Genomic DNA, 144,179 nt, shown 5'->3' on the forward strand with positions numbered 1-144,179 from the left:
GTTTAGACCACAGATTAACTGATGTCTAACGAAAAAACGAAAGATTCCAATAAAATGCAGTTTCAGAATGGTTTAGGAATGATTAAAAGGATCATGAGCAATAAAGTAAAACAAAAACAAATGTAGTTTAAAACATAATTAGTTTATTTAACACAAAAACTCGCCAGTGTCCCTTCGTGTCGCCTGAGTGGTGGGTAAGATAACTGTAGGAGAACAAAATGGAGTCCATTGATGTGCCATTGGTAAATTTACGTACAGATAACACTGAAATTCAGTGTTCAATTTTCAATGGTGAACATAATACACATAAATCGTATTATGTAGTGTTGTAGATATGGTAACACCTGAAATTGTAAAATCTATATGCTTCTACGTGTTTCAGTAGGTTACCAAAATCAAATTAACTCTGTTATTGTATGTAAGTTCCTTTAAAGTTCACACAAACATAAGTCTAATTCAAGTCCAGGTGAAGTCTACATAAATTCTACTGTGTCAGATTTAAACTTTGTCTCAAATATGACAATAAATATTTGAGTTTCTGACTCAAGAAACAGTGGCTGGTGCCTGTTAGATGAACTGGTCAATGGGCAGTGAAGATCATGGGCGAGTTCATCAACAGCTACTGTCCGATTCGCCAATAAGAATAAAGTTACAAGATAACTACAAATTACGTGGTTATTTTTAAAATGAAAATGCTTGAGTGTCACAATAAATTGTTACAAATACATGCGGCTGTTTAATATAGTTCAAGAGTCACTTGTAATAATCTCTGTTTGTTAACTGTTTGCTATATCTGAATAATAAATCAGTTTCCTCTTCTTACAAACTTTCAAGCTTGAGATATATACCTATGTTAAAGCCACAGATAGGCGTGCTCAAGGTTAAAAGCTTTCCTGGATGAGTAGTGACTATCTGAAGACTTCTATAGCAAATTATGGGTACAAACATACATTGTGGTGGCATTTTATGTAGTTGACACCATTATAAAATTTCATATGAAACCACAGACAAATATCTGACCTTCGAATTTTGTTGAACATAAATGTCATATCTATTCTACAGTAGGGATTTTCTAGCACTATTAAAAGGTGTAGATTTTATGATTTAAGGTGTTGGAAAAGTTCACCAATCAACGGGAGTAAGGGAGATTAACCTTGAATGTGGGATGTTCCCGCCAAATGTGGAAAACGTAGAAGCTCTTTATTAAACCCTTGTAAGATATTGGCATTTCCTTTTGCTGAAGACAATACATACCTTATGTATCCTGTAAAAAGTCTTAAAATAAAACGATAAAACCCTGTAACCCGAGATGGACATTCTTTTGAGGCAAACTGTAAAAAGTCAATAGTTCGTAATTGATATACTTGTGCGTCCTTCTGAGAACATAAATATGTTTATTTTTTTAGAGAAAAGGTATTATTTGAACATGGAACATTTACTACAGTGGTATAAGAATATATTTTCTTTTGAATTAAAAGCAAATCTGAAATGTAAGCAATTTATTATGCAGATTTTCCATTGAATGAGCCTCCCCCCTCCGTTAGGTCAGCAGTGAATTTACAACTCTTTATTTCGACATTTCAGTTCCTAAGGTGGATAGAGTACAGATTGTAGTTTTGACTAAGAATACAAAAACAAGAATCATCGAATGATTTTATTATAATAAAGGTGTGTTTTCACTTTGATAAAGTTACTTGCATGTGCTTAACACTAACTGTAGTTCAGTACACTTTTGGTGCTGTGTGTCTAACAGCGTAAATTCTTATAATCTTTGTCCTTCAATAGCTATTAATTAGCATGAATTGTGCATCTAAGATGTCATTCTTCGAATTGCCTTCAGGACAGCATTAGGACTTAAGAAGCTTTTATTTGTTTAGAATTAAGCACAAAGCCACACAATGGACTATCTGTGCTCTGCCCACCACAGGTAACAAAACCCGATGTTTAGCAATGTGTTTAAGAAGCACAAAAATGTTTAATTTTAGATGAATCACAGGCACTCTGATTTAATTTTAGGCACTTTCAGTCGTAAATTCATTAAATTGAACGAGTCTATGCTGCAGCAACTTTTGTAGTGTTGTGAAAATTTTGTTAATTAAGAAGTTGCTTAAGTCTAATTCCTACTTCATTAGATGCGAATTAAACCCCCCGCCCCTAACAATGTACCTCATCGAACAGAAAAATAAAAATTGTTTAAAGAATTTAAATCAGTATTGTACCAACTATTGGTTAATTAATGCTACGAATCCATTAGAGATTGATATAAATTTTCAAACAATAATTAAGTGCCTTATTAAAACAGCTAAACAAACACCAAAAATGATTAAGAATGATGCTACTTACGAAGACAAAACAAGGAAAACATAGATCAATCAATCAAGTTACAAATAAATGCTCTAAGAAACAAGGCCTGGCATGGCCTAGCGCGTTAAGGTGTGCGCTTTGTAATCTGAGGGTCGCTGGTTCGCGCCCGAGTGGCGCCAAACATGCCCGCACTCCCAGCCGTGGGGGCGTTATAATGTGACGGTCAATCCCACTTTTCGTTGGTAAAAGAGTAGCCCAAGAGTTGGCGGTGGGTGGTGATGACTAGCCGGCTTCCCTCTATTCTTACACTGCTAAATTAGGGACGGCTAGCACAGATAGCCCTCGAGTAACTTTGTGCGATATTCCAAAACAAACAAACAAACTCTAAGAAACAGAAAACGAACACAAGTTAAACTTCTAAAACAAGAACAATGGAACCAATTATATTCCCATCTAAACGCAAAATAGAACCACACAATTCTGAACCTATCCAAAGAGATTCACAAAGTAGAAAATACAACAATGTAAATTCCTACCACTAAAAATCAATAACACTATAGCACACGAACAAATCTTAGGGAGAAGACTTCTAACAACACTTAGAGAACACATCACGAACCAGACGTAACTACACGCTTTTACAGTGAAGTAAATCAATATGTAAGAAATAACACGTGTGTACAAACCACTACTCTCAAGAAACATAAATAACTTTAAAACAACAAATGAAAATAAAAACTATTACTATACAGCACAAATGATGATAACGGAAATAACCTAAACAGAAGTTTTACAAACAACAGAGTTCTAGGAAACAACAACATAAAACATTACCAGCCATTTTTCTCAAAAAGGCACTCGGACTGTTTGAACACCCCACGGCGCTTTTTAATATCTCTAAGACCTGGAAACCTTTTTCTTGGAAACAAGTAAATGTCTTAATTTTCTGTAAAGAAGAGAAACTATTCAATAAACCGAATGGCTACCATCCAATCAGTCTGACCAACACAACAGACGTAATTCTAAAAACGAATATTAGTAACAGACTCTATACATTTCTAGAGATAATATTTAAACTATCAGAAGTACAAAACGAATTCAGAAAATACAAACAAATGACCGATCATTTAGTTCGGTTAACTGAATCAATGATAGATCCTTTTAACAAGAAAGAATGCACAGTCGTATGGTTTCTCTACATTAAGAAAGCATTCGACATTAATAGTCTTACATTATACATGTATGTCAGAAATGGAACTACCAGGCAGTATTATTTGCTGTCTGTCCAACTTTCTGAAAAACATAAAATGCAGAATTAGTGTTGAAGGAGTCTGACGCATGTGTACAATAGACTGAAATTTTTAGCATTATTCTGTTCATTATGTATCTTAACAATATTCCTCTAAAAAACCCAAACCACGCATTCTTGTCCCAATTTGCAGACGATATGGCAGTCTGGAACAGTTCTTCTATACTATCTTTAGCTGCCACAATTCTGCAACCTTATTTAAAATAAATGTCTCAAAGAATCAATTAGCAGTTTTTTAAAACTAAAAAAAAGAACACAAAATTGATTAAAAAGAACTCTAAATGAGCAGAACACTTCTTTAGACTTCGACATCAGCAAAATTCCTAGGACTAACATATGACTCTAAATTAATATGGATTAAACATTTAAATAATATCAAAACCAAGGTTTGGCAAATCATGAATTATGCGAGGAGTTTAACGGGTAAAGACGGTGGCGAAACAGTTGAAAATATAATAAAAACTTACAAAACATATACACGTCCAGTGATTGAATATGTATCACTTGCGTGGATTAACAAAGTTCTTGAACAAATAAAAACTAAATTTCGAGCAACACAGGAAAACTAAATGAAAAAATTATAAATACTAGACTCGTAAAATACCTAGAAACTAAATCAATATTTCCAGAAATACAAAACAATTTTCGGAAAGCAAAACAAAGAACGAACCATCTAGTTAGATTAACGGAAAAAAGTAATATACAGTTTTAATAATGAATAAATAAAAATTTATAGTGTCGCATGGATTAATAATGGATTCAGATACAATCTGTCCAGAATGTGACTCCCTAAAGAAATCATTCACTAGGTTTCTAACTTACTCGATTGAATCCCCGTCACACCAAACATGCTCGCCTTTTCAGTCGTGGGTGCATTATAATGTCACGGTTAATCCCGCTATTACTTGGTAAAATAGTAGCCCAAGAGTTGGCGGTGGGTGGTGATGACTAGTTGCCTTTCCTCTAGTCTTACACTGCTACATTAGAAACCTCGTCTAGCTCTGCGCGAAATTCAAAATAAACCAAACCAAACTGGAAGATAGGATCATCAGAGCTAATGCTGGGTAAAGCTACTCCAAGTGCTGTACAACGGAGGTGGGTGTCGCTTGGGGAAAAGTATTTGGTCTTACCGTTTTTATCATCTCTGTCAGCAACATACCACTTTTAAAAATCCAAAACATACCTTCTGTTCACAGTTCACAGATGACATTGCTATCTGGAAGTATGCTCCAAACTCGACAACGGCAACATACAATATATAAAACCACTAAACGAACAGTGTTACAATAAATGGAGAATTAAGATTAATGTTTAAAAAACACAAGACGTGTCATTAATAAAAACAGAGTTTTAACTCAGGATTTTACTCAACTGCACAATTGTATTTTAACTGTCATTTTTAGCATGTAAAGCCTCATATATACAGGCATAGTAACAAATGATCCAAAAAATGAAGAATATTCTAGTAAATACATTGATTTATCAATAAATTTTAATTTAAAAGTTAATTGAATATTGATATTTATCAGATTTATTATGTTTGCCAACAAGATTGATACTTAAAATTTTCTTTCATGGCACAAGTGTATTTTAATGTACAAACAGTGATACAATTTATAAGGGGCTGGCATGGCCAGGTGGATAAGGCACTCGACTAATAATCTGAGGGTGACGGGTTTGAATCCCCGTCGCAATAAACATGCTCGCCCTCTTAACCGTGGCGACGTTATAATATAACGGTCAATCCCACTATTCATTGGTAAAATAGTAGCATAAGAGTTGGCATTGGAGTGATGACTAGCTACCTTCCCTCTAGTCTAACACTACAACATCATGGACGGCTAGCGCAGATGGCGCTCGTGTAGCTTTGCTCGAAATTCAAACCAACCAATTTATAATATTGGTTATTACAAATATTGATTTATATACAAAAGATTTACAAACAACACTGAATCTTCCATCTGGTCTGAAAATGAATATTTTATCAACGGTTCACGAGAACGAATTAATTCTATGTTAATATCGGTACACTTCACTTAACGGATAAGCTGTCTCTCTCGCTTCTCACACGTGTGTTTTACAGTGACGAAGACAGACATTGTTTTCGTAAAAATATTAACTTCTGAAGTTAATTCTCTAAAGTTTAGCGGTTTGTAATGTTCAAAAGCTGTAAAGGTTCTTCCTGGTCAAGAATCCGCATTTTCCAGAATAATAAGTGTTAATCACGATTATAGCTACCGATGCTCATAGTATACCAACCGTATCAATCCAATAATACTAAACTGATTCTCCACGTGTCGCTTTATAAACGTTAGGCGAGAATCTTAAAAGTTCAGTTGGCAACAATGTAAGACATATATTGTTGATTTTTTACACTCGAGAATCTTCTACAAATTAAGAGAACAGACAAGACTTTGCATTACATATTTAACAATACAAGTTGCATCCATTTCTAAACATACAGCTAACTAAATCAAACATCGATATTAAAAATAAATGTATAATATTAAATCCATTACATTACTCACTTGAACTTATTTACATCAGATAATTTTCAACTGTACAGGTACTTTTACAGGTTCGTAATTTGTGATAAACATAACACTAGAAAAACCCTCACATAAAATCACATAAAACAAGAATAATAATACCAGAGTTATATCTGGATGGGATTCTCTCGCAAGTAGCAAAATTCTTACGTATTACATTCAACTCGAAATTAACTTAGATAAACAGCATTGAAACCAGAATCTGAAAATGAGAGAGCTACTTTGAGATCCTCACCAGCAACAACCAAGGAGCTTCACCAGAAACCACTTTAAAAATATGCACAAGTTCAGACACAGAATAAGCCTGCAGAACGTGCATGTAAGTTATTCATGCATAACTTACGTCAATATATTACGGCAAATGCAAAAACATATTTCATCAAAAGCATAGCGAGTCTCATGCTCAAAATTCAATGTTTCTCCATAAATATTCCAATATGGCGATTCTACCAGACAGACTTATAGATAACTTGCTTCATCATAATACAAAAAATACAAATAAAAATGAAGTGATGAGCAAATTGAAAGGCTATATAATATATAAAAAACCTAGTTCTAAGAACTCCACACCTCTAAGTATCATTGATCATTAATACGATACTTACAGACCAAATAGTGCTAGGTTAACTGATTTCTGGACACAAACATAGTTTTATTTGTCAAAATAGGTTTATATGCGTGTATGTTCGACTGCTAAGTGTAACTGTATTATGAGCACATTGGACCGAAAAATGCAATCATACATTAACGAAGCTCAGTGCAAATATGTATGTTGATATAATTCTATAAAATGAACATGGCCTGAAAAGGATATGTTGAATTAACCTTTTTGCACAATATTTAATATACAATACGTAAATCAACATGGTAACGGGGGTGTTACCTGGAAATAAGTTCAGATATGAATAGAATAACACCATCTCTTGATATGGAGGACGAGGTTTACACCCCCTTTGATCCTAACGTCGAACCACATAGAGACACTAAACAATTTGTTTCAGTTATTTTTTATGGGTTAATGGTTGTAGTATTTAGTGAATTTTTTCCCTCATTAAAAAGGTTTGTTAGAAGATCAGTGAAATTTATTGTTTTTCGACATTATATGTTGTTGTTAGTGACTTCTGTATTTAATTTAAAATTAACAGTCGAGAAGTACATTAATCTTTCTGTTAACAAAATTTAAATAAAAAATAAATTAGGGTTTAGGTAACTATTGTCACTAGTAGATGTAGAGTGTAAGTGTGCGTTACAAAGTACAAGAGGATATACTGACTAAACAAACGTTGTAAAAGTTAGGCAATAAAATCATAATATTGGAGTGAGAGAAAAGGTAAGAAGTAGGAAAGATATTTCCTTTAAAAAGAATGAGAAAAAGCTCATTTTATTTCATAATTTAATATCATTGTACGATGGTATAACTACAGTTCGTGTTATTGTTAGGGTAAAATAAATAACAATCTAAACTTTTACCTTAAAAATATTTGTTCAATTAGGAGATTATAGAGGCTATACAAATAAAATATGAAAACTGTAAAAGTAATTTTATTCATAGGGTAAATTTTATTTTAAATTCAAAATGGGTTTGTAAGGCTTTGTAAATTCAGAAAAATGTTTACTATATTTTGTTAAAATATTTATTTGTTTCGTGTACAACAAACCTGTATTGTTATTAAAAGCTTGACAAATTTCTTGAGACAACACTTAGTAATGTGACTCAGCTTGGCCAGTTGGTTAGGGCGCTAGATTCGTAATCTGAGGGTCGAGGCTCTCGTCACACCAGACATGCTCGCCCTTTCATCTGTGAAGACGTTATAATGTGACAGTCAGTCCTACTATTCGTTAGTAAAATATTAGCCCAAGAGTTGGCGGTGAGAGGTGATGTCTAACTTTTTTCCTTCTAGTATTACACTGCTAAATTAGGGATGGCTAACGCAGATAGTCCTCGTGTAGCTTTGCGCGAAATTCAAAAACAAATAAAACGTCCCGATTTCGGTAGGACATTCCCTTTTTAGAGCTGTCTGTCCGGTTGTTCCCCAGAAATTTTAGGAAACGAAAAAATGTTCCTCTTTGGAGGATAATGAACTTAAATACCGCATATTATAAAAATCAATAGCGGTAACCACTATTGTACCATGACTGGACACACAATTTGTTTATAATTATATATTTATTGAGGATTTAATGACACGAAAATTAGCTTGTTTATTTCCTCGTGAAGCACCGTCAGGTGTTAGCCGTCGACTTTTATGCTGAAAGCATTGAAATGTCGTATATTAGCTTTCAGTACAATACAGTATGAAGCTAATTTTCCTTCTTTCGTGATATGTGCTGAATGCCCAAAACATTTTTGACATTTTATTTTCGACTGTATTTTTTCCACCTGATAACTGTAACGTTTCTCTTACTAATACATTATCTTTATATCAGTATCTTGAATAAAATACTGTGTATTGTTTTCATGTCCTAGGTTAATTATAACTATGAAAAATATAATATTTTATTTTATAGAACTGACAACTTTATTAATGTTTTTCTACTGCATTTGCCAAAAAATAAAAATAAAAAAATCAACAGATCCATTAAAAATTATACTCCACATAAACTTGTCGAAGCGTTTCTTAGCCAAGCAGAACCTATGACAAAGGATGAATGAACCTTCCAAAATAGGCCCAGCATAGCCAGGTGATTTATGTGCTCGACTTTTAATCAGAGAGTCGCGGGTTCCAATCCTCTTCACACCAAACATGCTTGCCATTTGAGTCGTAGTGACGTTATAAAGTGATGACCAATCCCATTATTTGTTGGTAAAAGAGTAGTCCAAGAGTTGGCAGTGGGTGGTGAAGACGAGCTGCTTTCCCTCTAGTCTTACACTGCTAAATTAGGGACGGCTTCCTGTACGTAGTGAGGGGACTCCCAGAGAAGGTTCTGTACCTTGTTTACCTCCTCTGGGATCTAAACATCCACCTGCGTGTTTGCCATGCATGGTGACCGGTGAAGGGGAGAAGAGGATCCTTGTGGTTGAGGGGTCTTGGGGTAGCCCCCAAGATTGATTGACTAGTTCATTTGGGTCAGGGTCAACTGAGTGCCAGCATAGGACGTCCTCAACAGGTGTAGTGGACATTATGTCTGATACTGGTGTTTGGGTATAGTTCTCACGAAACCTTGGCGTCACTCCAGTGACTTTGTACGGCACTGTAGTGTATCCTCTGGTAAGGCTCCATGGCTGGTGGGGCCAGCAGGCACGAAATATCCTTTTTCTTTTATTATGGATACCCCTGAAATAAAGAAATAAACAAACATGAGAGCACAGAAAAAAATCTGACTACTAGCAAACGACTGTGCATTGATGACTCTGTACGGTCAAATTAACAACTTGAATTTGTCTTGCGATTTTTAAGTATACATTCTTTCACTGAAAAATATTTAGGACAGATGTCTCCATTTTTTTATTCAGAAGGGTTTAGAAGGGCTTGCTGGCTCACCTAAATCGGTAAAAAATTACAGCCTGGAAACATTTTAGGGTAAACAGCTTCATCACAACATTCCAAACTCCTCTGGAAGAATTCAATGTAGAATGAGGAGTAAACTCAATGGGTATATTTCAAATGGCCTTCGACTTCAAGAACACCAGGGTTTCGTGAGCACTATGCCCAAACACCAGCATCAGACACAATGTCCACAACACCTGTTGAGAACATCCACCACTGGAACTTGGTTGACCCTAACCCAAGTAGACCAGCTGACTGACTCAAGGGAGGACCACCCCAAGGTTGAGAGGGATTTAAAGACAATTCCTGAGTCAGTGATCTTCACAGATTTCATCAGCCAAGGCGTTACAACCGTGCGCCGAATTTTTACTTGTAGAGACGGGATTATAGAGCCAACAAATGTTCTAATATTAACATTTACCACATCACGTCCTATTACCATGATCAAGGCAAGATATATGAATTGTAAAGTAGGCCTTGTATTCCTAATCCTGTTAGATGATTTTATTGTTGATGATTTGGTCACTCAAAATCATTTTGCTGTGGTTCCTTGACATGTGCTTGTTGTGCTGATAAAGTCCATGATGCTTTTGAATGCCAACTAGAACCACATTGTATTAACTGTAATGGTCCACATCCTTCCTATTTTACTTCTTGCCCTAAATGCCTGGAAGAGAAAGAAGTATAACATCACAAGACAGCTCATAATATTACTTATTTAGAGGGTCAGAAATAACTATTCCCAATTTCATCTCGGACTTATGCTGCTGAAATCCATCCCACTACTAGAGTAGGAGTCCAGACAGATTTTTCTGTGCCTCCTACAGAATTCTTAACAGCGCATCTTAGTCTTGTACCCTTCAAAATCAAGAAAGTTAATGAATCAGTATCTACTTCTATATCTGTCGTTACCACATCTTCCAGTGTTTGCCCAACTTCACCTTGTTCAAGCCCAAATGTTTCCATGGGATCTTTTTCTCTTAACACTCCAAAAATTAAATAACTCATTCGTTCACGTCCTTAATCACTGGAACGTATGTCTACAAACTCAGAAAACATTTTTAAATCCTACTAATACAGTCAAAGTTCGACAATACTCCTCATAGCAAATTGACTGGCCATGTGTTGGACAAGGACATGTGGGAGTAGCACTGCTGGTTGATCAACATGTGCCCATTCAGTCCTTGTCATTGAATACGCCCTTGGAGGCTATAGCCAGCCTTTGGTCATGCTATCATTGCTTGCTCTTTGTACCTTACTCCTGGAAAAATTATCATCCCTCAGATCTTAATGCCCTCATTGAGCAACTGTCAACTCCCTTTTTAATTTTTTGGAATCTTAATGGGCATAATCCCCTCTGGGTGGTTCTAGTATTGATATGAGGGGTCGTGCTATAGAGCATACGTTCCTGAATCACAACCTGTCTCTCTTCAATACTGACTATTACACTTATTTTCATGCACCCAGTCAGTCATTTACTGCTATAGATTTTTCTATCTGCTCCCCTTTGCTTTTCTTGTGAGGTTGACATCAATCCACGGGGTAGTGATCATTTTCCTATCATATTAAGAGATTGGCCGTGGTCAGTTCCACCTGACCCGTGTGTCTCAGTGAAAGTTGGACCAGGCCAACTGGCCCTCTTTCACTGCTCTCTTGTAACATGATCCTGCCATCTTAGGTAAATCATTGATAGATGATTTTGTAGCAGCAGTAACTAACTGTATTGTCCAAGCAGCTGCTCAGTGCGTCCCCAAAACCTCAACATTTTTCCCAATGCATCCCCGCCCTTGGTGGAATTCTGCTTGTTCTATAATACAAAGAACCCAAAAACGTGTTTGGGATAAATTTCGTGGTTATCTCAGGGTCAGGGAGTTAGATGTCAAAGCCAAAAGGAATCTTGGATTACCTCCAACATTTCTTCAACCACCAGTTAAAAAGTCATATGGACAAGACCCAGAAGGTGTATGGACGGTATACTTCTGCCCTCTCTATCTTAATATTCAATGGCCATGAAGTTGCTGATGCTCAGAGCATTGCCAGTACTTTTGGTGAATGTTTCTCTCATGTATCTAGCTTTTGAGACTCATCCCTTTCCTTCGTAGCTATTAAAACAAGAGTTGAACATCTGCCTCTTTCCTTTTCGACTGATCATCCTTATGACTACAATCACCCTCTTACACTTGTGGAACTCAAACTTGTGCTTCATCAGTCTGGCAATACATCAGTTGGACCTGATGTTGTACATTATGAGATGCTATTCCACCTTTCTCCTGCCTTTCTTACTATTCTCCTGGCTATCTTTAACCAGATACGGAAGGAGAATTCTTTCCTGATGCTTGACGCTAAGCTATTGTCCTCTGTATTCTTAAACCTGGAAAGGATCCAAAGATTCTTTCAAATTACTATCCCGTTGCTTTGACGAGTTATCTCAGTAAGTCCATAGGGAGGATTATTAATGCTCATTTTCTTTGGTTCCTTGAATCAAACAACCTTCTCTCACCCACTCAGTGTGGGTTCTGAAGACAATAATCCATAACAAATCATTTAATTTTCCTTGAAACATCAGTTAGAGAAGCCTTTTTGAAGAAACAACGTCTTGTTTCTATTTTTTATTTAGAGAAAGCTTATAACACAACATGGAGATATGGCATCTTGTGAGGCCTTCACTCATACAGATTGCGTAGCAATTTTCCACTTTTTATTAAGTATTTTTTACTGAACCACCGATTCTAGTTCCATATAATCTCAACACTTTCCCGTTTTTTCCACAGGAACTTGAAGTCCCTGAGGGCTGTGTTCTGAGTGTCACACTTTTCATTATAAAGCTTAATGCCAATAGTGAACAGCTACCCCTACAATTGCAAATGATCTTTTCGTTGATGACTTTCACATCTCATAAATCAATCATATACTTAAGTGGACCACAGCAAATGGTTTTCAACTTTCTCTATCTAAAACTGTTTGTGTACATTTGTGCTGCCAACAGGGTGTTCATCCAGAACCAGAAATTTGTATTGATGAGGATGTGCTTCCTATCGTCCTTGAGGCAAAGTTCTTGGGTTTTATATTTGACTGTAAATTATACTTTATTTCCCATATCAAACAACTTCGTGTCAAATGTTTAAGAGCACTGAACATGCTCTGTGTCCTCACTTCCACCTCTTGGGGAGTAGATTGATACTCCATGATTAAAATTTATTGTGCCCTTATCTGATTCAAACATGACTATGGGTCTTTGGTTTATGGTTCTGCCAGAACCTCAGCACTGAAAATGCTGGATCCTACCCACCATCAGGGACTTCAACTTTGCACTGGGGCCTTTCGTACTTCTCCAGTCCAAAGTTTGGATGTGGAGTCCCATGAACGCCCTCTGTATATTCGCCATTTGCAACTGTCTCTTATGAATGCTTCTAAACTTTGCTCTTTACCATAGCATCCTACTTGGGGTTATGTTTTCCATTCTCAGTGGGCCACACTTTTCAATGATAGAAAATCTGCCATTGTTTTTTTTAGCCTTCGTATCCAGGCACAATCAGAAGAACTGGATACATTTTTGAAAAACATAGCAGTATCAACAGTTCGGTCTCTTCCATCATGGCTAATTACTATCCTCAACTGTGACCTATTGTAAATATCGCTCTTTATTTGCTGAACGTATTTCAAACAATCCATCCATTCCCATATATACAGATGGTTTAAAATCAGGTGACTCTGTAGGTTCTGCCATGGTTTGTTACAGTTCGTTGTAGCACACAGAATTCCCTCTACAATTATGTGTTCACTGCCGAATTGTATGCCATTTCTCTTGCCCTGAATCATATTGAAACTATGCAATATACGAATTATACGATCTATACTGATTCATTCAACTGTCTATTTGCCCTGACATCATTTCATGTTAGTTATCATCCTATTCTTATCAATATCCAAAACGAACGGACCCATCTCTGTCTATCATCTATCTCTCTCCAGTTTCTTGGATACCAGGTCATGTTGGTATTCGTGGGAATGAGCGAGCTGAGAGAGCGGCAAAGTTCATCTGCTCTGGCTCTATCACCACCGTCCCTGTTCCATACATGGACTGTGGTCCAGTTATTGAAACCCGACTATGCACCAGTTGACAGTAGACCTGGAGTGAGCAACAAAATAATAAGCTTTTTTCAAATTAAGCCTTTTTTAGTCCTTCGGCCATCTTGTTTCTGTAAAGATCGAAGGGAGGAAGTTGGTTTGTCTAGGCTACACATTGGTCACAGTTTTTGTAACTCATCTTCCTTTTATCTGGTACTGATGCACCAGTGTGTAGTCTGTGTGTCACTCAGGTGACAACCGTACACATTTTACTATCGTGCCGTTGTTACGACCAAGAACGACGCCGCCATTTTAAACATATTTTTAAGGTAGGTTTGCATTTGACATTAGCCAATGTCATAGGTGATACTGGCTGCCTCCCTCATGTTTTTACGTTTTTAAGAGTCATTGGTCTTTTTTTAAAGGTTTTTATTGGACTATACACGGTTTTAGCATGATTTCTTTTACACATCTCAGTATTATTTTGACCTGAACCCAGGACTGGAAAGATCAACTTCAGGTAACTGACAGCAAGTTTGAACTTAATGCTTCAGTCTTCCTGGCAGGTCTTAATTTTACCTATTTTGACATTCATTTCCATGTACCATTATAATATACTACAATTTGTTTGGCACAGATAGCGTAGTAGCTTTGTATCAATAACCATGAAATACCTACTTAAGGACGGTCAGCGCAAATAGCCCTCATGCAGCTTTGCGCGAAATTAAAAAAAACAACAAAACAGGAACACTCTTCAGACGTCTACAAACGTCACAGTGTAAGCTTGTACAAAGAATGTTTAGCTCGAAGATGTGTGTGCGCGCTATTTGCACTGGTGTACAGTGTATACAGCATGAATAGATTATAATGCCTCACAACAAGTTGTGTGTTGTATTTACGGTGTAGACACATCGAGAAATGTTTCTTGATGTGTTCCAAGTAGTTCATAGCCTTTGCTAAGACTTTCGCAGCTAAGGTACCCTATTTTATAGAACCACCCTACAAATAAAGCTGCTCACCGACCCGTCAGGATGTCGCAATCTGAGGACCAAGCAAAAACACCAAGACAAAATTACCTGATAGGAGAACTTGAAAGGCAAACGGGGGCAGTCAGAAGTTTTAACTTTCCATTTGCTCTGCTAACAAAAATGTGGTTGAAGAACTAACAAGGCTGTAAAGTTATTTGATGAAATAATGTGTAACTTAATGTTGTTGAAGCATCAGAGACTGGTTAACAAGTATCGTTGGTGAATGCGTTAAATACGCATAGTAGACATTATGTATAATTGTGAAGGAACGGGGAAAACCTGAATTAGTACAGAGTTGGAAACAGGAGGCCCGTTGAAAGAAAAATAAGTTGATACTGAAATTCAAAGTCTTCTATATCCATGGTGAGAATTTAGGTTAATTTAAATTCCCAAAGGATATTGAAATGTAACCAGGAGCGGTCAGAAACATAAATTTCTCTTCACCCTACTACGTGAGTTAAGATTAAGTAGCATCTAACTTTAGAGAATTATTGTGGGTGAGGGGAGAAGGAGTGGTAATGAGGTAACTAGGGTAATTGTCTCGAGACATCAGGAGAAGCTGTGAAAGTAAGGTGAAGGAAGGAGAGCTTGTTGATGATTCTGTTGCTGTCTCTTGAGCTGTTGACTACCGAATCACTGAAACTGAACCTATATGTGAAACCTATAAGAAACGTTGTTCTGTACCTTATTTTAATTAAAGTAGTACTAATCATACGAGCCGTCTTTAGAATACATTTGAACATATCTGCGTGGGAGCTGTTTTAATTATAAGTAATTATAAACAAATCATTAATCACCAGGTAAATCGACGAGTAAGCAATCTTCCTTCGTCTCGCTAGAGGTGAATTTACATTGTATGGATTAATATTGTGAGAGGCCAATTGTAAATTATTGGGAATAGTTGAACAATGTTGCTCGTTGTATATGAAGGTTTGAATACGACAAGGCAGGTTACCCAGTCGAACTAAGGCAGGTTACCCAGTCGAACTAAGGCAGGTTACCCAGTCGAACTAAGGCAGGTTACCCAGTCGAACTAAGGCAGGTTACCCAGTCGAACTAAGGCAGGTTACCCAGTCGAACTAAGGCAGGTTACCCAGTCGAACTATCATAACGCTACCTACCACCCTTTTCCCAACCTCTTTTCCTGATGACGTGTAGATACAGTCGATCATTAATAATTACCCAAACGTAATAAGAACTGGTTATCTTAATTCTAAACGCACTGATTTCAACTGTATACCGATCAACAGAAATAGAAAATTTCTGCTAACAGAAAATCACCTGCTAACAGACAACAATTACCTTGTCATTAACATTATTAGCACGACACACCAATCCAAAGGGAACAGAATGTATTGAATGTAGTAACAGTATCTCTTTATCTCATCGCTCATTCAAGTGCACAACAGCCACATTCACAACGATCACGGTCCACTTTTTTTCACGATCTACAATTCCGGCCACTCCTCCAATCCTTCTTAAATAATACAAGATTTCTCAATTCTTAACTTAAAAATTGAGATACATTACCCGAAATTATAACATAAGCTTCGAACACCAAAAAAATAGACAATCATGTCTCCCTGTTTATCAACACTACCTTAAATGTGATTAACACAGTTCCAAGTGAAACAGTCACTCATAATTTAAATTCATTGAAACTCGTACCGGAAGTATACCATCTAATCCATGAAAGAAGAAAGCTTTTGTAAATGGCATATTGCTCCCACAGTTGATCTGTACCCTCATCTCTCAGTATAACAATGTTATCTGTAGTACATCACGCGATTCACTCACTGCAGTGTCCATTGCCCAAGACGTACGAAAGAAATTAATTAAATAGTGTAATATGTGGCGAATACTGCTCAATCCAATCAAAACGCAGGCTATAGCATTTCAAAAGAAAATTGGAAGACAAAAACACAAGGGAAATCGAACTTTCATTGTACAGAACCTCGATCACCTTTGAAACAACCATCAAATTGATAAGAATCACAGTAAATTGAAGTCTATCCTGGGCCACTTACAACAAAAATATTCTCAAGAAAACAAGAAACAAACCAGCATTCCCCCGCCGAATCGGGGGCTTGAACATAGGCTGTAACAGCCACTAAATCATCAAACTTTACAAAACCTACATCGGACCTCTACATGAATATATGGTTGTTTTATTTCCTATAATATGCCCAATATACTATACTAAAAGATCCAACAGCTCACTGTTATGAAAACAGTGTAAGACCATCAGACTCACTTTAAACGTAACATCGCTTTAACTTTAGAATCTTTTATTTCTTTAATTCGATCAATCTGTTATAAAACTATTAAAACAGAATCGCGCTCTCTCAATATACGTCTCTCCACTACAATCCTGGAGAATGCTCTTTTCGACTGACGTCACCGCCACGTGAACAGTAAAATGTACGAGTTCTGTTCTGATTGCAAAACGACGGTCGCTGCACGATTCTCCCAACGGTTTTGCGACAGCATCTTCCTCGTGTCCATCCACAATCCACTCTACGTGTTTAAACAAGCTCTATCAAAATGAACTTTTTCACCTCGCGTAGTGAAAATGAGAAACAAAAATTTCGAATCTCCTCGGTTCTCTTTCAAACCCGAAGATGTTTAATTTGAGGCTTGACGGATTTATGAACCTAAATGTCTACCACGAATTTTGTTTTACTGACGAAACAGGTGTGAAGATAGCACAAACCAAGACTGACTATCAATAATATTCAGTTCAAAGTTAACGTAATTGGTATCAATACAAGTGATAATCAGGGCCCGAGTCGTTTGTGAGTAAATATTAATTAATGAATTTCGGAAGTTTACAGGATTGTAGGTCAGGATTTGTTACTCTGCTTGGGACCGTTTCTTTGATGGCTTGACTTATTGCACTGATCACATAAGAAATGTAATTATCGATTTTGTTTGAGTTATTCAGGGCTGCGATGCGCCATGTTTAAAGGCTAGGCCTCTCAGGATTCCCCGACTTATGAAGTCGACACGTAAAAATGTTAGCATGCTCTACACTGAGGACATAGGAAACATTCTAAATAGTAATTGTGAATGAAAGAGAAAATACACTCTGGGACATAAATGTTACTGTCTTACGGGCATTATACTAGAATGAATTAAAAGTGCTTTATGCAGGATAAAAGTTCCATATATAAAACTCAGGGTCTAATCTCACCTGGTATGACCTTACCAGTCGCTTTCTTGTCAAACATTTACATTACGTAAGTAATTATTAAAAACATGGATTGCACGAAAAAACTATATATATGTATATTTTGGTTTATGTTTTAAGAAATATTTTTCATTTAAAAATAACAAACAAACTCCAAATTAAGGCATTTTACTTTGTTTTTATGACCCGACTTAAGTTAAGTCAAACGCTTGCCCGATGAGTAATGCTAGGTACCCAACTATCACTGGCCAATCAAGAGGTGATATTGTGCAAACTATTAGTTTGTCTGTTAGTGAAGGGTATATTTATTCCTGTGAAATAAGTTTTGAGTTTGGAGCAAAATTCGTTCGCGGAAAATACAACAAAGAATACAGAACACATTACTCATAACGGAAAACGTAATACAACAAACAATACATAACACATTACTCACAACATCATACAAAGTACCTAGAACAACTTCCTTAAATGTCATGCACAAATTCGCATTTATAGAATCAATAACCGATAGACTCCGACAAAGTTCACTAAATTATTTCGCGAAAATTGGAGAAAAAAAAAAAATGGTACTTGCGTATTATCGGGAGGGGGGCATTAAAATACTTGAATGTGTGAGAAATTTAAAACATATTAATGCAATATTAAATGTATATGATTTATTTAGATTAATATACGTTTTTCTCCTTTCTTTTCACAACAACAAAAACTTGTTAATATCATATTGTGACTTTCTGTTTTGCACATACGTTCATCAGGGAGAATTCCTTTGTCTTGCAGAAGAGAAATAGGATCTTTTTAACTTTTGGGTTGATCCCAACTTTTTATCATCTTTGTGGCGAGGGTAAAATGTGGTTTAACTAGAAAATTAAAATAAAAATGTTGCTCACGTTAAAGTTTAATCACATTACATTTATATAAAATGTGATAAAAAATATATAAAGTAATAGCCCCACGTTAATACGTAAGTACCAAAAAGTGACTTATTATGTGAACTTCAGAAATATTGCACAAATGACAATAATATCCTTAGTCATTTCTACCTATAAATATAAACAAACTTTACAGTAATTGCTAATAACCCATTAAATCGGCACCATAAAACAACAATGAATTGAATATCGCATTTGTTTTAGCGGTCCAGGTTGTCAACTTATTGTCATAACGTTTAATGTATGTGGCAGTAATACCCAAATGCGTTGGGGATACCCCATTTATCGAACAAAATCCAAACGCCGATGTTAATCTTGTCAGACGTCGTGGAAAATTGTACAAAAATCAAATAAGGATAGGAAGCTGAGTCAGTGCGCCCTTGTGAAATGTGTAACATTAAATATGCAGGCCGCCTAGCAATGTCAGGTGGGTTAAGGCGTTCGATTCGTAATCTGAGGGTCGCGGGTTCGAATCCCCGTCATACCAAACGTGCTGGCCGTTTCAGCCGTGGGGGCGTTATAATGTGACGGCCAATGCCACTATTTGTTGGTAAAAGAGTAACCCAACAGTTGGCGGTGGGTGGAGATGACTAGCAGCTTTCCCTCTAGTCTTATACCGCTAAATTAGGGATGACTAACGCAAATAGCCTTCGTGTAGCTTTACGCGAAATTAAAAAGGAAACAAACCATAAACATGTCCGTATGACAACATGGACCGGTAAGTGTAATGCGACATACATATAAAGGTGGTTGTTATTTTGGATTTTTGCACAAAAATTATAGATACAAATTTTACTTAATGAAATTATTACTACAGTTTATTGTTTATTTTATATATATATTTATTACCAGACCGCTGTAACTTAATATTGTTTTTCAGCTATTATGACAACATTAAAAGCGTGAATATATGTGAAATGGCGAAATAGACCTTGAACTGTGTGAGAAGTTCACAAAATCAGATCGAACGATAGGGTATTTTTGCATTAACGGTACCATAATAACCTACATGAATATGGCCTTAAAAAGGAGCAGAACGAGTATGCGAAATTAGCTCTGATTTCTTGATAGTGTTCATTACTCAGGAACTCGCAACATACACTGGGGGGATGGGAGTGGAATACAAGTTAAATTCACTTGACACTCTCAGGTTTCAAACGACGAAATCCCGATTCCGAGAGAGATCGGAACTGTTTCGGGCTGTTCATACCAGTAAACTGTCTTCGCCATAAGGTATGCAACCAGTTAATATTTCTTCCCGGGAGTCGAACCTGTAACATCTTTTCCTCTTCATGTTCATTGCCCGTTACCTCCCCTCTTTTTATTTTTCTCTCTTGTACCTTTTTTCGTATCATCAGTATACATTTTTCATCATTTAAGAAAATGTTTAACTTTAGGCGATTATCGTGATATTTGTGCAAGTTGTATGACGTGTCCTCCGCGACCTTGAATATCTTCAGGCAACACTGGTCTGTCACGCGTAGGCTTTTCTTCCAGGTGCAAAGTGCAGAATGGTAATATATATATATGTATATATATATATTTATATTAGGTTGAGGAATAATTCTTGAGAGTTTTTAAATAATTTCATTCAAGCATTACATGCAAGACTATTCAATACTTCAATACATGAACACATTACACCCAAAACATTTATTATGATACTTTATTTCATGTAATACCTAGGTATATAGTATGCATTGTTTTAAACGAAATTGCAAGAAATTAAATGCGAAAAGCAGATAGTGTCGAAAATGCTCGATTTTGTCCACTTGACATTCCATTTAATGAGCTGAAAATGAAAGCAAAAATTAAAGACATGAAAATCAAACACACCATCTATTAGAGCAAAAAATTATCTACCAAATGACATGAACTATTTCGCGAAAGCATTTCATTTATGAATATATTTTTTTAACTTGAAAAAACGCTCACGAATTATTCCTCAACCCAATATATATATATATATATATGTATACACACACACACACACAATGTGGATGATCCTCAAAAGAAATACCTTCATTATTTATTTTGATTAGAAAAGGACATCAATATAAATTGAATTCACCATTACCTAACCATTTTAGAGCTCTTTACATGTTTTACATATGTTGTTAATTTTAGAAATTTGCTTATTACAAATTCAAATTCACGAACAACTAATTAACAACTGTTTCAAGATATGAAAGAACTAATTGCTACAAAGTCAGTGGTAGTGTAAATGGTATGATTTTTCCATCTCTCCACTAAATGTGTTTGACATATTATTCACAAATACATATCAACTAGATGGTAAAGGGTTATATTGGAACAAAATTAGATTACACTGACAGTGATGTAAAGATTTTCTTCAAAGTGAAACAGAAAGAAATGTGTGAATTAAAATAAGTGGTTTGAAAAAAATAAAATGGTTTGACTTGTACATATTTTATGAAATACGAATTCACAACAAAATAAATTCTGTTACATTTTTTTTTAATTTACGTAAAATTTTCTATTCCGTAATTTTCATAAGAATTTCCACGATAGAGTGCATTTTAAATGAACTATAGGATTGACCCCTAAAAACACATGTTCTGTGGGCTCTGTTGACTCCTTAAAAAAGTTAAGCGTAGGCCCTGTTCATTCTCGAATCAGTAAAGTTTTCTTATCTAACTTGCCAATAGCTTGGGAATGTTAGCTATTTCAATCTGAGTTTTTCACTTTTGCGTTTATTAGTAAACATGGAGGAGGAGAAACGTTGTCGTAGGCTATTCCGGTCAAGCATATCAGTTGGAAAGGAAATAATTGTAATTCTACTCTAGTCTACAAGTTCAGGTGTGGGCTGCAGTAGAGCCTGGCGGCGGATCAGTCCTGTTATTCTGTTTTGGTCAGGGTTTTTTGTCTCAAAATAATAATAATAAAACAAAATAAAAACCTCGGGTTAGTCGTAAGACCTTGGTCACCTGATTACTTTATTGTCAGTACTTCACGCATGTTGCCTTCCCTCGTTGCAGTGCATGACATCGGAAAGTAGTTTTAGCTACAGTAGATTTAGTTGATCATTTTGTGCCGCAATGTGGACAGAATACGACTCACCCAACGTAATATTTGGTAACAGGGACAGGAGACTGCACGTTGCGTCATCTTATCACTGCGTAACAGCATGTATTTGTGTAAATTGAGAAATTTAACTTGATTATAAGCATGCTCCTATGGGTCAGGTATAAAACCAAATTTATGTTAAAAAGAACTGATAAACAAATTAAAGGTATAACATGATATAATTAAAGTTGTGATGCAGTTTTATAATATATATTATCTTTACGAACTCATAAATAATAGGTTGTATAAAATAACGAAATAATTTTATTTTTCATGTCATTGCTTGAATTTATTTTAAAAAATAAATAATTACACTAAACAAAGTGAAACTAATTGCTGACCTGTTTTATTCACTTTCAATGTTACGATGTATGCTGACATGTTATTGCAGGACAGTATTTACCATAACAGATTATAAAACAAACAAAACATGGCTGGTGTGCGTTTTAACATTTTTATTAAAAAAGCATAGAACAACGTTTCAATCTTTTAAGGACATTTTCAAATTAACCATTCCGAGATACACTTTTGTTTCAAGTGGGTTTTTTTGTCATTAAGAAAAACAATACATGGTTTAATATGTAAAACAAAATGTACGAAGGGAAAGAAATACTAAATGTACTTGTACTGAAAAAGAATATATTTTGAAATCATTGCGAGTTGTGGATTTGTTTGTATAGTCATATGGTGAATTATTACAAGCACTTCTAACGCAGAAGTGTGAACTTTGTGTGATTTTTGTCATAATGAACTATATTTCCGAAATAAACACACAAGTAATATTGCTTTCTTTTCCGATTTTATCGAGTAAACTTAAATTTAAAAAGTATGTTTATTTTCTCGTTGATTGAGTTTTGGTTATAATTTTTAAATTCATTAAATATATGAAATAGCTTTGTTCGTAATTTTGAACACGTAGGGCAAGGTCTAAACAAGTTTACAATCAACTAGATTTTAATATATTTGATTATAACTTTAAATTGTTTAAAAGACAACTTTTAAATAGTTTGGACTTGTATATCGGGAAAACTTAAACTTTGTAAATACTTCAGGATTTTCTTTTTATATTTTTATAAAGAACATTCTTTCTGATAAGTGGGGCTGTAATGCATCAGGATATTTCTTTTTGTTATTGAAAACAATATTCGAGATAATAGATGGCGCTACGGGATATTACATCGCAATATAAAGATTAGATAATAGGTGTTATATGGTTGTGCACTTCCGCAAAATGTCTAGAATGTTCGTTTGACTTTTCGTTAAGCATGTCACACAATTTTCCTTTAACCCTTTATAAAAACAAATGTTTATTACTCTTAAACACGTTTGGTGCTTAATAAAGATCTGAAAGTTAAAACTTTGCGTCAGAATATGAGAGCTATATTCTCTATTTGTTGCTCTAGAATACAGTGATAAGGCCCATGAGTGCTATTTAAGGCGTTTTTTTGTGCCTCGTGACGTAGTTGACAACTTGAGAGAGTGTGGAATAGTACGTTAGAAGGGCGCGAAAGCGAATTTTGAACGGAAGGTAGAGGAGAACTTCGGAGTTTAGAAGAACAACCAGAGACGTCGTAACGGCGACGATGAATGGCAAATTTTAAGATAACACTAGTGAAATATCAGTTTGATATAGTAATTGCATATTCTTATTTATAAAAACAGAAATATCTCTGAAGAGTTATCGTGTAGATGCAAATATGATAACTCTAAGTTTATTGTTACGATAGACGTAAATGTTTTTGAGTAAACATCCTGATAGTAATATCTGATGCTAGTTTAATCATCTGTTGCTGTTTTTTTCCTAAAGTTTTTAGTAGGGGGAAGATTCAAGACAAAGACTCCTGTGCTAACTATGTATTTGTTGCAGTAGTTGTTATGAGCTTCCCTTTCATGCTGTAGTAATTTCTGGAAGAGGGCTACATGTTAATCACTTTTTCCCTCTAGCGAAATCTGCATAAAAAAAACGAAACGATAATGTGGAGATAGACTTACTCGGCGTATGTTTTTTAAACATTTTATGTATAGGTGTTACTATATATGATGCGACTATAATTACAACTGACTTTCATATAGTCTCTAGGCTGTCGAACAAGGGTGGAAAGGTGGGATTAAAGAAACTTTGGTTTTGTTTTTAATAGATTCAATTGATGTATAGATTCTATTGTACTTGCAGTTGAGGCTATAGATGAATCTACAACATCTAACTTTGCCTTTTGATAGTAAAGAATCTCGAAATAACTAACTGCATAAGGAGTGTGTAAGTACTGCAAGGACAGGTAATTTTTCTACTAACTACATCGTTTTTGTAGATTGTTAAAAGATGGAAGTCCAAATTACGAAATGAGTTGCACGTATTTTGTGCATTGTGTTAGGATGATGAACTGTTGGGGATGGGTTACTTTTTCTGTTTTTTGAAGTACAATTGCAGAACGGAAGTTACTGTCACGGATTTCATTCGCCATAGTCGTAGAAGAATGGTCATCTGTTACTAGTTTGGAGTAAATGTAACATTCTGACTCTTGTATAGGGTAAGCTGTATTTGGGGTTTTAACAACTTTGCGTTTTTACTTTTTATCTAATGTTTAATTGCTTGTTAGTTATAAAAGAGATTTACGTTGAAAGTTGAACTCTGAATACCATGCAAGACTTGCTGTAAGAGTTTACTGTAACTGAAGTGATAACGTAAACCATAAATTCAGTCTAGCCTCCATAGATATTATTTTAATAGAAATATCCGTAACCGAGCTGTATCTCAAGACAAATGCCGCCCTTTACCTTGTACTGTGGGTAGGGTAGTAGTGGTTTACTTGCACCTTGATTAGTTAAATAGGTTCAGTAAAGTGAAGAATCTCCATGATACCCTTAAGAGCTTGCCACATATGTATGATTGTTTTTTTATGCTGTTTCGTCATTCAAACTCAACCCTGAGAACGAAGAAGAATACTTGTAGTTGATACACCTGCAGTAAGGTAACATTTTGTATTGGTAAACTTGTTTTTCTGAAGGTTAAGATATGTTACAGTAACGTTAGCAAAACTTGCTAGGGAAGAGGTGTTTTGGTAAATATCACGCAGGTTCTTCAACATGAATTCTTGGTGATGTTGGAATTTCGTCCCTATTTTTCATACTATTGACATGTATCTGGAAGATCGTCAAACCTAGCGGAAACTTGATCATGTGCCGTTGGTACGTCTAGACCAATAGGTAACTTCGGTTAATTTAAGTGCATGTTAAACGAACGTGTAATTAGAAGGATTTCGGTTAGTTACCAGCCTCTGATTAATACTTCCTTTCTTTGATTAGTCAACTGAACTTTTATACAGGTTAGGGATAATCCGAGTGTAACTCGTAACTGTCTTCAACATAGCGTACTTGAATCACCTGCAGTAGAATGTTGATCTACCTCATTCATAGTAATAGTTCAAGAGTTGTGTGCTCTGCAAATACTTTTCGCGTGTGTGGCGTTTCTTGTTTTTCTTCCACTGAATTAGGTCTTAAAGAATGACGTTCACCTGCAGACTTGTGAATAACTGAGATTCACGTACTGTTGAAGATAGTAATATTAGGATATGCAGATCTCGCAGTCTCAGCCAGCAAATTGTTGGACGGAGATGTCCATTATGGATGATGAATGCACATTTTTTTAACCTCCCAAGTACTACCTTCTGTTTCAACTATACACCTTAATTGGAACCAAGAGAAAATTCTCAATGTAGTCGTGCATGAAAATTGTCCTGACATCTTTTGCATGGGCGAAGTATAGTAACGTATAAACTACCACTAAACTGGATAAACAAGTAATGTATATTGTGCTGTATTTCTTGTTTCAAATGTTATTATATAAAAAGCAAAAAACACCGTAACTCTTGCTATTGAAAAACATGCAAGTTTAGCTGTTTTAACAAACCTCAGTGTAAAGCTAATGGGTAGAATTTGGGGGGGGGGATTTGTTTACTTAACTTCTCAGAATACTTGAATAGGTTCAACACTGGATAAATCTCGGACTACGAAATAACCACGAAGGTTTGAGACGTTTCATGTATTGTCACTCTGAAAACTTAGTGAAGACTGAAGAGAGAATTGTAGATACGTGGCTTTTACAAGTTGTATAAAGGTAACATTTTGTTACTGTAAACTGCATCTTATTTGAATATTGTCACTGAATTTCCCCGTCATTTTGGAACTTGTTCGGAAGAAGTGGCAACTTTTAATGCAGTAGTTACCAAGTTCTGCAGCTTGGAGTTGGGAGAACGGTTCTGTGTTTTAACAAAAGCAGTATCTGCTATGTGAAACTGTTAGTAGTAGTTATCACGTAGCTATTTTTTTAAATATAGAATGATCGGATATTAATGTAGCAGGTACAAATCAGTGTTTTAAATTTTCTTAAATTGATCAAAGTATGAACTTTAGTGGTTTACAGTAAACGATTTGGTGGCTTTCTAAATGCAGAGTTAACTAATTGTATTCGTGTCGGATGTGCAAGTTTGTTAACTAAATATTTGCTATAATGGGAGGAGGGAGCTAATTTTTTTTTTTTAGTGTTTGTCCACGACATTCACAGTGGAGGTGTACGGTTGTATCTTGGCTGGCTGACTATTAAGGAAAACTAACACTCTGTATTTTTATTCTTGTTTTATATAAGTGAAAAGTCGTTTGTTCTGAGATCGTGTAAGCGGACCTTTTAAAACATTAGAAACTGCATATCCCGCCTTATATACAAGACCACATAAAAGTTGTATTCCACCTTCAGTGATCATTTACACCTCGATATATCTTCTCGTGTGGCTCTTTTCGTAAGAAGCTGACTAAGGAGCGGAAGTTTTTCGTGGTGAACAGTTCGTTGTAATCTAGTGGTCCTATTTGTACTTCAATATTATCGTGTATTTTGGTCCAGTATAAGATACTTCTGAACATCTTATGCTCGTTACCACGAGTTTGTGTACATGGACATATCGTATGGATTGTGCAACTGTTGCAGAGGTGGAGTTTTGGATACTTTGTGTGTAAATAAACATCAGCGTTTCATTTGACGAAATTATTAAAACCTTCTAAGAGTTTTTGTATGAATTGTACGTTATTTGATTAAAAGGTTATTTACCCATATTTCCTTTTCATATTTCGTTTGTTTCAACTAAACTCGTTAAAATATCACTTCACGCTAAAGCAGCGAACAACTTCCCGGTTTATGTAAACCGGATACAAAACATTCCTAGCTTACACGTGTTAGAAATCACAATTTTCTCTGTATTAAGTAACAAATTCATAGAAACTAAGTTTTAGATATCAAAGCCTCTGTTAACCATTATGTTAGAAGTGAATTACTAAAACTTCTGCATTTCAAATACAACTAAGACTATATATCTTCGTTTGTTTCAAGAAAAATTTGGTAACATGCAAATGTACAAAAACAGATGAACAAGAACTGGAGATCCAAACATCCTGAAGAATCAATCTTGTTACAGCAGGTTTTGAATTTTAAATTTTGTGAGCTTCACTAAAAAACATTAACTAGTACTACCCAATACTACTTACATTTTAGAAATATCTTAAATGTAGTAATACAATAACTAATTTTATTTCGAATGTGTGCGTATTTTAACCAGTTTCATAAGATAGTCTCAGAAAATAAATTTAATCGTACAACCTATCGTGCTTCATTACCAAATATTAAACGTACAACGAATTTTATTTTTATACACCCAGAGAAGTAAGTTTAAAACTCGAGGGTGCCGAAACATGTAAGAAGTAATTAGTTAACGCTTTAGCAACATTGGAGGAAAACATCGATTTTTTTTTTTTTTAATTTTACGTAATTTTTAACACGACACGTACATGTACCAGATAATTTTACTCATCGTAAAATGTGCCATGACAGAGTCAACTGTCTAATACCGACTTCATGATCTTATTGAAATGCAAACTACCTGAAACTTCGAATGGTCACATATGATGGTATGTTAGTCAAATATCGTAAATTCGAAATTTAGGTTACGGTTTGAGGTGTAAATAAATTTTATATTAGAAATAAGTAACTGGTTGAATTTATGAACAAACGGGATTGTATCTTGGAATCCACGTGAAACGTTACTAAAATGGCAAAATTTCTCGTTATAAGCAGTAAATTTAATCCAATGCAGTTTCTTCTGATACACTTGTAACACATTCAATAATGTTCGATATTCTGTATTTCTTGATACAAAAGTGAACATTTTGAGACTGACATGCTTAAAGAAGTCTTTTGCGGACATAGGAGGAACTCGATTACGTGATTGCATTTTCAATCAACATTACAGAAATGTCTTTATAGGTTAGGTTGGTGTAAGTTTAGTGATAAACAGCTAAAAAGGTAAGGAATTACAAACGTTTGGAAGTGCTTGATTAAGGATTTTAATGAATGTTGCTGAGCTCAATCGAAAGGAGTTTTGCTTTTTAAACTATATTCATATGCTAATATGCAGGAAATTTATGTGGAATACGTTATGTGTGCAGTGTATTCACAAGATATATTAATATTCCATTACTTTGAACATTAATTTTAATCGAATAGTTCATTCGTAGATTTTCATAAATAATTACGCTTAATAAGTTGATTGAATAAGTAGTAAGTGAGAAACAGAAATACAATTTTTGTGATACACTTGTAGAATATTTACTGTCGGATAACCTGTCTATAAGGAAAGGTATAATGAATTCATGAAAATGTGGACACTTTCGAACGATGTATTTTAAGGGACAGTTGTAATAAGAGACATCGTCCGGGTCTAGAGTTTAAATAATTAAAATGATTAAAGGTGAAATGTTTTGGATTGTTCATTTGTACGAAATTTTATATTGATAATGAGAAATATTACTTCTGAAATAAGTTTACATTAACTACACGCCCCAATAAGATAAGCACTTTTGGAAAAGTGATGCACGTAATGTGTGATGGAATGAGTAAGAGAAATAAATAACAGAATGAGTTAGTTGTCCGTAATCTTTATACTATTCAGAAGAAAATGTTGTCTTTGAGATGATTTAGCAATATGTAATAATATCAACGTCCAACATCTACACAGTGAATGTGCTATCAGTAATGGTAGAAAGTGGCATTAAGTAAACACATTTACTGTGCTAAGATTTCGCTATGCGTAGTGATGACCAAGCTATCATTAAGATGAAATATTTATTGTGGTATAGTTGCTCCACTTTGCTGAGACAAAGAGAAGGTAAAATACTGATTTTGCAATGGGTTTATTATTTGTATTTGCATAATGGAATGGAGTACAATTTACAAAGCCTTTGAAGTAAAATTTAGTGATCAAGTGAAGCATTTGTTTTTGGAAAGCGTTGAGGTAGTACATTTAGATTGCGTGTATCATAAGTACGTGCACAATGATGAATAATGTTAACTGTGATATTTGCTCATCATCAGATCACTAATACTAGAGAACAAATATTTTGCTGTACGAGTAGAATAGGCAATCTAACAACGGTAAGAAGAAATCCATGTATCTGCTCTGCCATGAAATATGAGCAAGAAAGGTTAGTGTTAAGTTTTTGTTTTTCAAATTACGCTCTAATCCACACAGGGGCTATCTGCTGTAGCGTTAAGAATAAGCTAAATAATTTACTGTGCAATAAGCTGACCATAATATTATAACAGGAGTAAAGCACTTTTTTCATATGTTCGTCATAAGTATTCTTCTTCCAATTGTAAAAAGGTGGCTGGTGAAATGTCTTCTCTGCTGTTGGTCTAACATTAGCTTTATAGATATTGATGAAAATCCATGGTACTTGTATGATAATAGGTGAATAACGTAAAATCTTTGATTTAAAAGATGTTTTTTATCAAGAAAAGTAGCATGGAAACATTAAGGCTAAACGCATTGCAACGATTCGAAATAAATAATAATTAAAACAGTATTTTAATGTAAGATCATTTGATTAAATTTAATCACAATTACATTAAGAAGGAAAATTGGTTTGCTGTATATGCTATAAGTATCCTTTAATGATAAGAATAAAAGAACATGACAGTGGAATGTACTTGTAAATAATGTAACAGTGACGTTAAACATAATAGCGAGTTTAAAGATATTAAACATTTGGTGCGAAAAGATTTCTCGAAGTAATTTCAAAATGGTAAGAATAATGAAAAGCATTTAAAAGTATTTTATAATAAAATGTATCTAACTTTGCGATTTTGTCATTAGAACTGAATATAAAATAATGATAATGAGATGAAACACTTTTTGCCCGATATTTTAACTACGAGCTAATTAAGACTATGAAATCCATTAATTAAGTAATGATAATGATTTTCTTCATACAGTAACCAGTTGTTCATATGTCCATATATAAATTTCTTAGCTGAGCATCTATATTTTTTTTTTTACAAACTATTAGGCAATCTTTAACAATACTTAGTTGGAGCTTCGAAAAACACTCGGAATATCAGATTAAGGTCAAAGCACCACAATTGAACTACACCTCGGATGATTCTCAAACAGTTACATAAGTAAACCTGCCATTACTGTCTCTCTGCTTGCACAATATAAAACAAGCCAGTTCTTCATTTATGTTCGATTTCTTGTCTCATCTCTTTCCAGTTGTCAAATTTCGTCAACATATTCACTTCAAAAGTAGGAGAGGAAAGGATCAGCTATGAGGGGAGGAGGAGGATGATAAAAATAATATATGTTCATATATTAAATAGTTATTTAAATTAGTATGACTTTTCTAGATCATGTAGAAAACTTATTTAAAAAAGAAACCGTAAATATAGATACTTGTGGTAAGACAAATAAAAACATAAAAAATCAAATTTCATAAACATATTCACTTTAAAATTAACAGAGGAAAGGATCAGCTATAAGGTGAGGAGGAGGCATATAAAACTAAAGTATGTTTATAGATAAAATAGATATTTAAATTAGTATGACTTTTCTCGATAATGTAGAAAACTTATTTAAAAAAAACCGTAAATATAGATAATTGTGGTAAGACAAATGAAAATATAAAAAATCAAATTTCGTCAACATATTCACTTCAAAAGAAAAAAAGGAAAGGATCAGCTTTAAGGTGAGGAGGAAGCATATAACACTGAGGTATGTTTATAGATAGTTATTTAAATTAGTATGACTTTTCTCAATTATTTAGAAAACTTATTTAAAAAAAAAACGTAAATATAGATAATTGTGGTATGACAAATGAAAACATAAAAAATCAAATTTCGTGAACATTTTCACTTCAAAAGTAGGAGAGGAAAAAATCAGCTATAAGGTGAAACGAAAGCAGATGACACAAAGGTATGTTAAAAGATAAAATAGTTATTTAAATTAGCATGACTTTTCTCAATTATTTAGAAAACTTATTTTAAAAAAAAACGTAAATATAGATAATTGTGGTAAGACAAATGAAAACACAAAAAATCAAATTTCGTCAACATATTCACTTCAAAAGTAGTATAGGAAAGGATCAGCTATAAGGTGAGGAGGAGGCAGATAAAACTAAAGTATGTATATAGATAAAATAGTTATTTAAATTAGTATGACTTTTCTCGATAATGTAGAAAACGTATTTAAAAAAACACGTAAATATAGATGATTGTGGTAAGAAAAATTAAAACATAAATCAAATTTCGTCAACATATTCACTTCAAAAGTAGGAGAGGAAAGGATAAGCTATGAGAGGATTAGTAGGCTGATAAAACTAAAGTTTGTTTATAGATGAAATAGTTATTTAAATTAGTATGACTTTTCTCGATCAAGTAGAAAACTTATTTAAAAAAAACACGTAAATATAGATAACTGTGGTAAGAAAAATTAAAACATAAATCAAATTTCGTCAACATATTCACTTCAAAAGTAGGAGAGGAAAGGATAAGCTATGAGAGGATTAGTAGGCTGATAAAACTAAAGTTTGTTTATAGATGAAATAGTTATTTAAATTAGTATGACTTTTCTCGATCATGTAGAAAACTTATTTAAAAAAAACACGTAAATATAGATAATTGTGGTAAGAAAAATTAAAACATAAAAAATCAAATTTCGTCAACATATTCACTTTAAAATTAAGAGAGGTGAGGATCAGCTATAAGTTGAGGAGGCGTTAGATAAAACTAAAGTATGTTTATAAATAAAATTGTTATTTAAATAAGTATGACTTTTTTCGATCATGTAGAAAAACTTATTTTTTAAAAAAACGTAAATATAGATAATTGTAATAAGAAAAATTAAAACATAAAAAATCAAATTTCGTCAACATATTCACTTCAAAAGTAAAAGAGGAAAGGATCAGCTTTAAGGTAAGGAAAAGGCAGATAACACGGAGGTATGTTTATAGTTAAAATAGTTATTTAAATTAGAATGACTTTTCTCAATTATTTAGAAAACTTATTTTAAAAAAAAAACGAAAATATAGATAATTGTGGTAAAACAAATGAAAATATAAAAAATCAAATTTCGTCAACATATTCACTTCAAAATTAGGAGAGGAAAGTATCAGGTGTGAAAGAAGGAAAAGGCTCATAAAACTAATGTGTGTTTATAGATGAAATAGTTACTTAAATTAGTATGACTGTTCTCGATCACGTAGATAACTTATATTTTAAAAAAACGTAGATATAGATAATTCTGGTAAGACAAATGAAAACATAAAAAATCAAATTTCGTCAACATATTCACTCAAAATTAGGAGAGGAAAAAATTAACTATAAGGTGAGGAGGAAGCATATAAAACTAAAGTATGTTTATAGATAAAATAGTTATTTAAATTAGTATGACTTTTCTCGATAATGTAGAAAACTTATTTAAAAAAAACCGTAAATATAGACGATTGTGGTAAGACAAATGAAAACATAAAAAATCAAATTTCGTCAACATATTCACTTCAAAAGTAGGAGAGGAAAGGATAAGCTATGAGGGGAGGAGAAGGCTGATAAAACTAAAGTGTGTTTATAGGTTAAGTAGTTATTTAAATTAGCATGACTTTTTTCGATTATGTAGAAAACTTATTTGAAAGAAACCTTAAAAATACTTGTGGTAAGACAAATAAAAACATAAGGAATAAAATTTCGTAAACATATTCATTTTAAAATTAGGATAGGAAAGGATCAGCTATAAAGTGAGGAGGAGGGAGATAAAACTAAAGTATGTTTATAGATAAAATAGTTATTTAAATTAGTATGACTTTTCTCGATAATGTAGAAAACTTATTTAAAAAAAACCGTAAATATAGACGATTGTGGTAAGACAAATGAAAACATAAAAAATCAAATTTCGTCAACATATTCACTTCAAAAGTAGGAGAGGAAAGGATAAGCTATGAGGGGAGGAGAAGGCTGATAAAACTAAAGTGTGTTTATAGGTTAAGTAGTTATTTAAATTAGCATGACTTTTTTCGATTATGTAGAAAACTTATTTGAAAGAAACCTTAAAAATACTTGTCGTAAGACAAATAAAAACATAAAAAATCAAATTTCGTCAACATATTCACTACAAAAGTAGGAGAGGAAAGGATCAGCTATGAGGGGAGGAGGAGGCTGATAAAACTAAAGTGTGTTTATAGATTAAGTAGTTATTTAAATTAGTATGACTTTTTTCGATCATGTAGAAAACTTCTTTAAAAAAAACGTAAATATAGATAATTGTGGTAAGACAAATGAAAATATAAAAAATCAAATTTCGTCAACATATTCACTACAAAAGTAGAAGACGAAAGGATCAGCTTTCAGGTGAGAATGAGGCAGATAAAACTAAAGTGTGTTTATAGATAAAATAGTTATTTAAATTAGTATGACTATTCTCGATAATATAGAAAACGTTTTTGCAAAAAACGTAAATATAGATAATTGTGGTAATACAAATGAAAACATAAAAAATCAAATTTCGTCAACATATATTTACTTCAAAATTATGAAAGGAAAGAATCAGCTATGAAAGGATTAGTAGGTTGATAAAACTAAAGTTTGTATATAGATGAAATAGTTATTTAAATTAGTATGACTTTTCTCGATGACGTAGAAAACTTATTTAAAAAAAAACCGTAAATATAGATAATTGTGGTAAGAAAAATTAAAACATAAAAAATCAAATTTCGTCAACATATTCACTTCAAAAGTAGGAGAGGAAAGGATCAGCTATGAGGGGAGGAGGAGGCTCATAAAACTAAAGTGTGTTTATAGATTAAGTAGTTATTTAAATTAGTATGACTTTTTTCGATCATGTAGAAAACTTCTTTAAAAAAAAACGTAAATATAGATAATTGTGGTAAGACAAATGAAAATATAAAAAATCAAATTTCGTCAACATATTCACTACAAAAGTAGGAGAGGAAAGGATCAGCTTTCAGGTGAGAATGAGGCAGATAAAACTAAAATGTGTTTATAGATGAAATAGTTATTTAAATTAGTATGACTTTTCTCGATAATATAGAAAACGTTTTTACAAAAAACGTAAATATAGATAATTGTGGTAATACAAATGAAAACATAAAAAATCAAATTTCGTCAACATATATTTACTTCAAATTTTGAAAGGAAAGGATCAGTTATGAGAGGATTAGTAGGCTGATAAAACTAAAGTTTGTATATAGATGAAATAGTTATTTAAATTAGTATGACTTTTCTCGATCATGTAGAAAATTTATTTTTTAAAAAAACGTAAATATAGATAATTGTGGTAAAAAAAATTAAAACATAAAAATCAAATTTCGTCAACATATACACTTCAAAAGTTGTAGAGGAAAGGATCAGCTATAAGGTGAGGAGGAAGCAGATAACACTGAGGTATGTTTATAGTTAAAATAGTTATTTAAATTAGAATGACTTTTCTCGATCATGTAGAAAAATTATTTTTTTTAAAAACGTAGATATAGATAATTGTGGTAAGACAAATGAAAACATAAAAAATCAAATTTCGTCAACATATTCACTTGAAAATAGGAGAGGAAAAAATCAACTATAAGGTGAGGAGGAGGCAGATAAAACTAAAGTATGTTTATAGATTAAATAGTTATTTAAATTAGTGTGACTTCTTTAGATCATGTAGAAAACTTATTTTAAAAAACGGAAAAAATACTTGTCGTAAGACAAATAAAAACATAAAAAATCAAATTTCGTCAACATATTCACTTCAAAAGTAGGAGAGAAAAGGATCAGCTTTTAGATGAGAATGAGGCAGATAAAATTAAAGTATATTTATAAATAAAATTGTTATTTAAATAAGTATGACTTTTTTCGATCATGTAGAAAAACTTATTTTTTAAGAAAACGTAAATATATATAATTGTGGTAAGAAAAATTAAAACATAAAAAATGAAATTTCGTCAACATATTCACTTCAAAAGAAGGAGAGGAAAGGATCAGCTTTAAGGTAAAAAGGAAGCAGATAACACTGAGGTATGTTTATAGTTAAAATAGTTATTTAAATTAGAATGACTTTTCTCAATTATTTAGAAAAATTATTTTTTAAAAAAAGGTAAATATAGATAATTGTGGTAAAACAAATGAAAACATAAAAAATCAAATTTCGTCAACATATTCACTTCAAAATTAGGAGAGGAAAGGATCAGGTGTGAAAGGAGGAGGAGGCTGATAAAACTAATGTGTGTTTATAGATGAAATAGTTACTTAAATTAGTATGACTTTTCTCGATCATGTAGAAAACTTATTTTTTAAAAAACGTAGATATAGATAATTGTGGTAAGACAAATGAAAACATAAAAAATCAAATTTCGTCAACATATTCACTCAAAATTAGGAGAGGAAAAAACCATCTATGAGGTGAAAATGAGGCTGATAAAACTAAAGAATGTTTAGAGATAAAATAATTATTTAATTTAGTATGACTTTTCTCGATAATGTAGAAAACTTATTTTTAAAAACAACGGTAAATATAGATGATTGTGGTAAGATAAATGAAAACATAAAAAATTAATTTCTTCAACATATTCACTTCTAAAGTAGGAGAGAAAAGGATCAGCTATGAGGGGAGGAGGAGGCTGATAAAACTAAAGTGTGTTTATAGATTAAGTAGTTATTTAAATTGGTATGACTTTTCTCGATCATGTATAAAACTTATTTTTTTTAAAAAACGTAAATATAAATAATTGTGGTAAACAAATGAAAACATAAAAAATCAAATTTCGTCAACATATTCACTTCAAAAGTTGTAGAGGAAAGGATCGGCTATAAGGTGAGGAGCAGGCAGATAAAACTAAAGTATGTATATAGATAAAATAGTTATTTAAATTAGTATGACTTTTCTCGATAATGTAGAAAACGTATTTAAAAAAACACGTAAATAGAAATGATTGTGGTAAGATAAATCAAAACATAAAAAATGAAAAACGTCAACATATTCACTACAAAAGTAGGAGAGGAAAGGATCAGCTTTCAGGTGAGAATGAGGCAGATAAAACTAAAGTGTATTTATAGATGAAATAGTTATTTAAATTAGTATGATTTTTTTCGATAATATAGAAAACGTTTTTTCAAAAAACGTAAATATAGATAATTGTGGTAATAAAAATGAAAACATAAAAAATCAAATTTCGTCAACATATATTTACTTCAAAATTATGAAAGGAAAGGATCAGCTATGAGATGATTAGTAGGCTGATAAAACTAAAGTTTGTATATAGATGAAAAACTTATTTAAATTAGTATGACTTTTCTCGATCATGTAGAAAATTTATTTTTTAAAAAAACGTAAATATAGATAATTGTGGTAAAAAAAATTAAAACATAAAAAATCAAATTTCGTCAACATATTCACTTCAAAAGTAGGAGAGGAAAGGATTAGCTATGAGGGGAGGAGGAGGCTGATAAAACTAAATTGTGTTTATAAATTAAATAGTTATTTAAATTAGTATGACTTTCTTCGATCATGTAGAAAACTTATTTTTAAAAAAACGTAGATATGGATAATTGTGGTAACACAAATGAAAATATAAAAAATCAAATTTTGTGAACATATTCACTACAAAAGTAGGAGAGGAAAGGATCAGCTATGAGAGGAGGAGGAGGCTGATAAAACTAAAGTGTGTTTATAGATTAAGTAGTTTTTTAAATTAGTATGACTTTTTTCGATCATGTAGAAAACTTTTTTAAAAAAAAACATAAATATAGATAATTGTGCTAAGACAAATGAAAACATAAAAAATCAAATTTCGTCAACATATTCACTACAAAAGTAGGAGAGGAAAGGATCAGCTTTCAGGTGAGAATGAGGCAGATAAAACTAAAGTGTATTTATAGATGAAATAGTTATTTAAATTAGTATGATTTTTCTCGATAATATAGAAAACGTTTTTACAAAAAACGTAAATATAGATAATTGTGGTAATACAAATGAAAACATAAAAAATCAAATTTCGTGAACATATATTTACTTCAAAATTATGAAAGGAAAGGATCAGCTATGAGATGATTAGTAGGCTGATAAAACTAAAGTTTGTATATAGATGAAAAATTTATTTAAATTAGTATGACTTTTCTCGATCATGTAGAAAATTTATTTTTTAAAAAAACGTAAATATAGATAATTGTGGTAAAAAAAATTAAAACATAAAAATCAAATTTCGTCAACATATTCACTTCAAAAGTTGTAGAGGAAAGGATCAGCTATAAGGTGAGGAGGAAGCAGATAACACTGAGGTATGTTTATAGATGAAATAGTTATTTAAATTAGAATGACTTTTCTCGATCATGTAGAAAACTTATTTTTAAAAAAACGTAGATATAGATAATTGTGGTAAGACAAATGAAAATATAAAAAATCAAATTTTGTGAACATATTCACTTCAAAAGTAGGAGAGGAAAGGATCAGCTATGAGGGGAGGAGGAGGCTGATAAAACTAAAGTGTGTTTATAGATTAAGTAGTTATTTAAATTAGTATGACTTTTTTCGATCATGTAGAAAACTTCTTTTAAAAAAAACATAAATATAGATAATTGTGCTAAGACAAATGAAAACATAAAAAATCAAATTTCGTCAACATATTCACTACAAAAGTAGGAGAGGAAAGGATCAGCATTCAGGTGAGAATGAGGCAGATAAAACTAAAGTGTATTTATAGATGAAATAGTTATTTAAATTAGTATGATTTTTCTCGATAATATAGAAAACGTTTTTACAAAAAACGTAAATATAGATAATTGTGGTAATACAAATGAAAACATAAAAAATCAAATTTCGTGAACATATATTTACTTCAAAATTATGAAAGGAAAGGATCAGCTATGAGATGATTAGTAGGCTGATAAAACTAAAGTTTGTATATAGATGAAAAATTTATTTAAATTAGTATGACTTTTCTCGATCATGTAGAAAATTTATTTTTTAAAAAAACGTAAATATAGATAATTGTGGTAAAAAAATTAAAACATAAAAATCAAATTTCGTCAACATATTCACTTCAAAAGTTGTAGAGGAAAGGATCAGCTATAAGGTGAGGAGGAAGCAGATAACACTGAGGTATGTTTATAGTTAAAATAGTTATTTAAATTAGAATGACTTTTCTCGATCATGTAGAAAACTTATTTTAAAAAAAAACGTAGATATAGATAATTGTGGTAAGACAAATGAAAATATAAAAAATCAAATTTCGTCAACATATTCACTACAAAAGTAGGAGAGGAAAGGATCAGCTATGAGAGGAGGAGGAGGCTGATAAAACTAAAGTGTGTTTATAGATTAAGTAGTTATTTAAATTAGTATGACTTTTTTCGATCATGTAGAAAACTTTTTTTAAAAAAAACATAAATATAGATAATTGTGCTAAGACATATGAAAACATAAAAAATCAAATTTCGTCAACATATTCACTACAAAAGTAGGAGAGAAAGGATCAGCTTTCAGGTGAGAATGAGGCAGATAAAACTAAAGTGTATTTATAGATGAAATAGTTATTTAAATTAGTATGATTTTTCTCGATAAAAAAGAAAACGTTTTTACAAAAAACGTAAATATAGATAATTGTGGTAATACAAATGAAAACATAAAAAATCAAATTTCGTCAACATATATTTACTTCAAAATTATGAAAGGAAAGGATTAGCTATGAGATGATTAGTAGGCTGATAAAACTAAAGTTTGTATATAGATGAAAAATTTATTTAAATTAGTATGACTTTTCTCGATCATGTAGAAAATTTATTTTTTAAAAAAACGTAAATATAGATAATTGTGGTAAAAAAAATTAAAACATAAAAATCAAATTTCGTCAACATATTCACTTCAAAAGTTGTAGAGGAAAGGATCAGCTATAAGGTGAGGAGGAAGCAGATAACACTGAGGTATGTTTATAGTTAAAATAGTTATTTAAATTAGAATGACTTTTCTCGATCATGTAGAAAACTTATTTTTAAAAAAACGTAAATATAGATAATTGTGGTAAGACAAATGAAAATATAAAAAATCAAATTTCGTCAACATATTCACTTCAAAAGTAGGAGAGGAAAGGATCAGCTATGAGGGGAGGAGGAGGCTGATAAAACTAAAGTGTGTTTATAGATTGAGTAATTATTTAAAGTAGTATGACTTTTTTCGATCATGTAGAAAACTTCTTTAAAAAAAAACGTAAATATAGATAATTGTGGTAACACAAATGAAAACATAAAAAATCAAATTTCGTCAACATATTCACTTGAAAATTAGGAAAAGAAAGGATCAGCTGTAACGTGAAAAGGAGGCAGATAAAACTAAAGTATGTTTATAGTTTAAAAAGTTATTTAAATAAGTATGGCTTTTCTCGATCATGTAGAAAACTTATTTAAAAAAAGGTAAATATAGATAATTGTGGTAAGACAAATTAAAACAAAAAATTAAATTCGTAAACATATTCACTACAAAAGTAGGAGAGGAAAGGATCAGCTATGAGAGGAGGAGGAGTCAGAAAAAACTGAAGTATGTTTATAGATTAAATAGTAATTTAAATTAGTATGACTTTTCTCGATAATGTAGAAAACTTATTTTTAAAAAAAACCGTAAATATAGATAATTGTGGTAAGATAAATGAAAACATAAAAAATGAAATTTCGTCAACATATTCATTCAAAATTAGGAGAGGAAAAAACCATCTATGAGGTGAAAAGGAGGCTGATAAAACTAAAGAATGTTTAGAGATAAAATAGTTATTTAATTTAGTATGACTTTTCTAGATCATTTAGAAAACTTATTCAGAAAAAACACGTAAATATAGATAATTGTGATAAGACAAATGAAAACATAAAAAATCAAATTTCGTCAACATATTCACTTCAAAAGTAGGAGAGGAAAGGATCAGCTATGAGGAGAGGAGGAGGCTGATGAAACTAAAGTGTGTTTATAGATTAAGTAGTTATTTAAATTAGTATGACTTTTCTTGATCATTTAGAAAACTTATTTTTAAAAACAACGGTGAATATAGATTTTTGTGGTAAGATAAATGAAAACATAAAAAATTAATTTCGTCAACATATTCACTTCTAAAGTAGGAGAGGAAAGGATCAGCTATGAGGGGAGGAGGAGGCTGATAAAACTAAAGTGTGTTTATAGATAAAGTAGTTATTTAAATTGGTATGACTTTTCTCGATCATGTAGAAAACTTATTTAAAAAAAACACCGTAAATATGGATGATTGTGGTAAGATAAATGAAAACAAAAAATCAAATTTCGTCAACATATTCACTTGAAAATTAAGAGAGGAAAGGATCAGCTGTAAGGTGAAAAGGAAGCAGATAAAGCTAAAGTATGGTTATAGTTTAAAAAGTTATTTAAATAAGTATGGCTTTTCTCGATCATGTAGAAAACTTATTTTTTAAAAAAACGTAAATATAGATAATTGTGGTAAGAAAAATTAAAACATAAAAAATCAAATTTCGTCAACATATTCACTTGAAAAGTAGGAGAGGAAAAAATCAACAAAAGGTGAGGAGAAGGAAGATAAAACTAAAGTATGTTTATAGATTAAATAGTTATTTAAATTAGTGTGACTTCTTTAGATCATGTAGAAAATTTATTCAAAAAAACGGAACAAATACTTGTCGTAAGACAAATAAAAACATAAAAAATCAAATTTCGTCAACATATTCACTTCAAAAGTAGGAGAAGAAAGGATCAGCTTTTAGGTGAGAATGAGGCAGATAAAACTAAAGTGTGTTTATAGTTTAAAAAGTTATTTAAATAAGTATGGCTTTTCTCGATCATGTAGAAAACTTATTTTTTTAAAAAACGTAAATATATATAATTGTGATAAGAAAAATTAAAACATAAAAATTAAAATTTCGTCAACATATTCACTTCAAAAGTAGGAGAGGAAAGGATCAGCTTTAAGGTAAAGAGAAAGCAGATAACACTGAGGTATGTTTATAGTTAAAATAGTTATTTAAATTAGAATGACTTTTCTCGATAATGTAGAAAACGTATTTAAAAAAACACGTAAATATAGATAATTGTGGTAAGAAAAATTAAAACATAAAAAATCAAATTTCGTCAACATATTCACTTTAAAATTAAGAGAGGTGAGGATCAGCTATAAATTGAGGAGGCGTTAGATAAAACTAAAGTATGTTTATAAATAAAATTGTTATTTAAATAAGTGTGACTTTTTTCGATCATATAGAAAAACTTATTTTTTAAAAAAACGTAAATATAGATAATTGTAATAAGAAAAATTAAAACATAAAAAATCAAATTTCGTCAACATATTCACTTCAAAAGTAGGAGAGGAAAGGATCAGCTTTAAGGTAAGGAAAAGGCAGATAACACTGAGGTATGTTTATAGTTAAAATAGTTATTTAAATTACAATGACTTTTCTCAATTATTTAGAAAAATTATTTTTTAAAAAAAGGTAAATATAGATAATTGTGGTAAAACAAATGTAAAGATAAAAAATCAAATTTCGTCAACATATTCACTTCAAAATTAGGAAAAGAAAGGATCAGAAGTGAAAGGAGGAGGAGGCTGATAAAACTAATGTTTGTTTATAGATGAAATAGTTACCTAAATTAGTATGACTTTTCTCGATCATGTAGAAAACTTATTTTTTAAAAAAAACGTAGATATAGATAATTCTGGTAAGATAAATAAAACATAAAAAATCAAATATCGTCAACATATTCACTTCAAAAGTAGGAGAGGAAAAAACCAGCTATGAGGTGACAAGGAGGCTGATAAAACTAAAGTAAAGTTATAGATTAAATAGTAATTTAAATTAATATGACTTTTCTCGATAATGCAGAAAACTTATTTTTGAAAACAACCGTAAATATAGATGATTGTAGTAAGATAAATGAAAACATAAAAAATTAATTTCGTCAACATATTTACTTGTAAAGTAGGAGATGAAAGGATCAGCTTTTAGGTGAGGAGGAGGCAGATAAAACTAAGGTTTGTTTATAGATTAAATTGTTATTTAAATTATTATGACTTTTCTAGAATATGCAGAAAACTTATTTAAAAAAAAAACCGTGAAAAATTACTTGTCGTAAGACAAATGAAAACATAAAAAATCACATTTCGTCAACATATTCACTTCAAAAGTAGGAGAGAAAAGGATCAGCTATAAGATGAGAAGGAGGCAGATAAAACTAAAGTATGTTTATAGATGAAATAGGTTTTTAAATTAGAATGGCCTTTTTCTATCATGTAGAAAACTTATTTTAAAAAACGTAAATATAGATAATTGTGGTAAGATAAATAACACATAAAAAATCAAATTTTGTCAACATCTTCGCTTCAAAAGTAGGAGAGGAAAGAATCAGCTTTTAGGTGACCAAGAACCAGATAAAACTAAAGTATATTTATATATAAAATAATTATTTAATTTAGTGTGACTTTTCTCGATCAATTAGAAAATTTATTTTAAAAAAACGTAAATATAGATAATTGTGGTAAGATAAATAAAACACAAAAAAATCAAATATCGTCAACATATTCACTTCTAAAGTAGGAGAGGAAAGGATCAGTTATGAGAGAAGAAAGAGGCTGATAAAACTAAAGTATGTTTATAGATTAAATAGTTATTTAAATTAGTATGACTTTTCTCGATCATGTAGAAAACTTATTTTTAAAAAAAAACGTTAATATAGATAATTATAGTAAGACAAATGAAAACATAAAAAATCAAATTTCGTCAACATATTCACTTGAAAAGGAGGAAATGAAAGGATCAGCTATAAGCTGAGGAGGAGTAAAAAAAACTGAAGTATGTTTATAGATTAAATAGTAATTTAAATTAGTATGACTTTTCTCGATAATGTAGAAAACTTATTTTTAAAAACAACCGTAAATATAGATGATTGTGGTAAGATAAATAAAAACATAAAAAATTAATTTCGTCAACATATTCACTTCAAAATTAGGAGAGGAAAGGGTCAGCTATATAGTGAGACGAAGTCAGATAAAACTGAAGTATGTTTATAAATTAAATAGTTATTTAAATTAGTATGACTTTTCTCGATCAATTAGAAAACTTATTTTAAAAAATCGTAAATATAGATAATTGTCGTAAGACAAATAAAAACATAAAAAATCAAATTTCGTCAACATATTCACTTCAAAAGTAGGAGAAAAAAAAACCAGCTATGAGGTGAAAAGGAGGCTGATAAAACTAAAGTATGTTTATAGATTAAATAGTTATTTAAATTAATATGACTTTTCTCGATAATGTAGAAAACTTATTTTTAAAAACAACCGTAAATATAGATGATTGTGGTAAGATAAATGAAAACATAAAAAATTAATTTCGTCAACATATTCACTTGTAAAGTAGGAGAGGAAAGGATCAGCTATAAGGAGGGAGGAGGAGGCTGATAAAACTAAAGTGTGTTTATAGATTAAGTAGTTATTTAAATTCGTATCACTTTTCTCGATCATGTATAAAACTTATTTTAAAAAAACCCGTGAAAAATTACTTGTCGTAAGACAAATGAAAACATAAAAAATCAAATTTCGTCAACATATTCACTTCAAAAGTAGGAGAGAAAAAGATCAGCTATAAGGTGAGAAAAAGGCAGATAAAACTAAAGTATGTTTATAGATGAAATAGGTTTTTAAATTAGAATCGCCTTCCTCGATCAAGTAGAAAACTTATTTTAAAAAAACGTAAATATAGATAATGGTGGTAAGATAAATAACACACAAAAAATCAAATATCGTCAACATATTCACTTCAAAAGTAAAAGAGAGGAAAGGATCAGTTATGAGGAGAGAAAGAGGGAGATAAAACTAAAGTATGTATATAGATTAAATAGACATTTAAATTAGTATGACTTTCCTGGATAATGTAGAAAACTTACTTTTTAAAATATGTAAATATAGATAATTGTGGTAAGACAAATGAAAACATAAAAAATCAAATTTCGTCAACATATTCACTTCAAAAGTAGGAAAGGAAAGGATCAGCTATAAGCTGAGGAGGAATCAGAATAAACTGAAGTATGTTTATAGATTAAATTGTTATTTAAATTATTATGACTTTTCTCGATAATGTAGAAAACTTATTTTTAAAAACAACCGTAAATATAGATGATTGTGGTAAGATAAATGAAAACATAAAAAATTAATTTCGTCAACATATTCACTTCTAAAGTAGGAGAGGAAAGGATCAGCTATGAGGGGAGGAGGAGGCTGATAAAACTAAAGTGTGTTTATAGATTAAGTAGTTATTTAAATTAGTATGACTTTTCTCGATCATGTATAAAACTTATTTTTTAAAATAAAACGTAAATATAGATAATTGTGGTAAGACAAATGAAAACATAAAAAATCACATTTCGTCAACATATTCACTTCAAAAGTTAAAGAGGAATAGATCAGCTCTTAGGAGAAGAGGAGGCAGATAAAACTAAAGTATGTTTATAGATTAAGTAGTTATTTAAATTAGTATGACTTTTCTCGATCATGTAGAAAACTTATTTTAAAAAAACCCGTGAAAAATTACTTGTCGTAAGACAAATGAAAACATAAAAAATCAAATTTCGTCAACATATTCACTTCAAAAGTAGGAGAGAAAAAGATCAGCTATAAGGTGAGAAAAAGGCAGATAAAACTAAAGTATGTTTATAGATGAAATAGGTTTTTAAATTAGAATCGCCTTCCTCGATCAAGTAGGAAACTTATTTTAAAAAAACGTAAATATAGATAATTGTGGTAAGATAAATGAAAACATAAAAAATCAAATTTCGTCAACATATTCACTTCAAAAGTAGGAGAGGAAAGGATCAGCTATGAGGAGAGAAAGAGGCAGATAAAACTAAAGTATGTTTATAGATTAAATAGATATTTAAATTAGTATGACTTTTCTCGATCATGTAGAAAACTTACTTTTTAAAATATGTAAATATAGATAATTGTGGTAAGACAAATGAAAACATAAAAAATCAAATTTCGTCAACATATTCACTTCAAAAGTAGGAAAGGAAAGGATCAGCTATAAGCTGAGGAGAATCAGAATAAACTGAAGTATGTTTATAGATTAAATAGTTATTTAAATTAGTATGACTTTTCTCGATAATGTAGAAAACTTATTTTTAAAAACAACCGTAAATATAGATGATTGTGGTAAGATAAATGAAAACATAAAAAATTAATTTCGTCAACATATTCACTTCGAAAGTAGGAGAGGAAAGGATCAGTTATAAGGGGAGGAGGAGGCAGATAAAACTAAAGTATGTTTATAGATTAAATAGTTATTTAAATTAGTATGACTTTTCTCGATCAAGTACAAAACTTATTTTTAAAAATAACGTAAATACAGATAATTGTGGTAAGACAAATGAAAACATAAAAAATGAAATTTCGTCAACATATTCACTTGAAAATTAGGAGAGGAAAGGATCAGCTATAAGGTGAGGAGGAGGCAGATAAAACTAAAATATGTTTATAGATGAAATAGTTATTTAAATTAGTATGGCGTTTTCGATCATGTAGAAAACTTATATTTTAAAGAAACCGTAAATATATACATTTGAGGTAAGACAAATGAAAACAAAAAATCAAATTTCGTCAACATATTCACTTCAAAATTAGGAGAGGAAAGGGTCAGCTATATAGTGAGAAGGAGTCAGATAAAACTGAAGTATGTTTATAGATTAAATAGTAATTTAAATTAGTATGACTTTTCTCGATCATGTAGAAAACTTATTTTAAAAAAAAACCGTAAATATAGATAATTGTGGTAAGACAAATAAAAACATAAAAAATCAAATTTCGTCAACATATTCACTTCAAAAGTAGGAGAGGAAAAAATCAGCTATGAGGTGAAAAGGAGGCTGATAAAACTAAAGTATGTTTATAGATTAAATAGTTATTTAAATTAGTATGACTTTTCTCGATCATGTAGAAAACTTATTTTAAAAAAACCGTAAAAAATACTTGTCGTAAGACAAATAAAAACATAAAAAATCAAATTTCGTCAACATATTCACTTCAAAAGTAGGAGAGGAAAAAACCAGCTATGAGGTGAAAAGGAGGCTGATAAAACTAAAGTAAGGTTATAGATTAAATAGTAATTTAAATTAGTATGACTTTTCTCGATAATGTAGAAAACTTATTTTTAAAAACAACCGTAAATATAGATGATTGTGGTAAGATAAATGAAAACATAAAAAATTAATTTCGTCAACATATTTACTTCTAAAGTAGGAGAGGAAAGGATCAGCTAGGAGGGGAGGAGGAGGCTGATAAAACTAAAGTGTGTTTATAGATTAAGTAGTTATTTAAATTCGTATCACTTTTCTCGATCATGTATAAAACTTATTTTAAAAAAACCCGTGAAAAACTACTTGTCGTAAGACAAATGAAAACATAAAAAATCAAATTTCGTCAACATATTCACTTCAAAAGTAGAAAAGAAAAAGTTCAGCTATAAGATGAGAAAGAGGCAGATAAAACTAAAGTATGTTTATAGATGAAATAGGTTTTTAAATTAGAATCGCCTTCCTCGATCAAGTAGAAAACTTATTTTAAAAAAACGTAAATATAGATAATGGTGGTAAGATAAATAACACATAAAAAATCAAATATCGTCAACATATTCACTTCAAAAGTAAAAGAGAAGAAATTATCAGCTATGAAGGGAGGAGGAGGCAGATAAAACTAAAGTATGTTTATAGATTAAGTAGTTATTTAAATTCGTATCACTTTTCTCGATGATGTATAAAACTTATTTTAAAAAAAACCGTGAAAAAGATAATTGTGGTAAGACAAATGAAAACATAAAAAATCAAATTTCGTCAACATATTCACTTCAAAAGTAGGAGAGAAAAAGATCAGCTATAAGGTGAGAAAAAGGCAGATAAAACTAAAGTATGTTTATAGATGAAATAGTTATTTAAATTAGTATGACTTTCTCGATCAAGTAGAAAACTTATTTTAAAAAAAAACGTAAATATAGATAATTGTGGTAAGATAAATAAAACATAAAAAATCAAATATCGTCAACATATTCACTTCAAAAGTAAAAGAGAGGAAAGGATCAGTTATGAGGAGAGAAAGAGGCAGATAAAACTAAAGTATGTTTATAGATTAAATAGTTATTTAAATTAGTATGACTTTTCTAGATAATGTAGAAAACTTATTTTTTAAAAACCGTAAATATAGATAATTGTGGTAAGACAAATGAAAACATAAAAAATCAAATTTCGTCAACATATTCACTTCAAAAGTAGGAAAGGAAAGGATCAGCTATAAGGTGAGGAGGAGGCAGATAAACTAAAGTATGTTTATAGATTAAATAGTTATTTAAATTAGTATGACTTTTCTCGATAATGTAGAAAACTTATTTTAAAAAACAACCGTAAATATAGATGATTGTGGTAAGATAAATGAAAACATAAAAAATTAATTTCGTCAACATATTCACTTCTAAAGTAGGAGAGGAAAGGATCAGTTATAAGGGGAGGAGGAGGCAGATAAAACTAAAGTATGTTTATAGATTAAATAGTTATTTAAATTAGTATGACTTTTCTCGATCAAGTACAAAACTTATTTTAAAAAAAACGTAAATATAGATAATTGTGGTAAGACAAATGAAAACATAAAAAATGAAATTTCGTCAACATATTCACTTGAAAATTAGGAGAGGAAAGGAACAGCTATAAGGTGAGGAGGAGGCAGATAAAACTAAAATATGTTTATAGATGAAATAGTTATTTAAATTAGTATGGCGTTTCTCGATCATGTAGAAAACTTATATTTTAAAGAAACCGTAAATATATACATTTGAGGTAAGACAAATGAAAACATAAAAAATCAAATTTCGTCAACATATTCACTTCAAAATTAGGAGAGGAAAGGGTCAGCTATATAGTGAGAAGGAGTCAGATAAAACTGAAGTATGTTTATAGATTAAATAGTAATTTAAATTAGTATGACTTTTCTCGATAATGTAGAAAACTTATTTTTAAAAACAACCGTAAATATAGATGATTGTGGTAAGATAAATGAAAACATAAAAAATTAATTTCGTCAACATATTTACTTCTAAAGTAGGAGAGGAAAGGATCAGCTATAAGGTGAGGAGGAGGCAGATAAAACTAAAGTATGTTTATAGATTAAATAGTTATTTAAATTAGTATGACTTTTCTCGATCATGTAGAAAACTTATTTTATGAAAACCGTAAAAAATACTTGTCGTAAGACAAATAAAAACATAAAAATTCAAATTTCGTCAACATATTCACTTCAAAAGTAGGAGAGGGAAAAACCAGCTATGAGGTGAAAAGGAGGCTGATAAAACTAAAGTAAGGTTATAGATTAAATAGTAATTTAAATTAATATGACTTTTCTCGATAATGCAGAAAACTTATTTTTGAAAACAACCGTAAATATAGATGATTGTGGTAAGATAAATTAAAACATAAAAAATTAATTTCGTCAACATATTTACTTGTAAAGTAGGAGAGGAAAGGATCAGCTAGGAGGGGAGGAGGAGGCTGATAAAACTAAAGTGTGTTTATAGATTAAATAGTTATTTAAATTAGTATGACTTTTCTCGATCATGTATAAAACTTATTTTAAAAAAACCCGTGAAAAATTACTTGTCGTAAGACAAATGAAAACATAAAAAATCAAATTTCGTCAACATATTCACTTCAAAAGTAGGAGAGAAAAAGATCAGCTATAAGGTGAGAAAAAGGCAGATAAAACTAAAGTATGTTTATAGATGAAATAGGTTTTTAAATTAGAATGACTTTTCTCGATCAAGTAGAAAACTTATTTTAAAAAAACGTAAATATAGATAATGGTGGTAAGATAAATAACACATAAAAAATCAAATATCGTCAACATATTCACTTCAAAAGTAAAAGAGAAGAAATTATCAGCTATGAAGGGAGGAGGAGGCTGATAAAACTAAAGTGTGTTTATAGATGAAATAGTTATTTAAATTAGTATGACTTTTCTCGATCATGTAGAAAACTTATTTTTTTTTAAAAAACGTAAATATAGATAATTGTTGTAAGACAAATGAAAACATAAAAAATGAGATTTCCTCAACATATTCCTTTCAAAATTAGGAAAGGAAAGGATCAGCTATAAGGTGAGGAGGAGGCAGATAAAACTAAAGTATGTTTATAGATTAAATAGTTATTTAAATTAGTATGACTTTTCTCGATCATGTAGAAAACTTATATTAAAAAAAACCTCAAATATATATAATTGTGGTAAGACAAATGAAAACATAACAAATCAAATTTCGTCAACATATTCACTTCAAAAGTAGGAGAGGAATACTGATACGTGAAAATGATTTACAATACAGTCGCAAATCTCGATAAACTACTCACTCTAAACATTTTTGTTCATTTTTATATAACTTTAGTGTAAGTACATGTAAATCTTGATTCATGTTGTTTTATTCAGACCTTATGTAAATGAAGATGTGCAAATTTGCCTGTTTTTACATAGAAAATAGATTAATTTCTAAATTTCATTATCCAGGTCACAAAAGCAAAGTTTGAAGGGAATAATGGCCATTTTCTGTACTTTTACAACATAAGTAATTAAAAATAATACATACCATCCAGGAACAAAATTTGTGTCACATAGTGTAATGAATGCTATCATTATTGCACATTTTTTATTATGGTAATGCACTGTTTTATATGCTTATCTATTTATAGATTTATACATAATTTGGTTTGAATTTCGCATAAAGCTACACGAGGGCTATCTGCGTTAGTCGCCCCTAATTTTGCAGTGTAAGACTAGAGGGAAGGCAACCTGTCACCACCGCAAATTCTTTTACCAACGAATTGTGGGATTGATCGTCACATTATAACGCTCCCACGGCTGAAAGGGCAAGCATATTTGGTGTGACCAGGATTCTAACCCGCGATATTTACATATATGACTGACAGGAATTTATATGGAACAAATAAAATTAAGCTTTTCATAATTTGTTATCAGATCTATTTATTTTAGTAACATACGTTATTCTAATGAGCCGTTATGTTGAGAAAAATAATTGTATTTGAAAGTGTTACATTATCCTTTTTTTATCTTCAAATGTAAAATGTTTTCGTTTGTTGTTAAGTGCAAACCTACATAATGGAATACATGTTTCTGTGTCTATTGTGGGTATAAAATTCAGTTATTGGTGTTATAAGTTTTTTAACTTACGGCTGAGGTACTGGTAGATTGTAAAACTGAATATTTCATTAAAAATGTTTCTGAGGAAGCGTAAAAGTGCACGAGATTTTGAGAATTACATACATCTTAAGATGACGGACTGAAGCGCCGATACATGTAATGTCAAATTGAAATTAATACCAGTCTCAAAACTAATTTTTGTGTAAAGAAAAGATTGTAATTAAACACTATTAATTTTTATTATTATTAGTTTGACAACGAAGCATTGAGTAAAATATCTTGTAATTCAGAGAATAAATTGTTACTTCAATTGAATGTTTGGTGAAATGCAAGTGAAGTAAGATTATAATAATGTTCATAAAAGTGAGTTGTAACGTTAAAAACAAAAAAGGTTGACGTTTTTGGCAGAATGCTGGAACATTGAACTATTTGAAAGCAGTTTGGGTCTCATTTAAAAAAAAAAAACATTATAACTTTTGTAGGTGATCCTATGTGCTAATTTGTCAACCTGAATGTTTAGTGCACTGTAAGTTATTCATGGTCATGGGTAACTATAAGAACAATGTGGGTTATACCAGTGTGAAAATAATTCTTTCCTTACAACTTATATTTGATCAATTTGTCTGACTGTAAACAGTATATTAGACTGAATAACATTCTATCTAAGTTTTCTATTCATTTACACAAACTTGTAAAAATTAGATTTAACTTTCCTATGTTATTTAACATTAAATTATCACTTGTATTGCACCAAATGTGTGTGTATCTTATTTCCATGGTTCAGTGTAACTTCTGTTTTGTTTTTGCTGATGAAAATTCTTTATTACGTTTTTTTCACACAGTCTTGTAGGTAGGCATTTTTTTCATAACAGCCATCAAATTTTCCAAGCTTCCTCCCATATTTTTACCTCATTAAAAACTATCAAATCTGTAAAGATAACCAATATTTACACAGCTTTTTACTGCAGAGGATGATGTGGAATGCAAAGGGCTTTAATAGACAGCTTGCTCAAAATACCAGTAATGATTTCTCTATCATTAACATGAACAATGGTCATACAAGTGAAAAATTTTTACCTTGTAGAATAAAACTAAGTTGAAATTTTACAAACAGATAGATTATATCATAAAGCTCATGAAAAGTAATAAGTAATTCAAAGTCAGTGTCCTGTACTCCAAATATATCACCTACAAATTCACAACATATTAAAGGCCATACATTCCTCAATGTTTTCCAAGAAATAATTATTTTCAATTTAAGTACATGCATAAATATTACAGAAAAAAAACTGCTGCTACTCTATTATCCTATAGCTCTTCTTTTAATTTGGTAATAAAAGTTCCCATCAAATCTTATATATTTATTATATAATATACATATATAATACATATATCTCAGGATTGCTGGTATGGGTATTAACACTTTTACCAAAATATAGTTAACTCTCTTTACTAACCCTGAAAATAACCTAAAAAGGTTGAAATGTTGTTCTCTACTATATTTTGGTAAAAGTGTTAATACCCATACCAGCCATCCTGATACATTTTCCCTTCAAGCGAGTTTCTTGTCATTATGAAATACTGGAATAATATTGAATAACATCCATAGTAAACAGAATATAATTTCAATTAACTGTCTAATAAAATGTTAAGGGCTATTGATATAATGATATAGACTATTAGACCCTTTATTACATTTAATCTCAGCTCTTTGATCTCTGTTGGAAAGTACATCATGGTTTTAGGCCTAAGAAGCAAATGAAACTTATGGTCTTTAGGATGGCTGTAAAATTCATGGACTCAACTATTACATGGTTTTAAACTTTTCACTTGTTGTGAATAAATATAAGTATCTTTCTTCAATTCATTCAAAAGAGTTCTGCTTTTACTGCAAATATTTTAATAGGATCTACACCACCTTTAATATAGTTATCTTCATTTAGTAAGTGAATATAAACCTTTTGTTCATAACAGATCTTCAAAAACTACAAAAGCTTTACTTTTATTGAATTCTATGACTACAATGTCACTGTTACTTTTAAGTTCATATCAAGTTTTCTTCTCTTGCAAAAAAGAAATCAGGTTTCATCATATAATCATGAAATTTCCTTAAAATGCTCAGTATCATTTCAGAAAGTTCTGCCATGGTATCTTGTGTTATGTTTATTGCTTTAAAAAAATTTAACCCTAATTTCCTGTTCCATTACATTTCATTAAGTCACATCACATTTCAAGTTTATTAGACCATCAAAAGTCTATCCTAACTTTACTAAACCTTTTTAGAGAATACAATTTTGCAGTACAATTACATCACTGAAATAACATGTATGAGTCATTAACAAACTAAATTATATAACAGAAAATAAGTCTAACTGAAAACACTCTATGAAATTTAACCACAATCTACAATATTTACTGAAAGAACACTTGAAATCAGATCTCAATCTTTCATCCTACTGAGCTAGCACATTACTGTATGATCAATTTTTTTTCACTTGCATGAAAACTATTTGCTTACCTTAAGCATAAGGGATATTATCTCAATTAGGTAATAATCAATTTATATTTTCACAATATCAAATTACTAACTAGTTGTTTAAATCAAAATCTAACCCAAAACTACTGCACTAAACACAAAATATGGAAGTTAAATTATTTCAATTAATACTCAATTTCAACATTTTACACTAATAACACTTTTATTTATTTAATTACAATGCATGCATTATAAAGTTATATATTTATTAATTAGAACAAAAATATTTTTAAATATTTATCCTTGATAAGACAGGTACTTCTGTCAAAAGCTCTACGAGTTTTATGTATGTAATTTTTTTTTAAGTAATACTTTTATAGACAATATTTGGCTTAACAAAAAATAAAACACAAATAAAGAAGATAAAACAAAGCACTTTGTTTCAAATAAAATGCTCTATTATGTAATCCACTGCTACTGGGAAACTTTCAAAGACAAAATTTGGAGGTGGAAAAATCTTTTCTTCATCTCCTTGTCTGTATATTCCTGTTACATGAAAATGACAAATGTAGTTTATTGAAATATAACATTTACAAACTATTAGAATGTGCCACACAGATATTATTAGAAATTAATCAAAGAAAGATCTCTTGTTTTTATGAATTATAGATTTACTAGTAGTCATAAAGCCACTTTGTATTCCTTGTTTAAAGATAAATTGCATATAGACTCCTTGTGGGACAGTTACTCATTATCTTTCAAAACATATTGTGACAACACATTCTTAAAAACAAACACATTAAATAATAAAAAGAGAAATTTCAAAATTACAGTGATTTTAAATCATATATATATTTTTAAATCAAATTTAAGGCATGTAATAATCAGTGTTGAAACAATATGAAATTCATAACCACACTTTTTTCATGGTTCACTTCATAAACTTTCAAACAGTAATAACATTAAAAACATATGTTTTAGAAAAGATAAAGATACTTTTCAGTCACAGTAAGGTTCCTTGGTGTTTAATTATTACTAACACTTTTACCAAGACACATTAAAAATGGGTGTTGCATAACTAATAATTGTCAGTACTTGTTTCACATGCGTGTTATGCATTCACACAATTTGGAGATGTTAGGATATGATTGTTAAACTGTTTAAGTGTGTGTGTTTGTAGTCTTTTATACAATCACACCATATGCAAGTACTAGCATATGGCCAGGGTCTGGTCGGGTCCCCAGGATACCAGGCAATTGAACAGTGGACCAGTGCAACTGATGAATTCTTAGACACTGATTTTAAGATCTAATTGTTCAGCCAGTATGCAATGTGTGATATTTCTTAAATTAGTCCTTTAATGCTAATCTGTCCTGCATATGACTGTTAATCTGTTTAAACATCTATGTGTTTGCATATTTATAGAAAATGTTAATATTATACTTATTATTAGTGTATGTGAGAGATACGTACTTTGTAAAGGCCTGATAATTATTCATATGCTTTTGGCATATCTGAATGCATGTGCCAAAAACTGGAAACTGCTGGGTGACTGGTAAAAGCTAAAGTGCTCATGACAAGGCTACTAACTGATTGTCCTCTTCTGGTTGTTACTGTGATTACTTAAATAATTTCACCCTTTACTTATCTCTAGTTTGAACCACGACACAAAAAAATAATAATTTTCTATCTACTTTTTGAACTTAATGACAATATCACAAAATTTTCATCAAGCTATATGAATTTAACTTACTAGTAATACCTGAAACAATGAAAATAAAAAAAATATTTTCACAACACCTGTTTTTACCAGCATCCCTGTTAACCCTAATTTCTGAGCTCCATCAATATCATCTATAACATCCTGAAATAAAAGGAAAATTAGTGGAAATCATTATTTTATATACTTTGAAAATGCATTAAAATGATAATGCTCATACTTATATAAAAAAGAATAACTTCTTTCTTCGTATTCCTGATTATAAGAACAATTATTTGCTTTAAAGCTCAGCTCCTTCCATTTAATCTTATGTTTGTTGTTTCAGAATTTTTGCACAAAACTATGCAAAATGCTATCTGTAAATATGAGCATCCCCAAATTTTAAGCTAATAGATTAGATGGAAGGAAGCTAGTCAAAAATACCCACCACAAAATCTAGGGCTACTCTTTTCTAACTAGAAAAAAATAATTTGATTAAAATATACCAACAGCCCCAAAGTGATTTGACCTTATGTCTTTGAGTACCAAGTGAAACTCTGAAAGAGTTTGTGGAAGGAATTTTTTTTTTGCAGGTGACAGTCAACAGAAAGCTAAAACAGGATCAAACTAGAAAATTTTATCTTCTTCAACAATCTCCTAAAGAACTCTGGATTATCATCAGTATTGTATAATTTCTTAGGTTAAAATAATTTTTTATGGCCACCTCAAAATATAAAGATAGCTTCTGTCTTATTTACAGAGACAAAATTGCTCAGAAATTATTAAACAGAATATACTGTAAGGACTATTATGTGGTCACTGTTTTTAAATGAATGCTGTTTTCTTAGTTCCTCCAATAAAAGTACACGTGTCTCGACTATGATTTTTTCATTGAGCATAACATCATATCCAGTTTCTTCATGATGTGCTAAAAGACGTAGGTCCATGTTTAATATTGATTCCCAGATTGCCCCTAAAGAAGAAATGTCCACCTTTTGAAAGCCTACAGGTTATAAGGGCATCTATTTCAGTTCAATCATATCCAGTCTCTTTCATTCTTAAACTCAGTTGGGCTCAGGAAAAGTTAGATTTATTATGTATATTACAAATTTTCAGCTGAAACTTCCTGTTAATCAGAGTGGCCTAACATGTCATTCTTGGGAAAGATAAGAATACCACATAAAGCAATGATGAAACAAAACGAAGTGTTCAAATCTATCAAATGACTAAATAAATACATAGAGGTAGAGACTGATATGAAAACCACTTTAAAGGTGGTAAGCTTAAAATTATTTTTATTAATTTTCTATTATTTTTAAGCAAATAAGATTAAATATATTTTGAAAACATGTTTTTGTTTACTTACTTCTGTTCATAGTATGGTTAATAATAAAATAGCCAAGTTAAAAACTGCAACAGAACAACCTACATCTCCAATCATGATAGCTTCACTTGGTTTGCAGTCAAAAGGTTTAAGTCCCTCTAAAAAAAATGAAGCTTCAGGTTTTCCAACAACTTCAGCTTTTCTATCTGTGGCATATTCAAGTCCAGCCACAAAAGGTCCAGGTCCAAGAGCAAGTCCATCATGCCTTTTGTAGTATCGACCTTTGTGGATAGCAATCAAGGGAGCACCACCAAGAACCAGTCTGAAATAAATTAAAAACAAAAATGCTGACAATTTAGCACATCCTCACTTTGAAAAGTTTGGAAGTTTGTTTTCATTTAACTAATAGGAATTACCTAATTATCACATGAAATAAAAATATATATGAACAAGTGTATGTGTGTGTATATATATATATATATATACATACACTGCTGGCCAAAATCTTAAGGCCAATGAACATAAAGAAAAAATCTGTATTTTGTGTTGTTAGACTGAACCACTTACTTGAGTAGAGCTTTGAAAGATGACAATAAGAAAAGGTAAAATAAAAATAAGAAAACTTTTTTAGCATTTAGTAGGGAAAATATGAACACCATGAAATTAGCTTAAATACTAGCTGGTCAAAAGTTTAAGACAAATCCCAAAAAGAAGTCCTAAACAGGGTAGGAATTGCCCAACAAGAGGTTTCAGCAGTGAGTTGCACAGCCAACATTGTGAATAAGTACAAACATTTGCTTTGGCATTGTCAATGTAAGTTTGCAGAAGGATGGCTGGAATGTTATTCCAAGTGGTGAAGATAGCTTCACGAAGATCGTGCACTGTTTGGAATTGATGTCCATTTCTACAGACTTCACTTGCAATCCACCACCAAACATTTTCAATGGGGTTCAGTTCAGGCAAACATGCTGGATGGTTAAAAAAAATCATGTTATTTGCCATGAAAAAGTCCTTTGTCCTGTGGGCACTGTGGATTGCAGCATTGTCCTGCTGAAAGATCCAGTATTTCCACACAAGCGAGGGCCTTCAGTCAATAAGGATGCTCTATCCAACATGTCAATGAAGTCAGCTGCTGTTTGACACCCCTGTATAACCTGAAGCTCCATAGTTCCATGGAAGGAGAAAGCACCCCAGATCATGATGAAACCTTCTCCACTGTGTCGTGTAGAAAATGTCTCCAATGGGATATCCTTATCATGCCAGTAATGTTGGAAGCCATCTGGACCATCCAGGTTAAATTTTTTCTCATCAGAAAATAAAACCTTCTTCCAATTTTCTACATCCCATGTTTGGTGCTTCTCACCAAAGTTTAACTGAGTTGTTTTGTGGTGTGGAAAGAGGCGTGGCTTTTGAAAATGTTTTACAGTTTTTGAAGCCTTTCTCTCATAGATGCCATCTTATTGTTCTTGAGCTGCATTCTGCATCCGTAAGGGCCTTAATGTGGTTCGACGATCAGCTGGCATCTTGACGGACATCACGTCAAATCCTCCTGCTCAACGCCAGCGTAATTTTTTTGGGCTGACCACTTGAAATTTTTGTTCCATATACAACAGGGTCTTTTAAGAAATTTGCAACAGCAGTTTTACTATGTCCAATCTCACCAGCAATGGCATGTTGAGAGAGACCTTGCTTTTACAGCTCTACAATTCTGCCACATTTAAACTCTGTCAACTTTTTAGCCTTTGCCATGTTTTAACCCAATGTAACACAGATGTCAGTGGGAGATGTTGACAATGTTAATGCTTGAACACAAATGACTAAATTTCATTACGTGTTTACCAATTAACCCTTCGTTTCAGTACGGTCTTAAACTTTTGACCAGCTATTATTTAGACTAATTTCATAGTGTTCACATTTTCCCTATTAAATGCTAAAAAAGTTTTTTATTTTTATTTTCCCTTTTCTTATTTTCATCTTTCAAAGCTCTACTCAAATAAGTGGTTGAGTCTAACAATGCAAAATGCATATATTTTCTTTATGTTCATTGGCCTTAAGATTTTGACCAGCAGTGTATATATAATTAAGAGTTTGGTTAAAGAGACATTAATTTTTTAACCGAGATACAACATTTTTAATCTAAACAAAGATTCGTATACATTTGTTTGAATCAACTTAAAATCTTGTTTTCAACCACAAGCAAACATAGTTAAAAGTTTCCTTAAAACATTTTACAGTTTCCTGTATAAAGGTTTTGTTTGGCTCATACATCCTGATCATTGCAATTTTAAAACCATGGTATATATTAGGAAGTATTGTACAAAACCTAGGGTAGAATTGGCCTTTATGGATGATAACAGCCCCACAAAGATCTAGTCTAGCATAAAAAAAATATATACTGAGTATCTTATTAAACAATTATTTGTAATAGATAAGACTTTAAAGTATGTTTTAGTTTTTCTAAATAATGATTGGTACCAAAAGATACTCTTAATAAATGCACATTCATATTAACTTGAATTCTTTTTCTTGTTTGCATACTATGTACTGAAGACACATTTTATAAATTCTGAATGAAACAGCACCTTACATCACAATGATGGTACCCAACTGAGCAATCAATGTTTATGGTAAACATGTGAAACTAAAATATCTCACACAATATTTACATAAAGTCTCCAAGATGCTCTGTTTTCATTGTTAGAGTAATGCAGTAAGTGTGTAACAGTATATATATAAATAAAAAGAAACTGAGTCAATAATTATATAATTTATTTTACTAAGCAGAGATGATTACAGTGTCAAGTTATAATTAAAATTAATTTTTATTTGTTTCTTATCTTGAGTAACTAAAGTATTGTAATGAAATAAAGATATATGACCAGCAATTTTCTCAGGTTAACTTCTTCTGGTAAGTGACATTAAAATACTTCTCACGAAATTAATGTTACAACTGTAGTGGTTCAGTTATTTAATCTTTATCTGAAAAACATATAAAAACATTTTAAATATGCACATCTGGTTAAATTTAAGTTTAATGTGAGTGTTATGATCCCAATAGCATTAATATTAAGTTTACTTATTTTTAGAAGTTATAGTTTATTTCAAGTTGTTTATATCACTGTTTACTGTATGTGTTTATATCACTGTTTACAAATCGTATGTTGTGTAGTTCACTAGTTATGAATTGGTAATTGGCATATTTTGCATAATGTTACTAAAACCTTTCATGTTTTTATCATTGTTTTTATTGAGTATTATTGCATTATAATATCTAGCAGTGTGTGTGGAACATTTTAGACATCTGTCAGGATATAAAAATGCATCAAACATTTAGTTAGATAAATATCTAAACTGTGTGATTGTCAGTTTAGTCACAAAGAGCAAATAATGGAAAAATCTGAAGTGAAATTATCACAGATTGTTTATATGCAAAAACGGCTCGTTTGGGTTGAGAAAATATTTTACATAGAAGAGCGCTCTTCTATGCAAAATATTTTCTCAACCCAAATGAGCCGTTTTTGCATATAAATTTCTCAACAAGTGGGTTTCTCGACATCACTGATTATCACAGATTGTATTGTAATAACAGAGAACAGAAAAATACTTTGTCTTCTCAAATTGTGTTCTCAAAGAACTGAACAAGTCTATGTGGACTTTGATGGAAAAAAGACAATTATTTAAAATTCTGGATAAAACTGTGATAATAAACAATGTACATACATTTGACTTGTTTTAGTATATTAATTTAAAAAAAGGTGGACTGCATGTTGAAAGGAATCTGACCCATAGATTAAACTTGACATGTGATGAGTCAGTCATGAATCTTCAGTGGTAAATTATTGTAGAAGCAGATTTAAACAACAGTAGCAGATGAGTACAGAGATGAGCAGCTTGGACTTCAAGATGATAATTTACGAGAGTTTGTTAAGCAACAAAAATCTAGAGAGAGGAGAGTGTAGGCAGAAAAGAGGCAAATAGAGATTGAAAGAAGAATGTAAACAGGAAATACAAATTGAGAAGGAAGAAAAGGAGAGAGTGGAAATAGAGGGAATAAGAGCATAAAGCTCACCCAACAAAGACTAGCTGCCCAAATCTGATAAACAGAAATATGACAGATCCTCTGCTGGTGAGTTATGAAATATTTGTCCAAAGTTAAAACTAGGACAAAAGTGACTGGGCAGTAGGCCTTAACCCCCTTTTTACAGGAAAAGACCTACAAGTGTATGTACAAGTTAAAGGCCTACAAGTTAAAAGTGGCCCTACTGAAATGTTATGAACTTACCAAAGAAGGTTTTTGCCAGAAGTTCAGAGAAGTCAACCCGAACACTGGAGAAACTATTTCAATTTGTGACACGTCTACAGCAATACTTCACAAGGTGGACTAACACTGCCAGGTGTGAACATAATTTTGAAGGATTGGCAGATCTCACTTATCAATAAACAATTCACAATCGAGTGCTCCACTAATATGTCACTGTTCCTAAAGAGAGAGCAACAAAAGATGTGGACAAGATGATCAAGGTGGCAGAACTTTGCATGGAAGCTCACTGAGGTGACCCCTCTAAGAATAACCAATCAAAACCAGGGTTGGCTGACCTCAAGCAGGATGCCACCAAAGGTATCAAGAAGTCAACAATCAAATGGGAAAAGAAATGCTATGTTTGTTATAAAATTAGCCACATTGTGAGAAAGTGCAGATCTGTTAACTACAAGCAACAGCAAAAATTTCAACATAAAGCAGCTGGAGCTATCTATAAAGACAGTGCTGACAAGAAACAAGAACATAAGTGACTCTCACCACGGATGCTGCTACAAGAAGAAACAGAATGAAGACAACTTGTCAGATTCACCACAAGAAGGAAGCACTATCACCATAATTAAACAGTGCATGATTGATAGTCAGCTCAAGTTAACAAATGGGTCAACACTGTCAGTGGTGATCAGAACATGTGATAAAAATCAAGAGGAATCAACAAACCACAACATGCCAGTTAGGAAAAAATGTCATAGAGAATTAAAAATCAGTTGTTTACAAACTTGCAATGTTAATAACCCGTAAATAGCTTAGTTGGTTCTTATATATCATAACAATATTTGTAATCCCAATGGTATGAAACTAAGTGTGGATGAATTGGCAAAACGATTTTCAAACACAGATACAATTGTTTTTTGTTAAGGATCTTTGAGACAAAACACAATCTATGAGATTAAAGACTCAATGTTTGACAAGTCTGCTGTAGAAGTATCCATGTTTGATTGGTTACTACTTATTAAATCATTGTACTTGTAAACTTGAAGCTGTTTGATATGCTAACTTACCTGAAATATATATACTTGGCAACTCAGAAGTTTGGGTAGAAAAAGCTTGAGATTGTCATTTCAGTGTTTTTAATTCAACTTAAAGCTATTTGTATATTTTTATAGATACCCTCTCTGATAAGTGTTCATCCTTTGCACAGAATTCATATACTTTGTGTTAGTACAAAATTCATACATTTTCCATGACTTTTAAGGATATAAGAAATGAAATTTTGAGAATAATCTTCAATTTAAAACACTGCTTTCTGGTAAGCTCTACTGACCACACAAATGAATACTCTACAAGACAATCTAGTATTTTGACCACTTGTGTTTCGAGAATTTTTAAAAATAAAATTAGTTAAAAATGAAACAATAGGTATGATAAAGTTTAAGTTATAGGTGACATTGAGAACTTTGTAAAATTTCTGAAAGTCATTCCATGTAAAGAATAGAATGTATTATACTGGGTAACTGCAAAGTTTAATAGGGAACATAATCAATTTTTTACTTACCTGAAAGCATCATTGAGAGTGTGAAAGTTAAACTTGCTAGGTGCCAATCCAACAACAACTGCATTGGGATTTTTCGTTTCTGTACCTATTTTTGAAAACAAATATTCATACATTTACAAATTGTTAATATTCCATGAGTTTTGTGCAACACAATGGGCTATATGTGTTCTGTCCACCATGGCTAAAGAAATCTGGATTCTAGCATTGTAAGACTACAGAAAATATCGTTGTGCTACTAGGAATCATTTATATTTCAAGATTAGAGCAGAGAACAAAAAAATGTAGAAATACATTTCCCGTTTCTGATTATAATAACTTCGTGTAAATTAAATATTAAACTAAATCAAAAAGTACCATATTTCTTTAGATTTTTTAGTATGTAATTCTTTATTGTAAATTTCTCATTTTATAAATTATATTATTGATTCTATACCTTTTGATTACACTATGTAGCAAAACTTTTACTTTTTCTTGTTCCTGGGTAGAAAGTGTTATTTCCCAATTGCTTATGCCTAAAGTAAATGGAAAAAGATCTATTTTTCTCTTCAAACTTTGCTTTTATGACCTGGGAGCATATAATGAAAATGTGATTGGAGACTATATTTAGGGGCTAATACAAGAAAATGATTTACATTACAGCCGTAAATCTCAAAAAAACTACTTACTTCTAAACATTTTTGTTCATTTTTATATAAGTTTAGTGTAAGTACATGTAAATCTTGATTCATATGTTGTTTTATTCAGACCTTATGTAAATGAAGATGTGCAAATTTGCCTGTTTTTACATAGAAAATAGATTAATTTCTAAATTTCATTATCCAGGTCACAAAAGCAAAGTTTGAAGGGAATAATGGCTATTTTCTGTACTTTTACAACATAAGCAATTAAGAAGTAACACATACTATATTCAGGAACAAAATTTTTGTTACATAGTATTATTATAATGAATGGAATTTTTCTGATGGTCTTATAATGAGAAATTTTCAAACGTGACTACCGTGAGAATTACTAACTGTAGTAGTTTGCTTAGGATGTACTAAACGTAGATTACTGTGGATTCATTGGAAGATTTTTTTGTGAGGTTTTAATAAAAAAACAATGATTCATAAAATCCAGGCCTGGCAAGATATTTGTTAGTAGAGAGAGAGAGATTTAAAGAACATCTGGAGAAAAAAGAAATTATCAAAAATGAAATCACATGTAAACATACATTTTAAAAAATAACGTGATTAAGAAATTTTTAATCGATTAACCTTTTCTAAAACTTGTAATCTTATTTTCTATCTCTTGAAGAGATGTGTAGAGAATACAGTAATGTTTGTGGACACAAAAAAGAAACAACTGTGCTCCCATATATGTTTTATACATATAAAAAATGTTTACATTTACAGAGTAAAAAAAGAAATAGTTATTGTTATTAGTGGCTTGTTTGTTTATTTGTTTATTTAGAATTAAGCACAAAGCTACACAATGGGCTATCTGTGCTCTGCCCACCATGGGTATCGAAACCTGGTTTTTAGTGTGTAGGTCCGCAGACATACCACTGTGCCCCTTGGGGCTTACTAGTGGCTAAAACATTCAGGAGTGTTAAGAAAAAATTATTGTTTTTACCTAAGATTGAAATTATCTTAAGATAGGGCTCAACAAATTCCCATATCATGGTGCTTTGTATCTGAAACAGTTATTATTCTTCTCAGTTCCCATTCATTTTTGTTATTTTGAAAATCTTCCCTCAGCAACCTCTTATTTCAGATCAATGATTAGCATGTAACAGGCAGAAGACCAATGATGTTTCATATTCTAGTGATGTGTACTAGTTCATACATGTGTTTTCTTCATAACCTGTTCATTCTTTCAACCCAGGCTTGGTTTCTGGGACTTATCTTGTAACCCTTGATATAGTTTTCATACTACAATGTTTGATACAGTAAATGCATTTTCAGAAACATTGGCAGGCATTTAGTAAACATTACAAGCCTTTCATGAAAAATCAGATCTGTTTATGAAGTATTTTTTTTACTAAAGATTTGTTCACAAATACCGAAAGTATTTACAAGTGTTTAGCGATCTTTCATGTTGAGATTAAAAATAATATAATCTCATAAACTAAACTCTATAATTTTATTTGTAAAATCTCTACAACCTCTTAAATAAATTTCAAACTGTTTTCAACAAAACTTGATATTTTGTCTGGTTTTCTCTATGCTAACTTTAATCAAGGTTGGTAACCACCAAAAAAGAAAAAAATCCATATTACCCTTCTTTCTTTCTAGAATGTCTTTAAATTGTAATATGAGACTAAATCTGTTTATTCTAAGTAGCTTTAAACCCTTAATAGTAACTGTATATTTTATTGTTTTAATGCCTTTATAACTGGTCAAATGGTCTGACCACCAATTCAATCATTATATATTTAAAAAAAAAATGTGTGGCTTACATTACTTACAAGTTGTTTACATTAAAAATGTTTATTATACAATTATTAAAATTTATCCCACCTAATTTAATTTTAACTACCACAAATAGTTTCCTGTTTTTATATTTAATTACTCTCAGTGATACTAAAGCCTATTTTTTATTATTATTACTATATTAATGATAGTAGTTCACAAAATAAGTTTTATTTAATTAAATAATGTAGCAAAGGATATACAATAATATAATTCAAAAACTAGACAGTTTTTCTGGCTTTCTTAGTATGTGACAAGAACTGTTACAAATCCATCTGAGCTACTCAATATATTTCCTGTTGGAATTAATCTTGTACCTAAAAAGAAAAAAAAAATACAGTTCTCTACATAAAATAACTTAATATCATTTGATAGATCATTTGTCATTTCACATCAGAATATGTTATTTTCTATGACATAAGTATGCACATGAAGTTCTTGTCTATACTTATTTATATGTACAACATAATTTATACTATTTAATGGTGAAATATGAAATTTCTGATAGTCCTTAAAATATTAAACCCTGAAAGCTGAAAAGCTCCTTAATTTTTTAGCTGATTCTGTTTTATTAGCCCTATTTCAAAATTATTCAAAATTAGTCACCACAGAATTTTCTAGTTTCCACAATACTATGCTGCAGTTTCCAACCAATTATAAACACAAGATACACATAACTACAAGGAATAACCTAAAAAGACTTTCCATCATTCTCTCTAACAAACAAGAGACTGTTTACTCATAAACTTTATACAGCTGTTGGATATATTATAACCAACAGAAAGAAAACATTCTCTCCTGTATCAAACTACAACTGTCCTTTTGAATTTGGAAAGAGTATTCATAAAATAGAAATGTATTTTTTATATATAATCATGGTTTTACTGCACTTAATGACCAAAATATAAGTTATAGTAGTTTCTAGTATCCTGTACTACAATGCATATTTGGACACCCAAATTGTGAGATTCAACAAAGCTTAGAGGAGAGCATCAAATATTTAACTCAAGTTCAAACAGTTTGAATAAGCAGTGTATATTAAAAATTCCTCTTTTTTTATGGTTTTTTTTATTATTGTACAGTTTTAACAGAAGTAATTCAAACTTAAAAATTATTAACTTTTCAGTTTAGCCTAAAAACTTAAATAAAACAAAACTAAAACTACACTACTTTTGGTGCTGGCATGAGTAATGGATTTAATGTTACTTTAATATCTATGTTTGTTTCAGTTCAGTGCATGTAACGTATATTGCATAAGTCCTGCCTGCTCTCTAAATTTGTAGAAGATTCTCGAGCATAAGAATCAACAATGTATACATGTACGTACGTAAGCCAGTACTACTGCCAGCTGAAATTTTGAGAATCTCTAATAATGAGTATAATAAAAGATAGCTGTAGCAATATATGGAGAGACAGTATAATACTGTTGGGTTGCTACGGTTAGTATACTATAAATCTATGAAGCTATAACTGTGATAAATGTTTATTAATTGGAAAACTACAGATATTTAGCCAGATAGATGTGGAACATTACAAACTATTTAACTTCCTTGAATCAACTTTTGGCATTAGTATTTCTAAAATGACATTAGATATTGTTGTTAATGAAAAATTTGTATGTGTTCAAACTAGCTAGCCATCAAGAGAAGTGTACCTGTGTATCAACATAGAATGTTAATAAAAGATTCTGTTCCAGATCAGATAAAAGACTCAGTATTGTTTGTAATTTTCTAAAACTCTTGCATATAAACCATCATTTGCAATAACTCTTTGTAATAAACATAATTATAAATTGTATTGTTGTTTGTATATTAAAATATAGTTGTGTTAAGAGAGAAAACTGTGTGTATTAATCTTGTTGGCATTTAAATATGATAAATTTGATACCTATGGCATTCAGTTAACTTTTAAGTTTAAATTCTAAGTTTAAAATAAATTATAATATGTAACTTGTGAAATACCACTTGCTATTAAATTAGTGCTATGGGAAACAGCTAATGAGCTCCAGTTGTAATTTATTACATTTTATGCAAAGATTACTTTTCTAATGGTATAAATTTTGGAAAAAAAATAAACAAAAAGGCTGACATTTTAATGTAAATAACTTGGAATGTTCTGATGCAGAGAAATGATGGGGAATCTTCAATAGCCATGGTTGTGTTTAGATCTCAAATTTGTCAAGAGATGAACTATCAGCTGAAAGTGGCATTTGAAAAACCTCAGAGTTACTCTATGAATCACTATGCCACAGCTAAAGATGATATTATTAACTTTATTTCATATTTTTCAATTCTCCTTTTCTCTGTCAGCATATTATTTCTCAACATTTAGTGTTAGGGCAGAGAAAATATACCTTTAGCAAAAAACAACATTAATGTTATGCAAAGAAATATGAAAATTGTAAGATGAAAATAATTATTTTCGTTCTAAGCATCTATATCGCATATCGCATCAGACTGAATAATTGGAGACTTTCGAAATGTACAGAATTTTTTTAAATACAGATACTTTGTTAGTTCATCAAAAGAAACTGCAAGTGATATAGCACACAATAGATCTGGATAAACAGTATTTCAATAGAACAATGATACATACAGTTTTCTATTTCCTGTCTATGGGCTGCTGCTAAGTCTACCAACTGACTGTTGCTAATTGATGACTCTCTAAGTGACTGACTAAATGAATTTAGGCAAATGACTTACTTTTATATTAATTTCTAAAGTTTATATTTTGTATGTAATGAATGTGTAAGAATTGCCTCCTAATATGGTTAGGTATATTGTTCAGAACACTAGACAGTAATTAAAAAATTACCAATAGATTAAAATGGATTTACTTTCTAACCTTGAAAATCTTCTAGAGCTTCATCTTCCAGAAATAACTGAGGTCGAAGATTTTTCCTACACACTAGCTTGTGGGTCGCCACCAGAGAAGTGAGAATTTCATCCTGATCAACAGCAAAACCCAAATTTCTCAACCTTTTCCAAAGAAAACATTGGGATTCTTTGGTAGTATTTGTTAGAAATCTTATTTTCAAAGGTGTCTTCTTTAAACTATATTGAAAAGAAAAAATGTCTTACATTTTAGCAACAAAATAAGTTAATAAAAGGTTCACAAAGGAATTTTAAGAAGAAAGCTACTTTCCTCACAAGTAAATAATTCAACTGTAAACAATATGTGCCATGTTACTTTCTGTACCTCCATACTCTGAAAATTTTTTGTAACTTTCTACAAGAAAATAACAGATTTTCCATTTACCAAAGTAATCAATATATTTTCTGGTATGATAAATGTTTGTACTTGTGAATTAATTTGCTGAAAATGTGGCAAATTTAACTCATTTCATTGATTGGAAAAATTTTAAGCTCACCAATTAAATATCAATCACTAGAGATTGTAAAAACAAAAATACTTATTTACCAAAGATGCTAGTCCAAGTAAATCAGTTTATAGAAATTATATTGTAATTTTGGTGACATCACAGTTCAAGATTTTGAATTATAACTTGAACTAAGTTATACAACTGTATGTGTATGTACATCTCTATTAACTTGTGGTTTCTCCTCACAATAGAAGAAACAAACTAAGCTCCCAAACACACAGGGATATCCAACATTCTGAAGACGGTTGTTTATAAATTATTGTGCACTTTTAACATTGTAGTATTTTTAGTTTACTCAATAGCATTTTGTCTGTGATTATGACTATTGCTAACTTCTGCAAAGTTGTACTTATGAAAGTTTCTTAAAAAAATTAAAATTAAATGTTGTACATAAAATATAAGAAAAAAATATTTATTCACACAATATTCTGAAGTAAATATTGCATAATTATTGACTTTATATTGTTTGATCTATACTTAATTAAGAAACATACACTCTCATCAAGTATAATGATGGTACTGCAACATTTGAAACTAATTAATTGTAATTAACAACAGTATGAAGTTAATGACCATAATACCAACACAATAGAAGCCTTTGTGAAGTGAATTTTAATTATAAAAAATATATTTTTTCTTCCTCTTCTTTCACATTTATGTCAATAATTCTGAATGAAGCTTAGTTCAATAAAAACTAGCTTATACTAGTACTTTAGCAATCTAGTTAATAACTGTTAGTCTGCTATTAAACTTTCATTTATTTTAAAGTAAATATGTTACCTTTCCTTATTCTATTTCTCCATTAAAGAAAAATTACATTTTAAGATAAAAAAAAAGGTCTTATATGAACTTCTGGACACAAGTACCAAATGTATGTTGTCTCATTAATAAGCTCCTGCCACATTAAAGATTGCAAAATTTTCTATTATGATGATGAGAAACCCATTTGAAGTAAAAGACCACTACTATTGGTATTTACACTCTTACCAAAATAAAGCAGAGAACAACATTTTGCCCTTCTTAGGTCATCTTGAGCTTACAAAAACTCTCTCTTTCTTAACCTGAAGATGACCTAAGTAGGTTGAAATGTTGTTCTGTGCTTTATTTTACAGTCGATTACTTGACTAAACATTTCAGTTATGATGCTTACAGTCGATTACTTGACTAAACATTTCAGTTATGATGCTTACAGTCGATTACTTGACTAAACATTTCAGTTCTGATGCTTACAGTCTATTACTTGACTAAACATTTCAGTTATGATGCTTACAGTCGATTACTTGACTAAACATTTCAGTTCTGATGCTTACAGTCGATTACTTGACTAAACATTTCAGTTCTGATGCTTACAGTCGATTACTTGACTAAACATTTCAGTTCTGATGCTTACAGTCGATTACTTGACTAAACATTTCAGTTCTGATGCTTACAGTCGATTACTTGACTAAACATTTTAGTTCTGATGCTTACAGTCGATTACTTGACTAAACATTTCAGTTCTGATGCTTACAGTCGATTACTTGACTAAACATTTCAGTTCTGATGCTTACAGTCGATTACTTGACTAAACATTTCAGTTCTGATGCTTACAGTCGATTACTTGACTAAACATTTCAGTTCTGATGCTTACAGTCGATTACTTGACTAAACATTTCAGTTCTGATGCTTACAGTCGATTACTTGACTAAACATTTCAGTTCTGATGCTTACAGTCGATTACTTGACTAAACATTTCAGTTCTGATGCTTACAGTCGATTACTTGACTAAACATTTCAGTTCTGATGCTTATTCTTTGTAAGCTCTTGTTATCTATACAGACTAAAAACTGGATAATGGATTTTTTAAAGAAAACACTTCAGTGTACAAAAGGTTTTGAACATTCTTTTAGGTGTATGACTAACTCTTAAGATAAGTTTGAATGTTAGAAGATGACTATGATTTCTTGTTTATAACTTTACAGAATCCTTATGCCATAATACTGACACGATAATTACTGAGAATACGTTTCACCTTATGTTCCAAATTTTGAAAATAGAAGATTGACAATCTGCCTTAATTCCTTTCAGTTGAATAGTTATTTAAGAAGCATTTGTAATTACTGCACAAGTCAGGTAGTATACACCTAACTTTCTAAAAGGTGAACTTGTACTCTTTTATAGAACAGTGCCCACAAAAAACCTTTTATCACATTCTAAGAATGCCTGGCTCAAATTTCAGAGATAAATACTTTAAAAGTATTTTGAAGAAATCTGACTTTCTGAACATTAGTTTTAAAATGTCATTCTGATGTAATGTCACTGCTTCTGTAGCATGCTTTGAAACTCAGAACTTCATATTATTTAGACTTTAGTCCAGAAATAGTTACAATCTAATATACATGACACCTTTGTTTCCTTCTTTCCAAAGCTGTTGGAAATGGGGCAATTGAACATATTGAGAAAAAACTGACCAAGATTATCATATTAAACAACTAAAATGTCTTTGTTCCAATAATTAAATCCAAATTCTTTCAAAATTCATAATTCAGGCCTTTAAAGTAAGTTTTAAAGTTCTTTCAGATTCAAAACTAGAGTTTTTGACTAAAACTGTAAATTTCAGCAGTTTCATGGATGAATTACATTTAAGTTGAAAATTCTCGCTGAATGTCCATTAGGACAATATATGTTTACTTTTTCATTTCACATATGGGCCTCAATTGAACTGTTATCCTGTTGAAAACAAACACATGCTTTTTCCATGTTCTACTAACATATTCTGACCTGTAATTGAGGAATTTAAGCTTAAAGCCACTTAATGTTCTAAGCACAAAGAAAAGAAACTTTGAGAAAAAATATATGTATAAATTTTGTATTGAAGAACAATAATTACTCATAATGTGAAACTGAAATTTAGTATCATAAGACAAACTTCTATATGAATAAGTACACAAACTATAATATCATTGGTTATTAGTTTTGGTGTTACCACTGTGGAAAACTTTACTTTAGAGGAAATTAGCTATATTATGTCAAACATGGAGTTTTGTGGGAAGACTGAACCAAATCACGAAGAAACACAATCCTATACACTATAATCAACTAATCGTGTTTTGGCTTTCAGTGCTTCAATGTTGTTCCAAACTTCCAGATGACATGGCTGGCAAACAAACCTTGCAATTAATTGGTTCCTATAACAAATCCTCTTAAATGCATGACAGCAAATGTTTTTATCATCTGGTCTGCACAATTTGTTAACACTCCAGGTCATCTTTTAATGCTTTCATTCAGTGTCCCTCTTCTGAATTTTGTGAGGCTTAAATACACATATCTTTTTCACCAATGTACTGTACAACAGTATGTGGGACAGAGTAGTCATATACAATAGCTCAAAAGCACATTTACTAAACTTGTTTACATTTTTATCTTGAAGTACATATTCTTTGATGTTGAATGAGACAAGTTCCTTGGGTTTAATATAGTGATCTAGTCCTCACTCTAATAATTCCTTTTCCTCTTGTTGTCTATGTCTGAGTAAACAATAGCCTCACCATATCTTGGGTTAACAGGAAGTAACTTAAGGTTAAGAAATCTTCCTGGAAAAAGTATATCAGGCTTTCTTCAGTGTTATTATTTAACCTTGAAATGGTATATTAGGCTTCACTCAATGTTAATAAACCTTCCTGCAAAGGTGCATTGAGCAATGGCCTCCTGGAGGTCTTTACAGGTTACTGAATTCTACTACATATTTATAATTTAGCTTTAAATATGATTCAGTAACTTTTTTTTAAAGTATTCTTCATTTAGATTGCTAACATTCATTTCAGTGAAGTTTTCATTTCACACTGTTTACTTGTTTTTGAATTTTGCCCAAAGCTACACAAGGGCTATCTGCACTAGCCATCTCTAATTTAGAACTGTAAGACTAAAGGGAAGGCAGCTAATCATCACCATCCACCACCAACTATTGGGCTACTCTTTTACCAATGAATAGTGGGAATGACCATCACACTACAATGCCCCCACAGCTGAAAAGGTGAGCATGTTTGGCATGATGGAGATTCCAATCCACAACCCTCAGATTATGAGTCATGTAATGAATAACAGCTTGATAAAAAACTGTATTACACAATATTAAAAGTATATAAAAGTGTGAGGACAGAACTTGGTACAATAATACCTATTATGCATGAACTATACCTGGGATGGTACTTAGATCAGCAATTCCCTAAGACGAAATTAATGCTGTTTTTACCAAGCAAAGTGAAATTATCTTTTGGATTTCATTTTAATTAATGGAACAATGGCCTTTGAACAGTGATAAATATTATCCAATTTAGTCAACATACATGGAAATTTATTTTGAATTCCAACTGTTAAGAATTATTCTCCAGTTTAAATTTACTAGTGTTTTATGAAAAACATTTAATCACACTAAAGTGGTGTAAATTACTTTTTGAAGCTTAATTCTGCACAACTGATGTGGATAAGATTTTAAAAAATTAAATTTCAGCATATGTTTGGTGGGAAGCATGGCTCATCTGAAAATGTTTCATGCAATGAAGCAAAATAGTGCACTTCCTAGATCAATGTGATACTGAACTTGACCTGGATATAGCTATTAAAACAAGTGCAATGCATAACAGACAGATGATAATTTTACTAAAAATTAGCAAAATGTGAAGACTTTTTACTAATGCATGACAGCATGAGAATAATTTTAAATTTTAGAGGACTGAGTATTGATACTTCCAATATTTTAAAGTACACATTTAATGAATGAACTGTGGAGTTAATTATTAGGGAATATGATTTTATACAGTTAATTAATTGGAAATACAATTTATTATACAATAGATATATCTTAAAATAGTCTCCTGCACATAGTGTTGATGCATAAGCTTAAAACAAAAATTAACTATCACTTTGCCAAAAGATATTATGAATGCATTTTTCTACTATCACGTGAAAATACAAAAGTTTATTTCATTATTTCGTCATATGTTCAGTCGTTTTGAAACAAATAAATCCTGAATTGTAGCAGTATTAATTTGCCCTTAAAGGAAGCGGAGTAAGTGCGGGTTACTCCGGTCCTCGTGTAGTGCCTACAGAAACATTTAAGAGAAGTGTTCACAAAAGTTAAGGAAGGAGGAAGAGGTCGAATGAACCCAATTCTCCAGGGTGTAACGACTACCCAAACACCAACAGAGACGAGCGAGCAGTATTAATAAGGTAGACTTGATATAAAACACATGTATGTTTAATACTAACAGTAATACTAAGTAATCCAAATTATGCCTACATTCAAATTATTAACTAATAATAAACTTGTTTTTATGACTATTGTTCTCAACATATCACTAATTAGTCTAAATCATTAAATGTTCTAATCAATCTAGTGAAACATACTTCCATTGTACTTCTTTAAAACTAAGTTACATCCATATGTACAATCATTTTATATACTTTTCTTTACACTCAAATTATTTTCACCAGAATTCCCTATAGTTTTTACTATAAAAATATAAATCATACGAAGTATATATACCGCGTCAAAGCATTAACAGAGCCTGGTATAGCTAAATTTTCTATATGAAGAGTACCGTGTAAATCAATTAAGACTACTCGAAGATCACCTTTTTGTAACATCATACCTAACTTTAATTATGAAAACTCATCTTATAAGTAACGTATAACTCTAGTATACTCTACCACCGTCATTTTTCTTTCTTTTTATTTTTGTATACGCGCTGTCTGCGTAAGCGAGGCATATTTTTATTTTACTTTATTCTAAAATGAAAAAAATTAACACCTAAAAGTTATCACATTTATTATTATAGGAACATATATATGTTATACTTTCATTACGTTAGAATGTCTTTACCTCTTTTTGTTCTTAGAAAAATATATTCTAAAGCTCAGTATAATCGCGAAATATTTTAATAATTAGATTCATCTTTATTTTTATCTATAAAACGTGACAAGAGCCGGTGTAACTCGAAATATTAGTCTTCAGATGGGATTTGTGATTCAAAGTGAACAAATATTTTTCATAGCATCACATACTATTAGTCTTCATACGGGATTTACTATAGGGTATGTACAATATCTTTTATAACATCACATACATCACTGCAATATGAAAAAGAGAGAGAGAGAGAGAAAGAAAAAGGATTGATGTCTATTCTCTCTTCCATGAATTGTTTATTACTTCTTAAAATTTAAAAAAAAATTTAAATACGATATGTTTGTAGTGGGTTTGCACGAATGGGGGATTTTGGAGTAATGGCCACGTAGTCTCTTAATTAAGCCATCCTATTTGCCTACTGTTTCAACTAGTGATATGGCAAATAGAATTACAAGTTTTATCTATAGAAATACTAAATGCAAGTTTAAATAAGTTATAATTTCATCGCATAGGTCATTGCTTAGGCCACATTTGGAGTATTGTGTTCAGTCTTGGGCTCCTAGCTTACCTTACAAAACACGTAAAATTGTTGGAAAGATTTCAGAGGATGATTAATATAATTGTGCATAAGATGGATGCATTATCACAGGAAGGAAGATTAAAACATCTGAAATTGTTTTCTCTTGAGAAAAGAAAGGTTGGTGAGTATCTGACTGAGATATTTAAGATCGTAATAATGTTGATGCATCATATTTTTCCATACTTAACGGCAAGAATTATAGGACTAGAAAAGACTGATGTAAATAATAGTTTTTACATGAGAACTGCGAAAAGCATTCTTTTAATTCGAAATTATATAGTCACTTATGGTGCACGTTTTAAGTACATTAATAGTAAATTAATTTTTAAAAATGAGTTTGTTTGTTTGTTTTGGAATTTCGCACAAAGCTACTCGAGGGCTATCTGTGCTAGCCGTCCATAATTTAGCAGTGTAAGACTAGAGGGAAGGCAGCTAGTCATCACCACCCACCGCCAACTCTTGGGCTACTCTTTTACCAACGAATAGTGGGACTGACCGTCACATTATAACACCTCCACGGCTGAAAGGGCGAGAATGTTTGGTGAGACGCGGGCGCGAACCCGCGACCCTCGGATTACGAGTCGCACCCCTTACGCGCTTGGCCATGCCAGGCCCGCTTAAAAAAATGAGTCTAAGGGAAATAATGCAAAAATAAAAACCCTTTGCTTCAAATATACGCGTTTCAGTTTGTTATAATGAGGATGTATTTATTGGTATTTTAAAGTGTATCATTGTATTCAGAGCAATTTGATAAAAATAACCATCTATAAGGATATTGTTTTAAGGAAGAGAATTAATAATGCGGTAATATGTATATTATGGATCTAAGTATCTTTAAGTGTCTTATGATGAAAATGGCTTATATTTACATTATTTTCAGATATTGATCACAACTGTTTTTATGCTATTGTAAAATTTAACGCTGAATTCGATATTTATGCAGTTATGCCTTTTATATTCTACTTTTAGCAACAGTATATTTCAATACACACAGATACATACACACAAACACACACACACATATACGTATATGTATAGTAATATAAAACTACCCTTAAGTGGGAGCACAACTTTGGAATCTGGCATTTGGTATAGCAAAATCATTTACAAAAGTATTTGTATGAAAGTATAAGGATTTCGTTTCACATATAATGACATGCTGAAAAAATACATGGACAAAAGTTTTTTAATTGTATAAGTATATTTTTAAGTCAGTAGCAATGGCCCAAGTTTCTTTTATATCAAAAACGTAGACATGTTTACAATTTAAACTAAAAAGCGCAGTCTGTCGGTTTCAAATTGTAAGAAGAAACTATTTTTCAGTAAAGCAATATTAGAGTAAGTACTAGAAATTCCGAGAAAGCGTTTTATAACATAAAAATATTAATTATCATCATGAGTTATCAACTGTATAGAAATACTACTTTAGGTCATACTTTACAAGAAAGTTTGGATGAATTAATTCAGGTAACGTTTTTCTGTTTTCGTGAACCTTGTGTGCATGAACCGAGTATTACACTACCAGACTTAATGTGTAATTGTAATGATGATTTATGACAAATGGATCCTACTGACTCCAGCCGTGTAGAGACTAAGTTACGTCCATAATTAACAAAATGCCTGAAAAGTTTTTAATTTAAAAAGTTACAAGTAACAAGTAATTACAAGTAAAAAAGAAAGGCTTTTTTCTGTTTCGAGACGATAATGCTAAATTAAAATTTGTAGAATAAGTTTCAAACATAATTTATATTTAATTTTAGTATAATTATAATTAATTGTTATAATTTTATAAATAATATAGCATTTTAATTATTTTATGTTAAACACAACATATTAATCAAATATTCACACAAAAGAGGCGTTAACATATAAAAATACTTTTACTAAACAGTATCCACTACTTATTTCTGTATCACCAAGTTACATAGTCAAACCCAAAAAAATTTTAGGCAAAATCATTTATTAAAAAGTAAGATGGTAACATTAGTTTTTAACTAAAACTGGTCCAGAGGTATGAAAGCTTCATGCAGAGACGTTATAGACAATAGAAGTTAAATAAATTTATGTACAAGAAGGGAAAATCACACAGGAATAATTTAGGCATTTGTTGTTTTAAGTTTCAATATCTGTTACTAAGCAGTTTAAGTTAATATTTTGAGAAAAAAAGAAAAAGGTAAGAATACAAGAGATCCTGGTAGTTGCCTCAAAACTCAGGTTTGAGCCCAAATCAATGTCAGAAAACCAAAATAAGATTATGGAGAAAAATATGAGAATCTCTGTTGGTCTGTTGAGTGAATGCACTGCTTAAAACCACTTTGAAAAGTGAGTGCAAGAGCTATGATAACTTAGCAAGTATTCAGAAAGCAGGAGTTTGCTATGATGTTTTAATGTTGCTATATAGAAACTATCATTTTAAAACATTAGAGTGAAAATTCCAGAGCAATCATTCTTTGACTTGAAGACAAGTGCTGAATCAAGAAAGGCACCTCACCACGAGATACATCTATAATAAAGTAATCCAAATAAATTCATGGGGTGTTTTATAAGTAAAATTATGAATTTCCTTTTAAGATAGTTAAATAAAACTTTTACCCATAAGTAGTTGCAATTATAGAAAAAGCATATATTAGGCTTTTGATTATTATAATTTCTGGTTGGTACTCATAGTTGTAAAGTAATCAACTAATCGTAACTTTAGTGCTAAAGCGACAGAAGCAAAAGGAAGTTGGTTGTTGTTTATTTTCCTTTCATTTAGCAGGACTGTGTATAAAACGTGACTTTTGTAAAGTATAATTTTTGAGAAAATCTTAGAAGGTTTTTACACCTGTTGGCAGTTTGAGAGGAAGAAGTGTGATATGGTGAAACATTGTCAGGATATTTTCTGTTACTACCAGAAAAAAGTAAATTAAGTAACTTACTGCATTAAATATTTTGCTAAGAGAAAAATTATAAAATCCAAGGAAAACTGAAAAATAAGATGTTTCCAATAATTGTGTTTCATGTTATTTGAGATTTTATGTTTCCTTGGTGATTGAAGTATATGTCAGTTTTTAATGTAAGCTAATGACTTAATACAAATATTGAAGTTTCAACTGGATGCATACACTTCAATTTCTTTTTTTCATAGTGTGGGCAAATCACTCCAAATTTAGCACTGAAGGTCTTACTACAGTTTGATAAAGCCATCAACAATGCACTTGCTAATAGAGTCAAGACAAGACTGACTTTTAAGGTATTATGTTTTTCATGTGTTGTAAAAAAATAATTATTATAAATTTTAAGGGTCTAAACAGTTTGAATTAGTGTTGTTAAAACAATCCTTATGTACCACAGTTAAGTTTGTGTACCAGTTAATGGAGATTTTTACTTTATCATTGTTTTCAAACAGGTAAGGTCAGTAGCTCACATGAAGTAACCACCTTGCTGTAATTTAATTAATTAAAAATGAACAGTTTTTTACTTATGATTAGAAATAATTAAAACAAAAAATGGCCCTTAAATTTACAGACTTTTAGGTGCAACTTTCATTCTAAGAAAGACTAATTTTAGAAGTATTGGTTTATTAGTTTTTAAATTTTTTTTTGTATTTTTGAGTTCTAGCAGTAATATGATTTTTACATTAAGATATAGAAATTCTTGTCCTAAAATAATATTTTTATGGCCAGCAGTTTTCATTACTTTTTGGTCCCACAGTAACACCTATGTTGACTTGTAGTGTTAAAGACTTGGTTTCAATACTTGTGGTAGGCACAGCACAGAGAGCCTATTGTGTAGCTTTGTGCTTAACTAGAAACAAAGTTGTTTTCTGTTGTAAGCCAAGAAACTTAGCATAAGTTAAGCTTACAAACCTGGCATTAAACTTGTATGAACTGTTGATTAATAAATCATATGCAATAATCTAAACCAAAGAGGTAACAGTTTTCATTGGTTTGGGTATGAATCAAAGTATTAGTTTAAAGATTTTCTTAGTTTATGTTACTTACATTTATAAGTGATAACACTGAATTTGTACAAGTAATGCTGGAATGCCATTTATCTATTTTCCCTTGTCAAGTACTCTGAGTAGTACATTTATGCCTCACTTTCCACTTTTTAAAAAGATGTTATGTTAATAAATTTTGCTAGTATACTTGTACTTTTCTGTAAACTTAAGGATTATATTATAGAGCAAAACAAATATCATAATGTATTTAAGCTTTTATTTGCAATTAGTAATATGTATTGAAAAGTTGTATACCAAAAACCTCACAGTCAGATGACAGTCAGTCACAAGAGTTTTTGCATGATGGAGGCTGTAACTAAGTAGAAATATGTCTTCCTTTTGGTGGTGTATTAGTGTTAAATTAAGTGCACGTGGAATAAAATTACTCTCATTAATCTGTTGTTTTTGTAAGATTTGGCAAATAATTTAAACATTTTTCGTGTTGCAACATGTCACAGGCAGGCCACTTGAAGACTTACAGGTTTTGTGATAATGTCTGGACATTCGTCTTGGAAGATGTAGAATTCAGAGAAGTCCAAGAATTGGTACGAGTGGAAAAAGTCAAGATTGTTGCCTGTGATGGAAAAGGTGAACATTTTCTTAGGGTATTAGTGTGGGGGTGCTACTATATATAACACAACTGGTTTACAAAGATATTTACATTATAGTGTACAGCCTACTCAGATACTGTTGTCATTATCAATTTTTAATGGTTTACTAAAATATAATTTCTTGTTAAATGATTTATGTCAATCCATGTTTTTGTTTAGCAAATAATAATTTATTAAGTTATTTGTTCCAAAAGATTTCCTTAAGTGTAGGTTTCAACTGCACTAGTTTTGATTGATGGAACTTATTTCATTCTGATTATATTTGCCCCTCCCCAACCTTATGTAATGGTATTTTGTTCTTTATTATTTTAAAAAAAGTTACTTATAATAACTGGTGCCAGTTACAAGTAGATAAAAGTTAAAATGGTGATGATAGCATGTGTAGACTTCATGCTATAGTGTAAATATAACTGTATGTTATAGTAGAACCAGTATGGGTTTATTTTTGTTTTGTGATTGTAGTTGCATTGTTATATTCCATTTTGATAAAAATTTCAATCACAGTATTATTCTATACATTTATACAAACATATTGTTCACTATTTTAAATTTGTGTATTGCAGTATTTACCCTTTCTGTTTTGTTTAAAATACATTTAATTCTATTTTACATTTTCTTCATTGTAAAGTCCTATGGAAAGAGCTTATTAACACAAAATACATAGATTAAACACGTTATATTGAAACATTTTTGGAGTTTCTTGTGTTGTAACAGTTTAATCCAACAGTACAATCGCTTAAAAATCCACAGGTGGTTCAATTCACAGTAGTGTGCCATTCACATTTGACTTTAGATTACATAGATGAATATTTTTAATTTTTTTTAACTTTAATAATGTTACTACAGGCTTTAATGAGATGAACACCTTTAATTGTGAATAATAATAAGGCATTGTAATGTATCAACATTGGTATTAATTTTATATTTAAAAAATTTGCATTAGAAATATAATATCCTCTATATTAGCATATACCTTTTCTGTTAACTATAGACTCATTTTAATAATACAAGACAAAAAAGAAAGGTTATATTACATTGGAAGAAATTCAATATGGTTGATCATTAGTTTCTTCAAAAATAACCTACATTTACAGGCAGAGGCATGTATTATATATAACATGTAATTTATTTATTATTTTATGTTTATCAAAGTTACTGTGACACTACTGTGAACTTTCTAAAATATGAACTTTGATTGCTTTTCAGCTCATTCAGATGGTAATGTGAGTAAGCCAACTTAATTGTTTTACCTCTAGTGGATGGTGTGAATAATTCACATGAAGTCATTTTAGTATGTTGACAATTTTAGACTTGTATATTTATCTATCTATCTACATGTATATATAAACTAAATGTCTTTCGTTAGGGTCTCCAAAAATGTTCTGTTTCAAGAGGAAACAAAACTAAAATTAAGAATATCAAAAACTTTTATTTCTGAGGTTCGTTTCTCATGCTGTGTGGTAGCCTACAGAATGCATAATTGTGCTTCGTGACATGTGCCTGTTTTACTGACATTATGAGAGAACAAACTGCAACATTAAGCATCCCTTATGTGATGTCATTATAGTGTCTACTTACAGACAACACACTATTGTAAATTGGTTAAAACAGGTGGACCCCTACAAGCAGTTTTTGGTGAAATATGTAGTTTGATAATAATTTGAATTAAGGTTAAAGCTGAAAGATTTTTAGCTCAAGTAATTCATCTTAATTTGCTTGTATTTTGCTTATATCCAAAGATGTTTAGTTTTTAATAATATACTTGTAGGAGTTTTAATGTTTAACTATCAGTTTTGTTTACTTAGGTTCACCATAACACAACAAGAATAGAAGCTGCTGTTTATTCTCTTTCAGAGCTTATGATAACGTGTACATTTTGTGAGGAAGTAACACATAAGATTTTGGCATTTACTTATTTCATGCTTGGAAAGTTTTATTTGTGATAAAGTTGACTTGTAAATTGATCATTTGATGGTCAGTTGTTAACATTGTGTTAATTATTTAGTCATTTAACTGTGTCATGGTCATATTCAAGACATCATTGTTAGCTGAAATGATGTTATGGTGACAAGAAGTAAAAAGTGTTGGGATGACATTTGAATAAATATTAATTCAAAATTCAACACAACTTCTCCAGTTTAGATTCAGTGATCATAATTTTATTATATTTAAAATGAATCACAATTTGATCACTGACTTAGCCTTCCAAATTAACATGTTAAAAGATAGAGAAATTCTATAGCACTCATACATGAAAAATTCAAAAGCTGAAAGTTTTATGAAGAACTAGGTTACACATATCAAGGTGTGTCTTACATTTATGAACATTAATAAATGTTGCTTTTCTGCTTTAAAAAAGAAACAATTCTACTTTCACTTGAAAAGTTCCACCATTTTTTTCAACATGTAAACAAGCATTTAAACTTCAAAAATTATAAATATAGAAGAAATTATTTCGGAAATTTTGTGTACGTACTTAAAATCCTTAAAAACCTTATTTAATATGTTTTATTATTCATTATGTATGAGACAAGCTATTTATTTTGTATGTTAAATTGCAATGCAGACTTGTTCATTATATATATATATATATATACACACACACAAAAATGAATAAAAATTCAGTGTGTTATACTATTTGATATATGATTTTTTAAAGTTTGTTTTTTAACTTTGTATCAAGTGGTTATGATTTAATATCTTAACACACAACAGTAATAACACTATCTTGCTACCAGAAGTACAATGTTGTTATGGCTCAAAAAACACAAAGTTAAATGTCTTTAGTTTTTTGGATATGGGAATTTAAAAACGAAATTATCTTTTAAGAGAGATAATAACATGTAAAACATTGTTTTTCATTACATTAGTAAATATATCAGAATAATTAAACATTCATTTAAAATGTTGCCCATATTTTAGAGGATTTTGTTTTATATTGAAATTGAAAGGAGAGAAAGTTTTATTTCTGACAAAGATATTAAATAAAAAAGGATTAGGCCACATTTCTTAATAATTTTCAGGTTTAAAAATGTAAAATGTACATTCAACTAATCAAAAGTTGCATTTTATGGAAGCTTAGACAATAAGAGCATTTTTGAGAATAAATCTTGTGTTGGCTTTCTGGACAATAATAAGTCTTTTTAAAAGTAGGCATGTGCTGTTAAAAGTTAATATCTAATTAAGTATTTTTCTCTATCTTACTAAAATGTTCAGGTCCATTTTAATTTCAGAAACAAGTTAATTTACACTGAAATCTCATCTTGATAGACTGGTATAGTATTTTTGGTGCATACTTTAGGTTTTATGTATCACAGATGAATTGAATTTTTTAAAAAAATATTTTATAAATTATGGAATACTCATGATTTTTGTATAACCACTGAAATACACCTGTGTACCTAGAGTGTTTGATACAGGTTATGTATGTGTGTAATTATGACATAAAACAGTCAATAAATACACCTGTTGTACCCAAGTAGAGTTTCAAAGAGATTTTATTGATGTGTGCTGTAATTTAATATGAATGTTTTAAGGGATGTAAATCACTGAAGTAAATGTTTGTAACAGCCTAGCATAAAAGTCATCTATATGTTTTCCATCATTAAGCAGTTGCGTATTTTCAGATGCAAAAGTGAATTTAATTTATTATTAACTGAAAAAAAAAACTATACACACACAAATGTAATGATTTCTAGATATGTTTTTTTTTAATCATTACTTTCCTACTAATCAACTAGAAAATAAGTGATAGCATACAAAGTGCATTATTTTATATAATAAGATGGAATAGTATGCTATTTGTTAATCTAAATCAATGATTGCCAGTGTTTTTATTTTATGTATCATAAAAGTCATACCTTTAAGCAAGTGGCATACCTCTGAAGCATAATTTACTTTAAAAAAAAAGTAATACTAATAAAGAGATAAGTCAAAAGAAATAGTTCAAGGGTAAGTCAACAGTATAGAAATGTTGAGTTATGGCTAATGGAATCTGTTAGTAACTCGTCAAGTAGACCAAGGCAATTTAACCAACTACACCTTCAAGCATCATGGATTATTTTTGTGTAATATATCAACTAACTGAAATAGTTAAATCAATTATCATGAAAATAATCAGCTAATCAGAATTAGTTGTTTTTATTATTCCAACAGTCAATTAACTGAAATTATAAGTAGGTCAGCTGCTACAGAAATAACCAAAGTTAGGGTTTTTGACTATTCCAGCTGTCCAAGTAATCAAAATACTGTCAACATGTTTGTTTGTTGAGCACAAAGCTATATAATGGGGAATGCTTTGTGGTTTCACTCCTGATGCCAATTATCTTGCTTACTGTGTTTTTACTATTGCAGAATTATTACTGCTATCTGCCACTATCACTGATTTTGAACTGCTAACAAAAGAGAAGGCAACTGGTTGGCAACACCCACCACCATGCCTATGGTTACATAAGTATTGAAAGTGTAAATTTACAATTTTGTTTTTATATTCTGTTATCTTAATAGTGTATAATTGCATAACTGTAGTCTTTAATGTTGTTTAAGCAGATGGATGTAGAGGAGTGGTCCAGCCCTCCGTCCCTCTGTTGATTTTTTTACTATAAATTAACAAGGAGACATGAATCTAGAGATGTTAAACCCCTTTGTTTTTAGAAATTAATAACAAAACAACCAGAAGCTCTAACACTAATACATAACACTATAGAAAAACATTAATTCTCACTGTTTTCATTTGACTGGGCTGTCAACTACCATAAAAACTTTTTTGATGTTTTCTAGAAACACAGGTGCAATTCATTTAAGGTCTCAGGCAATAACTGATTATTTCTAGGCTAATCAACAACAGTAGTTTAATCAAATATTTCCTTGATAAATATTTATGCCTTGGTTTTTATTTGTAAGAATGCATCTAGATTCCAGATTTATTTTCATCAAAATTAGTATTGTTTGGAAAGCTTGCAGCTGTTACAGAATTGATTTCTCACTGTTTAGTGGCTATAATTCTCACAAGAAAGGTGTTTCTGTATTGTTAAAAAGGAGAATAAATGATAATGAAAGTGGTATGACCATGTAGGTAATGACTTTTTAAGATATTTCTGAAATCAGACAACTTTTTTTATCAATACTACGTTTGTTTTATCTAAATATGACTATATTTAATTTTAATTTAAGTTTTTATTTTCATATTAGTCACATTACAAGAAATAAAAAAAACATTTGAAATCACTGGATTATAACTTAAGCTAATTTTTCATGTAATTAACATTATTTTAACTTTGATTTATTTAGGTTACTTCAGAACTAATTTGTATAGTCAACATAAATAGTTAACCAGTATCATACCATTACCTTCAAGCTAGCATGGAGGTTAAATGTGCTACTTTTTAATATGATAACACAACATTCTGAATTGACTTTCTAGTTTTATTCTTATGCATTCTATAACAGTTTTCAAACTTTCTAAGATAAAGTTACAACTACCAAGTTTTATTTTACAAAATAATTTGATGTTTTAATCTTTAGTGAATAAAATAGTTATTAATTTCTCTGTTACTGTGTAGTTATAAATCCAACACTTCAAGACCAAACACTGTCATAAACATGGAAAACTACATTGAACTTCTTGGAATAATAAGTATTATAAGTCTAGAAAGGTACACATTAGTGTTCTAACGGATAACTGGTGAATAATTTTTTGTGTTAAACACTGCAGTTGCTTTGTGCAATATGCTTCCATGTGTAAGGTTAAGGATTGAAAAACTAACCAAATTCTGAGTTATTTTATTCCCAAAGGCAGAAGACATGATTTCCTTGAACTTTTACTTCTTACAACGTAAGAAATGTTTGACAAACATTTTTAATGTTAATTCTCACTGTATTTCAATTTTAACTCAGACGTATTTTAAAATCAGTGTTTTGTCATTTTTTTTTAATATTTATTTAGCATACTTCACGAAGGAAAAAAAGGTTGTATATTTTTTCGACAAAGCTGGAGTTTTGTCTGTAAATAAATCACTTGAATATAATTATCTTAAATATTATTAAACATCATTGTGTATGAGATTTTTATACTGTTACAAAGACCAAGGACTTTGATTATTCAATATATGTATAGATGTAATTTATTTTTGGTTAATAGCTTTAATACCAAGTATCAGATAGTTACAACTGTTGCCTAGTCACCAATTTTAAAGCTGTGTTGCTCAGTATATTGTTTCCTGATAAAGGTTCCAGTAAGGACCAAAACTTTGCAAATGAAAGTATTTTAATGTGCAATTGTAAGTATTGGTTTATCTGTGTTATGAGTCTTGAAAACAAAACAATTCACTTATCAGTTATTTTCTGTGTCCATTTCAAATAACTATTTTTGCTAAGACCTTATCCTTTGATTTTAATTTTTGTATTGGTTTTAGTTAAAACCTTATGGTGTCATATCAAATGATTTACAAGTGAAATTAGCTTTAGATATAATTGGATAGAGCAAAAATTAGACTGTATTAGTATCATTGGAGAATATAGGTTTGAGGTTTTTTTTCTTTTCTGCCTTGTTCCTCTCAACTAATATTTGTGAATTTGAAAGTACTTTCTGCTAAATCTGTTTGAAAGCTACAGAAAGTGTCTACAGTGATAAGATGTTTAATAACTTAAGATACGGTAAGCTTACACAGTTTAGAAATGAGTTGAATAGGTAATGAAAATTTTAATAGGATACACGACCAGAAATTACTTGAGGCTTAAATAAAGGTGTGTTGGTGGTATTTTTACCTTTTAATCCATACAATATGATTTGAGTTGTGGTGTTAGTTTTATTTTATTTAGTAAAAAAAAACTATTACTATCATAATGTTAAATGACTCATTCTGTTTATTCTATTCAGAAAACATACATAAATTGACAAAGAGGGTATTTTATTATTTCTAGTTGCAATCATGGTGTGTTATAAATAAAAATATTACTTTCACTGGTGATAGCAAAACATTTCTAGTTATTTAATTATCAATGTATTTGATTTACCAAAGTTCAGTGGGGCATTCTACACACTATGAAAAGAAACATAATGGTGACCAGACTGCATGGTAGTATTTCATCAACATAAGGAACTTATATTGGCCAAAGAAAAAAATGCTTAGATGATCTTTAAAAATAAAAGTGGGGTAGATGACTTTTGTTTAAATGTGCAAATGGCAATCTTCAAAACAGGCATGCCATATGAATGACAGGGAAATTTGAAAATTACTTTAAAAAATAGGAAGATTACTACTATGTTAGAATAACGCAGTAGCTGATGTTGTTAAATTAACACACCCCCAGAATTTTTTGTTTTTGTTTTAATGTTTTTCAAAGGCTTTCCCACATACCACAGATTGGGAACCACTGATCTAAAATAATTTTCTGACATGTTAATGTCTATTCATAAAAAGACGTGCTATACATTTTTATAAATAAAATGCAATTTATTATTTTAAAGTACATCACTGTAATTAAGCCTTGCAATACAGACATTAGTAAATACTGAATTTTTAAATTTTCAGAATAGATTATATATAACATACTTCTAGTTTTTGTTATGTTTGACTAAATAGCTATTATTCAAAAACAAATACTGAAATTATTTGTTTGTACCTATTTACACCGTTTTAACAGGACAAGTTTTAATAACTTAAACATTTTTTTCTATACTTTAGAAAATATTTGATACCACCAAATTGTTAAAGCTACAGATAAACCTTAAATCATGTTTCCATAAAAAATGTAATCTTTTTCTTTTATAACTATAATCAACAAGCAGTATGTGATACAATAGCACACAAAATGGTGAGGTACTTTGCAGGAAACACCTCCAGGATTTAGTAGTCTTTTTTTCTTTGATAACCTATAAAAATATGCATTTTTTTATGAGGAATCCATATATGGATGCACCAATATATAAAGAAATTATGAATGATTTATTTTTCTCAGTAGTGTTGGGTGTTTTTTTTACCCTAATTCAACCAATGATCACAGTATTGTGCTACAATTTCTGAATATTTTGCAAAACCTGCAAGGAATTCTGAGTACTTGTTGAAATAAAAATGAGGTTGAATTCGAAGCAGCAGAATGACCAAAGTGATACAAGTATAGGGGATGCAATCATTTGTTCAAAAACAGTTGTCTATAAATTTTCAAGCACAACCCAAAGAGAAGTACCATCTGCATACAGAAGTGGTAAACAGACGTATTCAACAGCTTGTCCCCAATTGGGGAAAATAAGCAAAAACAATCCAGCATGGTGTGAATCTTAAAACCTCAACAATGTGAAGAGGGGGAACAGTTCAAGATCACTTGAAGAATTGGGTCATGTCCTAAACTGTCTTGTACTTCACTCAGTCATATTTCTTGCTGTCAGAGATTCCTTGTTAAAAGGTAACATGACCAACTCCTCTCCAAAGCTAACATTTACAGGGTTATTATAACAAAATTTTCTTGCTCTTTTTTTCTTCCACTTAAGTTTTAATTTCTGTTACCAACTGTAACCTATTATTCAGGAGATCCCATCAATGTTTAATAAATGGAGTCAAACCATTTTGTTCCCTATATATTCAAATTTCAACTTGTGTGTTTATCTTTAGTTCATTTTTTATTAATTCCTATTCATAATCGCAACAAATAAAACTCGTCGAAAGAAAAAAAATGGCTTGGGCAATTTAACAAATTACTGCAAAAGAGGAAATTGTGGTTAAGTAGGTATTAACGATATAGAACGCCATTTTTTTATTTATTGATATGGAAAATTATTGCTCCACTTTTTATCTTCAACATTTTGTTGAAATGTTACCAAAAGTAAAATCACTTTAAAACCTTGGTTTATCAATTTACTTCTAAATAGGATTTTGTTTATCAAACAACTAATAGAAAGAATTATTTGAGAAAACCCCAGATATTTATTACAAGACAGGGAAACAAAAACTTGTACAACTTTTCCTTCTTATCTCTCTTCCATGATAAAATATGTTGAAAAGTCCCATTGTTCATTATTCTTCTTTACAACTTTACTGTAGTATTAATCAAATAATAATTATCTTTTTCAGTTGTATATGCTGTTTGTTGAAATGATACTGGTTTTGTAGAATGAAGGAAATATACAATGTAACTTCAACAAATTCTCTTTTCTATACAATGTACTTTGCAATATGATAAACTGATGTAATATCCAGTTCTTAATGTTTAAATTAATAGAATGAATGTTTGAAAATATCAATATTGACTGAAAAGGTTTATTACTTTTATTGAAATACCACAACACTTATATATAACAGATTTTCTTCAAAGGACTCTGAAAAGTAAAAATCACATACTAATGGCATCTAAATAATAGTAATAATAAAACAAAATATTTCAGCAACACACACAAAACTTACATAATGATGGATCATTTATGTGCAAACTTTTTTTTATTCACAGAAATACAATCAGACGTGAAACAATAACAAACTCACTAGTCTGTTAAGATGATTTAATAATGTTTAGTATCTACTTGTAGATCCTCCCATATAGCGGGTTCCTCCATAAAATCCCCCAACACCGGAATGAGACATGGGGCCAGAACTACTGTACATACTTGAGTGAGGTTGCTGTGACATACCTTGACCTGATGTACCCTGCTGACTTCGGGAACTATGGGAGTTTCCAGACCCCATACTCCCAACCCAACGGCTACCTTGACCATTTTCTGATTCCCTCCACTGGTTTTGGGAAAATCCTACCTTCCTGGACTCTGAGCCCCAGCCACTAGATACACTTCCTGAACCTCTATCAGCATTCCAGGACCCTCCTCGACCTCCACGATAAGATCCTCTCTGACGACCCCAACCTTTGCCTCTTTCAAAGAATCTACCTCTGCGAGCTTGGCCTTCTTTCTCGTATGTTGCAGACTTCCATTCCTCTTTTGGACCCCTGTGAGTTGTTTCCCTCTCCCGAGAAGTGTTGCTACGGCCTAGCTCTTTGTCATCGTGTCTCCTGAAATCTTCTCTAGATGCAGATCTATCATATTTTCCAGACTTGTCTGATCCTCTGCGTTCTTCTCTATCACTGCTGCCTGATACCCGCCGTGACTCTCTATGTGCAGTTTATTAAAAGATTATTTTACTCATTTAAAGAAATAGTAACTATTGTTAAAGTCTCTTCTACATCATAATATAAAACAAAATGCTTAAAACAGTATTTCCTACAAAAAAGTTTATGAATAGAGTAAATTTAATATTGGGTGGGAATTTTTTTTTTTTCCAAATTAGTTGATATCAATTTTGAAGGGCTTACATAACAAAGGAAAAGGCGTACAACTTAGTATACAATGAACGTTAACCATGTGAATGTGGGCTTTGTGAATTTGATTGAGTAACCATAACTACCATGCAACCATGTTTATTTTTAATTTATCAAAGGACCTAACATTTTGAGAAAGCACAGTAATAAAATATAAATATTACCGGGTGGAACTCTCACTATGAAAAGGCTCATCACGGTCAAAATGGGTAGCAATGGCAGGTCTTTTTCTGTCTTCCCAATAAGTATCAGAGTCACGGTTGTGCTGGTCTAGATTTCTTTTGAATCCACGTCTTGGTGCATCCATTCTACTGAATAAGAAACTATAAAGCTCAAACTAGACTGTGAATAAGTTTATAATATTTTTATTACATTTTTTTAAAATATAGCACTATTTTATTGCCTGCTAATAAAAAAAAACATTTTTAATTGATACATTTTATATGAAGAATTATCTTGAGCTACAGAATAATATTTTTTTTTTTATCAAGTACAGTAGCTTCTATACAGGTAATAAAGTATTTTATATGCAACTGATTTTGACTAATGCAATATTTATAAATCTCCCAACAGAGCATGCAGACACACACATTTCACTGAGTTAGTTTCTGCTCTTCTAACAAACTAGTTTTAATGCTAATAAAATCATTAAATATCAGCACAGCCAATTAAATACAGGATTTTGTGTATTCAAAATATGACATCAATTAACATAATTAGAATTTATTCTTTACATATCTTGGGGAACACACACACAAACACTTTAAATATTCACGTTCTGACATTAGTGACACAACATATTTTTCAAGCTAATTTTACAGTTCTAATTACATGCTTTAAATATCCTGCATATCTTTAATGGTAAGTTCAATTCACATTAAAATTAACACAGAACACTTCAATCTCAATCTTTAGTACAAGTTATTAATATTGAATAAAAGTGTTCTGTGTTAATTTTAATGTGAATTGAACTTACCATTAAAGATATGCATTAAACTGCTTTATTTTACAAAAACTTAACTTTGTAACTCAGTGTACCTGAAGTACTGTCTTCGCCGTAACTCTTCTCTTTCTCTTTCTAAGTTCTCCCTTTCCATTCTTTGTTTTTCTCTTTCCAATCTTAAAATTTCAGCACGTTCCCGATCCAACCTTTCACGTTCAATACTAGTAATAAAAACATTAGATTGCATGCTTTAACTAAAAAACTCACAATTACTACACAACATGCTGTAACAGCCCAATAATTTTCATAACCTATTCATATTGGTTTACGGAGTGCAATATGTATAATATTCATGTATGCGGATATACATACACTAATTAATAAATATCTTTATAACAAATACACCATTCTCAAATGCTTTAAAATTTCTAAACTTCATTAGATGTAACCTTACATTAATTACTTTTTTTTCACATTCCTCTTAAATTATCTGTATTGGCTTTTGGCATTTCATCTGTTACAATGGAATGCAGAGTTGTTAATTTTTAGAAGTAAGGTATTATCTCCAGCAAGTACATACACAACATTATACTATGGAATACTGAATATCTTAAAAGTTGAATAATTTCTGCTACAATAACAAATTTAAGGTGTTTCCTTAACATATAAAACAATATGTTTAGCTTATGCACTGTTGAATGTTTAGAAACAATTAACCAACCACATGTTGCAAAAATATTACATACACTTTTCCAAATATGCTTTTTCAATAGACTTAAATATTTGTTATGCAAAATCACTTCTACTACAGGATTTTTTCCTTCCAGATAATTTAGTATAGTTCTTCATGCTTGTGTGTTTATGATAATGATTTTGAAGCTTTAGGTGTCGTATCTTGTATCTATCGCTATGCAGTCACACCAATGCTTTACAACCAACCAAGGGAATATTATTTTACTTTTATTTAATTGTAAATGAATTAAAATCAAATCAAAAGTTACAGGATGAAGTATTAAAATATAAGGTTTTATTAAAGTTTAATAACACCTTTGAAATTTAATGTGGTACTTCAGTCTGTAAGTATCCTTTTATATTAAACCAAAGGAAAAGAATAACCATATCTCATTTTAGTTATTATGTAAATGCATAAGTAAAAACAGTACTTTGAATATTCAACAAGTCTGCATTTTGAAAACAAACTTTTGATAAATTTACCTTGCAAAGTTTGAAACCTTCAGGAAAATAAGGAAAAAAAAACTAGAAAATCTAAAGTCTATATGCTATTGTCCTTAATTTTAAACTGCTAACCAACTACTAGTGGGATTGACTGACTTAATAACGCCCCTCCACTGAAAGAACAGGTATGTTTAGTACCATTTTTGAGAGGATGCTTGGAACATTTTATTACATAAAAGTAAAAACTTGTAATTTGAAACAGTATGTGTTATTTCAAATGTATTTTAGGAATGCAATGTGATGTTTCTGATCTGTTTTTTTTTATACACAAACCTTTATGTTCATTTTATTACTTAAATGTTCTGTTACACAAAAATGCATGACAACTTTTTTACATTGACAAAAAATCTCAAACTTCCCTTTTCACTTCATTCACAAAAACTAAGTTTATACAGTCAAGTTTCATATGCAATTCTTGTGTCTTGGTAAAACTCTTTTCAACTCCTCAGAAAAGGAAATAAAGGAGCTTACTGAGGCAGTATTTAATAACTTTGTCAAATATGCTGCTCCTGTAAAATAACATTACGCATCACAAAACGTGTGGCCCATGCCTCATTTCAAACTGATAAGAACAGCTTAGACTGACCAGCTCCAATTTTAACCATTAAGTTTTAGATCATCTTGGAGGGGTTAATTCAAGATGAATAAAACATTCCATCTACCATCAACTATCTGGTTTTCTGAAGGAATAAAGGAGCCATTTGTAGGAACAGAGACAAGAGTGTGCCTTGCAAAACACAACCTGTAGGAACACAGACTAGAGTGTGCCTTGCAAAACACAACTTGTAGAAACACAGACTAGAGTGTGCCTTGCAAAACACAACTTGTAGGAACACGGACTAGAGTGTGCCTTGCAAAACACAACTTGTAGGAACACGGACTAGAGTGTGCCTTGCAAAACACAACTTGTAAGAACACGGACTAGAGTGTGCCTTGCATAACAAAACCTGTAGGAACACAGACTAGAGTATGCCTTACAAAACAGAAAATTATTCAAATCAAAGAAACAATTCATTGCTCTTCTGTGATCTTCAGACCCAAGTTACTGATGTTTACTGCAAAATTTCTATGTTTTGAGAGTACAGACATAAAGCAGCATGCTATATCCTACAGAACGATTTACAATATGAACTAAACCAAATTAAATGTATACTAAAAATAAAGCATTATATTTGACATCACTGGTAAGAAAAGACACTCACTTTACATACTTTTTTGACAACTAATATTTTTATGTCATCTGAAAACTGTCCAAGATTAAAAGTATTGTTTGGAAAGAAAAAAATTCACTTATGAAAAATTCATCAGGAAACCTTTCAACTTGACCTTAAGAGTAACTCATTCCTTAACAACCACTTACCGTAAACGTTCTCTTTCTCTTTCCAATCTGAAACTTTCCTCTCTTTGTTTTCGTTCAATATCTTTCTGTCGTCGATCAGATTCTCTCTCTCGCTAGTGGAAAGCATAGTTATACTAATATAATACTTAAGAAGCATTATTATAACACACTCAGTAATTCAAAGATTAACAAAAAAGCTAAGAATTTAATACTTTGCAAAGTGGTAATTTCGGTGTAGTAATTTTGACAACTTGTCTAAGAGAAAATAAAATGAAATTATATGAAACACTATGAAGCAACAGTTACAGTGAATTAACTGAGAATTATAGAACAAAGAAATTAAAGCATGACAGATTCAACTTAACAAAGGTGCCCAAAGGAACAGGTCTGAAATTCCTTAAGGTTTTCCTACACCCTCACAAACTCTCTCAGTTCCAAATTTATTTTTAGATAAAATCAAAAACATGGTACTGTATAATTATTTATAAATTTCTTATGATATATAAATAAATATACAAAAAGCCTGAGATATTTCAGAGATAATTACATTCTCTGGTACTAAGAAGCACTGAGTAACTTAACCACTTCTGCAATTACTTCCAAAATTTAGAAATTAATATGTAACACTTATAATTTTGTTAATTAAATACAAAAGTACCCAGTTTATTGCTGATTTCTCAGAATAATTACTTAATATTGCACTTTTCAAGGCTAAGACAAGTCTTGTAGACTGTATGTATACAGATGCTTATATTTACAGCTGATTCCACCAAATACAATTGAGTTATAAAAAAGTGTTGAATAAAATTAATTTCATAATATATACTTTTTGTTAATACATATTAGTTATTTATTAATATTTTGTCAATACTGTATTTATTGTTCTGTAAGTTTCAGTAAACTTATTCTATAAGTTTTAGACCAATAACTAGTGTTGAAATACGGTATTAATTTACATCAAAAGGTTTTCTGAACATTTTTAATCATTAAGGTTAGAGAGAATATAAACTATTTTGCCTGATGCCTTAAATAAAAGACTGGTACTTTATAACTGAAAAAAAAAGAAAGAAAAAAGTATATCACAACAACATTTTAGAGATGGAACTTTTCTGTTCAAAAGACATGAAGAGTATCAAATAAAATTTATATGTATTAACAAATTGTTCCTAGCAGCAGCTTAAATTTAACCAAATCATATATATGTATGTAAAGAAATACAAACCCTAAATCTTTGAAAATAGAAGCTACTAGATCTGTTGAATCGAGACCCAAACCTTGGCCCAAAGGGTTTTCTACCAAAATCACGTCTTTGTGAAAAGTTGTTTCTTGTACTAAATGACCCACGACCTCTTCCTCTGCCTCTTCTTCGGTTTATAAAAGGTCGTGCTCGGCGTGAAAATCCATGCCTACTACGTTCAAGACCACGACTTCTAGAATGGCTACGTGTCGATCCTTCCTTGTCATCTGATTTCTTTTCCTTTGAAGTATCTTCCTCGTTATCTTCCTTGTTTTCATCAGCAGTTACCTGTTCTTCACCTTTAAAAGAAAACATTTAAAAATATTGACTAACAAATAATGTTAATTTATAAAAAAGAAATTAAGCAAATTGTAAAAGGTTTATTTCAATTATCACTTATAATAAACATATGAGAAAATATGCAAGATCTAGCACATAATCATAAACAAAACACACCTTGCTCAGAAGGTTTTTCCTCTTCTTTATTTTCTTCCATTTCTTCTTCGTTCTTAGCATCCTCTTCTTTAGTTGAGGTTTCTTTTTGTGATTCATCTAAAGGGAAAACCAAACCAAATAATTATAAAAGTAACATGCATGTGTGCATGCATGAAAAGCCTTTTAAATTTCATTACACTAATCAAAAAACAAAATTATAAATAGGAAATTACAGATGGCATTACCATACATGTAAGAAGGGGGAGTAAATGTAGACAGTACTATGTATTTCAGAGGGAAAGTTGTTTGTAGAATGGATCTATTATTCATTATCTGAGACAGTAGTGTTTATATGTTAAGAATATGGGTGTGAATTTCTTCATTTCTTTATAAAAACTCAAAGCTCCAGCACTATTACCCCACTGAGATTTTGTATTTAAGTTTCTAAACTGTTAATAAATCTCATGTCTCTTACCAGATAAGTTGATTAGTTTGTTGGTTTTTTTATTAATTTATCAGACCATTTATCTCAGAGTGTCTTTTATACTAGAGTTGTTTGGTGAGTATGACATATTGTTGAATAGGTTTAATAATCAGCCACTGATATTCCTACACAACCATCAGATTCATTTAAAACTCTACATTTCAAACCTCTGTTTTTCTATACAAAAGACTTAATGCTTACTAAAAGCTTGCAAAATTTTTTGTAAATACACAAAACATATTAAAAGTTATAATGTGGAAACAATGAAGGTCAAGCTGATCTGACAGTGCCCACAACAAAAGTGTAAAAGTAACAGATTGTCTAAGGACTTACCCCTTCTATGGTAAAACACAAAGTGATCTTGTAGAGCATTATGAATAATGACAACAGAATCTAAATCACTCTACCTTTCTCCACGTTTGGAGATGTGGTGGTTTCGGCAGCATCTGTCCCTTTGGATGTTACTTTTTTACTTCCTGTTGTTCCTGGTTTACCTTCTGTTCTCTTTAATGTACCAAATGGTTCATGCTTGGTCTTTAATGTACCAAATGGTTCATGCTTGGTCTTTACAGAGATAATGGAAGCAATGTATAATTAGTTTTTCAATCAATTGTTTAAGATTCTTTTACACACAAGAAATTATTTTTCTTCATAAAAGTTGTTTTGCACAATTTTAATTATACAAACAAAAAGTTTGATAATACTCCAGCAAGAATGTTACAGTACAAAAACATCATTTTAATGAGTAAAAACAGAAATAATCAAAATCCATTAAACATTACAGCAGGAAGTTACATAAATCTGAAATTAAAATTAACACTGTTAATTAGAAGTACTTGATTTTTGTCTTGATACTAGTTTAGAAATCCAAAAATACAGTGAAGTAGCTAAAATATTCCCCTTCCTATTTTTTGTACTATGTTAAAATACTCCAAAAATAACTAGCATTTGGTATTCATTGTTCTAGGTAGGTAGGTATTCAATGTTTATTGGCACAAAGCTACAAGGCTATCTGTGCCAGACAAGATGTGGTACAGTATAGGTATAGAGAAATTAAGGTAAAAAGTAAAATTAGGAACTGCCAGGAAGACTGAAGCATGAAGTACATCCTTGCTGTCAGTCACCTGAAGTTGGTCTTTCCAGTCCTGGGTTCAGTTCAAAAGAAAACTAAAACTAAAATGTGTAAAATTAAGACATGCCAGGAAGACAGAAGCATCAAGATCGAATTTGCAGTCAGTCACCTGAAGTTGGGCTTTCCAGTCCTGGGTTCAAGTCAAAATAAAAATTGAAATGTGTAAAAGAAATCATGCTAAACACTATATATTCCAATAAAAAACCTTAAATTAAGTGTAAAAGATCAGTGGCTCTAAAAATGTAAAAACATGAGTGAGATGGGCAGTATCACCTATAACATGGGCCAAAGTCAAGAGCAAACCTGCCTTACTAATTTCTTTAAAATGGTATTGTTGTTCTAGGTTGTAACAATGGCATGATAATAAAATGTGGATGATTGTGATCTGAGTGCCACATAGACCACACATTGGTGCAGCAGTACCAGTTAAAAGGAAGTGGTGGGTTAAAAAACTATGACCAATGCATAGCCTTGCCAAAACAACCTCCTCTGTTTGATCCTTACAGAAGCAAAATGGCCAAAGATCGAGAGAAGGCTAAAAAAGCTTGTTATTTGCTCATTCCAGGTTGCCTGCCATCTGGTGTAGTCTGGATTTGATAACTGGACCATAATCCATGTATGGAATGGGTACTGGGATGATAGATCCAGAACAGAGTCTGCTGCTCTATTGGCCAGCTCATTCCCACAAATACCAACATGACCTGGTATCCAAAAGAATTGGACAGAAACAGATGAGAGAGAAAGATGGGCCAGTTTGTTTTTGATATTGATGAAAAGAGAGTGGTGACTATCATGGAATGATTCCAAGGCCAATAGACAGCTGAGTGAGTTTGTATATATTGTATAATTTGTATAATGCATTAGTTCAATATGATTTAGGGCAGGAGAGATGGCATACAATTCGGCAGTGAAAACAGAAACTGTAAGGAAGAGTGTGTGCCACAATCAAACTGTCACAAACCATGGCAGAGTCCACTGAGTCATCCAATTTGAAACCATCTGTATATATAGGAATGGATGGATCATATGAAAGATGTTCAGCAGAGAAAGAGCGATATTTCCAATCGGATCTATCTGCTTTCCTCAGATGACTCAAACATAGGTTACAATTGGGGACAGTAATTTGCTATGGTGGAATAGGCTGATTTGAAGAAACTGCAATGTTATTCAAGAATAAATCCAATTCTTCTAATTGTGCCTGGATATAGAACTTAAAGAAACATTGGCAGATTTTCTGTTATTAAAAAGTGTGGTCCACTGTGGTTGGAAAACACAACTCCAGGTAGGATGCTGTGGTAAGGATCAAAGTTTGGAAGCATACATTAGAGACAGTTGCAAATGGCAAATATATAAAAGGGATTCATGAGATTCCACATACAGACTTTGCACAGGAGAAGTACAAAAGGCTCCAATGCAAAGCTGAAGCCCATGGTGATGGACAGGATCCATCATTTTCAGTGCTGAGGTTCTGGAAGAACCATAAACCACAGACCCATAGTCAAGTTTGAATCGGACGATAAATTTTGAGCATGGAGTATCGATCTGCTTCCCAAGAAGTAGAAAAGAGGACATGGAGAATGTTCAATGCTTTTAGACATTTGATATGAAGTCGCTTGATATGCAATATAAAATTTAATTTACAATCAAATACAAAACCTAAGAACTTTGCCTCAGGGACGACAGGAAGCAAAACATCATCAAGACGGAGTTCTGGATCTGGGTGGATTCCCCGTTTGTAGCAGAAATGTAAACAAACAGTTTTAAAAAGTGAAAGTTTAAAACCATTTGCTGTGGTCCACTTCAGTATCTGATTGATTATTCACTGTGCTAATGACAATTATTACAATCTAAAAATTACAAGAAACAAAACTGATTCAAAAGTAACAGTTTTTTAAAATTAATTTTATACACACATGATAAAATATGCAAAAATGCACTGTTTTGTCAGTCATGAGCAATTTATCCTACAAACAGTTATCAGCTATGTATACATACAAGCACATTCTTGTAAAAAAAACACGTAGCCTCAAGAAGTCATGATGGAAATTAATAAACACCTTGTAGCTTGAGTGATTTCAAAAGGTGGACCTTCCTTCTTTTGGGGCAAATTGGAAATGGTGGTGCAATGGAATGAATGATAATATATATATAAAAGGGAGTTTAGTGACATCATGAAGGTCATTTGATTTTCAAGGAAATGTTCTTTTATGCATGTACTGTTGCATTTCATTTCCAGTAGTTGGTGAGAGTATATGTGAAAGGATGTTCGGGATTAACTATATTGTACCAGATTAACTGGATGTTTTCTCCCTCACATTTTCCATCTTAATTTCACTGTTTTAACTTAATGTTACTGTATTTCATTAATTATCAGGTTCTCTAATCTTTCAAGTATTAACTATGATGATTTTTGGTATTTATAACAACAGGCATATAACATTTCACTTGTAATTGGGTTTTATGAACATCACTTATTCTAAAACATCACAGTAAATATAGACTAATAACAAAATAATTCATATTTACATTTGATTAAAAAACATTAGGTTAAAGTATTTTGACTTCTTTTAAGTGCTAAATTAAGGACAGCTAGTGCACATAACCTTCGTGTAGCTTTGAGTGAAATTAAAAAAACAAGCAAATTTCTTTTAAACCTAATTACCTTCTCAACAGATATCATCTTTCCATGAAGTTCTGTTCGATGAAGATGTTGAATGCACTTAGAAGCATCTTCACTGTTTGCCATAGTAATAAGCCCATAGCAACGTGATCCTGGAGTTTTTGCATTAGTAACAATTTTGGCACCCACAACCTGAATAAGCAAGATAAGCAGGGGAAATTACCAATAACTAAACTGTTCACTAATATCAGAAGATTCTGAGAATATTAATCATTTTAAATTGAAGCTAACATTATTAGTATGATGCTGTATTATTCTAACTTTCCTTACTTGTAAATAGAAAAGTATTCCTTCACAAGATAGTCAAATTTTGTTTTGTAAGTACAAAAAAGTTAAATTTAACTACCATATACATTTAGCTGTTTTGTGTTCTAGAGATGTTACAAAAATATGAAATGACATTGACTAGCTGGATAGCATCTAGATCACACGTAGACAAATACATTCCTAATACACAGTTACAGCTTAGGTACAAAAAAGTGGTTTATCTCTTGGAAGTGCTAAAATATAAGAAATTTGTAACAATATTAATTTTAACTTTGACCTTGACAGGAGAAAAAAAACATTCCACAAACATATTAACATTTCATATTTATTCTTTATAAAACAAAATTACAGTAAAATACTATAACTTATTAACTGAAATTTTATCACTATTTTACAACACTGTAATTAGTAAAGTATTCATACCTTTAAATTTCAAAAATAAATTATAGAAACTTGTGTGCTATTTTTTCATTCACTATAGAGGTGCATCACAGATATCTGAACTTCACTATATGACATTCTATAGATGTCACTGCATGTTAACATCAACTGATGGTGCCATAAATCACAAAATAGTACAGATTACATTTTTTGAATTGAGAACAATTTATTACTAAAACATTTCACCAACAGTCTGAAATTTAATGTTGCTAAAAAGCCTCAAAATATCTTCATCAAAATGACAGAGCATAAAGCTTTGTATACATTTAAACAATATCACACAATTTCTTAATGTTTATCTTACAAAAGCCAAAGTGCTGAAATATCAGATACATAGGTAAGTCTAACATTGTGGACTAAGATGTAACTCTAGATGTACAAAAGGATTCACAATATCGTAATACCAATTAAAACCAAATTTCAAATGTTTAGAATAAGAGGAAAATAAAAGGAGTCTTACTTTCCCATGTTTACTAAACAAAGACTTCAAGTCTGCAGCCCTGGTATTGCTAGCTAATCCACTAACCCACAGGTTTCTGCTTGCTGCAATCATACGTCTACTTCGTTCTGTTGTAAAAATTAAAACAACTTTGTCTATAACTTAAAAAAAAAGATATGTATGTGTAATTTGAAAAGTTAATATTAGTAAGATGTAAAAAATAAACATAATGTGTATATCAACTAAATAATCATCACACTAAATATAAAAAAATTAAATTCATGAAAACATTTCAGTGTAAAAGTTTGAAACCATCACTGTGATAACTAGATAAATATCCTTATAGATCCAGTGGGCATATATAACAGAAAAAAAAAATCTATAATTTACTAATGTTACAATGGCATATTTTTGTAAAAACGTGTTTGCTGGAGGTGTATCACTGATGTAATTAATATTTATTATTATTATTATTATGTGTTCTCTAATTTTTTTTAGCCTTCTAGATAAAAGGTCTAAAGTTTCCATCAGAGAAAAGAGAGAGAAAGTAAAATGTTTTTCAGAGATTTAATTTAGTTTGAGTGGTATTTCATACAGAGCTATTTTGTACTGAACTCAAAAAAGTTACTTAGATATAAATCATACATTTTTGTTATAAGCTATTATTCTTAACTTATGACACAGGAACAAAATTTTGCAACCATATATCTAGCATGAATTAAACAACCTGATGTTTAATTTTGGTATATTACATTTGAGGTAATTATATTAAGTTGAAGAGACAGTTCCTTCATGGATCTACCAAGAAAGAGTGATTTTTTATTATACTATACACACTGTTGAAGTTATAGTATACAAGTTAATATTTGTGTTTATATCTTTAAAACTACAAAATGACACTTCTCATTTTTATGTTTTTACAGAATGATACTACTAGACTGTAGCACTAACCACTCAATATTATTTTTACAATCCTAAAAACATTTTTCAAAACTTTTAGAAACCAGGCTATTTAGATGTGTTTGTAAAAAATGGTAAACATAATTAAAAACATGCTTTCAGGACTTATCTTTTTATTAAGTATTGGTACCTAATAGCACTGTAATTTAGGTGTTTTTTGTTCTAAAACATTGACTATATCACAAGTAAAAACAAAAAATAACATGCACAAGTCACTTTGATTCTGAAGAAAGTTGAAATATATACTCAGTGATGTCGAGAAAACCCACTTGTAGAGAAAAATATATGTAAAGACGGCTTGTTTTGGTTGAGAAATTTTTTACGTAGAGGAGCGAACAACACTTGTTTGTAAACCTGATGATGATCGAAGAAGGCCAAAACGTTGTTCGCTCCTCTACATTAAAATTTCTCAACCAAAACGAGCCGTTTTTACATATATATTGAAATATATACTTTCCCATATATATATATATATATATACCCCAACGTAATCAATAGGACACTTACCTCTTGTTTCCTCTTTAGTAACACTTTTCCCATTTTTTGTAGTAGTGCTATTTGAAAACATAAAACATTTACTCAAGTGATAAAAATTATGTTAACAAAATTTAGAAATAAAATTCTAATTTAAGTTCGCTGATACAGGTTTAATTTTCAGTCGTGATACAAACAATTCTAATGAAATTTAAAGATTAACATTTCATTATCCCCCAAAGTTTTAGAATAATCAATATTTTGATAAGAAATCTAATAAATATGAAAATAATGCTTAAGTGATGCATACACTAAATCTGATAAATTTCAGTAATTTTACTACTGTTCTTGAATACGTGAGGATGATTTCTTTTAAGGTAAAACCATAAAAATAGTTATGATACACTATAACTGCTGTCTGGACCTATAAATGTCTTCAAGTTTTAATCAGCTGTGGATTACTGTTGTTTCAAAAACAAAAGCTGAAACTAAATCATTCACCTGCATGGATTGTGTTACTTAGGAACAGACAAACCTCTTAGCCTTGCTAGCAGCAGTAGTTGTGCTTGGTTGTTCTTCAGTTGTTTTAGTTACAGAACCATCCCCCCCTTCCTGTGCCGTTTCTTTCTCATCCATTGCTTCTTTCTCCTGTTGATCACCATCTACGTCTGCTACACTGCTTTTCTGAGAAAGCTTAATTTTTTTCTGATCACCTGAGTCTAAATCACTGTGTTCTTTCTTAGACTCTTTGATTGCTGTTGAAAGAGTTTTGTCCTCACAATCTTTGTTGTTTTTACTCTCACTTTCTAAAGATTGTTTGTCATTACCTAAATTGTTAGAGTTATTTTTATCATCACGACAGCGATCACTACCAGTCTCACTCAGTGCACCTTCTAAATCTGCATCCAAGTCACTTTGCATGTCATCGATGTTAACTATCAGAGATGAATCCGAAGGTTTCTGATCTGGAGAATGCATGCTAAGTACATCTTCTACTGTAAGTGGAGCAACAACAGGTGCAGATTCTGGTTTTGGAGAAGAGAGTGCAGAAGCCTGTTCAACAGCAACCTCTTCTGAGTTATCTTTAGATGAATCCCATTTGTTGTTAGTTTGCTGGATACTGTCCACTTCCTCCTGTGATTTACAGTTTTCTTCTTCGAGTGTTGGTGTCACAGACATGCCTTCTTTGGTCATTTCTGTTGTTAATAAATTAATATTATAATGGATCACATGATTACTAGTATCCAGGCTGGTACTCAGACCAAACCTTCTTGATGCTCATAACAGGTAGTATATAAAAATAATACCACAAATTTCCCAGGCACTGGCCTGTCAGAGCACTCATTCACAAACATAAAAACAAATAAAACTATGAACAAACTGCCAGTTTCCTTAACAATCTTGTTTTCTATTTCCACTAAGATTTAAACAATGAATTTTAAATCAGTTTAGATCTCTATTTTATTTTTACTAAATAAAAAAAAAATATATATATATATATCAAATATCCGAAATTTCAGAAGCTTACATATGATGACTTCTTAAATATTTCAAGCAGAGAATCCATGAGGAAACCAGTTGCTTTTCACCACTTTCACCAAAACTGGGATATGAATACTATCTTTCCATTAATTCCCAAATGAATCTTAGTTTTCATAGCATTCTTGAAGTTGTCTCACAAGAGCCACAATGCCCACTTTCCCAAATAGGGGGATGCCTGTAATTTCCCGTATTTGGAGGAAACTACAATACCTTCTGGGTTTCTCAGAAAGGCCTTGTTAAATAATATTTGTAAGAAAACTGATCCATGTTTTGGATGTTTTTGTAATTGCTGGATGACACTTTTCCATTAGGGTGAAACATCATATTTTTATTTTTAAATAACTATTCCAACACCTATGCCATTGAAAACAATCACTATTATGCCCTACTGAGCAAGGAATTAAGACAGCTGCTTATTCAACATATATACCAACCCCTGTCTTGGGTGAAAAACATTCTTGTTGATGTTTATGATAATTTCACCATCCAACAATTTGACACTGAGATCTGCCTTTACAGCGACTGTTGATTTTACTTACCAAAGCTGGTTTTATACCATACAACTGTTTCCACTTCCTTCACATGCGGGATGTGTAAGATTCTGATTTTTTTCTGTTCTGCTAACAAGCCCTTCCCATTAAATTTAAAAAAACAAAGGGAACCTATAAATCTTAGGTCCAATAATAATCTTTCAACTGTAGTTGTTGTCCTTTCCAAGAAAGAAGTAAAAAGAATGTTTAAATAACAAATAATATCTCTCACAATAACCCCTAGCTCAAAGTACCAAATAATAACACTGACAACTCATACTCCAGTAAAAATCATAAATTGTAGCATTCTTCACCCTGCATAACTTACAATTAGTATTATGGTGAGTTTGCCACAACATCTGAACAGAAACATTAGAATACTTTGGAAGAAACCAATCTAATTACTATAACCACTGTGATCCTGAGGCAAAGTTAGTTTCATTTAAATTTTGTTTTTCATCTTCATAAGGAATTCTTATTGTATGTTTATTTTACGAAAACACGCTTTACTTACTCACTGTGATTGCTTCAAATTTAAATACAAATCCCATGGCAACAATAACTTAGAACAAGGTCAATATTTTCAACAATAACTTAGAACAAGGTCAATATTTTCAACAATAACTTAGAACAAGGTCAATATTTTCAACAATAACTTAGAACAAGGTCAATATTTTCAACAATAACTTAGAACAAGGTCAATATTTTCAACAGTAACTTAGAACAAGGTCAATATTTTCAACAATAACTTAGAACAAGGTCAATATTTTCAACAATAACTTAGAACAAGGTCAATATTTTCATTCCTCTTTTACTAATACATTTTCTAAAATGCTTCATTCATTAATATCTAAATAAGCAGGAAGAATTAAAATCACAAACTTTAATATATTGCTGACTTGACATACTGAAATATAGAATCTTATTAACTGGATACAACTGTTAGAAAATAACTTTCTTTCCCTTGCAAAACTACTATAATTTGTTAGCATATAAATAAGTTTGAGTGAAACTTTAGCAGATGGAAAGCTATAATTTTCATTATCCACAATTCTATATCTATGAATATATCATTTAAAACACTAAAGAAAATTCTGAAAAATTTAGTTTCAAAAACAAAACTTCATTTGTTAGTAGTTTCACCATGCTTGTATGACCAATTCTTTAGATTAATATGACTATTTTCATTAAATACATCTACTACAAAATTTAATAATCGAAGCTTCTATGTTGCCAAATACACATTCTATGTATAACAAATTTACAAGCCACTTCAATCTCACCCCCCCAACATTACATGGGATATATGATGAAAAATTAGGAAAGCTTACTTATTCACTTGTTTCTTTAAATACCATAAATGCATATCTAATATTTTTAGTAAAAACTCTATTATAGAAAGAGCTGCTCAATGCTATTTAGCACTTCATTTATAAAATGGGTTTTGACAAAAACTAATGAATTTCTATTTATTATCAGTAATTTTGCATAGTAAAGCAATGCTTAAAAATCATTTTCTACTGCATTTCCCTCATTCACGTTTCTTATAATTTTAAGTCAGATTTGAACAGATGCTGAAGAAGCCTCATTACTTAAAAAAAACTGTCTTTGCAGGAACCTAGATGTATTTCAAATGGCTTCCTGAAATTTCCAAACTTTGTATACAAAGTATCATGTGTATTTCTAAAACGGCACATATAAATATATATATCAACAAAACATACTTTCACTATAACAGCAACAAACACACTCAAAATTTATGTTAGAGTTACTCACCTTTTGTTTTACCTTCAATTCTATTATCACTCTGTAAAATAAAATAAATAACTTTAAATAGGAAAAGCAATCTAATATTCTATGCACAACAACATTGGCACATACTTATATGTTTGTTTTGGGTTGTTGTACCAGACATAAAGAAAATAAAAATGTATAATTTGAAAACAAAAAATCTAAAAACTGGCAAATGGCAGTTAATTAAAGATGAAAACAAAGAATGTGAAATTGAAAGCCTGTTGATGTTTCATAGAACAGCTCTGTGAAAATATTTTGAGTTTCCTGTTGCCATCAAACATGGCTTAAGAAATCTTAAAAATAATCTGGTGTGCAAGGTGTATACACAAACAGGGGAAATACAACAAACATGTTGATACATGTACCTCAACATGATGCAAAGGACATTTGCAGGAAGTGTACAGAAAAAAAGGGAATGAATTTTGATACAGACTCAAAATAAGCATCTTTTTTTGTAGGTATTAAAATTATTCAGTTAACATGTACAGAATAAATTCAAAGATCCTATATTAAAAATAAATTACACAGCACTAGCCATTAATTAAAATGTAAATTACAGTTCATTTTTCATTATTTCATTTAAGGGTTGTGTTTCACTTGCTTTTATCTTGTTTCTGAATAATGTATTATTGCTGTTGATACATCATGCAACACTTTTGTTCTAACATTCAAATATATCCATATGGCAGTGTTCAATAAACATAGCATTATAGAATATTTTTTTTAAATATAAACTCTTAAAACATAATTACTTGTTTTATTTGTAAAGAAAACTTTAATTTTTGTGTTAAAGTTCCTTTAATCTAATTCTGTAATTTGTAATTTACTTAAACAAAATTAACATTTATTTTTTGGTTTTGGGGGAAAGGACCATAATTCCTTTAAGTGCAAGTAAGTGGTGATCTAAAATTGTTACGATCATTTCAAGCCATTACAACAGAGAGATGGGGAAGGTTTCATATATCTTGCTATGTGTATCAAAATATGTATGCCATAAGTATTATCTCACTCCTACTTAACATTATAAAAGTCCCCAAAAATTATGATCCAATAAGATCTCAGTTATTAAAAATGAATAATTATCTATCATTAACACTCCTTTTCTTCCACACAAAATCTTTACTGAACTATAAAAAATACCTATTGTTATTATGAAACTACTAAAACTTACTAACATAATTTTGACTTTATGTTCTTGTACTTTCAAATATATTTACCTCACACTTGTCTACCACAGATGACTGTAGAGCTTCTCCTATTACATCAAGATCTTCTGTATTAGTCTAAAATAGATTAGCATTGAACATACAATTATTTTTTAAAACCTTCAGTTAAGATATTCTGTGTTAACTTATTATTTCTGTACTTTTAGCAATTTATCTGACTAATCCTTTCTCACCCAGTATTACTAAATCTCAAAAACTTTTTTCAATCTCTTCCTTGAAATAATTTGCAAAATAAATCTGTAAATGAAATTTTCAGTATTTGTTTGGAACAAAGTAAAAAAACAAACAAACCCAAACTGCTAATCCTAATTTAAAATTCCTTTCTGCAGAGTTAAAAAAAAGTTAAAATCCTAAATAAAAAAGAAATGCAAATCTGCAATCTTGCTATATGTCTGTACCTTATTTCTGGCACAAATAAGTTGAAACAACATTTTTTTTGAAATGGTGTCAAAAATTGTAATATTCAACTCGAAAAAATTTTATTTTACAAAATTCAAAATATTAAAGCTATATCAACTGAAAGCTGGTATTATCTTTTCTTTACAGTTTGTTTACTAATAAGTTTCATTTCATCTTTGTATGAATTATAAATTTTTAAACTTTCAGTTACTTTAAACTTTATATATTGTATAAAAATGATTTATTTCATTAGTTCTTTTGGCTATTTCTGCAGGAACATTAATATTCAACTTAGTGAAAATTTTTCTTGGGAAGTTTTTAATAAGTTGTGATCTTGGTTAAATACAAATCTCCAATTTTCATTATGATTGTAAAGTTTGAAATCATGATTTATCCCTATTGTGATAAGTACCCTTTACTGCACATCACAAGATAACTGGATAACTTGACTTCCACACCCCTCATGTGATTTACAACCTATAATGACATGAACAGTAGTTGACAGTTCGAAGGGCAATAAAACAATAACATTTAATCATAAATAGATGTATACTGTTATGAACTTAAAGCTACTTAGGACAAATGAAAAAATGTTTATGTTATAAGTTGAAGTCAAATGGTTTCCAGTCAGAAAATTTTCTGCAATCTTGATATTGGAATCCCCATAAAGAAGCGTTATTGTTTGTTTTGGAATTTCGCACAAAGCTACTCGAGGGCTATCTGTGCTAGCCGTCCCTAATTTAGCAATGTAAGACTAGAGGGAAGGCAGCTAGTCATCACCACCCACCGCCAACTCTTGGGCTAATCTTTTACCAACGAAAAGTGGGATTGACCGTCGCATTATAACACCCCCACGGCTGGGAGGGCAAGCATGTTTTGGCGCGACTCGGGAGCAAACCCGCGACCCTCAGATTACGAAGTGCACGCCTTAACGTGCTAGGCCATGCCAGGCGGAAAGGAGCATTAACAAAACACTTTAAAATCAGATTTATGGAGTTCAGGTTAGGGTATTAATCATATGAATATAACATAAAAAATATCCATTTCAAGTTGATACCTTTTCATCATCAGAATCTTCTTTCTCATCATCATCATCTAAGCCATCAGCATTACTCTGGGTTTCTGAATCATTTAAGGATCTTTCTAGAAGAATAGAGGAAAAAAAAACAATGTAGAAACTTTCTCACCTAAAATGTTATTTTATCTTCTAAAAATCTATTTTTTTTTATTAACTTAAGAGTTCAAAGCTTTAATACAAATGGTATTGAAAAATACCAATTACCTTTCACAGTCCATCAAAATGTCCGAGATAAACCTATCATATATTCACCATTCTTACAACTCTGGAAAGCTTCTCTTGATAATTGATATCAGAAGTCCATCATTACAAGTTAGCACTTAAATGCTTAACTTTTAGAATTGAGTCAATGACTTATTTTGAAAACATTTGTATTAGCTCATTCTAGATTTATGGCTCATATCATGACAACCTATTTTGTTGTTTATGAACCTACAAATGTGTTTATTGAGTATGGAATCAACCTTTGTCATCAATTTCATTTGAACAGTTCTGTCTACTTTAAATTTATTTTCAACAAGTTTGAATTCATTACATTTCATAATGGTCATATTATTAAATATGACAGACCAAACTATTGCAAGCATAAGCCAACTACATCACAAATCAGGCAAGTTATGTACTTGAAAGATATCTCAAAAAAATTTTAAAAACATAGAAACATCCCCTGACTGGTAAACTGTTATAAATAATGTACACAGAGAACATCTGACAAGTGATTCAGAAATGACAGAAGCAAATAACTGCACAGGAGAATTAACCAAGTGAAGAATAAGTGCCCAAAACTTAACTTAAAGACACAAATCAAGTAAGGGACACAAGAAAGAAACTGACCACTGCCATCAACTGGCAAAATATACAATTTTAGTTTGAATTTGAAATGAAAAGAAAAAAAATCATGAAATTTTATATCTAAAATGTGTCTAACCTTTAAATATGTTGGTCAGTTAAGAAACTTTTGAGCATTTTTTGATAATGGGACATGTACTTAAAGTACAAGAAAAGATCAGTTTATAAAATATAAAAACTGTGATGGTTTTACAGATCAATCACCATCTGAAAGAGAAGGAAAAAGTGGCCAAGTGATCAAACTGACTGAAATCTAGTTACATGATGGCAAAGGAAGAAATTCCTTCTGCAAAATTTCCTAGGTATGAAAAATACTCAATGATTCTATTACACTGGTTTACAAAGAAATTGAGGCAAGCACAAAAATAGCTGTTTTAACCTAATTTGGGGGTGCTGAATTCAGATTTGAAATCCGTTTTTACTCATCACCTGTAGTTTTTTAGATATGCATACTGTACATTTTGTACACATAAAGGCGTATATGCATTCAGGGTTAATTTCTAATATTGTGTGACTTATGTTTTTTTTTTTAGTTATTATGCAATAAATGTAAGTGATAGCATTACATTATATATATATATATATCAAGATGGATTTTGGCAGTTAAGCGTAGCCAACACGTCTCAATCAACAGCCAGTAGTGCACTGGCAGTCAGCGCAGGAGGTTGGTGTCCCTTGACAATTGTGTTACACAATCTTTTGGGTATATATTTGTATTACAATTTCCAATGGCCTTTTATAATTATTATTGCCTTACATATGATTTAATTTTACTTTGTTTTTTTCAGATTCTCCAATGGCTTCAAGCTCATCAAAACACTGAGGATGCTTCAACAAGGCCAATTCTTTCTGCTACGTGTGTGGGGACTTCACGACAGTTGCACAGCGTCGAACCATCACTTCCCTCCTCAGAACCGCCTACTTTCATTATTTTGACTGTAAAATTGGTGATCAGGACAAATCTTGGGCTCCACACATCTGTTGTAAACCCTGCTACAATGGACTAACTGCTTGGTTTAATGGAAAGAAAGCGGCTTTCAACTTTGCAGTCCCGATGGTTTGGAGAGAGCCACGAAGCCATGCAGATGATTGTTATTTTTGTCTAACAAATATAACTGGTTTCAATGCATCTTCTAGAAAAAGATCAAATATCCCAACCTTCCATCTGCTATGAGACCCGTTCCCCATTCAGATGATCTTCCTGTCCCAACACCTCCAGTAAATAAGGATCTTCTTTCCTCATCAGATGAAGAAATGCCTCCAAGGGAAGATTCTGCCAAGTCAATCTCTTCCGAAGATATTGACTCTTCTTATTCAGGAACAAGTGGCAATGAGCCACACTGGATCACGCAAGAAGACCTGAATGATCTTGCTCGTGATTTGTATCTGTCAAAACAGCAGTCAGAGCTCTTGGCTTCTCGGCTTAAACAGTGGAACCTAGTCCAGGAAGATGTAAGGATCACCAGTTTCAGGAATCGAACAAAGACCTTGCTTCATTTTTTCGACATGGAAAACAAGTTGTGCTACTGCACAAATGTACCTGGCTTGTTCACTTTCCTTGGTTTGCCACATAATCCTTCAGACTGGCATCTTTTCATAGACTCTTCCAAGCGAAGTCTCAAGGCTGTGCTTCTGCACAATGGGAATAAATATCCCAGCATTCCCACTGCACACTCTGTCCATCTAAAGGAGTCCTATGACAATATGGAGCTTCTTTTGGAAGCTGTTAAGTACAACCAGTACCAGTGGAGTCTGTGTGGGGACCTCAAGGTCATTGGTCTTCTTATGGGTATGCAAGCGGGCTTCACAAAGTACTGTTGCTTTCTCTGTCTCTGGGATAGTCAAGCTGTATCCCAGCATTACAAGCAGAAAGACTGGGGGTCTGGAAGCACTTTCATTCCTGGCGAACACAGCGTAAGGAGAATCCTCTGGTTGACATGAAGAAGGTGCTTCTTCCTCCTCTTCACATCAAGCTTGGTTTGATGAAGAATTTTGTGAAGGCCATGGACAAAAATGGTGCTGCCTTCCAACACTTGTCTACTGTGTTCCCAGGTCTCAGTGCTGCTAAGCTCAAAGAGGGCATCTTTGTCGGACCTCAAATCCGAGAAGTGCTGAAGGATACTGATTTTGAGGAGCTTCTTACCTTAAAGGAACTGAGAGCATGGGAAGCATTTAAGTCAGTCTGTAGTGGCTTCCTTGGTAACACACGCGTACCAAATTACCAAGCCTGTATTGAGAAGTTGCTAAAGACTTATGAGGATATGGGATGCCGAATGTCACTCAAAATTCATTTTCTCCATTCCCACCTCAACTTCTTCCCTCCAAACCTTGGAGCAGTGAGTGATGAGCACGGAGAAAGATTCCACCAAGACATTACGAAGATGGAGAGCAACTACCAAGGCAAGTGGAACCCCAGCATGATGGGAGACTTCTGCTGGATGCTCTTGCGTGACATCCTGGAGGCAAAATACACCAGATCATCTAAGAAAACACACTTCTAACTGTCTGCAGTACTATGAATTGTGTACATTGTGTCATCCAAGTATATTTATTCCGTCAATGTTCTTTATCTATCCTGTTTTATCTGTAATAAGCTGCTGCAACTGTTGAAATAAGCATTATATACTCTGTATATACTAAAATGAGACTATTTAAAAGCCAGAAAACTAGAGGTGATAGAGCAAAACTGTTTATAAATTTGAATTCAGCACACCCAAATTAGTAAAAAACACCTATTCACATTCTTGCCTCAGACAAAAAATATTTTTTGTAAACCAGTGTTATTATTGTATTTGAAGTTATAAATAACTGACTGAAAATCTCTGTTATGTTGAACTACTGCTTGGGGCAGAACCATGTTTGTATTTTTAAATTTTGAGTATCTGTCATTAAAATTTAAGTGTGTGTGTTTGTGTGAATATGTTAATGTTAAAATTTCAAATTCTTTTTCAGTTTTTTTGTACTTTCAAGAGCAACTTACATCATACATTGCAGCTACTTATTTAAATAATCTCAAAGGATAAAAGCAAATTTTCACATAACTGTTTTTAGTGATGGATTCTACCACACAAGCATAACTTAAAGGAATTAAATGTTTTACTTATGTAAAGAAGTTCCTATTAGAAACTTTTATATAAAATTATAAATGAAGAATACAGGATGTCTAAAATCTAAATTTTTGGAAACAAACATTTAAGCATGATGCTGAGGTCTATAATCTGATAGAGTTTATGGAAATTTTAGAAAAAGAGCTTGCATACCTTATAAAATCAGAATATTAATCTGGAGACCTACACTACAACTAGCTTGTTGCTATTCATTGTTTTATTTATGATTCTAAACTTGCAACCAAGGACAGTTTCAAAAACATGCACTGAAAATACAAATGAATTTCTTTATGATGAACCATCATAAAACTCCTAGGAATCTGAGATAAATTAAGAACCATGCAAGAAATATGGATGCACAAGTGAAGATGCTTCAAAAGACACTTGGAACCTGATGACTTCAACAAAACAAATTTGTTGTTTCAGTATTTCCTGAACCACATATAATCATCATGAGGATATCAAACATCTATTTTTTGAAACAGTGGCCTTGACCTTTTAAACACAAAATAAACATGATTCTATCTCATCCACAAAGTAAGTATACCCTGTGCAATTTTATAATTCTAGTGACTGTCTATGGACAGATGAACAAAGAAATCACCCCTAACCATCAAAAATCATTTTGGATGGAGAATAACAAATGTTATTTAATGAACTTAACTTTCTTAATGAATCACAACACTGAATCACCTGCAACCCCACACAAAATAAACTTCCTTATGCAAATGCACCTTGCGACTGTGTAAGCTTGCCCTGGTTGTAACTCTGACACATCTCAAGCAGCTCTCGCGTGGGTATTATCCTGTAAAGTGCTCCAAGACTATTGTCTTTTATGTATGTTGGGTCACATGTGCTCCCAAGTTGTGGTCTGTGTCACAGAAAATAGAGGGCATTTATTTTTTGCTAATGTTTAACTGCTTTTCTTAGTATAATGCTAATGACATCTATATGTATGAACTAAATCTTGATGAAATTAGAAGTACTTTGAGAGAAGACAGAGTGGGACTCATGTTTTGTTTATGAAAGCTAATTTTCAGTGAGAAGTTTCAATGTTTTGTTGTTATAGAAAATAAATTTCTTAGATTCATTACTAACTTCTTAATATCAATACCTCTAATCATTAAGTATTTTTATAATTTCTAAATATACTGATCAGTGATATTTTAAGTAAATTTGTAACAGCATTAGTAAGTATAATATGGGTTAGATACAACCCCACGTTGTGGTTCTAGGGCTAAATTTGTTTTGAATTTCGTGCAAAGCTACTCAAGGGCTATCTACGCTAGCCGTCCCTAATTTAGCAGTGTAAGAGTAGAGGGAAGGCAGCTAGTCATCATCACCCACCACCAATTCTTGGGCTACTCTTTTACCAACAAATAGTGGGATTGATCATAACATTATAACTCCCCCACAGCTGAAAGGGGGAGCATGTTTAGTGTGACAGGGATTTGAACCTGCAACTCTCAGATTACGAGTAGAATGCCTTAACCCACCTGGCCATGCCAGACCTCTAGGGTTAAGTTTATCTTTTATCAGTGGTTACCAACTATATAGCATCAAATAGCTTTGTGCTATTTATTGATTCATGATAAACTACAGTAAAACTACATAAAATAGCAAAAGAGCAGATGTGATTGAGTTAAGAACAACTAAATACTTCTTGCTGTGTCAAAACATACTTGCAGGTCTTTTAGATACTGGTGTCTTCTTTCCAGGTGTCCCTTCAGCAGAAACTTCAAACAAGTGGGACTCTGGATCTAACCCTTCTTCCTGCAAGCACTAAAAATATGGTATTTATCAATCAATTAAAAGAACTGAATATAAAATACACACTTACAATATAAGGCTTGTTTCTTGCCATAGAAGAATATTGCTATACATGTATTTTGAAAACAGTACTTTAAGTCTGCAGGTTTTTCACTAAGGCTGTTAACTATAATTAAATTAGGCTTTGAGATAAAATTATTCAAAAATGTTAACTGATTATTTTCAATATTTCAGTAAATGTTTGTACACTTTGTATTCATGACACAGTCATTAAATAGTTTTAATCTTATTTCATAAAAATGTTGATGAGTCACTAAAGTATTTTTTATATAAAAAGTTTGGACTAAGCTTTGGAATTCTAGACCCAAATTTTTAAAAAAATTCAATATGTGGAATATTTCAATGTTCTACTGCACTCGAAGTTTTTGTTTAATCACTTTTCACATGGAACCTGAATTTAATTTTTTTTTTCAACCAACCAGAAGTAATTTAGAAAATATGGCATGTAGTTACCTGCCATATTCCTGTAGATACCTACATTAATGAACTTCAAGAAAATAAGTGTCAATGCTATAAAACTCATTTTTAAAGTGAAATACAGAATATTACATATGTTCATGCATGAGCTCTTGTGAAGTGAAATACAGAATATTACATATGTTCATGCATGAGCTCTTGTGAAGTGAAATACAGAATATTACATATGTTCATGCATGAGCTCTTGTGAAGTGAAATACAGAATATTACATATGTTCATGCATGAGCTCTTGTGAAGTGAAATACAGAATATTACATATGTTCATGCATGAGCTCTTGTGAAGTGAAATACAGAATATTACATATGTTCATGCATGAGCTCTTGTGAAGTGAAATACAGAATATTACATATGTTCATGCATGAGCTCTTGTGAAGTGAAATACAGAATATTACACATGTTCATGCATGAGCTCTTGTGAAGTGAAATACAGAATATTACATATGTTCATGCATGAGCTCTTGTGAAGTGAAATACAGAATATTACATATGTTCATGCATGAGCTCTTGCATATACTACAACTTATTTTTTCTGGTCCTTCTCAGTAAAATAACTACGATATTCAATATTTTTATTAGTAAAATGAAAAGGAACTTTAAAATATTGTTATATAACCCTTGTGACTTTGGTTATGCCATTATTAATTAACTACAGATAGTTGAATTACAGCATTTTAACCCTAATGAGATGGGTCATAAACCATGTCATCTCATTTATTGATTTGCATTTAAAATAGTATTAAACTACTATTTTATAAATGTATGAACAGATTACAGTCTATTACAGATCCATATCTAATTCTACATTTTGAAAATTATTCTGGATTTGTTTCAAATACAGCACAAGGCTGATGAAAAGTTAAGTAATGAAATACCTGAAAAATGTGATAGCAGGGGCTAATATTCACATAACTACGAGACATAAGAACTTATTTATTCTAGTACTAACACAGCAACTATAGAGGAAAATATTAATATTTAATGTATGTCAATCAAATGTGTAAAATCCACAAACTACTATGCTTTATACCATATTCTTTCAAAAAATTAAAATTTCTCAAATATTATACTGGTACTTTCATTACTAAGACAACCCAAACCGTAATGACTGAAAAATAATCTAACAATTAAAAGTGGTAAGCATAATGATTTTGGTCATAAATTTATGAAAAGGTATACACAGCTGTGTGTTTCTTTATTTTACTATAGATTTTTATGTGAATCAAAGAGTGTTTTCTGGAAAGGAATGTACTATCACAATTACTCTCATGTTTTCATTCCAATTTTAACCCAATCACGAAGTATCCTTTACTGTGCATGTATTAATGAGTTACATTCAAAATTTAATTAAACAGCTTTTTTTGTTAATTTTATACCAATCAGTATAGCATAATATCTTAGCTATTAATCTATGTTTTAACAGTATACAAGTTTAAGCTCTTAATTTTACATAGCAATACTTAAATCCTGAAATTCCTCTAGTGTGACATTTTCTCTTCTCATCTTCTCCATTTTATTCACACCTTCAATACATACACAATAAAATATAAATCATCACTATAAAATTTACATTGCTCAGACAAACCGTAATTCTTATAGACCTCAATTCTGTTTGGTTATATGAGTTATCAAAAGAAAATCAGACCTCTCTTGACCCACACACACCTGTTACATCCTGTTTTAGAACAGTTCTCTCTTACATTTAATTCAATTATATTTTAACAACTGGAAGCTATGGTTTTCATTTATCAAATGATGTATAAGATTTTCTGAACAGAGAACTGTCAATTTCAATGCCAGTACAAGCTTTGTTCCCAAGGAAAAGATAACTAGCTTGAATGGATTTGTAATGGTTCTTGTTATGAGGTTAGAAAGCCAGAAAATGTTTTTAGAGTTACTGGAAATAAATCTACTTTTTGCACATCATTAGTCTATGTTCTTTGGTGCATTATTTAATTAAATAATTATTTAATACATTATCATTTATATATGTATAAAAAAAGTAGAGTTAAGTGTCACTGATAATCGACAGCAATAAAAACTAAGATTTGGGTAAGTACTATACAGTTCCAAATAAATGTAGGACCAATGCATCTAACCCTTTGGATGGCAAGAAATAGGTTCAATATTTGAGAATAACATAAATAATTCTAAGAATAACTTTCTCGTTCTTGTACTTGTCTCATGATATAACCATTATTTATCTTCTGGGTGAAATGTTCACCTATATTTAGATTTTCATAGGCAATTTTTTAATGACCATATAGATCACCATTAATTTTGAGGTTTACGATTAAAATCAAGCACATAAAGATTACTTTTTACAGTTGTGAAAAATCAAGAAATGGGTAGAAAAACTGTCAGTAAAGGAATCATCTCTTAAAGATGTAAAATGTGATTATAAGAGAGCTGTTTGTTAATGGCATAGATCAAATCAATATATAGAAGTATGTGTACAGACTTTAGTTTTACTTCTTTCAGATATTCCAAAAAGCGGAAGCAGTTAAAGGAACATTCACACGTCTTATGTAAATGTAATAGTTACAACATATTACATTGCTTAATGACAAATATGCATATACTACTCGTGTAAATATTACTAAGTGTTTCATATTTATATAAATTACTGAAAAACACTGAAATCTATATTTATAAATATAACACTGTAGAATGCCAAGGCTCAGTGCTCACTTAGATCACATTACTACATATCAAGATATATAGAAATCAAATAGCCCATTTGTCCAAAAAACTATTATTATTATTATTATTAATACAAAAAAAAAATTTCCTGGGAATATCTATGTAGTGGTGGCTAATATACAAATGTAAAGCTGTTAAGTATAAAAAAAATTCAGGTGATAAAATTTTATAGCTTATACAGAAGGCAGTTACATTATAAAAGTTCAATGTTTACATTTAGTCACTTTTCACTAGTAGTGGTAACTATCTCTTAACCAATATCCAAGATCTTTTGCACCACCTTACTTGATACTTTGATCTGATACAGTTTGCATCCCTAAATACATTAAATATTTTTCAATTAGTTTGTTTTAAATCTTATTGCTTTTTCTTGGTACCAGCATTTCACATAAATCAATCTTAAAGTTGATACTTTTTGTCACTAATTTATGTGACTGCACTAGATTAATTATTGGCAGCATTGTTCTAACAAGAAAATCACCATGTGAATCTTTACTAAGAGCTAGACTTAGGTCTTTACAGTTTACAACCTGGTAGTGTAAACGTAATGATCGATATTACATGTAATACAAAGATAATGGGCATAATTCCTTGCTACAGAAAAAATAAAAATAGAGCAGCAGTTGTACATGATCAACTTTTCATATGGCTAAGTTTTATAACTACACTAATCATGAATGCTAATTTAGCATTTCAGGTTGGGCCTAACCTTTGTTAGTCGTTCTATCAAAGCTGCCTTAACACCAGTTTTATCAAGACCTCTTTTCTCCAGTTCAGCTCGAAGATCTACAACACGGAGATCAGTTATTTTTTTCTTTGTAGTACTTCCTACATCTTGATCTTGATGAGTTGCCATAGTGTTTTACACTGTGACTGCGAACGTTAGGCCTTGAAAAACCTCAATTCCTATTACGCTCTTCTTTCCTTGGAAACCTTAATACCTACCAACTTCTCGTTTGCCTAAGACAAAATGGCGTAACGACTTTGCAAGAAAACCGATTTCTGGTTAACTGTCGAAAATTTATATAGATGTCGTGACCGATGAATTTGTTATATATTAATTTAATTAAAATAAAATTAATCGAATAATATTAGTACTAGTAGGAATAATTCAATTTTACCAAATTATTTGTAAATACAAAGAAAAAGAGAGAGAAAAATTAATGTTGAACGTGATCGTCGGAGAGCTTTAATTATATATCAAATCTATATCCGTGAGCATGCTTTCTCAACTTGTGGAATTTGGAACTTACATATTTCTGTTTCTTTCTCAACCTAAGATATTTCATGTTCTGGAGAAAAATATTAACAAAATCAAAATGTTATTCTGTTAAAGTTCTCATAATGTTTCAACATGTTATTTTAATCTCACCAAGTATAACAAAAATGGAAATGCAAAAACATTTAATTGAATATACTGCGTTCATATACCTTTTCTTATGCCTTACCACAGAATCTTCCTGAAATATATTGAGATAAAGCATGTTAAACTTTGTTCAGTGTACGAATACCACTCTCCTCAACAATAGGTGACTTGAACCAGCATTTTGCAACAGATAGAGTTGTTAACAAATATATTTGTGTCCCACAGAAACTAGCGTCGAGACGTTTAGACTATTCAAAACTACCATAACTATCCTTTATTGAAGAAATGCCTATGGAGAGTGAGCATTAGAGATTATTGTGACACAGACGACAAAAACATCTAGTGAAACGCCCACTGAAACTCATGGTTCTTATGACAATTCGAGAACCTAGACGTTTTTCTCACTGTTGCAGAAAAACAACAACAGAAAACTCTAGGTCTAAGAGAGTGCTTTTCCTAGTCCTTCTCACATTCTCAGATCTAATCTTCACTTCTTTAAGTCCTGTGTAGTCTAGGAATGTATTCTTCCATTATTATGATTATTGAATTTTACGGATACAAGAAAGTAAAAGGGAAAAAAAGCACATTAAAAATCATCTTTGCAATAAAGGATCCTCTTTTAAAGGTACGAAAATGTTACTTTTAAACTAGTCTATGATATTTATGTTCACTCCAAACCAACAAATAGTTTAAAAGTGTGTGTCTTCTCATGGCAAAGCCACATCGGGCTATTTGAAAGGTCGAGTATGTTTGGTGTGACGGGGAATCGAACTCGCGACCGTTAAATTGCGAGTCAAACGCTCTAACCACCTGGCAATGCCAGGTCCCTAGTATTGGGAAAAAAATGACTTACAGGTGAATCGTAACGTTTATTCTTAATCATCTGGCTATGAGAGGTTAAGGGATACTTGATAAGTAAAAAAATTCTTGACTAAATGATTGTGGTATTTTCGAATAACATCGATTTTTTCAAATAATGACAAAACAGAAGCACTGAAAAAAGGAAGAATAATCTTGCATTTCCTGATTTGCTTGCGAAAAATAAAGAGAGATTGAATAAATATGTACGAATTGGCCAGGCATGGCCAGTGTGTTAGGGCTTCGACTTGTAATCCGAGGGTTGCGGGTTCGAATCGCGGTCGCACCAAACATGCTCGCCCTCCCAGCCGTAGAGACGTTATAATGTTACGGTCAATCTCACTATTCGTTGGTAAAAGAGTAGCCCAAGAGTTGGCGGTGGGTAGAGATGACTAGTTGCCTTCCCTCTATTCTTACACTGCTAAATTTGGGACGGCTATTGCAGATAGCCCTTAAGTAACTTTGCGCGAAATCCCAAAACAAACCAAACCGAACTTTCTGTCTGTGTTTGATCTATGTAGTCTTATAATGCTAAATTAGGGATTATGGACGGCTAGCACGGATAGCCCTCGAGTAGCTTTGCGCGAAATTCAAAAATAAAACATATGTACGATCACAATAAACAGTTTTCTTAAAACAACACAGTGCAAACATGCATTTTACTTATAACAATAAACAGACAGGTTTGAAAATTTCCTAGAGATAAGATCTTAGACAAAACTACACCCGCGATCTCATGTTCCAGGCTGAATAAATCTATATTAATTACTACAATCATTATCATCAGACTTACCCAGAATAAATATCGTTTTTTATGTGACTGGTAATTCCAAATGAATCATTAGAGAGTTTATTACCTCAAGAGATCACCTGCTAACTAGTAAAAAGGATAGCTGTATAACTTCACATACTATGAGTAACCTATCATTATCTATCATGTAGAAAGGAAAAAGGTGTAAATGTCACAGAAAATAGATTGCTAACGCAAAAGAGATTCAATAATTCTTTGACCAATCTGTTATGCAAAACTTGTGCATATCTGCACCAACAACAACTTTTAAAAATTCTAATATTAATTAATACAATAAGATAGAAAACATGATATGCTTATATCTATCCATATGATATTCCTTTGGCATATGGTTGTGCTGCAATATTGAGCTACTATTGTGCCGTCTATCCAATAATGAGAATTAAGAGGAAAATATTCAAAATAGTATTTATACAGGAGAAAATCCTAACTTATACACCTTGTATAAATATCTGTGCCACTCTCTGAGATAGGCTAACCCCTCTCCAGGCGAAACAAACACGAAATCAAAGTGATATGAATATAAAACCATTCAAGTGTTACAGATTTTACCTGAATGAAAGGATTAATACATGTTAACGACCTTCCGATATTTAGTTAATAAGAATTTTGGTATATTCAGGTAAAACTAAATTAACTCTAGAGCTGTTTTAAGTAGTCTTCTTAATAACTGGAAACACAATTCAAAATACTATTTATGGAGTAATACTTAAATCTTAATCATTGGATCACTATTAACTAAACTTCTAAGGAGACTGGACACCAAATGGAACACAATATATATAACGGACTACATAAATAACCTTTAAAGAAAGAAATAATACATATTGTAAAACCCTTTAAAATGAAACTTAATATTTTTAACACTGATTACCTACACCATTTAGAAGGACTAGTCTAACTTTCTCTGCAAAACAGCAACAAAACAAAATGAGACCATTTAATAGTGATTATTAACAAAATCAAAAGTTAAAATCATTATACAAAATGAATACATATAGTTAGGATGCATCACACAAACATAAAATCTTTAAGTATGACATTTTAATGATCAAACTGTTGAAGATCATCAAATAAATAAGTGCTAAGCAACTCATCTAAATGAATGAAGAACAGTAGCACAAGGTAAATACCCATTAATGAAGAAAAAATAAAAGAATGATCTTTAACAATAAATATAGAAAATAACATTTCAAGAATGAAATACTCCTCAAAATATAAAATAACCTTGAATGATTAAAAGAACGTAAAATAATTTTAACATAAAAAACACTAGACACTGATATGTGTTCTCAACTCGAAACATATAAAATGAACATCTTTAACATATGTAATAAATAACAAAAACGAAAAACACGTAAATATATGCGATATATAAAACTCTCCATAATTTAATTACACACAAAATATACACATACCTTCATGGACGGTATAAGGTACAACTCCCTATCTCCTTATTTGAGTCCTGATGGCATATCTTCCAAAGTTGGCTTAGGTTTTCAGTTAGATGCTTCCAAATTACTGCTTTGGCCCAGGTAATGGCCCATCTTGTCTGACCTAATGTTCTCCATTTTTATTAATCTCTTCCTCTAACTATATATATATATATAGGCCTGGCATGGCCAAGCGCGTAAGGCGTGCGACTCGTAATCCGAGGGTCGCGGATTCGGGCCCGCGTCGCGCCAAACATGCTCGCCCTCCCAGCCGTGGGGGCGTTATAATGTGACGGTCAATCTCACTATTCGTTGAAGAATCCACAAGCGATTGCGGCCCTATGTTCTTTGATGAAATCTAATGGTGATAACTAACTAACTAATATATATATATTTCTATAACATTCTGTCGCTGATAGTTTTGGTGTCTCCTAACGGATAAACGCCATGTTTGTTTTCTTCCTACAGTAAATCCATATTTTCTTTGTGATTTTGAAACCACAAAGGACGATATGTATATTTAGCATTTATTTTATTCATAGCTTTGCTTTTCATGCTTGTGCATTATTTTAGTTAGGGAACACGAACTGGAAACAAAGTTTGGCCGAGTTCAAATCGAAACCAAATAAACCATGAGTCGTAAAAGAGTCGTTTTGCTAGTAATGTTAACTTTTTTACCTATTGTTTTGAATACAGTCTCTAAAAATGATGCCAGAAAAGAATTTGAAATAATTCAGAAAACAGAGAAGTATTTGTTGATTCTATTTAGTAAGTATTGAGCTTTTAGTATTTAAATTTGATTGGCAAAGTATGAAAATAGAGACATATTCCGAGTTCTGCTGACACGTGTCGGGAAACGCTGTTACTTTTTTTTTTTTTTTGAGGGCCATCTGAAATTAATATCAAGAAAATCATATTTAATTATAAGCAGTAAAATAATTATCATTAACAAATATATTTTGTATTCAAAATAACAGCAGACAGTCCCAATTTATGTTTTTCTAATCACAACTTCAAAAGAGTAAAAATAATTATAATTTATTTAGTATAATTACGATTACTTTGTTTTGTATATATAATTTTTAGTTGTCAGGTGAGCATATGCCAATAAAATAACTTCCGATTTAATGAAACAGGAAAGTCAATTGGATATTTATTTTGACTTCAAGTTAAACAAATTACCCAGAAATTTTTGATGAGGTTCTTTGCTAATAAAGTAGATTTTTAGGACTGAAGAAGAATTTTATCAGTTCTAGGATTAGAGGTCAAGGTCACTATTTAAAAGTAAAAATTGACAAATGGTTTCTGTGACAATGAAAACATGAACATAAAATTTGCACATATGTAAACACACCATATTTATGAACGCAGCCAAATCAAACAAACCAATAAAAAGCGTTAATAATTGGGGAGGGGGAGGCAGATGAATCATTCTACAGATTGTTATTTTATTTTTAATGAGGACAGATTTTGTTATCACTGTATCTTGAAAATATAAGGATTAACCAAAGGGGCCCCCCAGTGGCAAAGTGGTATGTCTACAGACTCACATCTCTAAAAAATTGGGTTTTAAATTTAATACCTGTGGTGGGCAGAGCACAGATGGTTCATTGTGTAGCTTTGTGCTTAATTCTAAACAAACAAATTACCAAGTTAAATTTTGTAGTTGGTCTCAAACACTATCAGAGTCACAGTTTTAATATCCACTATGTTTTTGTTTGAAGCTCATCTGTCAGCCACAAATTCATAGATACTTTTAGTCATCTGAAGTTTGTTCGGCAGCTTTTGAGTAGTGTCAGATTTTTTTACTCTTGTTAACAGAAACAGATTGACAGCTTTTGAACAGTAATTGTGCATCAAATGTTGTTTGGGTAAAAAATTAGGTCTTTTGATTTGTAAAATGCCCATTATTTAACAGAAGTTGTCATATTAAAAACACATGTACCACCAAAATGTTCTAGTTAAATGTAAAAGCTTCTTTTGTGCATTGAAGTAGACCATTACATTTAGTAACTGTACTGAATATTGAATGTTAAGTGCACATAATGTAACAGAATAAATATGAAACATAAAATATGTACTAATTTTAAAAATATTAATGTTGAAAAAGGCACACGTTTAATTAATCAACAATGCTGTTAAAAGTCTGGTTGATAGTTACATTTCTCTTGTAACTTTTTGTTATAGTTGAAAATCCATATTCATTTTCTAATCAACCTGTTAGTGTTACCATATTCTTTATTATCTTTTTTATCATTGTATTTATTATATATATTTAAGCAATAAACAATTTTATGTTAAAAACACCAACTATTAACCTATTTGGGATGGTAACTATTAAATAAAGGTTTACTTTAAGTCTGTTGTAGTTCTTTTAACTATCCATAATAAGGTGCTCTTGCAATTCAAGTGTACTCTATGTAGCTGTATGAGTATTTCAAATAGCATCAAATATATGTACATGAATAATATTAAAGCATGATTATTGTTCTGTGTAATGTATTTTTTAAACTACGTATGGTTGTTGCATTTAATTTTTAGGTACTACCTGTGATATAAAATAAATCAATCAAATTTCAAATGGTACTTACAGTGATGACACTGATAACTTATGCAAATTAGAATTATTAAAGGCTTGAACCTTTTTTTTTAGTGTTTTGAACCTTCAAATGTCAAAATCTAACTTTTGTTACAGTGTTAGTAATTGTCTGCTTCATAGCCCATATTATTGTAGTTGTTCATATTATGAACATGCATATAAATTATTGCATTTCTTGTCTGTTGTTATTCTTGATTATTCTTATATTTTAATGCCACTTTAATATTTTTATTCATAAAGAATTGATTATTACACACTTGGTCTTAGTACAGGTGAAGCAATGTTTTGCAGGAGTTTTGTTGTTCAGTTGTTTGTTTGACTAAGCACCAACTGTCTATTGTATAAATCTTTTCAGAGTGTATAAGTTCTTCATTTTATATGAGGAAGAACAACATGGACAAACTAGTTTATAGTAGTGTTGTTTCTGCATCAATATCTTTTTTTTGTTGTCAGGCAAATTTTGGGCTTTGTTTTTATGGGATATACTTAGAAGACATTATTATCTAATTAATAAATAATTTTCTATTATTTTTGGTTTTATTGGTATAACCAGTTTCCTGTCTGTTTAAACATTTATGGTATGAATTATGAATGATAATTGATCAAGTCCCATAAAAGTCTGTTATCTTGGCTTTGTCTCTGGTGGAAGCTTTGTTTTGCTTTAAAATTTGTTGGAGATATGGGTGTGTTTCTGATAGTGTTGTTGCAACTTTTCTGTTGTAATACCCCGCTACTCTTAGTTACTTGATGCTGACTCTGGTATTGTGTCTTAGCCTCACGTATGTTTTTAATTTTTTTGAGATCAGATTCATAAGTTGATCAGCTCTTCAGTAGAAATTTTCCTTCAAGCAAGATTTGTTAGGTTGCTTGGTGGATTGTGTTTGGAAATTGTAGAATCTGTATAGCTGTCTTGAAAATTGGATAAATATAGGGATTACTAATGTGCTCATACCTGCTTCCTTTATTACAGTATAGTTATTTGCAAGTTCTTGCTGAAACATTATTTTTTCAACAGCTTTCTTGTAGTATAACTGATATACCTTTTTCTTATATTAAAGACAGGTTTTATAAATTTTCAAAGAAACCTGTTTATAACTGTTACAATGATACTAATAGTGGGAGTGATGTGCTTGTTATTGGCTGGTCAGTCTGTATAAAGTACACAAATTTTGACTTGTTATCTGTCTTGAGATATAGTAACCAGTTACTTGTAATACATTTAACTTTAAAACATTAAACTTTAAAAAGTGAAGATTTTTCTCTAGTCACTTTTGCTACAAAAGTACTTTCATGGTTAGTGTTGAGATAAATATACATTTCAACATCATATAAAAGTGGGCAGTGATAATTTTTTCAGGGATTCTTAGTTCTTTTAAAGACAAGAAATCCTGTATACGTTAGTCAGATGATAAATTGTGCCATATAATGTTTTATTAATTTTGATAAATGTTAGTATTTATTTTCTGTTCATTGTTTGTGAGTCATGACAGAGCTGTTCAGGTTGGGAAGTAATACAAATTTCTTACTCTTTTCAGACAAACAATCTCACAAAATTTCAGAAAAGTACAATCATCATCAATTCCAAATTTCTCTGGGATACTGAAACTAGAATAACCTAAACCTTGTTTAATTTTTGCATTGCTTGTAATAATGTTCTTTAAACAATTTGATTTTATTATATTAACTTTATTCTTTATGAGTATCGGTCTAATCAAGATTATTGGATAAGGAGTATATGTAAAAAGAAGTGTACAGTATAATTGCATTGACAATGAAACGACTAAATAGTGTTGAATAAAATTCTTGCATGTGAAATATATTTTTACTCATGTTTATAAACTTATTTTATATAACAGGTATGCCATGTTGCTCTTGTGTAGAGTGTGTAGAAGCAGAGGCACTTTTAACGTCTATTCATCCAGAACTAGATGAAGCTCTCGGTGTAAAAGTTGTGAAATTGACAGACCAGACAGACTTAGAGAGAGAATATGGCATTAAAAAAAAACCTTCACTTTTGTTTCTAAGGGAGAAAATACCATCTCTTTATGATGGTTCTTATAATTTTTAGTATTCATATTTTACTAATGTAAAATTTGAATTTTATGTTACTTGAGTAAGGAAGCATGTTATGTTAATATAACAATAGGTAAGCAAACAATGATTTATAAGCATAAGAAAACATTTTATTGATGATGGAACATACTACATGTTTAGATAGAACTTTGATCAGTCTTTCTTCAGGAATGATCAATATATAAACTTTGTATTGCTTATATACTGATCATACCTGAAGAAGACAGACCAATGTTCTGTTGAGACATGTAGGTGTTCCACCACTAATAAAACTTTTCCTTAAACTTATAAATGATTGTTTACCTGTCTATTATGAATCTTATGTTATTATACATATAGTGTAACATTGAAGATCTTAAGATCCATAAAGAACATTCTGTTCACTAAATTAAACTAAATGCTAGAAAAATTGAAGCTAGCCCTTATTATTCTAATATATATCAAGTTTTCCTTTAAACTACTTTACATTACTGCTTCCATCCGTTCCAAAAACAACCCATTCCAAAAGGCAACTGTCCTGTTAGAAAAATAAAACTGTCTCAGCTGAACATAACTCCTACCCTGCCAAAATTTATATTTTTGTCCCTAAGACATCCAATTCTTACAGTTAAATATGAAAAGCAATGATATATCAACACTATCAATTTCCTAAACAGTCTTTTACACCTTAGTTATTTCCCTTTAACTCTTATTTTTCAAGATAAAGTTAGAGATCTTAACCTATCCTTATATGACATAATAACCTTTCCATCAGAGATATTATCTTTAGTAGTCCTTCTTTTAATGCTTTCCAATAATTCAATGTCATTTCTAAGGTAAGGAGCCTGAGACTGAATGTAGTCATCCAAATTTGGCCTAATCAATGACCTGTATAATGATATTATAACATTTTTAGACTTGTGTTTAATATTTTTGTACATACAATTGAAAATCCTGTTTGCCCTGTCACTAGCATTAGCACATAACTTGGATGGTGCAAGAGACTGATTGATTGGAACATGAAGACAGTTTTCTCCATATTGCTGCTAAGATTATTTCTATCAAAATTAAACTCATTTAAATTTTGATATTACATATGTTTATTATAATTAAAAGTCATCTGTTATTTATTCATCCAACTTACCAAATAATCCAAATCATTTTGTAAAGCAATAGTATTCTTCTCATGGTCAGCAACATTCAAATCTTTAATGTCATCAGCAAATTTAGATAATTGTTGACCATTCTTTCATCTATGCCATTGATGTAAATAAAAAAAAAAGAGAGCAAAGGTTCTAACAATAAACCCTAAGATAGCCCAATCATAATATTAATCCATTTTCATTGAACTCCATTTATACAAACCCTATTCTGTCTCTTCCATTTAACTGATTTTCTTTTCAGTGAATCAGCTTAATTCCCATACCTACATTGTTAATTTTTAACAAGTTTTTTACATGAAACCTTGTCAAATGTTTTCTGAAGATCAAGATACATGAAATCCACACTTGTATTCTTATCTATATAGTGACATCCTCTTCAATGAATGTCAAAGACTAATAACGTAAGATTTTTTCCTAGTGAAACCATGCTGATTTTCCAGAAAAAAAAATAAATTTTATTAAATGACTTTGCAAAACATCTAACATCATAATTTCTAAAATTTTTCTACCACTGATGTAAGACTAATATGTCTGTAACTACTGGGACAATTTTTATCATCTTCTTTGAAAAGAGGAGTAACTGTAGCCAACTTCCAATCTTCTGGCACCTGCCCAATATTCAAAACTTGCAAAAAGTAGTAGCAAGTGACAAGCATATCCAATCCTTAACCTTTATCAAAATCATTGGAACAACATTATCTGGCCTAGAAGTTTTATCATTTTTTAATGCTTATTAACATGTTAATCTTGTTTGATCTTATTTCCATCTAGTAACTGTTCAAGAAGAAGAATATTGCTTAAATCTTCATTATTAAAAATGATAATAACATAGAATTGATATAATCACTCCATAATCATCAGCTATCAGCTTTTGTGTACCATTCTTCAAAGGCCCTACTCTCAAGTTAACATTTTGCTTATCCTTTAAGAAATTCTTAGAATTTATATTTATGTTTTCAGCTAATCTTTTATCATATATTTTTTTGATTTCTTAATTTCCAGTTGGACCATCTCTTGACCAAACCTCCCATCTTGCAGTCAATTTAGACTTCTTGTATTTATAATACTTTTATTTAATTTTACCATTTATATCATTTGTGAGCTAACCTGGTTTTTTTACTTACAATTACTATTTTTGTCTATGAGGAACATGCTTATCTTAGTATTTAAGAATTATTTAATTTTTTTCTGCATTTTACTAACATGTCTAACCAATTCAGTTGCCCAATTCACAGCAGATAAATTTTGTTTCATTTTTTCAAACTTTCCTTTTTTGAAGTTTGGAACCCAAATCCTATTATTCCTTATCTCTGTATGAAGTAAAATACCAAATCTAATTATTCATTGGTAACTTGCACAAAAATATTTTTCAATTTCTATCAGTCTTTTTTTTTTATTAGAAGTTAACAATAAATTTAAAATAATAATGTTCCTAATTGGTTTCCGAATTATTTGTTCAAGAAAACCACCCTGAACAGTTTTAAAAACCTCTCTCCCTCATGATTTGATTCTAATATTTCCTAATCTGTATGCCTGAAATTAAAATTTCTCATAATTATAACCTCATTGATAGTTGAATTATTTATCTAACTGTGGAGTTTCTCATGAATTTTATCCAGTTTCTTTTCGTGGTCTATAACAAATTTCAACAAAAAGCTTTCTCCCATTAAAACCACTAACAGAAACCCATATAGATTCAACCTCATTGTTATTAAATTTCATGTCATAAACAGCCTGTAAGTTACATATTAGATATATAGCCACCCCTCCTTTTATAGTACTCTCTGCTTATCAAACAGCATATAGATTTGTATTTCAAAGAAAGTATTGTAATCAAAATTGTTTGTTTAGCTATAATTCAATTATTTCTGTTATATTGAAATTCTGTATTCTACCAGTGCTCTCAAGTCATCCATTTTCTTTTTTTATGCTTTTAGCATTACAATAATAACAATTTAACCTATCATTGAAATTACAGATGTACCTGTTTTTCACACTATACCTCTCTCTACACTCTATTTTGGCTTCATTATGTTAGCAGCCCTCTCCACTGTCTTATTTCTAGTTGAAAGTTGTCTTTACAGTTGAAATAATAACCCTTGTGAAGAAGTAAGCTCTTTACCTTATTTACAAATAGACCATCCCTTCAAAGAAAGTTCTTTTTTTTCAGAAGGAACTAATCCTAAAAATCCAATCATACAATTTGTTCTTCCTTACATATTAATCTAAGCCTATTATTCAGTCCTAGTGACCTACTTATAATTTTGTCCCCTCAATTAAGTCTTGCCAGTAACTTTGTTAGTAGTAAATTATTATGCCCCTTTCCTTTGAATGTCTTGTACTTAACAAAAGCTCTTCTGACATACCATTCTTCATGTCTTCAGTTCCTACATATATTCCTAGCACCCTTTATTGTAACATTTCTCTTTCAGTTATTTCCTCCAATCCTGTCCCAGTATAGCATAATACTCTCCCTATTTACCAAACATACCATCCTATCCACATTCTGTTGTAATTTAGTAGGTAAGTAGTAATTTTTTAATGTTAAGTATACCTTACATTTTATATTATAACTCAAGTTATATGTTTCATAATTTGTATAAACAAATTTTCTCATATGCTGTTTTCTCAGTATTATAAGTTTGTCTTCAAAGGTAAAAAAAACAACCTGATTTTGATTTTTCAAAATACTTTTTTATTACAAAATAACAGTCTCATTGGTAGAATCACTAATAAACAATATAACAACAATATAGTATATATTAGAATAGTAAAGTAATTTTGATAAATAATAAGACTGTTTTTTTGTAGTTTTAATATTACAGAATTTTAATGTTATTTTTTTCTAACATTTTGCATACTAGTGGGGATTTTTTCTGACTACAATTTTTGTGGTAACTAATGACATTTAAAGTTTTCAGTTTTTATAGATCTTTCATTAGCTTGTTGTAAATAATGAGATCATGTGTAGTGTGAAAGTAAACAAAATTCCATACTAGAAATCACTGTTTGTATGTGTTGTACATATTTAAGATGTTATGTTATTGGGTGCTACATTGTGTATTTAAAAGAAAGCCAGATAGATGTAAAATTTTTAAATAAAAACTTCCTGACTTTAAATAGTATATTGCTGATGAAACTTGATAATGTAAAAGAATTGTACACAAAATATATGATTTCTATTAGAAAAATGCCAAATAATATGAGGAGGAAGGGTGGACTGATTTTGAAATGTGTGTGGTTGGGGAACATAATTCTTTTCATTTTTTTATTCCTTTTCATTTTTTAATTTATTTTACTTTTCACATCTTGTACATTTCTCTGATATTAGTATTATGAATCACTATCTTCAGTGTTAATTGAATGAAGGTATGCATCTATATATCACTCATAATTTGTTTTTTAACATTTTCTGTATGTTTTATCTCTGTGTGTTTGGATTAGATTTTAATTCACATATAGATTTATATGTGTCTTAGATGGCTGATTTAAAAGTGGTGATATGTCTCCTTGGGATGGCAAAACTCATTTTTATTTCATAAGACAAAAACATATTTTCTTGACCTTTTATTTTATCTAAATAAGGGTCTGTTAATTGTAAGGGCAAATTTTTTTGAGTCATTCAGTTTTTAAAAATTAAAGTTATGCATTATGGGATATTAGGGAGCCTTTAGCCTTTTAGTCAAGAATATCTTGAGTCCCAACTTCTTTCAATAAATACAAACTAATTGTTAAATCTAGTCTGATCTTCTAAATATCCATCAATCCTTTTCATAAATTCCTTTTAAGTTTTAAACTCAACTATTTTAGATAGCAGTTTGTTCTACAAGTTTACCACTCTATTGCAGAAATTAAAGTCTCATCTGGAGATGTGTCTTATATTTTTAAGTCTTAAAATTAATTACCTCTTGTCCTATTTCCCTTAGAATTCCTTCAGTAATTAATAGCTCAACTAGATCATCTCTACATGTTTTATTTTAAAGAATGAAAAAGTTAAATAGATGTTTATCTATCTTCACATTATAATTCATCAATCCCTGGAATCATCTAAATACCCTTCATCAGAACCTTCTCAAACTACATGATGTTCTTTTCAAGTTAACAGGAGCAATTCTGAACACTAATGGACATTACTTTTTGTTGTAATATATGCTGGACTGCAAATTTTAATTTTGTTTTTGATGCAATAATTTTGGGATGGGCTTAGCATTACCAGGTTGTTAGGACACTCAACTTGCAATTTAAGGATTACCATACCACCATACCAAACATGATCACCCTTTTAGCATGGGGGGCATTATAATGTGATGGCCAATCCCACTGTTCATTAGTAAATGTGTTGACCTAGAGTTGGTAGTGGATGATGATGGTTAGCTGCTTTTTCTCTAGTCTTGCACTGTTAAAGGAAGGACAGTTAGGGAAGATAGCCCTTGTGTAGCTTTACATGATATTGAAAACAAACAAACAAAACATTTTGATAGATCACATTTTTAGAAACATTATTTACTTTTTGTAGGTGAGTTTGAAACCAGTGCACTTTTTCACTGGATTGGTACTAACAAAAACCCTGCTGTGAAATATCTGGATGACACAAGTTTTGAACATTTAACCCAGGCTGCTACAGGAGCAACAACAGGAGACTGGCTGACTGTTTTGTAAGTACATAGATCTAATAGTATACAAACTTTTACAATAAAAATTGTCATTCTTTTCAGCTTATAGCATTATTGATATAATTAATATAGCACTTCTTTGCACAGTACTTATAGATACAGAAGTATATGTGTGTTAATGTATGTATACACACATATACTTGTGTCACAGTGTTATGGTTAGAATAATGTTAAGTGGAATTTCAAATGTACTTTTGATATAAACTGTTCATGCAATTAATTTGCATGCTTCAGAATTTGTAAGTTAAAAATTGTTATCAATTGATTGGTGGAAATTACTTTTAAACTGGAAGTTGGTTATACAAATTCTGCTCCATCAGTCAGTAGATACATATGATAGGTTTTGTCCATTTGACAAATGACAGTCTAAGTTGTGGCAGTGGAAGAAGTTAAGTGATACAAATAAAAGTTAACATTTGTTAACATCAGTTTGGATTTCAGGAGACTTTCTTTACAGAATTAAATGTTAAATATAAAAAAAAAAAAAAACATTTGGCTTGTAAAACACGTGAAATGTACATACTAACTGTTAATATCATATTCTTCATAACTTTTTCAGCATTCAGTTGAGTTTTATGTGGAACTGTAATTAATTTTATAAAATTCTAAGTGTTTCAAGATTTTAGTTCAAGTGTTTTTCAGGGATGGTAAAAATTTGTTAAAATTCATATTTCAAGTTTCTTGTGATTGTTTCTTTGATTTTCACACAGTCTTCCAAATTGTTTTGAACCACATATGCTGATTAGTTAGTGTAAGTCAAGAGTTTTACACTTATATTTAGTAGTAGTGCTAATTTTATGTTTGGAATTTGGATAGGTGCTACCAAACTAAAAATAAAGCTTTTCACATCAAAGGTTAACAGGAATGGAGAGGTGTGTGTGTTTATATTCAAGTAGTCAAATTAAAAGGAAGGCATTACAAATTAAATGAAATAATAAATAATATCACATGTATTTTAATAACATTTCATGCACATGTAAAAATTCCAAACAAAATTTGTACTATGAGCAACAACAAGTGATATTTTCTAAATGATAGACATGCTACAAGATTGCCTTGCATGCCACTTGTGTATTGGACAACTCTGATATAAATCTGCACTAGTTAGTTAGAAACAATGAAAGTAAACATGATTTGCAGTTGCAAAAATTGTTTCCAGATATATTCATTAAAAAGTAAATTTTTTATACACTGTGAACACTTACTCATTTATTTAAAACTATTTTTAACTTAATGGTGGAATACAAAAAACAGTTAATCATTAGAGAAGTCATTCAACTGAAACAGCACTGATTTCATCTGCAACAATGAAAAACTTTGGATCAGAATATTGTTAATTCTTGTATTGAAAAGATAATATTCATATGCTCTTTCTTACAATAACTAGCATGTTGTTAAATGATATAAAGTTTGTCCAACCAGCTCCTAAACATTACATGGTTATTGTTGGAAATTGATATATTAATTTTTTTTAAAAAATACTTTTCTTACTTATAGTACTGACTTAACCTGTGAAAAGGGTCAAGCCCTTTTAGCAATTTTAGAGGCAACAGCAGGCAGGTGAGAAATTATAATTTTCAAAGAGTAACTTTATTGAATTTGAATTATTTGACTGATAAGATTATAAGTTATTAGAATAAGAAATTTAAAATGTAGTCGATATTTTTATGATAAGTTACTGTTATTTGTTTGTGAGATTTCCATGCAAAAACATTTTTTCCCAGCAGTATTAAGTTTCCTCTGAGCTAAAAAGGATTCACAATACACTGAAATGAAAAGCTTATGAGACAGCCAATTATACTTTCATTTTGTTAATACTTTTGTTTACTGTCCATTAAACAAAATTCCTTCCGCTGTATAGTTCAACTATGAATTTTTATTTATGTTAAAGTGCTAATTTGCCTTGTAATTGAATTTAAGTATCCTTGTATTATGAAACTGATACAAGCTTTTGCTAGTGGTGACATACAGATATTAATGCTGTATAAAATTGTGTAAGTTAGCTAGTCACATGAGATGTAACCTAATGGTCTAACCATTAAATAAAATAAACCTTCCTTTATCTTAAATGAAGTAGTTCATGAGATGTTGTTGGAACAAAGTATTTCTGATTGTTGTTTGATTTTGTTATTAATCTTGAGAAATGGTTTACTTTTGGAATATTATGTTTTCATAATTAGGTATTTCAAAAATTATTCTGTTTACATCAATTTTATGTAATTCCAATATTAAAAGTGTTTTTATTTATAAAATAGTTTCCAGTGTGAAGATATAATAACTTTCCTATTGGTCTTGAAATTGTTGAAGATGTCTGGCTCCTTTGTGTCTTATTTAAAATCCTAATTGTGATCAAAAGCTTTTTTAACACTTCACACTGCTCAGTACAGTTCTCTTAGGGAGCCAGTTCACACTGATCAGCTACAAGTGTGAGATATAAATAGCAGCAAGCAGAAAGCAGGAAAAGAGCTACAAGTAAAACCAAGTGAAAGTGAGTATGGGTTATAGAAAAGTTAGAATATGTAAAAGTTAACCATTGTAGAAGTGAACAACCTAACAGTTGATATGTTAGTGAGATTAATAGTTTTCTGATATTTTAGAAAAATAACTTGTCTCATCAGAGAGTGTTCAAAAACAATCACACCTGCCTATGTTAACTTTGACAAAAAAAAAAAAAAGCAGAAAGTAGGCCTGTATGTGAAAAATAGATGTTTACTGGAAGTAGGCCTAAGTATGAAAAAGCAGATGAGTGTTAGAAGTTCAGGTTTCGACTACAGTAACTCATGAGACAACAAGTGAATTGTACACTGATACTGTTGTGATAAAAGTAAAGAGAAAAAAGAGAGAGATGAAAGGAATAAGTGAATTACACATTGATAATGATTAAGATAACAATAATATTTTTGAAAAGTTATTGCTGATTGTGACAGGTACCTGGTGGGTATGCACAAGTATAGTTTTGGTTTTGCTTCATCATGTAGGAACTCTGAGAAATAGACAGTTAACTGTTTACTGGCAATAACATATTTAATTGTGTTTATGTTTCTAATATGCTATCAAGTTCAACATAATTAAAAGTGTTTTGCTTCTGATTTTTGTTTGTATTCAATATCCTGTGCATCACGTTGCAGTGTGCAACAGTAGTCAGCAAGCATTGATGGATTCCAGTTGCCCTGATATCATTTTTCCATTGTAGCAATGTCCTGGTGAAACCTTTCACCGTGTTCGTCACTGACAGCACCAAGATTTGCAGGGAGAAGTCCAAGTGTGAGTGGAGGAAATGAATCTTGAGTGACATGTTACACTTCATTGTTTTGTATGCTTTGAGAAGTTTGTCTATCAGCTGAATGTAATGTGGGGCTCTGTAATTGCCAAGAAAATTGTCAGCAACGTCTTTGAAGGCTTTCCAGGCAATCTTTTCCAGCCCAACTAACAGATCTTTGAACTGCTTTGTCACTCATAACATGTCTGATCTGAGGGCCAACAAAAATGTCCTCTTTGATCTTGGCCTCAGTTATTCTTGGGAACATCTGTCTTTAAATAACAAAAACCTTCACTTTGTTTGTTCATTGCTTTCACAAAATTCTTCATAAGTCCCAATATTATGTGAAGAGGAGGCATAAAATCTTTGCTGGGTCAAGAAGCAGTTCATGTGACACATTTTTCTGTCTTGGAACTAACTTTTTACGGAGTGGCCAGCTCTTTCTATAATAATGTGACTCTTTGGCACAACTGCCCCATTCACAGATGAAACAACAGTACTTTGTATAGCCGAGCTGCAGTCCCAGTAACAGAGTAATGACTTTCAGATCTCCACAGATATTCCAGTTGTACTTGTTGTACTGGATGTGCTTCAGCAACATTTCCTTGTTCTCGTAGGTTTCTTTCATGTGTGCTGCATAGCCAACAGGTATTGAAGGGTGAATGTTGTCATTGTGTAACAGAACAGCTTTGAAACTTAACATTGATGAATCAATAAAGAGACAACACTCTTGCAGGTCATGGTCACAACCCAAAGCAGAGAACAATCGTTCTATGTCAACACAGAAACAGAGATTGTCAACTTGTGCAAAGAATTTGGTTGTATCATCTTGGCAGCTTCGACAAACAGAAATTTTCGTACCTGGTGACAGCAAACACCATTCCTGCAGTCTTGAACCCAGCAATTTGGCTTTTGCTTTTGACAGACACAAATCTCTGACCAGATCGTTTAATTCTGACTGTGTTATGAGATGTGAATTGCCTGAAGAGCACGGTTCAAAATCTGCATACTTTCACAGAACAGCTTCTAACCTGGCCTGATTTCATGCCTGGACATGCCCAAACTGCACAAAACATTGTTTTTAGGTGTCTTACAGAAACTAAAATTTTTGGACACAAATATAAGAAAAAACATGACAAAATGAAGATTTTGATGAAACGGTACATGATGGGCAAATTTGGATGTGAGTTTTGTGATCAGCAGCCAAAAATCTATAAGGAACACCCAACAGTGTTCAGAAGCAAAAACTTTGTTGTGCAGTGTAAAAGTAGAGAAAAATAGTTTGGCTTGTCAACTGAACTAAAGCAACTGATTTGGTTCAAGTGAACTTTAATTAGAAGAACAGAACTGTATGGTATTTAAGATACAACTATAATATACATAGTGTAAAGAATTTTTGTATATACATGTAACTTGTTGGAATATATTATTTAAAATAAGTAGAGTATGTGCTATTCATCACCACCAAGTCACAGACATTTACTATAGAAGAACCTTTAGCCCAACACAACCGTATGCACTTCACTTGGGTGTTTGGGAAACTTGATAATTAGCAGTTGTGTCTGGTAGCTTTTTATATATAGTTTCTAATGATCTGTAGAGAAAAATTCAGATGGCTTTTGTATTGTTTTCATATGGACATACATGCCATCCTTACACAGAGTGTAGTAGCACACTCTATGTTATATAGGTATGGTATTTTAGTAGAAGTTCTTGTATCTGATAGTGTTTTTTGTTATAGCTTGAAAGGGAAAGTAAGTGTAGTTATATTGTTTCTTTAGTTGCTCGTGTTTTGTTGTTATAGTTTGAAGTCAAAAGTGAATGTAGACGCATTATTTTTGTAGTTGTTTTTTTCTGATGTGTTTTATTGTTATAGGATGAAGGAAAAGTGAATATAGATACATTATTTTTGTAGTTGTTCATATATCTGATGTGTTTTGTTGTTATAGCTTGAAGGGAAGAGTGAATGTTGCCAAGATAAATAAAGAGAAATCTCCTGAACTTGTAGAGAGGTTCCATGTGACAAAATGTCCAGAAATCCTCTTGTAAGTCAGCTTTACTGGCTTTCCATTGATATATATGGTAGCATTAAAACGGTTGTAATATTTTAAGATATAATTCTGTAAATATATTTACAATGTTTATTATTTGTCAAGTTCTTTTTGTGTAAAAAGTAGCTCTATTTTAGTTTTCATTGCATTAAAGAATAAACTTAATTAGGCAGGTATGAAGATTAAACAAAATACTGACAATTTGATTCACAAAATTTTTGACATTGACACCTGACTAGTATACTATCTAATGATAAACTGAAAATTTTTATTAAACTAAATTTCAGTCTTGTGATTATGATGTGAGTGTTTAATGTGTATTTGTCTGTATAAATTAATTACTTGGCTTAAAATTTTGTTCACAGTGTATAAAAAGAAAATAACAACTTTATTTGTTCTCAATGTGTAGAAAATACTTTTAGAACAGTTTGTTTTTGGTTTGTGTAGATATGTGTGACAAACTCCTGGTCAAAAGTAAATAAAAACCATGTTAAAACTTCTTTTCTTTCTGGTGAAAGGGAAAAAAAATTAATTTGTTTATAGTCTGAACACATTTTTCACAATTATTCAGTTAATTTACCAATGGTATGAAATTATTGTAACTTTTTTCAGGGTGGATCAGTGTTTTATATATGTGTGTGGAGTTATGTAGAAACAATGTTTCTGAAGAAAAAAAAGATTTTTCTGAATAATTCATTTTGCATTTTTTAAATTATTTTTATTCAAGTATAACTTATTTACTTCTTCATTTTTATAGTTTTTACCTGTTTCTGAAAATGCCAATCAAATTCTTACAATTTAAAACTCTGAAACTTAGAATATTACTTCTGTTGAAAATTCCCTCACAAATTGTTTCTTAAATGGTTCAGTAAGAAACTTTTTTAAGAAAGAAAATGTCTATTCAGGAAAAATAAATAATCACTGTAAGCTAAAACTGATAGTAAATGTGATTTTAAGTTTCTTAATTAACTTGAAAAGGAATTCAGATTATTAACATTTTTATTATTCTGTATTGTTAGGTTACTTTAAATTGCTCTGTCATTATTTAGTATATTTTTTAAAACTAAAACCATTTCTTAATATTATTCTAGAATATATTTATAAACATGTTAATTGTGTTATTTTTTCTCAGATTATTGTTTTATAAAGTTTTGATATATTTTTTGAATATTATGTGTAATGTTGTAGAAGTCTATGTAAAAAAAAAAAAAAAGTGAATCTAACCAAAAACTTATCACATTTAACAGGGTTAATGCATGTTATAATTATGATGTATTCTTGGTTTACTTTATAATTAGTAATTTCTTAATGTGTTTGTATTCTATATACAGTACTTAAAATTGCCTCGATTTAGTTTTATAGTCGATAATTCACATTAAAATCTTGCATATAATTTTTGTAGCTTTCATCATGGGAAAATGTATTCATATAATCTGGACAAAATAGACATTTCATCTTTAAAGATATTTGGTGAAGGATGGTACAAAAACTCTAAGGCTGTACCAGTACCAGTACAAAAGACCTATTTGTAAGTGGTAAATGTACAGAGTTATTTTACTTTTGTTCTCATATTTTTAAATATAAAGCTGTCAAAACAGTTTGCTGTTACATGTATTATTTAGCCATATTTCAGCAATGATATATATTTCCTATAGTTGGTATTCTGACAGAAAAGACTAGCAAATAGCTAGTATAAGAATGTTTTAGAGTAATAAAAGACAACTTTGGAAATATATTGCATGTTTAATTATAACTCTAGTAAGTTAGTTACTATGGGAAAATGATTAGAATTTATTCTTATGCAAAATTTCTGAGATTTTTATAAGAATCTATAACATTTTTTGAAAAACAAATTTAAGTTAAAAAAGATTTTGTTGTTTTTCAAATTTAAGTTAGAACTGTACCATTGATGATTTTGTTGTTTTGATGAACCCATTACAACTAGATTAAGTGCTTTTTTTGAGAACTGTACCATTGATGAACACCACTACAACTAGATTAAGTGCTTTTTTTGAGAGCTGTACCATTGATGAACATACAGAGACACCATTTAAAAAGTGAGACTTTTTATTAAACATTTTATTATTGAAATAACTTGAAAGAAGCCAAAAGATGACAAAAATAGCTGTGTTGTTGTATAAGTTACATTTTTCATTCTGAAAAGCACTAGCTATATATATATATATATATATATATATATGTATGTGGTAAAAGTATGACCTAGTGTGTTTGAATTACATATTTCAACTATATGTTCATTACCTCTAAATGTACAGAAAGATTAACTCTAATTGCAGCTGAGAAACTCAGCTTCTCCTTGACTTCCTTCATCTTATCTTGGAAGTAATTGCTCTCATTAGAAAGGAGAGAGAGAGATTGCTTCTATACTCTGAAATTACTCCTTTAACCTGAAAGTTCTTTTATATATGTTACACACACTGAGAGTACTACCATTAAATAATGAATATCTCAGAATTACAGGTGGACAATGTAATTGATTAATCAATATAATTATCTGTGAGTAACATTTGTATTGATTAATCTCAAGTAAACTAATAGATTAATCACAATTAGGGTTATTAACTACTATTTCTAATTACTCAAGTAATTGAACTACTGTCATCAGATTGCTCACCCTTTCTGTGTTATGGCAAAGCTATTAGCTACTGTTACTAATTTTGAAGTGCTAATTAGAAGGAAAGCAACTAGCTGGTAGCACTTATTGTTTACTTTTTTGCATGAATATACAATGGCTTGAGGGACATTGTACAGATTTATTAACCCTTTCACACTAGGTAGGTTAAAGTGCAGATTTCACAGTCTTTTACAGTTTGTTTTTCAATTTTGTGCAAAGCTACACAAGAGCTATCTGCACTAGCTGTCCCTGATTTAGTAGTGTAAGATTAGAGAGAAGGTGGCCAGTTGTCACCACCTACCACCAACTCATGAGGCTACTCTTTTACCAACAAATAGTTGGATTGACCATCACAACACAGTGCCTCCATGGGTGAAAGAGCAAGTATTTTGGTATGACTGGGATTAGAACCCACAACACTTAAATTCTGAGTCAAGCATTCTGACCACCTGGCACATCATTTTACATACAAAATTTGATTAAAACCACTTTATTATCAATGTATATGAATAAACATCGTATAAAAATGTACTTCATAAATCAAATTTTAATATGACTTCAGTTCAAAGTCTACTTTTATAAGGAAATATTAAAAAAGCTCAATCTCCTGAAGCATGACAGTTATGATTTTTCTCTGTTCCCTATTTTTTGATTATTTAATAACCCTTACGAAATTTAATGTAAACTACTCATTATAATATAGTTATTATTTGTACACAATACAGTTTTTATAGCCTTCAATGTTATTTGGTTTCGGAGCCATAACCTAGAAAATGAGATCTCTCCTGTCACATCCCCTCTTTAATACATTACCAGTAGTTCTTTCTTACATTTAATACTATATTATTTATGACCAATAAAAAATCAAAGTTTTAATCTATCAACTTATGTATTACATTACATCATTTAGTGTACAGAGAACTCTCTATCTTGCAGTTCAAACTTTATTCCCACTGGAAACACATAACTGAACATAGCTGAATGTTTAACAGCTCTTATTGCATTATTAGAAAGCCAGAAAAATTACAATAGCTATAAGACATGCCTGGCTTTTATGTGTTACTATTTTGTGTTTTTAGGTGCATTATTTAATTAAAAAAAAATTAGTGCAGTAGTATACTATTAGTGTGAAAAAGTAAGGTTAAGTTTCATTGACAACAGAAACAAAAAAGGCCCAGGTAAGTATATATTTGTTTTCATGTGTAATCTTTGTTATTACAAGTAAATTGTATCAATTGTAAATTTATTAGCTTAAAAGATTAGATTACATAGAACAAAGAAAAGAAATAATAAAAGGAATGTTTCCTCAGGTATGTTTACAATTAGTCCATGCATTATGTAACTTGATAATATATTGTGAGTGATACATTTGCTGAGTTATTTTCAAGTTGTGTGGCAGGATTATTAGTTAGACACAATAGACAATAAAACAGAGTAAAGCTAGATGTATACTGTTACAATCTTTAAGCTACTCAGGATAAACAATAGTGATTTCCTGTTACAATTTCCAGTCAATTTATAAAGATGAAAGGGTAATGTAGAATTATTTCCTAATTTTGTTTATGGTGTTTATGGGTCACATCAACCAACTGTGTATAGATTTATAATATAGAAAATAACTGATAAAAATAATGATTTTCTGGAGAAAAACATTTAATATTTATTTAGAATGTTGTAGGGATTACATAAACAAAATTTGAAACTTTTCAGATGAAGAAAAGTATTTTTAATGTCAACATGAAAATCACTTTGCACTAGGAGCAGGCAACACTATGACACCGTATAATTATGGACAAAGTTTAAGTAAAAATGCTAAATTAAAACTTCTGATGTTTTGTTTACAAAAGACTTTTGAAGTTTATTAAAATCATGCCACACCATTTGAAGGTCCATTAAATATTTTAAGAGTCAATGTATATATACTACCATGGTTACAAGGTTTAGTAAAATACATGAGTCTGTTGTGATAGGTTAATGAGGCTGTTGAATTATTGATTAGAAAAACTCTAATTACTCAGCTATGTTCAGAATGTTGCTTCACTTTTGTGCAAACTCTCTTTTTGTTGATCTTATCCATTCAGATTGCTGTTTGAAGGCAGTGGCCCATTTTATTTTTGTCTCTCCTGTTTTCATTGTGCATGAGACTCTAGCTGTTTTGGAGATGATATATTTTAAACTGATTCAGTGATCATTTGTGGAACAGAGGAAGATGTTCTAGAATCTTTTTGTTCACAGAAAATTTGTTTCTTCTTTCAACAAATTGTAGAAACATCATTAAAAGTTTCTTTCATTCTTCCTTATGCATATGACCATGTTCCACAGGATTAGAGAGGGTACAATTTTTGATTTGCACCAGATGTCAAATACTTGTTGACTTTTAGGGGAATTGTACTTCGAAATCAGTGCTGTAGAGGTTTTGGCTATTTATAATGCCTTGCGACACCTCTCTCTGTATTTTTGCATAACTTAATTTTTCTCGATGAGTAAAGTGGAATGGACAGCAACTGCCTGTTGTAAAAAATGAATAAAAAATGCAACTGTAGAGGACAATGTTTTGAAAGTCTTCCCATTTTGAACAGTTGGTTGAAGTTTCCTACATTAATTGCCAGAGTAAACCTTGAGCTAAAGTTCTTTGTTTTCTTACTTGTTTGTGTGTTTGAAAAAACAAAACAATTTTTTAGATTCCATGTTCTGTATTTCATTTGTTATGAATCTGGTAACAGATCACTTATCTTTCTCACAGAAATTTCCACTGTGGATGGTTCTGTATGCTTTTGTTTCTCAATGACTTTAGAATAACTAGGTGTTGATGACAATTTTAATATCATTTTTTTTAATGTTCTTACCTTTACAGTTTATTTTACAAATTGTTTTGGTCTAGGATTCACCTTGCAATGTTCTTTGCCCTTCATTTTATTAATTCAGCTTTGGGTTACCATTCTTTGCAAGCTGTTCCAGTAGGACCCATTTGACTGATGCTCTATCACAAACATCTTTAGTAATCACTATTTAATTTTTTTAACAGGACAGTGTATGGCATCATTTTGTATCTTGTAATAATTACTAGAACTAGGGATGCAGCAGTTCTGGCATGAAGTATGGGATGCTCTGCATCTGTAGGTAGTGTTAGAAAAAGTATATTGATTTGCACAGTTTCATGGTTCATGCAAAGTTATATGATTATGAGGACAGATTGAGTTGTAAATTTTAGTTCTGTACTTGTTACTAGTCTGGTATTGACCTTTCATGATATTTTTAGTTCTAGTTTACTGCAAAAAAATATTTTATTTCTTATATTAAAGTTGTAAAAACCTGTGTTGCCTAGATTTAAGTGTGTTATATGAAATCCATTGTAAACAAAATATCACATGCAGGTGTTGCATTCAAGAATACCATCTAAGATACTTGCTTGGTGAAACTGTATGGCTAACATGTAATCTACTATGATTATGTGACTTTTCTGGACATGTACTAGATCTGATTTGGCTTAGGTTTATTTTTTATATTTTAATGTGCACAAAGTTAGAAATGTTTGCAAGTCATGTATTTGTCTGGTTGTTTTAGCATAATATTTTGCACTAATACCCCAAAAAGTCAGATAATTTAGATTGTAGTAGATTACAGGAGCCAGCTTTAAAATTTTTTGGTCACACAGATATAGATCTAGTTGTGTGAAACAGTTTTTTTTTAAAGTTAAAAACCTAAACCAAAAATAAGCTATTGTTTTGAACTTTAAAAAGAGTCAGTTGGCCAAGAAAGGAAGTTACAAGTACAACTGGATTATGATCTACTTGGTATATCATTTTCATTAACAATGTCCACTTGATGATGTATTTATATAATAATAAAGTTAAACTTGCATGTTTGTTCTTGAGAGAATACATCAAACAGGAACTAAACTTAGTATTTATTTTGATGAAATATCTGAAACCTTGCATACAGTAGTAATCTTTTTCACATTTTAGTGATAGAATGACAGAAGGAATAGCAAATTATCTTAAGGTAAGTCAATCAGTTTTTAGTAGATTGTAAGCAGTTTGTAAAGAAATAAAAATAAAGCTTTTTTTTATTTCCATAAGTTTGAGTTAGCTTGAAATAGCATCATAAAAGTATTAACTGTAACTAATAGTATATGGAATTAGGAGAGAGGTAATAGTTCAGATGGATTTGAATAGTAGGTTTCTCGAATGTATTAAAAGTTTGGTAATTTTTCATTGTAAAAGTAATACAGTCCATAACATGTACCTTCTTCTGTGTTTAATTTTTTCTATTTTAGTGATTCTCAGTTTACAGTTTTTAGTCCTCAGCTATGTTTTGATTTGAATAAGTGAAATTAAAAGTTCCTATGTTGTATTTCAAGAAATTTACTATCATTAATTGACTCAAGATGTTTGTTTAACTAGTGTGTCTATAAAACCTTTATTATACATTTGTGATTTTAGAAACAGCATAACTTAATCTATTTCATGCAAGTATAAGAAACAAGCATATTACGAGTAAATTTGCATATTAATATGTAAATTCTACTGTGTCTATATATAATAACTTTGATCAGTGTAAGCTATGAACTTAAGAGTGAAACTAAAAGTTAACCTGGCTGTCTGTATAGTTACTTATTTATCTTTAAAGATTAGAATGCACTGTGTCAACCACATTGGTCTTC

The 144,179-nt window shown here is 30.9% G+C and overlaps 4 protein-coding genes across 10 annotated transcripts in view; 2 read left to right on the plus strand and 2 right to left on the minus strand.

Moving 5' to 3' along the window:
* Positions 1-51,307: 51,307 nt before the first annotated feature.
* On the minus strand, positions 51,308-73,391 carry LOC143224943 (haloacid dehalogenase-like hydrolase domain-containing protein 2). 2 transcript variants are annotated; one of them, XM_076453456.1, is made up of 6 exons: positions 73,181-73,390; positions 67,119-67,327; positions 61,825-61,909; positions 56,117-56,333; positions 54,789-54,852; positions 51,308-53,534 (listed from the first exon to the last, which is right to left on the minus strand). In XM_076453456.1, the coding sequence occupies exons 1-6, from the start codon at positions 73,282-73,284 to the stop codon at positions 53,431-53,433; spliced, it is 783 nt and encodes a 260-aa protein (XP_076309571.1). In that variant the 5' UTR covers positions 73,285-73,390; the 3' UTR covers positions 51,308-53,430. The 2 variants fall into 2 exon arrangements, 1 of the variants encoding a protein (XP_076309571.1); XR_013013529.1 differs by having other exon boundaries at positions 53,517-53,534; positions 56,054-56,333; positions 73,181-73,391.
* A 1,764-nt stretch (positions 73,392-75,155) lies between these two features.
* On the plus strand, positions 75,156-82,191 carry LOC143224944 (transcription initiation factor IIA subunit 2-like). 3 transcript variants are annotated; one of them, XR_013013530.1, is made up of 5 exons: positions 75,156-75,587; positions 77,248-77,352; positions 78,561-78,690; positions 79,920-80,004; positions 80,519-80,654. XR_013013530.1 is itself a non-coding variant. In XM_076453459.1 (5 exons), exons 1-5 carry the CDS (start codon positions 75,516-75,518, stop codon positions 80,527-80,529), a joined length of 339 nt encoding a protein of 112 aa, XP_076309574.1. In that variant the 5' UTR covers positions 75,156-75,515; the 3' UTR covers positions 80,530-82,191. The 3 variants fall into 3 exon arrangements, 2 of the variants coding, with proteins under 2 accessions (XP_076309574.1, XP_076309572.1); XM_076453459.1 differs by having other exon boundaries at positions 79,920-79,940; positions 80,519-82,191; XM_076453457.1 differs by having other exon boundaries at positions 79,920-79,936; positions 80,519-82,191.
* A 5,762-nt stretch (positions 82,192-87,953) lies between these two features.
* On the minus strand, positions 87,954-117,628 carry LOC143224942 (uncharacterized). 2 transcript variants are annotated; one of them, XM_076453455.1, is made up of 16 exons: positions 117,326-117,628; positions 113,290-113,389; positions 107,631-107,716; positions 106,166-106,231; positions 104,931-104,961; positions 101,618-102,278; positions 101,116-101,162; positions 99,670-99,776; positions 98,484-98,633; positions 95,097-95,253; positions 94,227-94,322; positions 93,756-94,069; positions 92,555-92,646; positions 90,054-90,179; positions 89,180-89,323; positions 87,954-88,808 (listed from the first exon to the last, which is right to left on the minus strand). In XM_076453455.1, the coding sequence occupies exons 1-16, from the start codon at positions 117,470-117,472 to the stop codon at positions 88,217-88,219; spliced, it is 2,916 nt and encodes a 971-aa protein (XP_076309570.1). In that variant the 5' UTR covers positions 117,473-117,628; the 3' UTR covers positions 87,954-88,216. The 2 variants fall into 2 exon arrangements, with proteins under 2 accessions (XP_076309570.1, XP_076309568.1); XM_076453453.1 differs by having other exon boundaries at positions 89,180-89,326.
* A 3,669-nt stretch (positions 117,629-121,297) lies between these two features.
* Positions 121,298-144,179, plus strand: part of LOC143224945 (protein disulfide-isomerase A5) — a 23,533-nt gene continuing 651 nt past the window's right edge. The window contains exons 1-8 of one of the 3 annotated variants that reach the window (XR_013013531.1): positions 121,298-121,852; positions 125,540-125,734; positions 131,415-131,553; positions 133,069-133,131; positions 136,780-136,875; positions 138,284-138,409; positions 138,827-138,938; positions 143,482-143,518. Coding sequence is in view for 2 of the 3 variants with exons in the window: in XM_076453460.1 (XP_076309575.1) it covers positions 121,717-121,852; positions 125,540-125,734; positions 131,415-131,553; positions 133,069-133,131; positions 136,780-136,875; positions 138,284-138,409; positions 143,482-143,518 (792 nt within the window). In the remaining variant the exon portion in view is untranslated. The remainder of the gene's footprint in view (positions 121,853-125,539; positions 125,735-131,414; positions 131,554-133,068; positions 133,132-136,779; positions 136,876-138,283; positions 138,410-138,826; positions 138,939-143,481; positions 143,519-144,179) is intronic. The other 2 variants (XM_076453460.1, XM_076453461.1) reach the window with 2 other exon arrangements.

Source organism: Tachypleus tridentatus, chromosome 9 (genome assembly GCF_004210375.1).
Source record: "Tachypleus tridentatus isolate NWPU-2018 chromosome 9, ASM421037v1, whole genome shotgun sequence".
NCBI lineage: Eukaryota > Metazoa > Arthropoda > Merostomata > Xiphosura > Limulidae > Tachypleus > Tachypleus tridentatus.

Coding starts and splice junctions, on each gene's coding strand:
- LOC143224944 (XM_076453457.1), top strand. CDS start 75,516: ATGAGTTATCAACTGTATAGAAATACTACTTTAGGTCATACTTTACAA. Junction 75,588..77,247: donor GTTTGGATGAATTAATTCAG/GTAACGTTTTTC, acceptor TTTTTTTCATAG/TGTGGGCAAATCACTCCAAA. Junction 77,353..78,560: donor AGACAAGACTGACTTTTAAG/GTATTATGTTTT, acceptor AACATGTCACAG/GCAGGCCACTTGAAGACTTA.
- LOC143224943 (XM_076453456.1), bottom strand. CDS start 73,284: ATGATGTTACAAAAAGGTGATCTTCGAGTAGTCTTAATTGATTTACAC. Junction 67,328..73,180: donor TCTGTTAATGCTTTGACGCG/GTATATATACTT, acceptor TTTTCAATATAG/TTTAAAGAAGACACCTTTGA. Junction 56,334..61,824: donor ACTCTCAATGATGCTTTCAG/GTAAGTAAAAAA, acceptor AATTTATTTCAG/ACTGGTTCTTGGTGGTGCTC.
- LOC143224942 (XM_076453453.1), bottom strand. CDS start 117,472: ATGGCAACTCATCAAGATCAAGATGTAGGAAGTACTACAAAGAAAAAA. Junction 99,777..101,115: donor TACTAAAGAGGAAACAAGAG/GTAAGTGTCCTA, acceptor TTTTTACAACAG/AACGAAGTAGACGTATGATT. Junction 92,647..93,755: donor TCTATTTTCAAAGATTTAGG/GTTTGTATTTCT, acceptor GCTTTCCACTAG/CGAGAGAGAGAATCTGATCG.